This window comes from Balaenoptera ricei, chromosome 20 (genome assembly GCF_028023285.1).
Source record: "Balaenoptera ricei isolate mBalRic1 chromosome 20, mBalRic1.hap2, whole genome shotgun sequence".
Classification (NCBI taxonomy): Eukaryota; Metazoa; Chordata; class Mammalia; order Artiodactyla; family Balaenopteridae; genus Balaenoptera; species Balaenoptera ricei.
In genome coordinates this window covers 49,293,160-49,415,055 of record NC_082658.1, presented here as the reverse complement: position 1 = coordinate 49,415,055, position 121,896 = coordinate 49,293,160, and the positions used below count along the sequence as shown (strand labels likewise).

Genomic DNA, 121,896 nt, shown 5'->3' with positions numbered 1-121,896 from the left:
GCTTCCCTGGTGGCGCAGTGGTTGAGAATCTGCCTGCCAATGCAGGGGACACGGGTTCGAGCCCTGGTCTGGGAAGATCCCACATGCCGCGGAGCAACTAGGCCCGTGAGCCACAACTACTGAGCCTGCGCATCTGGAGCTTGTGCTCAGCAACAAGAGAGGCCGCGACAGTGAGAGGCCCGCGCACGCGATGAAGAGTGGCCCCCGCTCACCGCAACTAGAGAAAGCCCTCGCACAGAAACGAAGACCCAACACAGACAAAAATAAATAAATAAATAAATTTAAAAAAAAAAAAAAAAAAAAAAAAAAAAAAAAAAATTGTCTGGCTTCAAGTTACACTGAGGTTTTTGTATAGATTTACTTTTTCCTTCTTGTTTTATTGCCTTATTTTACAATGAAATATTGGGAGATGGGGAGCTTAGGTTGCCACCAATGTTTTTAGCTACCTGGACGTTTACCTTCATTCTTTTTTTTTTTTTTTTAATTTTTTGGCCGCACCATGCAGCACGTGGGATCTTAATTCCCTGACCAGGGATCGAACCCGTGCCCCCGGCAGTGGAAGCCTGGAGCCCTAACCACTGGACTGCTAGGGAAGGCCCTCACCTTCATTCTTGAAAGATGTGTTCAATAGAGAATTCTATGTTGGAAGTTAATGTCTTCCCTGGCACTTCCAAAGTTTAATTTCACTGTACTGGTTTCCTTTGTGGGGAGTGATTCTAATCTCAGTCTAATTGCTAATTCTTTGAAGTTAATTTCTTTTCCTTCTGACTGCTTTACATTTTTTTTCTCTTTGTCTTTGATGCTCAGCAGTCTCACCAATGTGTCTAAGTGTGGATGTTTACTTTGTCTGTCTTGGATGGAGTTTCATCTACAGATACCATTTATCAATTTTGGAAAATTCTCCGTCGTTGTCTCTTAGTTTCCTATGCTTCATTCTTTCTCCTCTTTCCCTCTAGAACAAATTATCAAACATGCATTAGTCATATTTTTACCCCTCTCCTTCCTATTTTCTACCATTTTATCTCGGCTGCAGAGGAGAGAATCTATAGATCTGCCTTCTAGTTTCTGTTTCTCTGTGTCCAAACTGCCATTGCAACTATCCATTTTAGTTTCTGTACTTTCATTTCTAGAAGTTCTATTATTTTACCTGTGATAGTCTCAGGTTTATCTTTTATTTCTTTGAAAACAGTAAGTTTATTTGCTTTACAGTGTTTGATAATGTCATCATCTGAAGCTGGTGAACTTTTTCTGCTTTTTTTACTGGTGGTGTCTGATTCCTCTACATGCTTAGTTATCTTTGTCCATGTTTGGTCATCGCTCTTGAAAAATAGTGAGATCTCCAAATCTAGGATGGAGATACCTTCCACTAGAGAAGATCTGAGTTGAACTAGAAGTAGTCCCATGTGGCTTGACACCTGGACTACCCAGGCTCTACATACCTGACTAGGTTCTAGACATCGTGTTCCCTCCTATGCCCACTCCTTTTCAAATGTGTTCCATTCAAGTCCTGCTGAATAGCAAACTGTACAATCCTTTCTCTTCTGCCCTCCCAACACCCACATCCTCCAAATAAAAGTCCAGCAGCCAATTCTATATTATCTTCCCAACTTTTCTGGAAATCTAAATCTTCTAAATTATTTTTAAAATCATTAAAATTAATTTTAAAAATCATCCAATTCAGCTATTACCATAATATGCCCATTCCCCATCTATCCCATTCCCTAACTATCTTTAGGATCAATTTTTCTGGGCACCTGCCATCTTTCAAACACCAAATCAGAAGTCGGTTGATCTTGAAAAACTCTAATAGGAATCATACAAAAATAAGTGATGATAATACTTATAAATATTGCAATAACTGCAAATACTCGAAATTAGTAGTGGTTCAGATCTAGCAATCTAGACCTTCCCTGTGATTCTTTCACTTTGGCTCAACCTCAGTGACAATCACAGAATATAATCCATGTTAAAACAATTTCTATTTAATCCATAATCTCTTTCTACATGTTGTATCTTAAATTTCTCCTCCTCCTACTTTTATTTTCCACCTACAGCTCTGACTGTATCAAAATCTCTTCATACGGCTTCTAATTGAATCAATAAACTGTCTTAGCTGAACTTGAGGCATCCATCTCTATATACTCCCACTTCCAATTATCACATTTTTCAATCTAATCAAGCTTCTCACCCTTCTGCTTTCAAGCTTTTTCCAGGCTGGCCTCTAAACTTGAACGACTTTCTACTCTAATTCTTGCTTGCCTCGTTCACATTTGTTTACACAGTAATAGGGAATAGGATTCCAGGCACAATGCCAAATAACATGCTTGCTTTTAACATTCTACTGATTAATGTAGGTGGAAATTGTGATACTAAAGTTAAAATTTGGCTTTATAGGCTGATTTCATTGCTTTTGGATTGGGAGTAATGGTGTATTTATCTGAGGTTTGTAAACAGCATAGCATCAGTTGGCATTCTAACTGCAAGTGAGAGTAAGAGATGAAGACCTACATGATAGCATTTATTCATAACTGAGTAGTGCATTAGCATTGAGCATTCATGTTTACTTTGCTGAGAACCATCAGCTTCTAGAAATCTGAAAAACCGAACATAATCGGTAGGTTACTATTTATAACACAAACCAAAAGTTTCTTGATTGAGTTATGAGAAAACTCCAGACAAAAATTCAGGAAAATATTTCAAACGTTGGGGGAAAAAGAGCCATCATTATGGTTCATATTTCTCGCAGCAGTTAAGTAAGGCTGTTTTCACTGAATAAGCATAAATATAATCTAATTTTATTTAAAAACAAATATGAAGCATTTGGCACAATTTAAAACTTTACTGCCGTGCTATAGACAATTTATGGAACCACATAATGGAAACTTTTATTTTTAGTATTCATGTCTAGGGATTTCTTCTAAATTTAAAAGGCCACCTGTAAACAGATCTTTGTTCATATATTTGATAAAATAACTTTCTTTCACAGGGATCAGAAAACAGCAAATGATGCTGGTTACCATGGTAATTCAATTCTGAGTCAAATATTATGTTGGGCCCTTTGCTAACATTATTTCGCTTAATTCCCGCTATAATCCTTTCAGGTATTATTCCTTAACCGGTAGAGAAACTAAGACTCAGAGAATGTTAAGAAGCTTATACAAAACTAAGTCACATAGGAAGCAAGAGAAGAGCCAAGAGTCAGTCTGAGATTGGTTCAACTCCAAAGTCCATGCTCAGATCTCTATGCTGTACTTCCTCTATAGCAGACTTTCTTTTCAGAGGAACCAGTCACTATAGAAGTACAGCTTATTCCCATTTCTATTTTTCTGGTCTGGAGTATGAATTCCTTGTCAGCAGAGCCCATGTTTTTTATATAACTTTGTTTTCCCAATTCCTATTAGAGCAGCAGTATCAACAAGTTATTGCTAAATGAAAAGGGGATATTAAATTCATTGCCACTGTGCCTAAAAGTGCCAGGACACATTACTCTAACTCGGCTCATCTGTAAAAAGAAACAAATTTTAAACAAACAACCTTGAAATGGGTACATAAACCTTTCAATGGCCACTTTTATTATGCTCATTGTGGAATGACTGGACACATATCTATCTAGCTGAGCTGTGGCTACTATGTAATTATTCCAGAAACATAGTTTTATTTTAAGTCAATTCATGAAGACAGAAACACTCTGCAGCTAACAACCTGTATTCCTTGCCTGGGACTATTTTTCCCCTCATATAGGTAGAAAAACTAAATCCATAACTTTCGAATTGGAACAGTAACTTTTTCTGGTCTATTGCTTTTGAAAAAAGATTATGAGACAAAACACAAAGAAAGACAAACATCATAAAATAACTTTTATACAGGATTAGTAGATCTGTTTACATATAAAAAACAGAAAGGCCCTCATTACAGTTAGATTTCACATAAATTACACAGATTGACTTTTTAAAACTACTATTCAACTTTGTTTAAAGTCCCTTTTAAAAATTTCATTTTGAAGGCACAGTGCATGAAAATGAACCAAAGACTGAAGCACTTGAGATGACTGAGTTTTGGGCACCTCATATAAATAGCTATAGATTGTTGTGGAGCTGGGGAATGTCACTCTGAAAAAATGGGGAGGTGAAAAGTTGATTTTTAATCTGTGTGTAAAAAAATACCATTATGGCATACCTCCAGAAAGTCTGCAGCATGGCCAGCATAGAAGGTAGCTAGTATACTCATGTTATGCCAGTTGTAAAAGCCATAATCATACATATTTATATAATTTATATCCAAATGCCTCAAAATGGTAGCCTATTTTCAAATTTCACAATAGATTCTGCCAAATGGAAATCAACTAGGATAATATTCTGAAAGTCAAGTGGAATATTAATGAATTATTGCTAAGAATAGGAGGATCGGATGTTGGGAAACATTTCTTCATGAACTGGAAATCCAAGTTCAGCTGACATTAATCAAGGGCTCTAATCACCCCCCCAAAATCTGCTTTAATTAAAGCAAATCAGAAACCAAATACTTATCAAAAATTTGCTATATAGAAGATCATTGAACACCAACCATAGTGGACTTTTTTGTAGTAACATTAAAGTTGCTACTGTTAAGAACAATTCCACCAGAGAACCATAACATAGGGCACTATTACAGCATTCATAGCCAAGAAGCTTTTAATACAGCAGGGACAAAACCTGGCACAAATGCACTTCAGGCCACAAGAAAATAAAATGATTTACTGCCGAGAATAAATGGAAATAGAAGAACAGGTCCTGGTTACTGAGTAACCTGGTGTTAGCTCAGAAACACAATAAGCTCAGGCATAAGCACTACCTTTTATTTATTTGTCAACTCATAATTAGTTTTAAGTTCAATATTCATTAATTCAGCAAATCCCATTCAGGTGAAAGTTACCAAAGATTAACCAATCAATCACACTGGGCCAAATATACATTACGTTTCCTTTCTGGAGGATGACAAAGTCCCAAAGCACATCCCCTCCAAAGAGAATTGCAAGCATTCCTCAACTGGATGGGATCCCAACTACTACTCAAATGTTCAGCAAAGTACATCAAAACTAAAGGGTCTTTCCTTCTGAAATTAACTTGAGTTCATCTTATTGAACTGCATAATCAGTACAAGTGCATTTACATAGGCAGACACTTTGAACATTACCTACTCAATCACTTTGCTTTTATTAAGGAGCTGGGAGGGAAGAAGGCTTACAAACTGATCACCAGGACAAAAAAAAAAAAAGCCTTGTGAGTAAAGAAAGGCACAACTCAGGCTTGGGCAAATTTCTTAATACTGTGATACTTACTTGCCTCCATGACTCCAAGGAAATGGAAAGTCTCTAGGAGAAATACTGAAGAAATGCATTCCCCATGCCATATGGCTTCAACGCCTTAAGCAGTTGATGTGGTCTAATATTAGATTAGATCCACAAATAAAAGACAAAGCAGGGCAGAGAACACAGTCTTAGTAGTCATTATCCTGTACATTCATGTTAACAGGTAACACAGGCTGAGAAGGCCTTGTTTTCCAGAGCAATGCATTATTTAGAAATTCATTAGAGATTCAAGATTCATCGCAGAATTTGGTTTCCCTTTCAGGACAAATTATTAAAAGAACTATTTGTACGTTCATCTCTAAAAATAGTTTACACATGCTTAAAAGGCATGGACTCCAGCCACTGTGATGTACAGTGAAAGACATGTTTAAGACAGAGATGAATTTAAAAGGCATCCTCTAGTGAAGACCAATGCTAATAAAGTAAAGGCTGTCATGCCAACTTTGTTTCATTTCTACCTGCAATGTCCCAAGTAGAGCCAGCCACTCATAGGCCCTTTGTTGGTTTTCTGACTTTGCACTCAAAAATAAAGCTGCAAAGAGCAATACCACCACATCATCCCCTTAAGGAAAATGCAGAGCATTATTAGAAGAAATTAAATCATGTATATTTCATTAAGTATTAGCACCCCACAAACTCTGTTCTGTGTACGTGGTGGGCTAAGAGTGGGGTGGCAAGGGCTCAAAATTTCGAGTTGTTAATAACAGGATTAATACCAGAATGGCTTAACCTGGACCCACCCAAATTAGATCACAGATACTCATTAATAAATGTCATGACTTCATTATTCCTGCTAAACCAAATCTCTGTTTATGAAGCCACTTTGGGTACATTTCTCACAATACTTGGTTGAATGACCTAGATGGGTGGTAAACCACTCCACATGAAGGCTTTGGGATGATAGATACATTAATGGATATAGAATACAACTTGAAAAGATGAGAGCAAGTTTTTTGATCCCCTGATTTAGTACAAGTTCAGCAGCAACTTGGCCATTAAAACATTCAAAGGTATTAAACCATTAGATCATTGGTAAGACACATACTTACAAAAAGCATCATTTCCATTGAATAGTATGATATGACAGACACAATAAAACGCAAATCTTTTAGGCCTTTGCAGTAACCCCACTGGCACTGAAGATAACACTTTCTCACTACAGTGTTACTTTTTTTTTTTTTTTTTTTAATGGAGGGAGCCATATTTAAGTGCTTTCAACTGAACTTTTAACACAATTGGTTGATCAAGAAGAGACTGTCAAATGAAACACTGGACAAAGAACCCAATCACACGCAGAGGCCTTTACGAATAAGGTTGGCCAAGCTATTTCAATAACAGGATGCTATGATAGGGCGCTGGCTTGGGCTAACAGGAAGTGTAGATACTCTGCGTTCAAATGTAGGTTAAGAATGTGCAAGTAGGTCTCTTCCACGCCTCCAGGTATTTTCAGTAGAATTCAGATCTTGTCGATTGCCAAGTCATCTGAAAACCCTAAGTGTACAACATAGAAAAAGGTTCAAATTTAGGAAATAGTAAAGAATTAGGCATTCCTAGAATAAACTAGTGCTTCACAGATAAAAGCAACAGCACCTGTGGGTTTTTACCAAGTTAAAAGATAGGCAGCACGAGTTTTAGCTTTTGCTAGATCTCCCTCTCGGCTCTACGCAAATGGACACTGAGATCTTTTACAACAGTCAACAAGTTCTCCCTTAAAATGGGGATGTTTACAACTTTGCTAAACCTTACACAAGAGGTAGTGAAATCCTGCTTAGAGCACAGCCCACCAGTTCTGATCTAGCCTTGGAACAGGTAGAAAGCCAAATACAGAAGCCCGTTTAATCATTTCCTAATGTTACATAAGTTTCAAAATCAATTCAGCCTCCATTAAACCTGAATAATAAGAGAAACTCCAGCTATTTAATAACTAGAGAAAAGTACTCCTCAATAGGTTGAAAAAACCTCGAGTTTTTAAAGCTTTATGTCAGATTCTGACTGCTGTCCCTGCCTTAATGTTTCTGGATTCTTTTGGCCATTTAAAATAAAGAGAAAAAGCTAAAGCCACTAGTAAACACCTGGTGTGCAAAATACAACATCCACTAGTTGGCTTTCTTCAGTTATAGCATAAGCTCCAAACAGCTCAGCTTAAATTAAGAAGAAAAACAAAGTGGCTGTCCCATCTCTGCATAAATAGAAAGCAGATTTTTTTTTTAAGGTAAGACTACTTTAAGGAGGGGAAGTTCAAAACTGCCAGCCAAATTCACAGAGAATACAAATTTAGCAAGTTAACTTCCCAAAGCTCTTTGAAGAAGCAAGATAGTCTCTCTTCTTAATGCGGTGTCTCCCAAAAGGAACTGTAACTTTGCTTGGTACTTATGCTGGGAGAGATGCAAGGTGTGTGTTTCAATGTTTGCTGGAATATAACGTTTCCTCTTCAGTGTCTGTTTCATCCTGGAACTCATGGCTTAAGAGAGACTTCTTGGAGCCAGTTGACATCATGCGAATTTCATCTTCATATTCATCATGATGCTGCCTGAGCCGATGAAAGCCATCCTTGTGTCTGTTAGACTTGATTGAGCAGATGCACCAAATAATGCAAGCTGTTAGGATCAATGCCGACATGGTGGCACCTGTCAACCAAAACCATCACGTGAGTGGTGTTCTAGTTGAAGAATATAAATAAGCAGCTGCTTACGATAGCACTTTTTATATTATGCCCTTCATTTATTTTATTTTTATTTCATTCACTTAAAAACAACCTTTTTTATTACAGAAGTAGTACATGTATCATGTGCAAAATTAGAAAAATACAGATAAGCAAAATACTAAAAACCCAAACCCCAACTCCACTTCACATCTCCATTACCCTGAGGTCATTTTTAACAACCCTAGGGCATATTTTTTCTGGATTTTCCTTCACGTGTGTGTATGTACACCTATATTTTTTCTCTTACCATAATGAAATCAAACTGTGTCTACTGTTGTGTAACCTGCTTTTCATCAATCAATGACTTCCACTTTTCCTTTCCGGTAAATTTTCATCTCATCCCAAATCCCTCATTTATTTAAAATAGTTTTACATAAGGTTATCAGAATAACAGTCTAAGTAACAGAAAATAATACAAATAAAATCATAATAAAAATTAAGTTCATGGGACTTCCCTGGTGGTCCAGTAGTTAAGACTCCAGGCTCCCAGTGCAGGGGCCCATGGTCAGGGAACTAGATCCTGCATGCATGCCACAACTAAAGATCCCACATGCCGCAACTAAAGATCCCACATGCGACAACGAAGATTCTGAGTGCCGCAACTAAGACCTGGCGCAGCCAAATATTAAAAAAAAAATTAAGTTCACAACAGCAAATGGGTGGCAGAGCCAGATTTAAACTGAATCCCAGCTCCTATGTTTCTAAGCACTTAGTGATTTACACTTTATCAAGTTAAGAACTCTACCGTAGTTTCATCTTCAAGGAATTCATGGAAAAGACTCTGACAAGTACAGGTTTCTGGCAACTGATTGTACTGCTGAACTGAATGAATAAGCATTTTCAGAACTCTAATGAAAAACTGATGAACTCATAAAAGTGCTAACAAAAGATCAAGATGAAAAAAAATTAATTACATGGGACTGAGTGAACTGATGAGGATGAGTATAATTTTTGTGACTTTCTGTTTGAATTAAAAAAAAAAATCCCACAAGGACTCAGAGGCAAAGAATATACAAATCAATTTTCACTACAAAGTAAAGGAGCTGTTACAGTGGAGGATTACTGAACTGAATGTCTATATTATGACAGTATGAGTGTGTTTCGTGTTTGGTAATTGCAATCATTGTTGCTTTTGTTGTGGTCATCCATTTACAATGCTTGGTGTCAGTCTATTTATCTCTTGTAAAAATAAAATACAGTGTGTGTGTGTGAAAAAAAAAATGCAGGTTGATGACAATAATGACAAAAAATACTAAAAAGGAGCATAAGAAAATAAAAATAATTTTAGTTATTGGACTCAGTTCTTTATAGGTTTATTGAATTGCTTTATCTTATTGAAATTTATTAGAGAGTTTGTGGTGGAATATATTTTTACTTTAAGTGAAATTATTCTCTTAGATAAATATTCTGTTTTTTCTAATATCCTATCTTCAGCACTTTTAAACTTCAGAGTAAAAAATTTTCATGTCGCTAAAAAAAAAAAAAAAAAAAAAGAACTCTACCGTAAACACCCCATAACAGGCTCTATGATTTGACCATGTTTCCAATATACCACTCTCTCTCAACTAAGGATCTCTCCCCAACACACCCTGTAATAAAACTTGGTTATTTTGCATCAGGTCCAAGTTGTACCTAGAAATGGACCAAGGTTCTCTGTGTCAAAAGATACAGTACAGCAGAGTATTTATTATTTTACGACATTTTTTCTTTCTAAACTTTCAGTGATTCAAGTAATGGCACACATTAAGCCTGGAGAAAACAAATATTCCCTCCTTCCAGGATCATGGAAAAAATAGAACTAATATAAGTCAAAGTCCAAGGGACTTATGATCTTCGTATAAAGCAAATCATTCATTCAATCAACAACTCTTCATTAAGACCCACTACATGCCAACCCATGGTTCTAGGCACTGGGGGGCAGATGAAATCCCTGCCCTCTCAGAGTTTATGTTTTAGTGGGAGAGATCGAATACAGACCAATAGATGACTAATACAAAATGTAACGGCAGGGAGTGATAAGTGCTTTAACAGAAACAAGTGGCGGTGAGATAGTGACAGGGGTACTATTTTAGCTAGGGTGATCAGGGAAGGCCTCTCTGTGGAGGTGACATTTGAGTACAGACCTGAAAATGTGATGGGGCAATCCATGAGAACATATGAGAAAATAGTGTTCCAGGAAAATCATGTTTAGATAGGAGACGTTAGAAGAAAAGTGATTAGTTTCAGGTGATTATGGAGGTGATCCACTCTCAAATTGAAATGTCAGGATTGGTTTTAACTTCAACTACTGAAAATTTAAATTTTTTTACCTGATACAGTTACCACAAGCTCCCTTGGCAAACCAAATATCCGGTTATCTGTGTCAAAGACTATTACCACAGAACTGGCTGCATCATGATGCACAAAGACCTAGGAAGATAAAGTGCCAGAATTAGGAAAAAGTTTACCTAAGGTATATTGTATCCCCGCTATATTCCTAGGGCCTTTATAGCAAACCAAGGAGACGGTTTATTGTCATCTAAAGTACACAAAATGCCACAAAAATTTCCCTTTTGTTGCTAAAGGATAGAAAGATAACAAGATATCATAATCAAGAGGTGGTCACATTTTTCTTTATTCCCCACAAGCTTTCTAACAAGAGTTTCAAATTAAATATAAGTATTATTAATAATAAAAATTTACATGAGACCACTCAAGTTGAGTTTCTTACCTGGGAATGTTGTTGCTGATACCCATCGGCAATGGCATTGATGTTATGGACACCTGGGGCTAACAGTACATGGAAATAACCTCCCTCTTTTGTGTGTACCTTTATTCCTTCATTGAGCACAATGACTGCTTTAGAGATTGGTTTTCCAGTCTTATCTTTAACAAATCCATGAACTCCCTTGTGAACCTTAAAAAAATAAATGTTTAAGATATAAATTTATGTTTTCATAATGCCAGATATTCTAGAGGCCATAACTTGAGGCCTGACAAAAACAAACAAAACAACAAAACCCTCCATAAGTCTAGCTTATTCGTCCCTCCCCACTGACTCTGACCTTGTTTGCTACTCATTCACTGCTTCAGAGGCACAGAGATGGAAATAAGGGGAGAGAGGCCTCTGATAGAGTCAAAGCCTAAAGTGTTCGAACCCAAATCCAAATCTTCCGACGTCTCGAATGTTTTACTTCCCACCACAGGACACTGTATCGAGTAACTCCGTGTGATATTCAAATGGAAGAGCCTGCAGCATCTCACAGGGTTAAATTACCTCAATATACATCAGATAGGTGAACTCATGGCACCTATTTAGGCAATAAAAAAAGAACAAAACTCTCCTTTCTACATACATTTAAAATAATACAAAATTTTGGTAAAAGATTAAGAAAATATTTTGATAAAGGTTTTCATTGACCATATTCCTGGGAGTTCGCTTCTAGTTAAAAGGGAAAGACTCACCTCCACCAACATGCTAAGAAGAGATTTTTTATTTTCTGCCCACAACGAAGGGAGTTGTGCTGCACTAGGAAAGTAGCAGCAGCTTGTGTATACTGTGATTTCCGGACAGTGGCCATAGGTAACACTATAATCCTGGAATATAAGATTCAAAAACAAATGTAGGAAAATTAATAAGTAAAAGTAAGAATGAGGCTGTGTAACATGACAAATGGAATGAATGGAATAAAAAGAAAAGCTGGGTGATGTAAACAAAGAATCTGTAAAGCATTTTACAGCAAATATAAATAAACCACTTGGTATTATAGCCAGTCACAAACATGGCCACTCCTAAGAGAGTTCTTAAGACCAGGGACTATGTCTAATTCATTTTTATATCTCCAGTGCTTCCTATAGTGACTGGCAGTAGAGGGGTTCTTATTAGGGTTTGCTGAATAAATGAATAAGTACATGCAGAGGGCCAGCTTCCCTCTAAACCCTGGAACTTCACAGCTGTTACTGCTGTTTTGGAGTTCTTAGAGGTAAAAGCACAAGTATTTGCTCTCTGATACCCTCAACCTGCAGGCTCGAGCCTACCATACAGCAATATAGCAATTATTTAGGTAGGAACTACTTGCGTGGACAGGTTCCAAAATCTAGCTTACTACTTTTTCCCCCCAAACCCGTTCTTCTTCCTAATTCAGTTAATGACAGTAACTCATTTTCTCACACAGGTATGAAATATTTTGTCTTTGACTTCAATTTCTTGCCATCATCCAGAATTTGGCAAATCCTGTGAATTCCACTTCTACAATATCTCTGGAACTTCATCCCTTGATTCCATTCCCATTGCCGCTACTCTAATCTAGGCCCTCAGTAGTTCTCGTCTAGGCTATTCTAAACACAGTCTCTCCTTCCTCCAAACCATCTTAACCCACTGTTAAAAGATTTCCATAGAATAGCTCAGATCATGTCACCATATCCCTGCTCAAAACCTTTCATGGCTTCCCATTCCTTACTAAAACAAAGCATTCAAAGCCTCAAACTCTCTTTCCATTCTTGTCTTCTGCTGCTCTCCATTACACCCCATATTCTAACTAATGTAGACTGATTCTTTAAAAAAAAAAAATTTATTTTATATTGGAGTATAGCCAATTAACAACATTGTGTTAGTTTCAGGTGTACAGCAGAGTGATTCAGTTATATGTAGACACGTATCTATTCTTTTTCAAATTCTTTTCCCATTTAGGTTATTACAGAGTATTGAGCAGAGTTCCCTATGCTATACAGTAGGTCCTTGTTGGTATAGCAGTGTGTACATATTAGACTGCTTCTTGACCTCTGCCCATACTGCTTCCTCTTTACGGATGTCTTGGTTCACCATCTCTGCATCCCTAATGCCATCTCATCTATGAAAAGAAGGCTACATCACTAACTAGGTGTAACCTTTTCTGTCTTTAATTTCTCATGGCACATTGAGATCTCTTCTAGATCACAGTGATTAATTCTGTAACATAGTTATTTGTATAATGGGCCACAGAATATTCTCTATCTTTCATATAGAAAAGCGCCTCACGCATAGCAAGTTCTTAATAAATAAAGGAGGGAAGGCAGGCAGAGAAGGGAATGAAGTCAATTTTCTGGTTGCACGTGTGAACGGAATGATGAGCTAACCACCCATCTGCTAACAACTCCTGACTAATTTGAAATGGATGGACAACAAATGAAAATGCTCTCAGAAAGAAATTAAAGAAGACATTAAATGGAAAGACGTGTTGTATTCTTGGATAGCAAGACAATACTGTTGAGATGTCAAAACAACCCAAAGTGATTTATAGATTCAACACAACCCCTAACAAAATTCCAACAGCCTTTTTGCAGAAAAAGAAAGGCCAATCCCAAAATTCAAGTGAGACTGGAAGGACCCTTGAATAGCCAAAACAATCTTGGAAAATAACAAAGTTGAAGAACTCACAGTTCCCAATTCAAAACTTAGTACAAAGCTACAGTGTTCAAAACAGTGGTCCTAGAATAAGAATAGACATATAGGGGTTTCCCTGGTGGCACAGTGGTTGAGCATCCGCCTGCCAACGCAGGGGACACGGGTTCAAGCCCTGGTCCGGGAGGATCCCACGTGCCGCAGAGCAACTAAGCCCGTGCGCCACAACTACTGAAGCCCGCGTGCCCAGAGCCCCTGCTCTGCAACAAGAGAAGCCACCGCAGTGAGAAGCCTACCTGCTTATGAGAAAGCCCGCGGGCAGCAAGGAAGACCCAACGCAGCCAAAAAGAAAAAAAAGAAAAAAAAAAAAAGAATAGACATATAGACCAATAGTATAGAATTGAGAATCCAGAAATAAACCCATACATCTATGGTCAATTGACTTTTGACAAGGATGGCAAGACTATTCAATGGAGGAAAGAATAGTCTTTTCAACAAATGGTGCTGGGACAACTGGACTTCCATATGCAAACAGATGAAGTTGAACTCCTACTTCATATCATATATAAAAATCAACTCTGAATATATCAATGACCTAAATATGAGAGCTAAGTCCATAAAATTCTTAGAAGAAAACATAGGGGTAAATCTTTATGACCTAGCATTTGGCAATGAATTCTTAGATATGACAATAAAGCATGAGCAACAAAAGAAAAAAACAAATTTGGCTTCATCTAAATTAAAACTTTTGTGCATCAGAAGTTTTCTTGACATTATCAAGAAAGTAAAAAGACAACTTACAGAAGAGGAGAAATTATTGGCAAATCAAATATCTGGTAAGGGTTTAGTATCCAAAATATATAAAGAATTCTTATAACTCAACAACAAAAAGACAAAAACCCCAACTTTAAAATGGGCAATGGATTTGAATAGACATTTTTCCAAAGAAAACATATAAATGGCCAATGGGCAAATGAAAAGATGCTCAACATCATTAGTCATCAGGGAAATGCAAATCAAAACTAAAGTGAGATACCACTTCACACCTACTATGATGGCTATAATTTAAAAAATGGAAAATAAATGTTGGCGAGGATGTGGAGAAACTGGAACCTTTATACATTGCTGATAAGAATGTAAAATGGTTCAGCTGCTGTGGAAGTTTGGTGGTTCCTCAAAAGTTAAACAGAGAATTACAATATGACAAGCAAATCCACTTCTAGGTATATACTCAAAAGAATTGAAAACAGGGGCTTAAACAGATACTTGTACACAAATGTTCACTGCAGCATTATTTTCAAGAGCCAAAAGGTGGAAACATCTGTCCATCAAAAGATGAACTGATAAACAAAATGTGATCTACACATACAATAGAATATTATTTAGCCATAAAAAGGAATGGAGTAGGTGATGTATGCTTCAGAATGGATGAACCCAGAAGGCATTATGCTAAGTGAAAAAAGCTGGACACAAAAAAAATATTGTACAATTCCACTTATATGAAATATCCAGAATAGGCAAATACATAGAGACAGAGAGTAGATTAGAAGTTACCAGGGGCTGGGAGAAGAGGAGAATGGGGAGTTACTGCTTTGGGGCACAGAGTTTCTGTTTGGGGTAATGAAAGTTTTGAAAATAGATATGGTGATAGCTGCACGACATTGTTAATGTAATTAAAATATCACTGAAATTATAATTAAAAATGGTTAAAATGGCAAAAAAAACTGCTGTCAGAGGTTAGTTAATTTAAGGGCTATCATGTCAAGGAAGCCACAAAGCAGATGCCATTCACTTTACTATATCAGAAAAGTCACCTATTCTTTCACTCAATGTCCAATACGTATTTATAATTCCATTCTCACCGTATTCTATAAAGCATACCTTCATGCTGCCCAGGTGACTGTGCCATTCTGCTCCACGCATTACTCCTCCTGGAATATTCTCATCTATAAAAGCATTGAGAGATGTAGGATCAGCAAGATCATAAGGCCAGTCCTCATCCTCTCCCAAAACAGCAACAACAATAATAAAGGGTAGGGAAAATACCTACCTGATTTATTTGGGCAACTGGGCTGACCCATATGCATCGATGGATGATTATTTGCATAAAGAGATGCCAAATGCTTTAGAGTCTCTTTGTTTTCCACTACAAAAAGAAAAATACAGAAGTTAGCGGAGAAATTGAAAAGATTTTTCTCCAAGTTCAACTTCATGGACACAAAAGTCATATTCCTTTCCTTCTAGTAAATCTTGTACCTCACTGAAGTTTATTGAGGAGTTATTATAATTAAGCACACAGTTCTGTTCACCCCAAGATAATCTGACCAAGAAGATAAGCATCTTCCTTATATTAAAAGGCACTAATGGCGAGTTTAACAAGTTATCACACTAAAATACAAACCTATTTTGGTATGTTTTACTACATTTGGGGGCGACTGTGGCCTAATTACAATATTCCTTGTAAGCTGCATTGAAAGCAACACAAATTATCTCCATATACAATGGCCTCAGAGAGATTCAACAGGCAACTGTTTAACTCACCACAAGGTGCAACCAGTCAGTCAAGGTTTAAAGCAGGAGAGGGCAATTCTGTATTGTTAATGTTTGGTTACATCATATGGATTTCTTGGGGTGGGCATTGTGCCTTATTCACTTTTGTATTTCCAATGTCTAGAGACATAATAATTGTTCCATAAATGTTTATGGAGTAAAGATTGAGCAGATGTGACAAGATGGCTACACTGAATAAAGCTAGGCCATCATGGCTACACTGAATAAAGCTAGGCTCCCTCCTCCTCCAAGTAACTGAACTGTTGATGTATGTACAGTCTTCTTAGGTTGTTTATTCATGCAGTGTGCTCAAATGCTCACCATTTAAAAAATTTTTAGAAGGGATATTACCTAATTGAAATTTCCTATTTAAGCTTAAATAGTATATATGTAAAGTGACATTCTACATACCTGTTTGTACTGGCTTGTCATATGGGTATGTGACCAGCACTGAACCACCATCTAAAGCAACAGAAAGACTGAAGTCCTGTTTCTGAATCAAATTTTCAATGATGGCTTTAGTTTCAGGTTGGGAGGCATTATCTAAAAAATAGAAATGTCAAACATAAAATATCAAGTTTTAAAATTTTAGTATGAGCAGCTAAGAAAATATTCCCTACCTAAGCACAGTCAAAAGGCTAACTTACAAAATCTGTAGATAAATACTTTATTACTCCATAAGCCACTCCCTCAAGCAAGAAAGATACATCCTAGGAGGTAGGTTATTTTGAGTTTTACACACTTTAGGATAACGTTGAAAGGTTAATGACTCTAACCAAGTTTAAGAAAATTCTTACTGGAAACAAAAAGGGATGGACATATCCTCTTTTAAAAAATAATAACCCGTCCTTGAAAGAAAATAAGATTTTCAGAAATCAGGGTATTTTCTGAAGCATTGTTTGCAAGAGCAAAAAATTAAAAAGAAACTAAATGTCCATCAGAAGGGAAACTGTTGAATAAACTAGAGTACTACCATATATTCATAGCATAAGATGCCATTAATAAGAATGTTAGAGATCTATGAGTATTGAAATAGATGTCAATGATATATCCAATAAAAAAGTTGCAGAACAATATGTATAGCTGATGATCCTATTTAAGTAAATAAGAAACAGGCCCCTTCAAATCAATACACACATACATCGTGTGTGTGTGTATGCGTGTGTACACTCATATATAAGAGAGTAGAGAGAAAGAATATACATCTCTGTATGACTATGATGAAAACCTCCCCCCCAATATTATTGATTGAATTTCTAAGAAAAAAACTTGAATTACTTTTGCAAATGAAAAACAAGAAAAATTTGAAAAGTTTTCTAGATGTCTCCATTTATATTGTACATCCTAGACAAGAAAGCACCCCTTACTCATCTATAAAATAGGATCAACCTATCTCCTAGCAAAGAGAAATAAAATTATCTACAAAGTACTTTAATGACCTAAATATTGGTCTTACTTGTGAAGTCTGTATCCAGGTCTTTGCCACGAGCATTTGTCTGTCCTATCTTTGAAGTACAGTCTTTCTCTTGTGCTCTCTCTCGCCCATCTGGATTTAGAGAAGGTACAATCACAATTCTAGTCCTGTCGACCAACTAAAACAGAAACAGAAATCAATGAGTTTATTAGCTCTATGTGGAATCAAAAGGTACCCTCCCATGCTTCAAACAGAAAGTCTTTATTGCTTGTTTTAAACACAGATTTAAAAGGCAGAACTGAAAAATAAATAAAATTCTCTCTTGCTCCAAAAAAATTAAAAAAGAAACAAAAAACTGCACAACTACTGTTCCCAGAGACCTCCCAATAACTTACAACAGGGTCAGAAACCACTGTCTGTAGGCTAAACCCAGCCTGCTGCTTGCTATTGTAAATAAAGTTTTATTGACACACAGCCTTGCCCATTCACATGACTGTTTTTGTTCTGCAGTGGCAGAGTTGAGTAGTTGCAACACACAACATCTGACCCACAAAGTCCAAAATATATACTATATGGCCCTTTATAGAAAAAGTTTGCTGACCACTGGCTTAGGTCAATAATAACTGACCAATAAATAAAAATAATACAAATACAATAAACACAATAATATTGTATTCATAATATTGTACTTCCAGATTAAAAACTGGAACATATAATGTGACAAATATCAATGTATGTCTGGAAACATTGAGACAGAAGAGTTGAAATCAGCATATCAAAAAAAAAAATGAGGTAGGATATTTGTCTTACCCATAATTTCTCCCTCAGATGAGCCATATCCAGAGGTGTTAATACCTACATTTATGGCATGAATTTCTGATATAATTCATCCTACATATTTCTAATAGTAAATCAGAATAAGTGATCCCTGGTTTATTTATTCTAGTAAAATTGTCAATAGCTTGAAAATATATTTGCAATCCTTTAATTCATTTATTCTGGAATCTCTGAGGGAGATTTTTTTCCTATATGCTTGGGCTTAACCATATGTCTCTGGGTATATGTATATTTTCTTGAACTCTCCAGACAATTCTGGCACTTAGCTCAAAACAAATGGCAATCTAAAGTGATCTAAGCCTAATTAGACCAGTGAGGCAAATTCTCATAAACTAGGAGTTTAGAAATTCCTGGCAGATATTTTACCTGGGGTATATAGTCTCTTATAACCTTAAGATCAGTAGGTAGTAACTCTGGCCAAATGTAAGAATAACCTAAGGAGCTTTTAAAGAAATATTGATGCTTCTGGGGATGGAGCCCAGGCATTGGTGTTTGTAAAAGCTTCCCAGATGTTTTCAATGTATAGCCAGGGTAGAGAACCACTGTCCTAGGTAATCTCCCTTTTAAAAAAGAACAACAACAAAAATCTTTGAAATCTCCTGCAACTCACATGAAGAAGTCAATGGGATCTGCTCTGCTGAAAATGGTAAAATAATTTTTGATCAAGTCTGATTTAAGTTCATCTCACCTAATCCCACATCATGGGATCCTAATCATGACATCAATTCTTTCCAAATTTCTTTCAGGGGAGGCAATAGGGTAAAACAGAACAGCACAGGCTTTAGAGTGAGACATGCTTGGGTTTAAATCCCTGCTTTACCACTTAGTAGCTGTGTGACCACCTGTAAGTTACCAAATATCTCTGCCTCAGTTTTCACATCTATAAAATGAAGCTAACATAATTGCAGGGTTGAGGATTAAATTATGATGTATGTAAAGTACCTAGCACATAGTAGGTATTAAACAAATACTAGTTCGTTTCCCCTTTCCTAAGTTCTATATATACAGTGCCAATTAGTGAGTGTTGTAGACAGATGCACACTCTTTCCTTCCTTTCCCTAAGACAACACAGAAACTAGGTTGCTTAATCATACATAACCAGCTTCTGGATCAACATTCTATTCTATAGTCATGGGCGACTAAAGTAGGCACTGCCATATCACTTTTTCTAAAATCTCTTAGCATCCAAGGTGTCCAATAATTTCATCTTTATTACATGAAAAAATACCCGATTTCTCTTCTACCTCATTTTTCAATATAGTATCCTAGTTATAAATAACTGGCAATGGAAGTCCCTCTAATTAGAATATACATCACTTTGAGTAAAGATTGGAAGGGTAACATAAAGGAATAGAGGACTGAATGCAAATCTTTATTATTTTTTTCCTCTATGGCTCTTAATATATACAAAGAAATATAATAGAAAGACACTATTAACAATGACTATATACCAAGGTCCATTTTTAAAGAGTAAAGTTTATAATGACCTTAAAAGTACCTTTGTATAAAATCTAACAGGAAATTAAATTAAAAAAAAAAAGGTGCCTTGATATCAGTGTATCACTGAGCTTTTTCCTTTTAAAGCATGTCAAAACAGGCTATTTTCTTACTTGGGTAACAGCTGGGTTCTTTTTGTAGTTTAGGCAGAGAAATTCTGCCAGAGCCAAAAGAAGTTCAGTTCCAACTGGAGCATTTCCATGGATACCAGCAACAAAACGAATCTTTGGTTCTTCAGGCTCAGATACATTGGGCTTATTGGAGATTTCAAGGGACCAAATGTGACGATATTCAGCACTCTGTCCCAAACTTTCAAAAACCAGAAACAAAAAGTCAGCAAGTAATCAAGTATTATGTTAATGCTGCCTTACAGATTTTAAAAAAACAAATGAGAACAAAATTTGAAAAGTCTTAAGAAGTCTTTAAAGAGTAACTCTTTATGTCAGAATACTTTAAGAAAATTAGGTTCCCTTAATCAAAGAAAGTCAAATAGATGGGAGATACTATCAGATTTAGGAAAGATTATGATTTAGTTCAACATTCCTCCAAATTGTCATTCTCCTATCATCTTCATAATATTTACCCAATCTTCTATAATCTATACTACTCTTTAGTTAATACATGTCTTTTTTTTTTTTGGCTGTGCCGCCTAGCATGTGGGATCCTAGTTCCCCGACAAGGGATCGAACCCGCGGCCCCTGCACTGGAAGCATGGAGTCTTAACCACTGGACCTCCACGGAAGTCCCTAGTTAACATATGTCTTTTAAGTTAACTCACTTAAATTTTTATTATGGAAATATTTAAATATACAGAAATGCAGAGCACCTTACTTTTAAAATCTAAATTAATTTACACAAATAAGACATTTTATACTTTAAATGAAGTACCAAGATTACAGCAAAACTAATTTAAAAGGCCTGTTTTCTTTGATATAAAGGGAGATTTACAAGAGTTAGATAGAAAAAAAATATTGGCATTAAATTGAGGATTAATAGAATAGACAAAGTACCGCTTTCTCACAATGGTATTTAATAATACTTAGCAACCGTTGGAGGACCACCTAAAACTGCCTTGTGTCCCACCACTGGCAGGTGTTGCATATTTGCTGGGGAAATATTTAACTAAGAAGTGCCTGTTTAATTGAAAGGTTAAAAAAAAAAAAACTTAAATGAACTAAGTAAATGGATAGCAAAATAATGTCCAATTTTTTGTTTTAAAATAAGAAAGTCTGTAACGTCTATATGGCACTAACATGGACAGTATTAAAACCTGACCTGGGCAGAAATGTTCAAGAGTCAGTTGCAGAAGAGAGGTAATTGGTATTGCCAAAGTAAATATCAGTCTTTGCAATTACAGACATTATAAACCAGTATTTGAGAAAGTAAATTTACTGGTAAAATTAAAAGAACCAATGAAGGAAAAAAAGTGAAAAAGTGAAAGGCTAGTTAATGTTCATTAGGTTTGTAGTAGAGAACTGTAAGTTCAGGGCAAAATGTAAAGTAAAGGCCCTAAAATAGGCAAATAATAGGAATCAACAAATCAAGGAAATAGTTTTGAGACAGTGAAAGTGAAGCAGAGAAGCCTAAGAAGTGAAGGTAAAAGTTGTCTCAGCCATCAGTTTTACATAAGCCAGTACTGCATGTTTTCCCAGAACCCTCAATCACATATGTCCCTAAGGCTTCAGGGAACCATGACTCTGAGTAGAGACTAAAGCACAGAAAATGACAGCCAACCAGGCTTCATTTTCTAATTTGAAGAAAAGGTTAAACATGATCCCTGACAAGTGAGCTCATAGTTCCAAATTTGTCCCTGCCCCCAGCAAAATGAAACAAACTAAATAATATTTAGTCAGAATGTGAATCTGCAGCTGAGAAGGAGAAAGGGTTTTGAAATCAAAGTAATCATTAGAAAGAATGATTTTACATTTTCTGGAGGCACAGGCCACACATTGCTAAACTAGCAAGTAATTCTGCTCCAATGTTTCTCATAAAAGTTTCCAAGATTCATTGTTAGAAAGATCTCCAAGCAAACATCTGTTTCAAAATAAGTGAAATCCAACTCTCTACACATTCAGCTCCCAAATATCTCTAAATAGATTACAAGAACCATTTAATGTGGCTTATGCTAAATGTAACCTCTTTAAAATGAAGAAAGAAGGAAGGAAGGAAGGAAGGAAGGGAGGGAGGGAGAGAGGAAGGAAGGAAGGAAGAAAGAGGGAGGGAAGGAGAAAGGGAGAAAGAAAGAGGAAAACAAGGCAGCAAGAAGGTGACACTTACTTGGTAAGATTTGTAATATGTGGATAGTTCATCACAAGTCCTCTCAGAAACTCTGATAAGTCCTTGTATGAATGGTATCGATAAAGAGCCAGATTTGAGGAGGAGCGTAACATGAAGGCTTCCAAACCATTCTCAGCTGAAAGGTCTTTAATTAAAGTTTCAAACTCTTTAGTAGTCGGATCGCTGGCACCCTCATTGTTGGTGCTGTCCCCCTTGCCTTTCTTTGATTCATTGTTTGAATCTGTTGAAGATCGAACAAGTGTGAAGTTGACCTGAACAGCACCTTCACTGTTTACGGTCACATTCTTGGTAACTGGATTATAGCTGCAATAAAGGAGACAGATCAGAGCCACGCTTCTGCAGCTGGAGTACCCAAACCCTGGGAAAACAGAGGTGTGCAGATGATATGTGAATCCTTGAGATAAATGTGGTGCATCTCCCTAAAGGGTCAAATTGTTAACTTTGTGATAATTTAAGATTTGTTTTAAACATTAACGAAGACCATACAAGGGTAGACTATAAAACATAAATGAGTTTTTAAGATTAAATATATGACTTCAAAAGAAAGCTCATGCTTGCAGTGTATACTCCCATATTTCCTGGAATCTGAGTTCACTTGTCTGTCATCAGGGAGTATGGTGGAAAAAGTTTGAGAAGTACTAACTTAGGACATTCTCTGCCAAACGCATCATTCTTGCCCCATTTTTCAGATACCTTGATGCTTTGTTTTTTCCAATACTATGCCAAAACTGAAAAAAACCAGAATAGACTTCTTTACTCCTTAAAGTTCTAACCCATTCATTTACAGACCACTTGATATTTGAAAAACATTTTTTAAAAAAAGGTAACAATAACTTTAAATGTTTCCATGTATTTACCCTTACTTCAATGAGTGTTCAAACTAACTCTTCAGAAATAAGAGAGCTAGTAGGGGGAGGGGAAAATATTCTGTGGGAACACCTACATGTATCAAATATAAAAAAGAAAACTACAAGAGGATAAAAATGATAAGTTTCGACTAAAAAGTAAGGTGGCTCCAGTTCTAAGGTATTTGTAAAGGAGGAGGAACATAAGGAATGTTAAGTTTTTTCCAAGGGAAAAGGTCATAAGTTAATTTTTTCTTTTCAAGTAAATATATCTTTGTGGTGAGAAAAACTGTAAAAAATATGAAAATGGCTTTTCTCAGAGAATTAGCAGTAAGTAAGAAAATCTCACTCATGCGAGAAGGCAAAGGTACAATAATAAAAAATAAGTGTCTGTGAAAGAGTTTTAAAAGGGTACAAATGTAAAGTGGTGGTATTTTGGGGACAACATGACTAGAAGTATGCAGAAGTCTTTTTTTCCCTACTAACAAGTACTTCCCAGAACTGTTACCTATAGTGAAGGACATCAGTCACTATGGCTTTACATCTGGACAGGGGAAGGTGACCTGAGAGGATGAAGGTAAAAGAGGGTACTGTTCAAAGTGAATAATTTCACAGATTTCTTACATCTGATGGTTCATGTACTCACTGTGCCACCAGAGAAGAGTCAAATGTGTAACCAGCTCTAAACCTCTCAGCGTTAAACTCAAGGTTGCTTAGCCTCTACAGAGCTTTCTGGCAATAATCTTTCAGAATGGAACTATGCTTGTTTCATCTCCAAGCACTCAATTACAAAGCATTCAGTAACTCACCCTCGAGCAGATGCTGTGATTTTATAAGTTCCTGGAACCAACAGACGCCAGTAATCTCCAGTTTTGTAAGTAGTTACTGGGTGATTAATTTCAGCAACACTAATGGTGGCATTTAATATACCTCTGCCATCTGTGGCATCTAGGACGAATCCTTTGACACCCTGATGAACCTGGATAAAGCACAAGGACACCCAGATTTTACTGATAAAGATCATCATCTAATTATTTTGGGAGTTCACATCCAAAATAACAGATTGTTAAATAATGTAAACATGTAGAACAAATAGGAATTCAGGGGCTCAGAGTAAAGCTAAATGCAACCGCCCATTAAACAAAATATTTCAGTTTCTGAAAGGCTAGTTTTTCATAAGTTAGATTTGTCTTTATCTTCCTATCAGCTACAGAAAGACATTTTGAGGACAAGTGGAGGAAATTTGAACATGGATTAGGTATTAGGTAGTATAGGGAGTTACTGTTAATTTTCTTAGGTGAGATAATAGCAATTGGAGAAGTCAGGTAGGAGAATTAACCTTATTTTTAGAAGATGTATTCCGAAATACTTTGGGATAAATATCATAACACCTGCAATTTATACTGAAATAGTTCAACAAAAGTGTGTGTGTGTTTATATATATATAAAATACAAATGCAGCAAAGTATAAAAATTGTTAAACCTAGGTAAAGGAATAGTAGTATTTATTGTTAGTCTTATAATTTTTCCTGATGTTTACAAATTTTCAGAATAAAATGTTCTAAAAAATTAGTATGCAAACTCACAGCCATTATGCCACTCTACTCAGCAAAGTACTGGCACAAAGTATTAGTCAGATTATCCTAATAATTTTAACCACTATCAGCATATTTCTTATAGTCTTTACCTATCAGCCACAATGCACATCCAAACAAAAGGAAATTAATCGTTTCACAGTAAACCAATGGCAAAAAAAAAAAAAAAAATTTTACCCCATAGCCCATCTTTATCACTTGACAAATTCTTAGGCATGTACCCAATCTATAGTAGCCTTTTATAAAGACAAGGGTAAAAAGTGACCACTAACCATTAAGTGCAAAACATCATCACTATATTGTTTAATCATTTTTAACTCTTCTCCACGCATATAAATAAACTCATTTACATCCATGAATTTTCTAGATAAATATACGAAAACATGAATAGGTCAAACTGGAATTCAAATGAGGTGTATTCTAAAATCAATGCATGAAAACCACATGTACACACAAAAATCTTCTTGCTCTTGGGAGAAATTTCATACATCACTCCAGAATTGTCACCTGTTTCAGAAACTGGATTAGAGATCTTCGATTCTGTTCCCAAAATTTTGGCAGATCTTTCTCAAATGGGTATTTCACACAACCAAGTTCAATAGTCACTTCAAAGCAGTTTGTTTGTAAATAGTTCCAGTCCTGCATACCACCTGAAGGATAAAAATTTTAAATCAGTTACTCTGAAGAAGTTCTAACTAGCTCAGATCCCAAATTGTAAGCAACATTCCTAGTAAAAAGCCAAATTCATCTTTTATCAGCATGGCTGAAAACCAATAATGCATTCATTTGAGAGCTCTCTGATGCCTGTGGTACAGGTAAAACATCTGTACTTTCATGTTCAGGAAGAATTCAAGTGTAGTTCACACTCTTCTTCTTAGCACATCTAAAGTTCTTTGTAATAGCCAGCGGTAAAATATAACACTTTCATGAAGTTTCAGTACATTATTTTACTCAAAAGTCAAAGTGCACCAAATATTAAAAATAGTTGAAATGGTAATTTGAATGTTTTAAACTATTTATACAATATTTTTAAAAGAATGATTCTTTCTCAAAATTAAAAAATCAGTAACAAGCAGTACCATCCAGGGGGACAGAAAATCCATCAAGTTATACGGCCTTAATATAAAAGAATGTTTTACCTGGGACATTGTACCAACTGGCTCCATTTGTTATTCCATGAGGAAAATATTCATTAGGGTACATATTCTTGCAAGGTCTACCTTGAAACATCTGGGAATTTTCCTGAAAAAAAGAAAAAAAAGAATCTTTACTTGTATTTGTTTGTATCTGCATCAAAAAACATGGGAAGGATAAAGAAAGATAGGAAGAGTGGTTACCAATAGGGTATATGTGGGGGTGGATGGAGTCATGGGAAGCAGTGACTTACTACCTACTTTTTAATATCAAAACTAAACAGTTTATGCTCTGTAAAAAAAAAAAGTGAAGACTTCATTTATTACTTGTAATTACAAGTAATATAAAAATCCAACCCAACCTCTCTCAAAAACAAAAACAACGCTGTTCATATTCGTACTTTCATTTCATGATCTCAAGAAGCTTAAAGTCCAAAAGAGGTAATTCACACATAATGGAAAGTAAGCATCTTTCTCTGACTTCTTGGGGACTAAGGTGGCCCCTCTGTGCTTTGACTGCACTCTGTACAATTATTTTATCCTGTTAAAACTGGTTGCACCTCTTTTCCCCCTAAAGACAATACACTACTCCTTGAAACAGTTTGTGTCTTTGTGTCCTCGGCATCCAGCAGTGTCTACATAGCACGTGTGCAATTGCTTGTTCCATGGAGAGTAAGAAAAACTGCCATAGAAGCACAAATAAACACTATTGGAAGCTAGAGGAGAGAAAGATTATTTCTGACTAGAGTGGCAGGGGAATTTTCCTGAAGAAATTAAGCTTTGAAAGATGGTCAAAACTTCATTTCTCTCTTTTGTAAATAGAAAAAGAAAAAAAGTACAGAAAAGTGTAAAGAGAAAAGTAATTTCTCACTTTCCCATCACTGAGAATTAACCATTTAACTTTAAAATATACAAAACAACCCCCTTTCGTAAACTTAACATACCAATTACAGGCTTATGATCCCACCACTCTGTTATCAAATGAAAGCTATTGTTTTAGGTTACTGGAATATTTGTGTATATGCTCTTTTACTCTCTGGTTTTTCCACTAAACACTTGCACACATCTTCTATGTCTCTATATCCCTATCTCCATTTCCATCAATATCTATCCATTTGATTATAAATTATATAGATGTACTACTGTACTAATTAATATAGTATGTATATTACAAACCTGCATTAAAAAAAACATTTTAAAAACAGAACTTCTAATATATTCTTCCTACATCTTAACGGATCATCTAGTATAAATCCCACTCTAGACACCACAGTTCTAGGCAATTGCTGTTAACATTTTGACTTTTTTCTCAGAGCAATAAGGAACTTGTGAAGATTTCTGATGGAAGGGTGATATATGATATATTCATGGCTCTAGGAAGTTTATTCTGATAATAATGTGAAAAAATGGACCAAAGCCAGGGAGACTCATCAGAGTACTACTGAAATAATCCAACTGAGAGATAATGAGCATCTGAAAAGTTGTGACAGATTGGTTTTACCATGTGTATTTTACCATCTTCTTTAATTCTCACTACTCTACTTTGATAATTAAAAAAAAAAAAACTAATTAAAAATTTTAAAGCAAACAGTTTGACAACTTAAAGAAGACAGGGGGTGAGGATGTAGGTGTCCAGTCTCAGTCCATATATAAAGAGTCTAAAATATATACCAAGATAGTAAATGATTCTCTTCTTTTTGCTTGGCTATCGTCTCTAATCTTTTTATAATAACTTTCATTATATGAAACAACTTTTTGAAGAGGCATTTACATAGTGGTGACAGCTAAAGCAACTGGGTGCAATTGCCAAGACAGTAAAAATGGCTAAGGACAGAATATGGAGGGGGGGGGAAAAAAGTAAAAGAGAGAGGTTGAGCCACTGAAAGAGAAAAAAGGAAGCAAAGCTCTCTGCTATATAATGTAACAGAGATCAAGGGGAGAAGACAAGAGCGTTAGACTTCAGAGGTCAAGAACATTTAAAAAAAATAGACTTCTGGTAACCTTTGAGGGGTCACTTCCAGGTAAAACAATGTAGGCAGAAGACAGATGACAAGAAACTGAGGCATGAGAGAACAATAAGGAAGTGGAGATAAGCAGAGACTATTCATTTTTCTTATTCTTTTCTTTTGACTTCTTTTGAACTAATTTTAGAGTTGCAAAAATAGTACAGAGAGTTTTATATACCTTTGATCCAGCTTTCCCTGATGTTAGCATCTTATATAACCATAGCACAATTATCAAAACAAGGAAATTAACACTGGCATGTTACTATTAACTAAATAACCTATATTTTATTCAAATATGACCAGTCTTCCACTAATGCCTCCTTGAAATTTTCTCTTCACTTACTATGTCACACTGTATAGCTCCATTTTTTCACTTTCACTTAATTGAATTCATTGAATTTCATTATACTTAAAATATAATAAAAGTTATTGTAGAAAGATTAGAAAATTGAGGCAAGCCAAAAGAAAAAAATATAAACCTAGAGATCACCAATCATTTAATATTTTGGCATATAACTTTTGACGTTTTTTTAGCCTACATATGAATTGAGCATGGATACCCCACCCCTGAGTCTTCTCTAGGTTCTCAAAATCTGCTTTATTGAAATATAATTCACACACCACACAACTCACGCATTTGAAGTATACAACTCAATGGTCCTTGGTATATTCACTCAGTTGTGTGACCATCACCACAGTAAATTTTAGGACATTTTCATGACCCCCAAATAAACCTGTACCCATCAGCACTCCCCATTTCCTCCCAACCTCTTCCCTGCCCCTCCCTACATCCCAAGCCCAAGGCAATTACCAGTCTATTTTCTGTCTCTATGGATTTGCCTATTCTGGACATTTCATATAAATGGAATCACACAATATGTAGTCTCTTGTGACTGGCTGCTTTCACCTAGCATGTTTTCAAGGGTCATCTAAGTTGTAGTTTGTATCAGTACTTTATTTTTTTTATGACTGAATAGTATTCCATTGCATGGATATATCACATTTTGTTTATCCACTTATCACTTGATGGACATGTGGGTTGTGTCCATTTTGGCTATTATGGATAATGCTGCTACGAACATTTGTGTACAAGTTTTGTGTGGACTATGTTTTCATTTCTCTTGGGCATATACTTAGGAGTGGGATTGTCAGGACATATGATAATTCTATATTTAACATTTTGAGGAACCGCAAGATTGTTTTCCAAAGCCGTTGTACCATTTTACATTCGCACCAGCAATGCACAAGGGTTCCAATTTCTCCACATCCTTACCAACCCTTGTTATTTTCTTTTTTTTTTTTTAAACTATAGCCATCCTAGTGGGTAAAAAGTAGTATCTCATTGTTGTTTTGATTTGCATTTCCCTGATGGCTAATGATACTGAGCACCTTTTTGTGAGCTTGTCGGTCATTTGTATATTTCTTTGGAGAAATGTGTATTCAGATTCTTTGCCCATTTTTCAATTGGATTGTCTTTTTATTATTTAGTTGTAAGAGTTCATTATATATTTTAGATATGGATCCTTATCAGATATATGGTATTCTCCTATGCTGTGGGTTGTCTTTTTACTTCCTTGATTATTATCTGTTATATTTTGAATGATGTCTCCTCCAAAAGATATGTTGAAGTCCTAACCCCCAAAATCTCATAATGTGACTGTATTTAATTACAGAGGTAATCAAGTTAAAATGAGGTAATTACAGTGGGCCCTAATCCAACATGACTGGTATCTTTATAAAAAGGGAAAATTTGGACACAGACAACAGGGAGAATGCCATGTGAAGACAGAGGACTGGGATAATCCATCTAGAAACCAGTGAATGGCAAAGACTGCCAGAAAAACACCAGAAGCTAGGAATAGGCAAGGAAGGATTCCCTTCCAGGTTTCAAGGGAGCATGGCCCTGCCAACGTCTTGATTTTGGACTTCTAGACTCTAGAACTGTGAGACGAAAAATTGTTACAGTAGTTCTAGGAAACTAACACAGTATCCTTTGCAGCAAAAAAGTATTAAAGTTTGTTGATGTCCAGTATGTCTTTTTTCTGTCACTTGTGCTTTTGATGTCACATCTAGGAAAACATTGTCTAACCCAAGGTCACAAAAATTTATTTCTATATTTTTTCCTAAAAGTCTTACAGTTTACATTTAGGTCTATGATCCATTTTGAGATAATTTTGGGGTATTATATCAGGAAGAGGTCCAAATTTATTCTTTTGCATGTGAATATCCAGTTTTCCATAACCATTTAGTGAAAAGATTTTTCTATCCCCATTGAATTGTCTTGGTGCCCTTGTTGAAAAATCAATTGACCATAAATGTAAGAGTTTATGTCTGGACTATCAATTTTATTTCTTTGATGTGTATATGTCCATCTTTTTTTTTTAACATTTTTATTGGAGTATAATTGATTGCTCTACAATGGTGTGTTAGTTTCTGCTTTATAACAAAATGAATCACCATACATATACATATATCCCCATATCTCCTCCCTCCCACCCTCCCTATCCCATCCCTCTAGGTGGTCACAAAGCACCGAGCTGATCTCCCTGTGCTATGCAGCTGCTTCCCACTAGCTATCGATTTTACATTTGGTAGTGTATATATGTCCATGCCACTCTCTCACTTCGTTCCAGCTTACCTTTCCCCCTTCCCGTGTCCTCAAGTCCATTCTCTACGTCTGCATCTTTATTCCTGTCCTGCCCCTAGGTTCTTCAGAACCATTTTTTTTTTTTAAGATTCCATATATTTGTGTTAGCATGTGGTATTTGCTTTTCTCTTTCTGACTTACTTCACTCTGTATGACAGACTCTAGGTCCATCCACCTCACTACAAATAACTCAATTTCGTTTCTTTTTATGGTTGAGTAACATTCCATTGTATATATGTGCCATGTATATGTCCATCTTTATTCCCGTATCACAGTGTCTTAATTACCACAGTCTTGTAGTAAGTTTGAAATTGGGAGATGTGAGGTCTTTAGCCCTTACAATTTATTCTTCATTTTTAGAGATAATTTTCTTTTTCTTCCATTACTTTCCTGAGTTCTATCAACTCTCCTTCATTTCTTCCTGTTTCTTTTTTCATTCCTGTTTTAATTTTTTAAATATCTGAGCCTATGTGGTTTTTCATATTCTCAGTGTGTGTTTGGGTATAGTCAATCTGCCTGGAGTGTAAACTTATAGTTTTCTTCTGCTTCTTGATTGTTTTTTGGTAGTGGTAAGGTTTCCTCAGGTGATATGTGTGAAATTTCATTTCCTGATTTTTTCTGCAATGGTTCTTCATGGTTTTTTTTTTAACCTCTTGTTCATTTTTATTATACTGAGCTGTTTCACATGATTCCTAGTTAATGGTGCCCTTTTTCTGTCAGTCTAGCAGTCAAGGTATTTTAATGTGGTTTTTTTTTTGTTTGCTTATTTGCCTTGGTATAAGGGTGGAGCTCTGAGTCCTCTGATTTTATGGTTCTCTTCTGTCTTGGACAACCCTACATTTCCCCCCTTTTCTCTTTCCCCTTCACTATCTAATTGTCAAAGGGCACTTCTTCATTTCTTTTTGCTTTTCTTCTCCCCCAGAAGCTATGAGTTTGGAAGATTTTCCTTTAAATCCAGCTGTCCTTTTAAATTGTGCCTATCCCTTTAAGTACACCAGATCCTTTAATTTGCATGTACTTTGAAACCCCTTCCCTATATTCCAGTGCTTTCATCTGCCCAGTTACTATCTTAGTATTTTCAGATTTAGGTTTCAGACGTAGCGTGTTTTCAATGTTTGGTGGTCCTTCCAAATCACCTTTATGCCTGCCGTTCCTTAAACCCCCCTCTTTTGTCTTCACAGATTTTCTTGGTCTGCTTTTCCTTACCATGAAGCCTTGTGGCAGGGGAAAGGTGGCTGGGTGCACAATAGATTATGATAGATCACAGTCAAGAGAAAGGAGCCTGGAGTAAAGATTGAGGAATTTAATTGTCACCTTCCCATTTACAACAGAAGAAACAAAGACAAAGAGGAGGCAGGGTGCTGTGGGATCAAGAAATGAAGAAGAGAGATCAGCCAAGATGGTGGAGTAGAAAGACCCTGAGCTCACCTCCTCTCACGAGCACACCAAACTCACAACTATTTGCAGAACAACCATCAGTGAAAAAGACCGAAACCTATCAGAAAAGATCTTCTACAACTAAAGACATAAAGAAGGAACCGCAATGAGATGGGTTGTGGACCATCTTGGACTCATGATATAGTCAAGTCCCATATCCGTGGGTGGGCGGCCCACAGACTGGAGAATAATTATATTGCAGAGGTTTTCCCACAGGAGTGAGAGTTCTGAATCCCCATCTCGCTCCCCAGCCCGGGGTCCTGCATAGGGAAGATGAGCCTCTAGAGCATCTGGCTCTAAAGGCCAGTGAGGCTTAATTTCAAGAGTCCCACAGGACTGGGGGAAACAGAAACTTCACTCTTAAAGGGCACACACAAAATCTCACACGCTCTGGGAGCCAGGACGAAAGCAGTAATTTGATAGGAGCCTGGGTCAGACCTACCTGCTGATCTTGGAAAGTGTCTTGGGGAGGCGGAGGGCGGCTGCAGCTCACCCTAAGGACACAGACACTGGTGGCAGCCATTTTGGGGACCTCCTTCCACTGCATGGACGCTGGTGCTGGCAGGCACCCCTGTGGAATCCTCCCTCTGGCTAATTAATGGCAATACCTGGCCCCCACCCAACAACCAACCTGTAGGTGCCAATGCTGGGATGTCTCAGGCCAAGTAACTAACCTGGCAGAGACACAGCCCCATGCATCAACAGACAGGCTGCCAGAAGATCTCCTGAGCCCACAGTTGCCTCTGGAAACAGCCCTGCCCACCAGAGGGCCCAGGACCCAGCTCCACTCACCAGTGAGAAGGCACCAGTCCCAGACTCCCCTGGGCCCTGACCCTGCCCTCCAGGAAGCCCACTGTAGCCTGTGGACCAGCTTCACCCACCAAGGGGCAAACACCAGACATGAGAAAACTGCAATCATCAACAGATGAATGGATAAATAAGCTGTGATACACACACACACACACACACACACACACACACACACACACACAGAGCGGATTACTACTCAGCCATAAAAAAGAATGAAATTTTGCCACTTGCAACAACATGGTTGGACTTGGTGGGCATTATGCTAAGTGAAATAAGTCATATAGAGAAAGACAAATACTGTATGATATCACTTATATGTGGAATCTAAAAAACACAACAAATTAGTGAATATACCAAAAAAGAAACAGACTCACAGATATAGAGAACAAACTAGTGATTACCAGTGGGGAGAGGGAAGGGGGGAGGGGCAATGTAGGAGTAGGGGATTAAGAGGTACAAACTGTTATGTATAAAATAAGCTACAAGGATATATTGTATAACACAGGGAATATAGCCAATATTTTATAATGACTACAAATGGAGTATAAACCTTAAAATTGTGAATCACCATATTATATACCTGTAACTTATATAATATTATACATCAAATATACTTCAATTTAAAAAAATTAGGAGGAAAAAAAGAAATGCAGAATATGGGTAAAACACAAATAAACAATAATTGAGAAGACAGAATCAGAATGAATGCACATCAGATTATTCACAGTTCCACTTTAGTTCAAGGCAAAGTGATCCACTGAGAATAAGACAAACAAAGCTGGGATTAGAAGGCTCAGGTAGAAGATGAAGGCTCAGAATCACCATAGTGGGAAATGAGCCAGGGAGTCAAGTAGCAAAATGTGAAATATTGCCAGGTAGAACTGAGGGCTCAGCTGAGGTTAGAGAGCACTGCATATACATAGTATAGTCAATTGCCATGACTGTGACTTTTCTGGGATGTAGAAGAGAGATGATTGTAATTAGTAAGCGTTGGACATTGGCAAGGCAGGTATGTCAAAAGGGTATAAAAGATCCTAAGGTGTAGGTGAGTGCATCACTGAAAGGTATGTCCATAGGTGTAGGCTGGGTAGAAAGGAAATCAAATCAAAAGGGTTAAAGGTCAAAGAAATATAAAAAGAGGCTAAGGAATGAGAAGTTACAAAGAGGATGAAAAGTGGAACTGTAATAATGGACAGAATGTGATGGGGATATGTGTATAATCTGATCACTTAGTTTTTATTTTGATGATTGGAGGATATCTCATTTTTGTTTTATTATTTCATGTACATCCCTCTAAAATGGCATGCCCAAACAGAAGACAACTACACTTTAAGGTGAAATAATAGATGTACTCCCCTATTAGAAACTCTGAACAATCTCACAAGATCCCCTTGTAGAGAATGAGGGAGTGGGAAAAATAGAATGACAGAAAGGTGTGATTAGAGAGCACAGAGCTGCAGTAATAATCTTCATTTATCTATGACCAATAAAGTCACAGACTGAGTCAGTAGTAAGACCAAAAACTGAAACTAACAAGCCCAGTTCTCAAGCCTCAACTTTTAACATGCTTTCTAAGAACAACTTTTAAACTAAAATTTCACACATACACACACACACAGATATAACATTTCTGATTATGAAAGTAATGTGTGTTCATTATAGGAAGTTTAGAAAATACAGAAATTTCTACTTGCTCCTTTGCAATATGTTACTACTAGGCTCTTAAATACCTTAGACCAGGGGTCCCCAACCCCCAGGCTGCGGACTGGTACCAGTCCCTGGCCTGTTAGGAACGGGGCCACACAGCAGGAGGTGAGCGGCCACCAAGTGAGCAAAGCTTCATCTGCCGCTCCCCATCACTCGCGTTACTGCCTAAACCACCCCCAACTCCCCACCCCTGTCCGTGGAAAAACTGTCTTCCCCGAAACTGGTCCCTGGTGCCACGAAGGTTGGAGACTGCTTCCTTAGACTATAGGTTGGCAATTTTTTTCTGTAAAGGGTCAGATAGTAAAAACTTTTGGCTTTACAGGCTCTAAAGTGTCTGTTGCAATGACTCAACCCTGCCCTCCGCATCTATTGAGATGATTGCAGCGTTTTTCTTCTTTAGTCTGTTAATATGGTGAATTACACTGACTTATTTTCAAATGTTAAACAAGAAAGCAGCAATGGACAATATTTTAAAGAATGGATGTGCTGTATGTCAATAAAACTTTATTTACAAGAACAGGTGGTAGGCTGGATTTAGTCCCAGAGCTATAACTTGTCAACCCCACCTAAGACTACTTTACGAGGTTTATATTTAGTACTTCTCAAATGAAATAAACTAGCAGTTTGTTTAATTTATTATGTTCCAGGGACTGTGCTAAAAGCTATGGATGAAAAGATATTACCTGAACTTCATGGCTAATGGGGAAACACATGCAGTATGTTTAAAAGTGAGGTGGGAAACAGAGGAGAAAAAGAGGTAAGGTTGTCTGAAAGGAATCATGGAAGGCTTAACAGAGAAGACAGCACTTGACCTGAGTCTTATAGGACTTTGTTTTAACGCATTTTTTAAATGAAAAATGAATTTTTATAGCATTTTATGTTTAAGCACAAGCCTACCTTGGAATAAGAAAGTGCTATTTGTTGAAATACAGCATCATCTGGTGATTTACTATATGTGGCAAGCCCTTGTTCATCATCATCAAAAGGGTAGTTAACCACCAAAGAACCTATGAGGGAAATGAGCAAAATGTATTGTGTTATTTCTTTCAAGATGGAGCATTAACACAAAGTAAGCTTTTCACAATACTGCCAGAGACAGGAAACCAGTACAATTTTCCAAGGTTAATTTCCTCAATAGAAATGAAGAAGTTGCTAATTTCCTCAATAGAAAATCAAAGTGGATAAATAAAATATTAAATAGCTATGCATGACACTTAAAGGCTGTCTTAACTGGAAAGGTCTTGGGAGTTTGCCTGAACTTACAGGCATACTTTACATGTTAGAACTGAAACCAGAAGTATACAGGCTTAATTTAAACAATTTTACTTTTATAATATTTAGGATCAGAAAAATTGAGCAAAATTTGGTACTTTTTCACTAAAATTCAGACATTTATAAGGTCATGTCATGGAATTTTAAACTAAGAAAGGACCCTTGAAGTCCGATTAACCCACCCTCTTCATTTTGCAGATGTGGAATCTAAAATGGAGAGGCTAAACAACAAATGTATGGATAGTAGAGCCAGTCCTGACCTTCATTCAGAAAAAAATGCTAAAAATTTCTCTTATGCTCATATTATAAATTAGTCAACTGGAGTTATATCATATGGCTTTTCATGACCTAAAATACAGAGAGTGATGTTTTAAAACATATATAAAGGATATCAACTCCCTTCATGCTCCCCATAGGACATAAAGCAATTAGGGTGCTTCTCAGGCAGGAGCCCTGAGCCCACCCCCCCACCATAGGATCAAATCCCTTATTTTCCTATCAGTCACATCATTTTCATTTGTCCACGTGCCCATTTATTCTGCCTTGATTAGGCCACTCATCTTTGCCTTTTTTGTCATGCCACTTCCTGGGCATGGAAGTGAAAGAACAAAATTCAACTTGAATCCAGATGAAGTAATCCTGTGGTAACAAATACCAGCAAACATTCATATATTTTAAAAAATTTTTCTTTAAGAAACAAGTATGAAGAACTATGCTCATTTTATTCCCCAAAATAGTTCTAACAAGATAAGTGTACTTCAACACCTGTTCTTAGACAAATCAGTCCAAAAAAATTTAATTTCACCCTGGATCCATGACTCATGCCTAAAAATTACAACAGAAAAAAGTCAACTTCTACTTAATATTGTCTTTCAAATGGCTAATTTTCTAAGGCCAAAAAAAAGTCATAAAAGACTTACAATACTCCTACAAAAGTTTATTTAAAAAATAATTAGTATTGGGACTTCCCTGGTGGCGCAGTGGTTGGGAATCCACCTGCCAATGCAGGGGACAAGGGTTCAAGCCCTGGTCTGGGAGGATCCCACATGCCGTGGAGTGACTGGGCCCGTGAGCCACAACTGCTGAGCCTGCGCTCTGGAGCCCATGCTCCTAGAGCCTGGCTCAGCAACAGGAGAGGCCACCACAATGAGAGCCCCACGCACCACAACAAGGGGTGGCCCCCGCTCGCCACAACTAGAGAGGGCCCGTGCGCAGCAACGAAGATCCAACGCAGCCAAGAATGAATGAATAAATAAATAAATAATAAATTAAAAAAAAATTAGTATCAACACAAAGAGCATGAGCTATTTTAAAAAAGATAAATCTGACTTCATCAATATTAAAAACTTTTGTGCATCAAAGGACATTATTAAGAAAATTAAAATAAACCTATAGAATGGGAGAAAATATTTGCAAGTCAGCAATTTGATAAGGGTCTAGAATCCAGACTATATAAAGAAGTCCTGCAACTCAACAAAAAGATGAAAAACCCAATTAACAATGGGCAAAAGACTTGAACAGATATTTCTCCAAATAAGATATACAAATGGCCAACAAGCACACAAAAAGATGCTCAGCATCATTAGCCATCAGGGAAATGCAAATCTAAATTTCAGGGGGATATCACCTTTCACCCACTAAAATAGCTATAATCAAAAAAAAAAAAATTAACAAGGTAAGGATGTGGAAAAACTGGAACCCTCATACATTGCTGGTGGGAATATAAAATGGTTCTGCTACTGTGGAACAGTTTGGCAGTTCATCAAAAAGCTAAACATGGAATTACCATATGATGGTATTTCCATCAAAAAGCCAAGATAACCCAAAAGAATTGAAAACAGGGACTCAGATATTGTCTGCCAATGTTCAGAGTGGCATTATTCATAATAGTAAAAAGTAAAAATAACCCAAATGTCCATCAACAGATAAATAGATAAACAAATTGTGGTATATACATACAATGGAAAATTATTCAGTCATAAAAAGAAATAAAGTACTAACATATGCTACAATATGAATGAACCTTGAAAACACTATGCTAAGTGAAAGAAGACAGACACAAAAGGTCATATATTATATGATTTCATTTCTATGAAATATCCAAAACAGGCAAATCCATAGAGACAGAACACAGATTGGTGGTTACCAGGGCTTGAGGGGCATGGGGAATAGAAAGCAACTGCTTAATGGGTAAGGGGTTTCCTTTTGGGGAGGTGAAAATGTTTTGGAACAAGATAGAGATGGTGGTTGCACAGCATTGTGAATGCACTAAATGTCACTGAATTATTTACCTTAACATGGTTAGTGTTGTATGAATTTCACCTAAATAAAATATTAATAACAAAAATTACAAAAAGAAATATTACTTTTCTCTATATTCTTTCAAAATCCTTCTAAATTGTTAAGTTGGCAGCAAAGAATTCCTCTGTTAAATTTCTTTGCCAAGATTTCAAAACTCATTTAAAGATTTTAAGATGAGAAAGCAAAATACGTCATGGAAAGAAACATATCTACGTGATTGAAGATGTATCCCCCACCATGCCAAGGTCTTGATACCACATGTAAACATCTGTCAATTATTTTCACTGGAATGTAACTAATATTAAGTTTTCAGATTTAGCCAACATGATGTGATGTATTTTTTGCAGAATATTTTTAAAAGCTCAAAATAAAAAATATTTTCTGTCAAACATGGTATACAATTAATAAAGTAAGAAAAAAGCCAAAAAAATTATTTTGCTAACGAGGCTGCAACTTCATAATTCCTGTTTGGGTCTTTGAGAATTGTCCATGATTACCAATTATAGAACTATTTTCTCCTACTATTAGCAAGCTTTCAAAGTCATTTTTGGAGAATCTCAATTTACTTCTTAAATACAAATATCCATCAGTGTGTACTGTCATTTCTAAAATGGCAGGTTAATCTATATGCCATCAAATCTTGACTGTGATACTTCCTTGGATAATCCAACAAATGTGGACACTAAATTTCTTACCTATTGTCCCTGGTGTTAATACCTTCACTCTTTTTTTTTTTTTAATTTATTGAGATATAATTCATATACCATATAATCCATCCACTTAAAGTATATAATTCACTGTTGCTTAGTATATTCACAGGGTTGTACAACCATCACTACTTCCTAATTACAGAACATTTCATTACTGAAAATAAAAAACAACCCATACCCATTAGCAGTCACTCCCCATTCTCTCCCACCACTATCCTCTACAGCTTGAGGCAACTGCTAATCTATTTTCTATCTCTATGGATTTGCCTATTTCTGCACATTTCATAAAAAATGTAATCATACAATATATGGTTTCTTATGACTGGCTTCTATCACCTACCATGCTTTCAAGACTCATCTATGCTGTAGCATACATCAGTCCTTCATTCCTTTTCACAGCCAAATAACATTCAATTGTATACCACATTTTATTTATCTGATTGTTAGTTGGTGGACATTTGGGTTATTTATTCTTCCTGGTTATTAGGAATAGTGCTACTATGAACGTCCACATACCACTTTACATGTAGACATGTGTTTTCAGGTCTCTACGGTACTGACACTTATTCCCACAACCCTAGTTGGACATTGTGATGATTTTTTGTTGTTGTTGTTGTTTATTTATTTATTTTTGGCTGCGTTGGGTCCTTGTTGCAGCATACAGGCTTTCTCTAGCTGTGGCATGCGGCGGGGCCTACTCTTCATTGCGGTGCCCAGGCTTCTTGTTGTGGTGGCTTCTCTTGTTGCAGAGCACGGGCTCTTGGCACGTGGGCTTCAGTTGTTGTGGCATCTGGGCTCAGTAGTTGTGGCTCACAGGCTCTAGAGCACTTAGCTGCTCCGTGGCAGGCGGGCCCTTCCCAGGCCAGGGCTCGAGCCCGTGTCCTCTGTGTTGGCAGGTGGATTCTTAACCACTGAGCCACCAGGGAAGCCTCATTGTGATCATTTTTAATCTTGACCTCTCATCCTATTCAACTAAGTTACTGCTGAATTATATGGAGGTGTATAAGCTCAGATACTACATGAGAATGAGGTCATTGTGCTACAGTTAATACACAGCAGATAAAAGATAAGAGAATGTCAAAATCTAAACCTACATAAAAGGGCATATTAAACTTTAGGGAGAAATAGGACTAAACATTTGGATCTGTTAGTGTTTAATTTTTATAAATGACAAAGAACATGTTACCAAATTCCCAGTGAGAGGGATAAATATAAAACATTTGTGAGGGATAAATATAAAACACTTGAAGAACTAAGTGAGAAAGAAATGGAGGGAGGGAGAAGGAGGAAAAGGGAAGGAGAGGTGGAGGGTGAGAGACAGAGAAAGAGAGGGAGGCAGGGTAGATGGCAGGAGGGAGAATGGAGGAGTACTGGGAGAGGGGAGGGGTGGGGGAGGAACGGGGAAAACAGCCAGGAAACTGGCTTAAAAAGTAATGAGAAAAGACATTTATTGTTGTCTGCCATAAAAGCAATAACAGGCTTAAGACAGCCTAAGACTATAAACAGATAAACTTTCACCAGGATTTTCAAATGCTCTCAACAAGAATTAATTAGTGGAATATCAAGTTGCTATTACCTCCATGCAGGTTTGCTGACAGCACAAATGGATAGGCCTTCATCCAGCTCATTACAGCAATAGTTTCTGGTTGGGTAGGATCTGTGATCTGAATGAACTGATCTGGGAAATTTCGGTTCAGGTCAAAGTTGTTGCTGTTGTTTCTGCCGACTACACTTACTGAATCTCCTGTATGATAAAAGATTCAAATTTAAGCCATGTTTCATTTATATTTTAATCCAATACATACTACTTCAGCTATCTTAACTCAAAGGTAAACGTGCACACATCAGGCTTCACTATAATCAAACACACTATGATTGAAACCGCGTAGGACCCTGTGGGGCCTTCCCAGGTTAAAAAAGCCCCTCTGTATCCCGTATTTCTTGTTTGTAGAAAAAAGGCTTTAGTCTCCTAGGCCTTCCCTAAGTTCCAAAGAGCAGGCATAAGCAGTTACTAATTAGGGAAGTGAGGAAATTCAGAAGTAAATGAAAAGCAGTTAAGCAAGAAAAGTAATGACAACAATTCAGGATTAAAAACAAGAGTCCTAGTTCTTACTCAAGGGATATACATAACAATCTAACATGTATCCTTGAGTTGTTCTGCAGGATGTAAGACCCCGACCCAGTAGGGGAAGGTGACTATGTGCTGAGCATAAGCATGTAGACCCCAGACTGGTTGGAACCAGAAGCCTGATGATTAAGATTCCCGAAACATCACCCTGTTACCTCCACACCACCAATCAATCAGAAGAAAGTCATGCACCCTGTACCCTCACCCCAAATGTTGCCTTTAAAAATCCTTCCCTGAAAGCCATTGAGAAGTTCGGGTATTTTGAGCATGAGCTGCCCATTCTCCTTGTTTAGTGCCTGCAGATAAATCCTGTACTTTCCTTCACCACAACCTCATATCAGTAAATTGGCTTTCCTCTGCAGCAGGTGAGAGGATCCAAGTTCAGTTGGGTAACGTGATTAAAACACACATCATTTTTACATTGTACATTTAAAAAAATGTATCTCTTCTAGATCTTTTGAATAGAAAGGTAAAACCATTATCCTTTCATTTCTGCCTCTGGTCATACTTTGAGGGGAAAAACTCCAACCATACGAATTATATTAAAATATTGCTCATCTGTCAATAACCCACATACAGTGACATGATCACAATGTTGAGTGGGCATGACTGGCATGAGGGGGACTCTATTGTACTGGTATACAGGTCACTAAAACAATGTAAATAAACAGACCAGATGAAAAGAAAAAAGTTGCAGTATGCTTACATTAAAGTGATAACAAAAAGGTAAAGTTAGTCAAGAACATAGTTGGAAGGGAGGAGGAGAAAGGGTTCAACTTAAGCTTATTCCATTTTACTATGGGATGAGAGCCCTATTATTGTCATTATAATGAGAAAATGAATGCAAGTGAATGAAGAAAACCTACTAAAGGGCTCACTAGTAGTAAGTAGTTCCATCTTTCAGAAAGGTCTCAAGGGAGGAATGTGGAAGGGATTTGTGAGGCTGACAGAGAATAAGGTCCTTAGGGAAAGAATCTAAATAATATATATAAGGATTAACCTGGTCATTCACTAATCGATTCTCTCAGTGTTCAGTCAGTGAGGGTAATAAACCACGTGGCTGCATATTCATATTGTGGTATCTTTTCTACTCACTGGTATCACTGCCTGGAAGGAATCACAGGTTGGGAAAAGATGGATTCTCACTCTCCTAGTGTTCTGCATCATGTGGCCCATGTAAGAAAGTTGCTCTCCCTGCCCTTACAATAATGCCCTAGGAAAGATGGGCTAGCCCAGAGGAGGCAGAGGAATGGGAAGTCAATAACTTAGCAGGTTTAGATTATACATGCATGGGGAGTAGAAATGGCAGTCAAAACAGAGTCACTGGCTTAAAAAATATTTGGTTTGAGTTTTCATTTATGAGATAAAGTTCCCAATACAATAATTTAACAAAAATTACTGTTAAAATGGAACAATTTGTAAAAATCTTACATTATTTTAGTAAATAAGAGCCATTACCAAAGTAGAGAACTTCATTAAATATAAACTTGATGACATAATTGTTGAATGAACTAGCCTATCTTACAAGAATACAAAAGCTAGAACCAATGATAAATTATAAGAATAAAAATAGGAAGAAATTTCAGGGAAACAACCAGTTCAAATTCTTTTCTATCCCCAAATAATTATGCCATATAATAATCAAAAAGGTTAAGCACTAATAGACAGCTATTCTTTACCTTCCTGGGCCTTTTCATACCCATCAGGATTCATGGATGGCATAAGGTGAATTCTAGTGTTAAGAACCAAATCTGTTACATCGGGATCTGTTCCAAAGTTCTTACAAAGGTATTCGATGAGGTTCAGTAACAGTTCTCTTCCAACCACTTCATTGCCATGCATATTTCCAATGTACTTAAATTCTGGTTCACCTGAAAATAAAGTAATTACATGGAAGACGTTTTTTCCTCTTCATTAATCCTAGACTCTCTCTACTTTTTCCCCAACACATACAAAGACCCTGAACCAAAGATTTAAGATATATTTTGGCAAAAGAAACAGGAAAAAGCCTCATATAAAGCAGTCCTTACTAATATATACGTCTGAGCAAGCTCAAAGCATATATACGTATGTGTGTGTGTGTGTGTGTGTATATATATATATATATATATATATACACATACATACATATATATGCCATATTATATGAAAATAAAAGTACTATTAGCAGAAAGAATCTAATTATGCAGTATGTTAAACTTTGTGCATAATATGGATTATCAAATGGATTTTCTTCTTTTCTAGGAAAAAATTGGTTACGTTTTCTTTGATCCAGTTATACATACAATAGGTGACCTTTCTAGATGAAGCAAAGCAATATAGCACATAGCTCTGAGAAGCAATCTGAAATTATGTGTGAAACTACACCAATTACCTGGTTCATGGACACCTGGATTATCAGATATCTCCATTACATAAAGTTCTCTTGACTCTACCGATTTTCCCAATGAATAAAGCCGGGTGATGTTAGGATATTCATTGGCAAACCTTCTCAAGAAGATTTCCATATCAGGGAAGTGGTGGTGGTGAAAGTCCTGTGGCTGAACTGGCTGGTGGGAGGACTGTGTTCCAAGAGGACTATTAGATATAGCAACTGTGCTAGCAGTTACTACAACCTCAGTTGTGTCAGGGACTACTGAAGCCACAGTTGGCCGAAGGGGAAAATTCACCTTTGTGGCTGGTCCTTCTTTCACTATTATGTTATTAACAGTCAGTGGCATATACCTGAAAAGAAAAGTTTGAAAAAGTAGATGGCTTGGAGTTAAATTGAAACAGACAATGCTTTAACATTATAAAAGTACAATAGCCTTTTCATACTCTTGCGCTTAGGCTATCGAAAGTCATATCAAATAAAGATAAATGTGTAAATTCAAGACTTTTAGCGTATTATCTCACAAAGAATTCCAGATTAAGTCTTTAAAGAATTATTTATCTTACCATCCTTTCATTCCACACATTAGAATGCTTATAAAAAATTACATTCAAAGGAGAGAATACGATGAAAAATGAAGGTCGTTAATCCATTGTAACCATTGCTACAATACTCAAAGTAGGGATAAATGATCCAATTCTTTGCAGTGCTTTATCAGACTGACATTCCAACTACTTTACCAAATGGGAAAGTTCAAAATTAAAGGTAATTTATTTGCTAAAGGTAAATCCTTAGCAAAATGAGCTTCCAGAAATGTTTCCAGAGGAGGTGGGGAACCACTCATGTCATGTATTAGAAAGCTGATGGTGCGACAGCTCTTCAAAATGTCTTTCATAGAGCCCTGAGTTTCTTCTACCTTGGTATTCAATTAGCCTTGCGGCAATGCTTTACACAGCTGACCATCAAGCTTTTTTTTTTTTTTTTTTAATTTTATTTATTTATTTATGGCTGTGTTGGGTCTTCATTTCTGTGTGAGGGCTTTCTGTAGTTGCGGCAAGTGGGGGCCACTCTTCATCGCGGTGCGCGGGCCTCTCACTACCGCGGCCTCTCTTGTTGTGGAGCACAGGCTCCAGACGCGCAGGCTCAGCAATTGTGGCTCACGGGCCTAGTTGCTCCGCGGCATGTGGGATCTTCCCAGACCAGGGCTCGAACCCGTGATCCCTGCATTGGCAGGCAGATTCTCAACCACTGTGCCACCAGGGAAGCCCCATCAAGCTTTTAAAACTGTCCTTCCTCCCAATTTTACAACGATGCTTCATATCCAGTTGTATTGATAATGTGACAAAAGATCCACCATAGTATTTTCTCATTATAAAGGGGGAAAAATCAGAAAACAAGGAAAAATAAAAGCCAGATACAGTAAATAAGATCTCCAAGAGTATACTTCTCTTCTTAGATATAAACGGAAACTTGACATTTTAAGAGTCTAGTTTAAATTCTTACCCAGTTAAAACTGCTGTAATGTTATAAGTTCCAGGAACAAGTAATCGGTGGAAATCACCAAATCTTCCTGTTGTGATATTATGATTAATACCAGCTACTGAGATGGTTGCATTCTCTAAGCCAGCTCCTGTTACTGAATCTTTAACAAATCCTTTAACTCCAATGTGGACCTAAAAAAACAGGAATCAAAGTAGACTGCTCAGAGACAGTCAGTTTGGAAGGCAAGAGAAAATAACCTCTCTGCATTGATGCTAGAATTTTTAAAAAATAAGGTTACTCCTCTAGCTCCCTGAAATATTTTTCAATCCCTCCAAGTTAAAATAAAATACAGACCAAAAAAATTAAATCCTTAAACTTAACTCATCTGAAATCTAGACTGGTAAAATGCTTTTGAAATTCCTTCTCCTCAAAGCCAGACTTCTGCTTTTATCAACAAGATATAAGTAATCATTTCTGATATATCCAATAGTATATTAGTCTGCCTGATATTTAAATTAAACTTATGTCCATGGTTCATATAATGGTAAAGGTTCTCTAGCAAATATGATCGAATGGCATTGTAAGAATCTGGTACTACAAATTTTGCTAATTATTTCAGGTTGTAAAAGTGTTGTAAGACAGTCAAAAGAAGCCCTCCAGAGGAAAAGAGCTGGGGGGAAGGATAACAGAGGCATGGCTAGAATATGTTCTAATAGATTCTAATATAATCATTTCTAAATATAATCTACAATCTTAAATAATAAAAACAAAAATAAAGGGTATCTAGAATAAACTGTTGTTCATATACACAAATTTCTCCCTTACTTAATCAATTATTACCATACGCCAACCTTCCATTCAGCTTTTACCTTTTCAATCAATGTGATCAAAGACTCACGATTGTTCTCCCATTCTTGTTGAAGCTGCGAAGCTGGTGGGTACTTGCAACAAGACAGTTCTAATGTGATTTCAAAACAGTTGGCCCATAGATAATTGTAATCTTGCATGCCACCTGAAACATGAAGGAAAAAATAAGTTTATTCTCAGAATTCTACTCTCAAAAAGACCATAGAAATTAAATCAGCCATCTCTGCATGTATAAATTTTCTTTTCATTAAATTGTTTGAAATTGGAGAAGGCTCTTGAATTATAGAGGACACTAACAAGGAAGGCGAAAGGAATACACCTTGGAAAGGAATATACATAAAGGAAATACATTTGACTGATAGGATAAACAGTTATAAAGAGCATGAATATAATAGTTAATAACAATGGCAATAATGATAACCACTCTACATTTGAGTGTTTACTATATGCCAGCTCTGTTCTATGACCTTTATGTGTATTAACATTTAATCTTTACAAAAACTTTTTGAGGTAGGTATTGCTATTTCACCCATTTTACAGATGTGAGAAGTAAGGCACAGAGAGGTGAAGATTTTTGACAAAATGAACATGAAGAATACTCATGATCTTAAAGTTATAAAGGGTATTCACAGCAAAGCATTATTAAGGGCTTACTATTCTAACTGTACTCCCTGTATCACAAAGGTGACAAGAAGGGTCTGGATCAAAGTGGTAGAGTAGAAAGATCCTGAGCTCAACTCCTCATATAGGCACACTAAAATTACAACTACTTACAGAACAACTACCTCTGAAACAGCCTGAAGAATAACAGAAAAGATTTTCCACAGCTAAAGATATAAGGAAGGAGCCACAATAAAATGGGGTGGGTGGGTGGAGATGCAGTCTAGTCAGGGCCCACACCCCTGGTGCAACGACGCACAAGCAGGAGGAATATCACAACTGTGACAGTCATCCCTGAGGAGCATGGAGTCCAAGACCAACATTGAGCTCCCTAGCCCAGGGTCCTGAATTAGGAAGACAAGCCTCCAAAATGTCTGGCTTAAAAGCCAGTGGGGGGGTTTCCTTGGTGGCGCAGTGGTTAAGAATCCGCCTGCCAATGCAGGGGACATGGGTTCGAGCCCTGGTCCGGGAAGATCCCACATGCTGCAGAGCAACTAAGCCCGTGCACCACAACTACTGAGCCTGTGCTCTAGAGCCCGTGAGCCACAACTACTGAGCCCGCATGCCAGAACTACTGAAGCCCGCGTGCCTAGAGCCTGTGCTCCGCAACAAGAGAAGTCACCGCAATGAGAAGCCCGTGCACCGCAACGGAGAGTAGCCCCCGCTCACCGCAACTAGAGAAAGCCCACACCCAGCAACAAAGACCCAACACAGCCAAAAATAAATAAATAAAATAAATAAATTTATTAAAAAAAAAAAAAAAAAAAAAGCCAGTGGGGCTTATGTTCAGGAGTACCAGAGAGCTGTAGGAAACCAAGACTCTGCTCATAAGGGTGCATGCAAAAATACACTTGCTCCAAGTCCCAGCACAGAGGCAACAGTTTGAAAGGCACCTGAATCAGACACACTTGCTGATATTGGATAGCCTCCAGGAGAGGCAGGAGGCAGCTGGGACTCCCCCTGGGGACTGAGATGCTGGCAGCAGCCATTTTTGTGATCTCATTCTATCATGCTGACACCAGCACTGACAGGCATCATTCTGGAATCCTCTTTCGAGCCTATTAGAGCCAGGGGCCAGCCTCACCCACTAGCATGCCCACAGTGGTCAAACAATGCTGAGCATCACAGTCAGTCATGCCGGGGCCTGCCCTGACCATCAATGTGCCCAAGCAGTTGGCCCTGCCACAACAGAAAGGCACAAGCAGCCCTCATAGGGAACACCCCTGAAGTGTCTGCCCAGAGGGGAACAAGCTGCTCAGCCCATAGGACATCTCCAACATAAAGTCACTTCTCCAAGATCAGAAGACATAACAGACCTATTTAATACAAAGAAAATCAACACAGAAAATTAGGCAAAATGAAGAGACAGAGGAATGTGCTCCAAATGAAACAATAAGACAAAACCTCAGAAAAAGACCTAAATGAAATGGAGATAAGCAACCTACCTGATAAAGAGTTAAAGGTAATGATCATAAAGATGCTCACTGAACACAGGAGAAGAATGGATGAACACAGTGAAAACTTCAACAAAGAGTTAGAAAATATAAAACAGACCAATTAGGGCTAAAGAATACAGTAACTAAAATGAAAAATAGGACTTCCCTGGTGGTGCAGTGGTTAAGAATCTGCCTGCCAATTCAGGGGACATGAGTTCGATCCCTGGTCCGGGAAGATCTCACATGCCGAGAAGCAACTAAGCCTGTGCTCCACAACTACTGAGCCTGCGCTCTAGAGCTTGCATGCTGCAACTACTGAGCTGTGTGCTGCAACTACTGAAGCCCGTGCACCTAGAGCCTGTGCTCTGCAACAAAAGAAACCACCGCAATGAGAAGCCTGTGCACCGCAACGCAGAGTAGTCCCCACTCGCCACAACTAGAGGAAGCCCGCGTGCAGCAACGAAGACCCAATGCAGCCAAAAATAAATAAAATTTAAAATAAATAAATAAATAAGTAAATAGAAAGGGACACATGAATTTTTTTTTAAAATAAAAATAAAATGAAAGATACACTAGAGGGAATCAACAGTAGATTTGATGATACAGAATAATGTATCAGTGATCTGTAAGACAAAGTAGTAAAAATTACCCAAGCTGAACAGGAAAAAAAAAATGAGGATAGTTTAAGTGACTTCTGGGACAACATCAAGCATATTAACATTTGCGTTATAGGGTCCCAGAAAGAGAAGAAAGATAAAAAAGAGAAGAGAACTTATTTGAAGAAATAGTAGCTGAAAACTTCCCTAACCCATGGAACAAAACAGACATCCAGTTCCAGGAAGCACAGAGAGTCCCAAACAAGATGAACACAAAGAGGTACACACCAAGACACATATTTAAAATGTCAAAAATTAAATATAAAGAGACTCATAAAAGTATCAAGAGAAAAACAACTAGTTACATTTAAGGAAACTCCCATAAGACTATCAGCTAACTTTTCAACAGAAGCTTAGCAGGCCACAAGGGAATGGCATGATATACTCAAAGTGCTGAAAAAAAAAAATACAACCAAGAATACTCTACGCAGCAAGATTATCATTCAGAATTGAAGGAGAGATAGAGAGTTCGACAGACAAACAAAAGCTAAAGGAGTCCATCACCAATAAACCAGCCCTTCAAGAAATGTTAAAGGGACTTCTCCAAGCAGAAAAGGCCACAACTAGAAGTAAGAAAATGAATAAAGAAAAAATCTCAATGGCAAAGACAAACATATAGTAAAAGGTAGTGGATCAACCACTTATAACTCTAGTAGAAAGGTTAAAAGACAAAAGTAGTAAAATCATCTATATCTACAATAAATAGTTAAGGGATACACAAAATAAAAAGATATAAAATATGCATCAAAACATAAAACGTGGTGTAGGGGTGGGGGGAGTAAAAATGTAGGGCTTTTAGAATCCCTTCAAACTTAAGAGATCATCATAAAATAGACAGCTATACACAAAGGTCATTATACATGAACCTCAAGGTAACCACAAACCAAAAACCGTTAAGAGATACACAAAAAATAAAGAGAAAGGAATCCAAACATAACACTAAAAATAGTCATCAAATCACAAGGGAAGAGAGACAAGAGAAGGAAGGAACAAAGAACAACTACAAAAAAACCCAGAAAAACAATTAACAAAATGGCAATAAGTATATACCTATCAATTATTACTTTAAATGTAAATGGACTAAATGCTCCAATCAAAAGACACAGGATGGCTGAATGGATAAAAACATATGACCCATATAAGAGACTTACTTCAAATCTAAAGACACACACAGACTGAAAGTAAAGAGATGGAAAAAGATATTCCACTCAAATGGAAATGAAAAGAAAGCTGAGGTGGGAATACTTATATCAGACAAAATAAACTTTACAACAAAGACTGTAACAAGAGACAAAAAAGGGAATGTCATAATGATAAAGGGATCAAGCCAACAAGAGCACATAACACTTGTATATATCTGTATGTCCGACACAGGAGAACTTAAATACATATAGATAGCAAATATTAACAGACATACAAAGAGAAAGACAGAACACAATAGTAGTAGGGAACTTTAACATATTTTCATAAATAGATAGATCATCCAAAGAGAAAAATCAATAAGGAAATACTGGCCTTAAACAACACATCAGACCAGTTTGACTTAATAAATATATACAGAATAGTCCATCCAAAAACAGCAGAATATACATTCTTTTCAAGTGCACATAGAACATTCTCCAAAATAGATGACATGCTAGGCCACAAAACAAGTCTCAATAAATTTAAGAAAACTGAAATCATATTAAGCATTCTTTTCTGATCATAATAATTAGAAATCAGTTACAATAAGAAAAATGGGAAAAACACAACCATGTGGAGGCTAAACAACATGCAACTAAACAACCAATGGGTCAATGAAGAAATCAAAGAGGAAATAAATAAATACCTTGACACAAATAAAAAAGAGATGGCCCAAATAAATAAAATCAGAAATGAAAGAGAAGTTACAACCGACACCACAGAAATACAAAGGATCATAAGAGATTACCATGAAAAATTCTATGCCAACAAACTGGACAACCTAGCAGAAATGGATAAATTCCTAGAAACATACAATCTTCCAAGACTGAATCAGGAAGAAATAGAAAATATGAACAGACTGATTACCAATAATAAAATTGAATCAGTAATCAAAAAACTCCCAACAAACAAAAGTCCAGGGCCAGACAGCTTCACAGCTGAATTCTACCAAACATTTAAAAAAGAGTTAATACTTATCCTCCTCACACTATTCCAAAAAGTTGAAGAGGAAGAATCACTACCAAATTTGTTCTACAAGGCCAGCATTACCCTGGTACCAAAACCAGACAAAGACACTACAGAAAAAGAATATATTCCTGATGTACACAGATGCAAAAATCTTCATTTCTTACAACAGATGAACCTACATCAACACATCATTACTACCCAAAGTCCATAGTTTACATTAGGGTTCATTCTTGGTGTTGTATATGCTATGAGTTTTGACAAATGTATAATGACATGTTTCCCCATTATAATATCATACACAGTGGTTTCACTGCCCTAAAAATCCTCTATGCTCCACCGATACATCCCGTCCTCCTCCCTAACCCCTGGCAACCACTGATCTTTTTACGATTTCCATATTGCTTTGCCTCTTCCAGAGTGTCATATAGTTGGAATCATATAGTATGTAGCCTTTCCAGATTGGTTTCTTTCATTTAGTAATAGGTATTCAAGGTTGCTTTGCGTCTATTTTTTTTTTTTTTTTTTTGGCTGCGCAGCTTGCGGGATCTTAGTTCCCTGACCAGTGATCGAAACTGGGCCCCCTGCAGTGGAAGTGTGGAGTCCTAACCACTGGACTGCCAGGGAATTCCCTCCTCCATGTCTTTTCATGGCTTGATAGCTCATTTCCTTTTAGTGCTGAATAATATGCCTTTGTCTGGATGTACCACAGTTTATTTTACCCATTCACCTACTGAAGAATATCTTGGTTGCTTCCAAGTTTTGATAATTATGAATAAAGTTTACTATAAACATCTATGTGCAGGTTTTTGTGAGAACATAAGTTTTCAACTCCTTTGGTTAAATACCAAGGAGAAAAATTGCTGGGTTGTATGATTAGAGTATGTTTAGTTTTGTAAGAAACCACCAGACTATCTTCCAAAATGGCTGTACCATTTTGCATTCCCACCAATAATGAATGAGAGTTCCTGTTGTTCTACATCTTCACAAGCATTTGCTGTTGTCAGGGTTCTGGATTTTGGTCTTTCTGATAGGTGTGTAGTGGTAACTTGTTTTTTTTTTTTTGAAGTGCTGCCATCTTTTTTAATTTATTTATTTTTATGGCTCTGTTGGGTCTTCGTTTCTGTGCGATGGCTTTCTCCAGCTGTGGCAAGCGGGGGGCCATTCTTCACTGCAGTGCGCGGGCCTCTCACTATCGCGGCCTCTCGCTGCGGAGCACGGGCTCCAGACGCGCAGGCTCAGCAATTGTGGCTCACGGGCCCAGCCGCTCCGCGGCATGTGGGATCTTCCCAGACCCGGGTTCGAACCCGTGTCCCCTGCATTGGCAGGCAGACTCTCAACCACTGCGCCACCAGGGAAGCCCAGGTAACTTGTTTTAATTTGCATTTCCCTGATGACATATGACGTGGAGCATATTTTCATGTTTATTTGCCATCTGTCTATCTTTGTTGGTGAGATGTCTGTTAAGGTCTTTGGCCCATTTTTTAATGCAGTTGTTGTTTTCTTAGTATTGAGTCTTAAGAGTTTTTTATATATTTTGGATAACAGTCCTTTATCAGATGTGATTGCCTTCTTTTTTAGGCTGAATAATATTCCTTTGTATGTATATACCAAATTTTCTTTATCCATTCATCTGTCAATGAATATTTAGGTTGCTTCTTGGCAATTGTGACTAACACTGCAATGAACATAGGTGTACAAATATCTTTTCAAGATCCTGTTTTCAATTCTGTTGTACTTACACCCAGAAGTGGGTTTGTTGCATCATATGGTAATTCTATTTTTAACTTTTTGAGGAAGCTCCATACTGTTTTCCATAGCAACTGCACTATTTTATATTCCTACCAACTGTGCAAAGTTGTGCAACTGCACTATTTTATATTCCTACCAACTGTGCAAACTCCACATCCCCATCAACACCTGCTATTTTGGTATTTTTGATAGTGGTCATCCTAAGAGGTATAAGGTGATATCTCATTGTGGTTTTGATTTGCTTTTCCCTGATCATTAATGATATTAAGCATCTTTTCATATGTCTGTTGGCCGTTTATATGTTTTTTGAAGAAACGTCTATTCAAGTCCTTTGTCCGTTTGTTAATCAGATTACTTGTTTTTTGTTGAGTTGTAGGAGTTCTTTATATATTCTGAATATTAACCCCTTATGGGGTTAATATTTGGTTTGATATATGGTATGCAAATATTTTCAGTAGGCTGCCTTTTCACTCTGTTGATTGTCTCCCTTGCTGCACAGAACATTGGAGGGTTTTGAGCAGAGGTGTGATATAATCTGAACAGCCTTTTTAAAAGATCATTCTGACTGCTGAGTGAAAAATGACTATAGGGAAACAAAAAGGAAAGCAGGAAGATGAATTAGAAGAGAATGATGGATTGGGCTAGGTTGCTGGTAATGGAGATAAAGCAGAGAGATTTGGATGTAGAAAGGACTTGTTTAAAAGGAATCAAGGATGGTGTCTAGATTTTTGGCTTGAGAAACTAGGGAGACAGTGTTATTAGTGTCATTAACTGAGAGGATGAAGGAGAACAAAGGAAACAGATATGGCATGCCTAAGGCTCTGTCTTTGATCCTCTTCTCTTTCTTCACTTATGCCCTTGGTGTCTCATGCAGCCCCATGGGGTTTAAATATTATCTATCGGCTGACAACTCTCAAATTTCTATGTCCAGCCTACACCTCTTTCCCAGAATCCAGACTTGTCCATCCAACTGCCTACTCAATATCTCTACTTGGATATCACAAACCTAACATATTCTCATCTTCCCTAAACCAGTCTCTCCCATGATGGTCAATGGCACTAGAAGAATTTAGTTGCTCAGGCCCAAAGCCCTGGAGTCACATCCCACATCTAAAGCATCAGGAAATCGTGCTAGTTCTAACTTCAAAATATATCCAGAATCCCAAGATTTCTCCTCACCTCTACTGCTGCTGCCCTAATACAAGCCACAATCGTTTCTCCACCTGGATTTCTGCAATCACTCTTAATGGGTCTCCCTGTTCCTGCCCTAGCCGTTCTATGTTCTTTTCTCAACAGAGGTGCCAGAGAAATTCCGCTAAAATGTAAGTCGGATGTTATTCCCCTATACAATGACTCTCTATTTCACTCAGACTAAGAGCCAAAGCCTAAGCCTCTGCATGATTTGTCCACCACCACTCCCCTTCCCTCTGTAACCTCCTTTTATACTCTCCCCAACACTGGCTGTGCACCAGCCACACTGGCTTCCCCGCTGTTCACTGGATACACTAGGTACCTCCTGACTTTGGGTCTTTGTTCTAGCTGTTTCCTTTGCCTGGTATGCTCTTCCCCCAGATATCTCTACTTGACTAACTCCCTCCCCTCACCTTCAGCTCTTTGCTCCAATTTCAACTTGACAATTAGGCTCACCTTGATCTCCCCACTTAAAGTTGCTACTTACTTCTCCCCATCGCTGTCCCCAAGCCCATCTCACCAGCACTCTCACCCTTTTCTACTTTTTTCTTTTTTTTCTACAGTACCTAACAATTTACCTATTATGTTCCTTATTTAGTGCCGGTTCCTCCTCGCTAGATTATAAGCAACACAAGGGCAGAATATTTGTTATGCTCATTGATGGATATTCCAAGCACAAGAACAGTACCAGGCACATCGTATTCCTTCAGTAAATATTTGTTGAAGGAATGAAAGTAAGTAGGCTGGGTCAGTGGGAGATTAAGACTTCTGTTTTGAATGCATTAAATTTGAGATTCCCATTGACCATCCATGTGGAGATGTCAAATAGACTTTGTCTTCGTAAAATATATGTGCAGGTTTACCACTACCACAAGCCCAGTAACTTTGTCTTAACCTTTTTTCTTAGAAGGCAAGCTATCCATCTTTTGGTTTTCTCTTATCTTCCAGCATCTTGGCACTTACTTTGGGTCTGGAAGAAAAATGGTGAGATGCTGATTTTCACATCCCTACCAGTCATATTTAGTCATTAAGTGACGTAAGTCACCTTCAGTCATTGTTGACCTCTGATCATCTTTGGTAACTCTGACTCACATGTACACATACATATGTTATTCATTGTATATCATATTTATTAATCTCCAATATTTACTACTGTATTGGTCACAGTACAATGGTCATTGTAAGTCATTAAACTAAGATTATAGGGATTTATAAATAGGAGACATATTTCCATTCAGAGTTTAGAGTCTTGGTGAGGAAAAGAAACACAGAACACATACAAATAATTTCAGAGCAATACAAATGTGAACTAATCTATTTTTCTGCATATGTAAAACTTAATAGAAAAAAAATCTTCCCGTCTAAGGAAAAAAAAAACTTAATAGCTGAATTAAATTGCAAACACAGTCAACTCGTGCTTTAATTATGCCAGAATGCAGTGAAGTAGACTACTTATAATACCATAATCACCAGGCTTGAGTCCTAGCATTCTTTTGTCTACCCCTTAATTGTGTTACTTCAGCAGTAATTTAAGAAATACTAGCTAACAGCAACAAGAAGACAAAGCTTACAGTCATATTTTAGAGTGTTATCTAACCATCTTTTTAGATGTAACTTTAATAGGACTGTAACTAGCCAGCTCCAATCAATAACATACAAACATATGCCCAGGGTAAGGGTGGGGAGGAAGGACAGAAATCTTTTAAAAATAAGACCTAGTTCTCAGAGAAGAAACTACATTCAGTGGCCTCTGGTCCTACAGATCACATTTTATATAAATAGTGATTTTGTAACATATAACTCTACGAACAATCTAAAACTAAAGGTCTGATTCATGATGACAAATCTCTTTTTGCAGATTCTATAGATTTGGGGAAATATTACAGTGAATAGTGTACCTAACTGTAACACATCTTCATAGAATTAATATTAACTTTACCATGTGGAACCTAGTGGAGATATATAATAGAATATTAATGAAATCTTGACATATGTTTCCCAAATTTTCCTTTGATAAGACACTACCCAACAGAAAGTCATGTAAAATGACGTTGGAAATAAAAGGATGACTGTGTAAAAACAATACAAAATGTCTTTCCTATACTTCAGCAATAATCAGAAAATGTAACAGAAGAAAGATGCCAGCAACAAAACCCACAACATGTATAGGATTAAATGTAATAAAATGCATAATATAAATCAACGTTATAAAATTTTACTAAGGGATGTAAATTTCATGCTTCCAGATAGGAGGCTTATAACAATATCAAATTTCCCCGAAATTAATTTACAAGCATCATGCAGAAAAATAGATATTTATTGGAACTGGACAAAATGATCTGGAATTTGGAAAAATAAATGGGTGAAAATATCCAAGAAAACATTAAAAAATTAAAATGATAATAGAGACTTGCATTGCCAGATATTACAATGTATTATAAAACCATATTTACTAAAGCAGTGCAATTAAGATGTCAAAATAAATAAACCAGCAGAACAAAATAGAAAGCACAATAACAGAAACAAAAGCATTTGGGATATAATTAAAGACATTTAAAACCAACGGGGAGGGCTTCCCTGGTGGTGCAGTGGTTAAGAATCTGCCTGCAACGCAGGGGACACGGGTTCAAGCCCTGGTCCAGGAGGATCCCACATGCCATGGAGCAACTAAGCCCATGTGCCACAACTACTGAAGCCCGCACGCCTGGAGCCTGTGCTCTGCAACAAGAGAGGCCACCGCAATGAGAATCCTGTGTACCGCAACAAAGAGTAGCCCGCGCTCGCCCCAAAGAGAGAAGGCCTGCACACAGCAAGGAAGACCCAATGCAGCCAAAAATAAATAAAATAAATAAAATTTAAAAAAAAAACAAAAAACCCAACGGGGAAAGAATTAGTAACTGTTACATGGATAACTGGTTAACTGTGTGACAAAAGTATAGGTGAGATTTACCTCAGATCATACCAAATAAAGGCTTAAGTCCACATGGAACATGATGTAAAAATGTAGCCATAAACAAAATCAGAAGCCAACTAGTATTTTTATACTCTCAGGATGAGGAAAGCCTTTCTAAGTATGACAGCAAAGTAGTATAAAGCCATAAATGATAGATTTAACTACCTAAAAACTGTAAACTATCTGTTGATCAAAAAACTGCCTTAGGGCTTCCCTGGTGGCGCAGTGGTTAAGAATCTGCCTGCCAATGCAGGGAACATGGGTTCGAGCCCTGGTCTGGGAAGATCCCACATGCCACGGAGCAACTAAGCCCGTGAGCCACAACTACTGAGCCTGCGCGTCTGGAGCCTGTGCTGCACAACAAGAGAGGCCGCGATGGTAAGAGGCCCGTGCACCGCAATGAAGAGTGGCCCCCACTCGCCGCAACTGGAGAAAGCCCTCGCACAGAAACGAAGACCCAACACAGTCAAAAATAAAAAAAAAAAAAAAAAAAAAAAAAAAAAACGCCTTAAAAAGGTAAAAAAAAAAGACTGAAAAAAAACCCCAGATAAAAATAAAGGCATATAGAATATTGCTGGGTAACAATTTAGCAATATGTTTATAAAATCTTTAAAATAGGCATGACCTTAACACAGAAATTCATTTTCCAGGAATTTATTCTAAGATAACAGCTACAGCGATAAGGACTATAGTGTTTAACTTGAAGGAGAATAAAACAGGGAACAACCTGAAGGTCCAAAAATGGCGGACCAGTTTAGTAAATATGATATAAAATGGGCTACTATGCAATAATTTAAAATGTTACAGACACACACTTATGGTCATGATATTGACCATGTAATAATAAAAAAGGTTATAAAACAGCATATACAAGATACATCTTTTTGTAGGATACTTTAAATTTTATTCTTCTTTGAAGCCTACAGAGTTTCTCAGTTCCCCTTTACCCAAGTATGAAGTAACCAATCCAAAACAACTTTGACAATCTCTCTGATCTACATGCTGCTTTACAGCTTTTTTTAAAACTTAGGTTTATTGTGGTATAATTTATACACTGTAATCCCTTTTAAATGTACAGTGCAATGTGTACAGTCATATAACCACTTCCACAATCAAGATACAGAACATTTGCATCACCCCAGAAAGTTCCCTCCCCTCTGCTCCCAGGCCCTGGGCAACCACTAATCTAATTTCTTTCCCTATATTTTTGCCTTCTCCAGAATTTCATATAAATGAAGTCATACAATGTATAGTCTTTTGTATCAGGCTTCTTGCACTTAGCCTAACACTTTTGATATTCATTCATATTGTTATATATACAAATTCTCCTTTTTATTATTATATAGTCCATTGTATGGATATAGTACAATTTGTTTATCCATTCACTATGTGGCAGGTATTTGACTTGGTTTCGGCTTTTGGCGATTATGAATAAAACTGTGCCTAAGTCTTAGTGTCAACATATTTTTTCATGTCTTTTGGGTAAATACCTAGGAGAAGCATGGTTGCATCATGTGGTAAGTGTAAATTTAACTTCATAAGAAACTGTCAAACTGTTTTCCAAAGTGGCTGTACCATTTCACACTCCCCCCATCAAGGTATGAATGTTCCAATTGCTCTGCAACCTTAACTAACAAGCTGCTCAAGCAACTGGTCAGCCTTTTTTAATTTTAAGCATCCTGGTGGGTGTATAGTGGTATCTCATTGTGGTTTCAATCTGTATTTCCCTGACAACTAATGACAGTTGACACCCTATGATGTCTTTATTCATGATCTATTTTGGGAGACCTTGGAAGCCAGAGATTATGAGACTGCAGACAGGAGAGAGCTCAAAAAAGGGATTCTATGAAGTTTTTTATGAACTCCTGGGCTCAACTCTGAACTGCACATGTAAGGGTCTGACCCTAAACAACATACCAAAAGCATTGGGAATTGATCTACAGAACAGACCACTGACCAGGTCTCAGACTGCTCCCTGGGTGGTGCTCACATAAGACAAATCCAAACAGGCAGTGTAAAGGCTTTGAAAACTGAACTGACATTGGAATCACAGCCTACAAAAGGTGAGTCAAAACTCACAACTGAACAAGTCTGACAGTGGGTCATTCACTGTCAGAACAAATAAACAAAAAGTTACCATTTTTCTAGGGTTTAAACAAGGCTCAGATTTTATAACCTAAGATTCAAAATGTTCAGAATATAATCCGAAATTATTTGACATTTAAGGAACTAGTCAAATGTCAACAACTTGCAAGGAAAAAATAATCAATACACACCAACCCCAAGATTACCCAGATGTTGGAATTATCAGACTAACCTTAAAGTAATTATTATAGCCATGCTTTAAGGAAGTAAGATTAAACATTCTTGAAATGAAATAAAAGAAACAAACAGAAGATGTAAAAAAGAACAAAATAGAAAGTTCATAAGTAAAAAATATAACCAAAAATTTTAAGTTTACTGGATGAGTTCAACAGAAGAATGGAAGTGAGAGAGATAAAGAGGGTTAACTTGAAGATAAATAGAAATTACCTAATTTGAATACAGAGGAAAAAAAAAAGAACCGAGTTTTAGGGACATACCAAAAAGTCTAATATTCTTGCCACTGGAGACTCAAAAGGAGAGGGAAAAGAGTGCTATGCTGAAAAAAAAAAAGTGTTGAAGAAATAATGGCTGAAAACTTCCCAAATTTGGCAAAAGACATAAACTTGTATTTCAAAAAGCTCAGCAAATCTCAAATAGGATAAACTCAAAGAAATTCATGCCTAGATCCTTCATAGTCAAACTACTGAAATACAAAGACAAAGGAAAAAATCTTGAAAGTAGTCAGAGAAAAATGATACATTTATATAGGGAAACAATTTAAATGACTGTGAATTTCTCATCAGAAGCCATGAAGGCCAGAAGGCAATGGCACAAAACAATTTAAAAAAAAAAAGAAAAAGAATAGTCAACCCAGAACCTAGAGTTTTATATTCAGGGAAAATATCCTTCAGGAACAAAGGCAGAAATAGATATTCTCGGTGAAGGAAAGCAAAAATGATCCACCACAAGCAGACATGCTTTAAAAGAAATGTTAAAGAAAGTTCTTCAGGTAGAAGAGAAATGATAGCAGAGAAAAACTTGGAACTTCAGGAATGAAAAAAGTATGTATATCAAAATATTTCAAAAATATGTATATCAGTATACATATTTCAAAAATATGTATATCAGTTGAAAGCAAAAATCATAACACTGGTGGGGGTTTTAAGGTACATATATAAAAAATATACATATAATAAAACTGCTGCATAAAGTGGGGGAGGGTAAAGGGTGTGGTGGTAAGATGTGTACGTTCTTCTTGAGGTGGTAAAATACTACTTCTAGGTAGAACTGTCAAAAGTTAAGTATGTATATTGTAATTCCCAGAGCAACTACCAAAACAAACTTTATGAAGAGATATAGTTAAAATACTACAGTTAAAATGATATGATAAACATCCAAACAATACAACAGAAGGCAGGAAAGAGGAAACAATGGAATAAAAAACAGAGGGACAAACAGAAAAATAATAAAAAGGTAGACCTTAAACCAAACACATCAACAATTATATTCAATATAAATGGTGCAAATGCACCAACTAAAAGAAATTGTCAAATTGAATTAAAAAACAAGTCCCAACCACAATATATGCTCACTTTAAATATAATGGTATAGTAAGTTAAAAGAATGGAAAAAATATACCATGCAAACACAAATCAAATATTAATATCATATAAAGTAGAATTCAGAGCAAGGAAAAGTGCCAGGTATAAAGAAGGATAGTACATAATGTTAAAAGAGTCAATTCACCAAGACAATATAACAATCCTAAATGTGGCACCTAACAAAAGAACTTCAAAACACATGAAACAAAAACTGATAGTACTAAAAGAAGAAATGAATAAATCCACAATTATAGTTGCAGACTTCAGTAGTCCTCTCTCAGTAATCAACAGAAAAAGTAGACAGACCATATCCTGGGCCATAAAGCAAAGATAAAAGATTTAAAAGAACTGAAATTATACAAAGTATGTTCTTTGACATGATGGAATTACATAGAAATCAATAACAGAAAGATGCACACAAAATATCCTTCTCTCAATGAAATCTCATAAAAATAAAGCACATTTCCTCTGAGTCTATAATAACGAGCCAGTCCCAGAAGGCAATTAGTGAGCCATGATATACACCTTAATCTACCTCTTTCGAAACTCACAGGAGTCAATCAACGTCAGAAGAGTAGCAAACTGGGCTTCCCTGGTGGCACAGTGGTTGAGAATCTGCCTGCCAATGCAGGGAACACGGGTTCGAGTCCTGGTCTGGGAAGATCCCACATGCCTCGGAGCAACTAGGCCCGTGAGCCACAACTACTGAGCCTGTGCATCCGGAGCTTGTGCTCCGCAACAAGAGAGGCCGCGACAGTGAGAGGCCGCGCACTGCGATGAAGAATGGCCCCCACTCGCCGCAACTAGAGAAAGCCCACACACAGAAACGAAAACCCAACACAGCCAAAAATAAATAAATAAATAAAATTTAAAAAAAAAAAAAAAAAGAAACAATTCTTTAAAAAAAAAAAAAAAGAAGAGTAGCAAACTAACTTTTAGTTTGCAAGACAAAAATGATAAAGCTATCCTAACTTCAGAATATCAAAAAGTCTTTATTCACCAACTTCAAGTTTTAGTTTAAAAACTACTTTTAAAAATCATCTAAAAAACTGGAAACAAATGGGGATATTAACTGAGTTATGAATAATTTAAGAATTTTTTTCAAGATGCCACAAATAGGCGTTATTTGCCATCTGTGTTAAACTTCACATTATTTTTCCAATACTAAATGTCAAAGACTGTATAATAAGTAATCTTAGCTAAGTAGCTGGTCCAGATCCGTTGTCTTGATTTTTTCCTTAACAGAAAACCTACTTATGCAAAGCTAGAGCTAGAGTTCACTGTCACAGAGAACACTGATCTGCAGATAGGCCTGACATTTCTGACAGCTGCAGCTACTACCAGATTCAGTTAATACATTTGTTTATCTTTTTAAGCTGATATGTTATGTGGCTCAACATAGACTAAAGGATAAAATGTCTGATTTCAGAACATTATCCAGTCAAAGAAAATTTTAATTTTGGGAGTGAAACATTCACCATAGGCATACCTCAAAGCAATAAAGCACTTTATTAACAGTATAAAGGATCTGCTATTTATCCTACTCATTAACAATCATAAATAATCAAGCCTCTAAAATCCATTAGTCTCTTACTGGGCTATCTAAACCAATGACCTTCAAACTTTTTTATTCATAGGAAAATAATCTTGAAAAATTATGCAACACTTCACACATTTTAAAGTTGGTACCTAAAAGTTTTGATTTTAAATTTAAATAGTAACAATGTCATTTATTGCATAATGTAAATTTTTATTTTTTAAATAAAGCCTTTACATTGTTATTTTAGGTGGATTCAAATAAATAAAAATACTACAGAGATTTGATTCCTAGAATCATCTTTTAAAACTTGCATGAACACTCTTCTTCAACAGGAGGAATTTTATAGCTTTCTTTTGTAAAAGAAACTTGAACTTTTGTTTCCATTCCACTTGCTCCACAGATTGTTATTCAAATGGGACATACTTTTTTTTTTTAATAGATCTTTATTGGAGTATAATTGCTTTGCAATACTGTGTTAGTTTCTGTAGCACAACAATGCGAATCAGCCATATGAATACACGTGTCCCCATATCCCCTCCCTCTTGAGCCTCCCTCCCATCCTCCCTAGCCCACCCCTCTAGGTCATTGCAAAGCACCAAGCCGATCTCCCTGTGCTATGCTGCTGCTTCAAATGGGATATACTTTTATGCTTGAAAGTCCTTCATTGATCATCCTATAATACTTCAATCTATAATAATATGTATGTATGCATATTTAAATTTCTCTTAATTTCTAATGACATTAATGCCCTATTAAATTTTTGTTTTCTAGATTGAATTATTGGGACTTCCCTGGCAATCCAGTGGTTAAGACTTCGCCTTCCAATGCAGGGGGTATGGGTTTGATACCTGGTTGGGGAGCTAACTAAGATCTCACGTGCCCCGAGGCCAAAAAACCAAAACATAAAACAGAATCAGTACTGTAACAAATTCAATACAGACTTTAAAAATGGTTCACATCAAAAAAAACTTTATAGATTGAAGTATTACAATAACTACTGGTATACAATTTATCAATAAAGGCATAGTTTTATTATCAATTTCAATAAATAATAAACCTAACAGGTAATAATTACTGAAAATATATCTTTTCATGAGACGTTTCAGTGATGCTTTTATGATACCATTAAAGTAATCACCAAATTGTCCCTTTTGTTTTTGGCGCACTTTGTAAAACTCTGAGTTAACGTATCATAGTGTGATTCAGGCATGGAAGATCTGGAAATTTATTTCCTTAAAGTTATCCAAACTAACTGGTCTCTTCCTCCTCCCCATACATACTCAGCTTGAAAACCACTGATTTAGACTATTTCCTCTACTCCCAAGGGAAACTGGCAAAGAAAGACAAAAGGTATATATTTTGTTTTTAAGCCTACCTACCAATCTAATTTTTCTATACTCAGAAAATATTGAATGCAATGTATTGTGAAAGCTATGATGTTTTCATTCCTTTACCAATATTAAAGAATAAGACTAAAAGTGTAATCACTAGGAATCTGTCCAGCACTACAACAAATTGTGATCAATACTAACTGTTATGGGTGGCTAAATCTTCTGATCAAAGGATCTATTCATACCCATTCAACTCCTTCAATCCATGTGTCTCACAACTAATCTTCATATGCTTGAAGATACTCAATTCATCTTTATGATGGAACCAATCCCTATTACTGTTTTCACTAGAGAGATCTAGCTTTAAGGAGGTAAAGGGTATTTAAATAAATTCAACCATTCATTCAAAGATGGTGCACTAACAACTCACTCTTATGCCTCATGCAGAAAGCCAATGGAAAAAAAATATAACCAATGCTACAATGTTAAGACTTGAACATAGCAAGTTGTTTTTTTTAACTTGCCTCAGTATGCCAACTATAAAGTATCAAACTGTATGACACAAGAACCCCATAAACCTTTTACAGAAAAAAAAATGCAATGTATTATTTTCATTAGGAAAAGCATTTTAGAATGCAGGAATATAGATAGGCAATTTCTATTCTATATTTAAATTTGGAGCTTACTGTTATTTCTTTAATAAAACTACTTCAAGCTGGGATGAAGTGAGAGAGTGGCATGGACATATATACACTACCAAATGTAAAATAGATAGCTAGTGGGAAGCAGCTGCATAGCACAGGGAGATCAGCTCGGTGCTCTGTGACCACCTAGAGGGGTGGGATAGGGAGGGTGGGAAGGAGACGCAAGAGGGAGGAGATATGGGGATATATGTATATGTATAGCTGATTCACTTTGTTATAGCAGAAACTACCACACCACTGTAAAGCAATTATATTCCAATAAAGATGTTAAAAAAAAAAAAGAATGTGGTGGAATAAAATTAAAAAAAAAAAAAACTTCAAGTGATAGTGAAAAGTTCTCACAACTTTGACTTTTGTGAACAATTTATTTATAGATAAGTGGGTTATTAAATGATAATTTTTCACTCCTTGAGATATTTTTAAAAGCTAATGAGCATGATGGTCATAAAAATTTTTAAGTGGAAGATCTGCATTAAATGAACGGAAAAAACAGAGACTGCCCTTGAAAGAATTTTTCCCATATTCCTGGTCTTTAAATTCAAGTTTGCTTTCACCAAATATTAACTGAACTTGGTCTTCATATTCTGAACAACTTATCTTATGAAAATCTATTTCCTTCACCACTCCCACTGAATATATATTTGCTAATGATATGATTCTACAAAGTTAAACTACATTACACAGTCCTGCATCTGTTTTCAGTTTTGTCTAACTTGGTCAACACTCCCTCTCACGCAGGTCTTTGAACTGTATTTTCCTTTGGTTTTTTTTGTTGTTGTTGTTGTTTTTAAGTACTTTCCTATTTTCTACCACCTGTATTTAAAAAAAAAAAAAAAAGCACATCTAATTTTTAGACTTTGGATCTGAAGATTTAGGGGCCATATCCTAAAACAGTGTTTGGTTCTCAACCTTGATGAAAGTCTACTATTACAGTACAAAATACACAAGCACACTGATCCTAAAGGTTAGATTTTTATATGAGGCTATACTTCAGTTTACTAAAACAAACAAACTTATGACTCAAGCAGAAGAAAAAATTCTGTTTGAGTATCATTTTAAGTTTTTGCTTTCCTTTTAAATGAGGTGGCACTCAGGTAAAAGAGAGAGAGAGAGAAAGGAAGAAAGATCCAACTAGCTCCTTAATGTACAAGATCAGATAAAACCAAAAGCCCTTTATTAATGCACATTTGATTATCAATAGTATTCTTAAAATATGAACAGGCTGAGAATATCTAAACTGTTGGCATTCCTTAAAGAAAACATCCCAGTACAAAATGCCAGAAGTACATTCACTTTGGAGATGAAAGTGGAGATGAAAAAGCACCCATCTGTTCATATATATATATATATTTTTTTTTTCCCTAGTTGAATTTCTGGCTCCAAGCAATTAAATGATGCTAGGAAACAATATCAATTCAACTTTCAAAATCAGGCACACTGCCATATGCTTTCCACATATCTCATAATGCCTAAATCTCTTTATAATCTTGACCTCTTTCCCAAGCTCCAGAGCCTATCTCCCAACTGTACATCAAGTATTTATAACTAGTACATCCAGTACCACCTCACCTCCAATTTTCACTCTTCTCACATCTAAAGAGAAAACACACACACACACAAACACACACACACACACCCCTTCCAATTAGTTTTTTCCCATTTCCATTATCATTCTTACTTATCCAGGCTCAAAATCTCCAAGTTATATCTTTAAGTCTTTCTTTGCCTTGACACTCTGTTCTACTATCTAACTGATGGTCAATTCTGCAACTCTTCTTGCACAATTTCTTATATATCTCATACTCCCTTTTCATTCCCATGGCATTCCTCTAGATAAAGCCCATATCTCCAAAAAAAGACCTTACTCCAAATAACCGTAAAAACCTCCCTAGTCTCACTTCCTGTAGGACTCTTTCCCTCCCAATACATTTTGTATAAAGATAACTACATAATGCATAGCACCACACTGTCCTTATCAAAGAATTCACACTCTAGCAGGAGACACAAAAAACTAACAACATAAGTAGATAAGCATTACACTGATGTTAAACAAAATGTTCTAGGAAGTTAAGAGTGACAGTTACTACAGGGGAGGTTTCAGAGAAGGTTACAGCTGAACTGGAGAAAAGCATTCCAGACAGAGAATAGCCCAGTATGTGAAGGTTCACATTTTGCAGGAAGGACAAGTCATTCAGTGGTAGGTGAAAAGTAGGAGAGAAGGCTAGAAATGTAGGCTTGAGTCAGACTGTGAAAAGTTTAGACTTGCTCCAATTAAAATGTGAAACAAGCAAAGATATAAGAACGCTTTAAGTTTCAGTGTGTTTGCTAGTTTGCTTTTAATATGTAATTTTTAAAACAAAAATTAACACAAGCACTAATAGAACTAGACACATCTACCTTAAGTGTGACCAATGGTAAATCACTTATCATATACACTTTGGATTAGTAAACAGACTCTGCAGGAAAATTAGATATGAGGACAGTATTTTGTACATGTTCATTAGGTCAGATTGGTTTATGTTATTTAAATCCTCTGTGTCCTTACTGATATTTTTGTCTTTATGATCTAACAATTACTGAGAAAGGCATGTTTAAAATCTCCTACTGTATTTATGGATTTGTCTATTTCTTAATATCAGATATTATATTTCTTCAGTTCTGTACCATCCATTTGATTCTTTTTTATTTTATATAGATTCCAATTTCCTGGTGTCATAAGAATTAGGACATAATGCCCTATTTAATGACACAGAAAATGCTGCACAAGAATAAGCTTTTCAGTCCATTTTTTGGACCAAATCTAACCTTTCATGCTGTTCAAAACAGTTTGGTAATTATTTTCCCCGGGCTCTTTCCTTTCTGTCAGCAATCTGCTTAAAGCCAAACATACCTCAGTATTCAGAGCACATTAGTGCTGCTCAGTCTGACCTCCACTTTATGCAGAGAATGGCTGCCCACATGATCAAAGGAGTTTAAAGTCGCACAAAAAAACCTGAATTAGTTACAGATATGTTATCTGGTCACATTTCATTGCTCTCTTCTCTTTCTAGGTGGTTACTTGCCCTTTTAAAAATTTCTGTAAGTTGAAAGAGGGCAATTCTTAAAAGTTGACTGAAACTACAATCCAGTTTCATTAGGTTTGCTTTGGAATAAACGTATTAAACTATCAGATGATTTTTATAATGTCTTCAAAACCATGAAGAAAGAAAATAATAAAGAATGGTAAACAAAAGGCATACAAATCAGCACACTGTGGTTAAAAAAAAAAAATAGAAGAAGGCCTGCCCCGTGAATAAGTTCAGCTTAGGCTCTCACAATAACAGGCTTTAGCAGAGGAGCACGACTGTTCGCAGGCCTTATTAGGACAGTCATTCCCTAGATGGATCCTGAGGTTTGAGAGACATGTTGAGAGAAGCAAGGCCACCCACGTAGGCAGCTAGATATGCTGAATCAACCCTGGCAATGAAGGTGAAGGTGGTGGGGGTCAAATTACGTCACATCCCCCACTACTAATACACTATCTGATCCCCGAGAGCAGGAATTGTTTCTGTTTTGCTCACACTGTACCCCATCACTTAATAGTGTATGGGATGTGGCAGGTGCTCAGTAAATATTTGCTAGGTTAATAAATGACTCCGCACCAGTTATTTCTTCTCTAAGGCCTTGATTGCCTATAAAGCAAAAGGGTTGGACTAGATCAACATATTCATTTTCAGCTCTAAAAGTCTATACTTCTTTGAGTTAGAATTTCTAAATGCATCACATAAGTGTCGGTCAAGTTACTCCAGGACATCCGGGTCTGAATATATGCCTAGTCACAAGGTTTCACAACATCTTATCGCAGTCCAGTATAAGACAAACGATGAATTTACCCTGTTGAAACTACTGAAACTTAATACTTATGTTTCATGGGTGCACATATATGTTGAAACTTATGAAATTGTACACTTTAAATGTGTCCAGTTTATTGTATGTCCATTATACCTTGATAAAGCTATTAAAACACACACACAAAAGAAACTACTGAAACTGCTCAATATTGTTAAGGCAGTAAGAGATATAAGCTACCTATTGTAGAAATAAAATGTGCCTGACCATCCAGCTAAAACAGGAGAGAAGTAGATGCTCATAAAAACAATAATAATGGCAAGAGCAAAATTTAGCTCCTTTAGATGTCTGAAGACTCAGAAAAACCCGTTGCCTGGCATAACCAAATAATCTTACTGTGAAGGAAGCACACTTACTTTTTAAATAGTATAACATATATTTACCTTCCTTAATCATCTGTCAATTAGAAACTACTTTCTAACCTTTTACAACTTTCTCCAAAAATGAAAATTTAATTATTTTTTAGTCCATTATTTTAGATAGTATCTCAAATAATGAAGCAACTTGACTACATCACAAAACCACTAGTTCATGAAAGCAGGTTTTATTAAATATACTTGCTAAAGGGAATTCCCTGGTGATCCAGTGGCTAAAACTCTGTGCTTTCACTGCGGACGGTGTAAGGTCAATCCCTGGTCGGGGAACTAAGATCCCACAAAAAAAAAAAAAAAAAAAGAAAGAAAGAAAAAAAAAGAAATATATTTGCTAAAGATTGAAATTAGATTAAACATTAAAGTACGTCCCTTATCTTTAAAATTTTTTAATGGTTTTCAAACCACCTCTAATTGTTCTGGGCTGAAAGTCTGGCTTCTAAATATTTCAAAGCCCTTTCTAAATAGTTCAAATCACTAGTTATATATAAGAAACATTGGTAGAAACTACACGGGAATAAGAAGACTCTAGAAAGTATCAAGTCCTCAAACTTAGCACTCAATTTGGATACACTTGGCTTGACATAAAAAGTCAAAGAGTTATTCAAATATTTATATGAAGGCACATCAAGAGAAACGTCATAACATACTTTATAATGTGACTAACTGCCAATAAAAAGGTAAGGGGAAACCTAAGGCATTCACCGTGAGCAGATTCTAAGAAGAGAAAAAAGTTTATACTGATGACCTTTCCATAGATTGACTTGTTCCTTCTGATTACTCTTAATTAAATTGTCTAAGCCTGTTCATAAATATGAAAAAGTCATTATTCAAAGGATACCAAAAGTTTAAAAAGAACAATAGCTGTTTTTATAACATTTAAAAGAAAAGGTAAACAATTCAAGCTTACTTTAACATAAACATAGCATTCCATGAGAAATTGCTGGTGGATATGTAAAGTAGTACAGCCACTGTGTAAAAAGCTAAATACAGAATTACCATATGACCCAGCAATTCCACTCCTGAGTATTTGAAAAGATTTGAAAACAAGGGCTCAAGTAGATACTTGTACACCAACATTCATATCAGCATTATTCACAGTAGCCAAAAGGTGGAAACAATGGATGACTGGATAAATGAAATGTAATATATACATACAATGGAATACTTCTCAGCCATAAAAAGAAATGAAGTTCTGATACATGCTGCAAAATGGATGAACTCTGAAAACGTTATGCTAAGTGAAATGAGCCAGATGTAGAAGGACAAATATGTTAACTCCAGTTATATGAAATATCTAGAATAGGCAAATTCACAGAGATAAAAAGGAGATTAGAAGTTACCAGTGGCTGGGGGGGGCAGGTGGGAAACGAGTGGGGAATAGGGAGTTTTTGCTTAATGGTTACAGAGTTTCTATCTGGTATTTTTAAAGTTTTGTAAGTAGACGGTAATTAATACCACTTAATTCTACATTTAAAAATGGTTAAAATGTCAAATTTTATGATATATATATTTTTTCAACCACAATTTTTAAAAAACAGCATTCCACAATCATCCCACATATTAAAATACAAAGGGAAAATGTGCCTTTATGTAAAATGGAGAGAAGTGGTGGTCATCACATTAACCAAGCTGTCCAACTTGGCCACTTGCAGCCTGACTTTATGTGTCTCCTGATGTGATTGATATAATGATCTTGCTGGAAATTTTGACCTGATAATCTTATCAGGAAGAAAGCAGCAAATCTAGAATATGGGATGTTCTGTAGGACAACTGGCCTGGACACTTCAGAAGTTTCACCATCATTAAGAAAAGAGACTGTTGACATGACTCTTCTAGATGGGGGAAACTAAAAAAACACAAGAGCCAAATGCAATGCTGGAGCCTTGACTGCATCTGATCTGGAAGAAAAGGAGCTATAAGAGCTATTTGGGGGATAACAGAGGAATTTTGAGTTATGAACAGCATGTGCGATGATAGTACTGAATTACTGTTGATTTCTCAGTTACAATAATGGTACATGGGTTATACAAGAGAATGTCCTTGTACTTAGGAAATACATACTTGGGAGGTATTTACAGGTGAAGTGTCATGAAATCTGCAACCTACTTTTGGATCATTTGGCAAAAAAGTGTGTGTGTGTGTGCGTGTGCGTGTGCGTGCACGTGCACATGCACATGAGAAGGGTTAGGAGGGGGAACATCTGGGGTAAGATAACAGCTGGTGAATTTAAATGAAGGATATACAGGTGTTCGTGTAGTTTTCTTTCAATTTTACTGTGGGTTTGAAATTTTCAAAATTAAAAAAAAAAAGATTAAAAAATCAGAATTCAGACTTCCCCAGTGGTCCAGTGGTTAAGACTCTGCGTTTCCAATGCAGGGGGCGCAGGTTTGATCCCTGGTCAGGGAACTAAGATCCCACATGCTGTGCAGTGTGGCCAAAAAAAAAAAAATCAGAATTTCTCGAAATTTCCTCTTTCCACCAGAGTATACTTAGGAATGCTAAATGAACATGGGGGAAAATATAGCAAATTCAAGGCTTTACATACCTTCCACATCATACCAATGTGCACCATTTGTGATCCCATCTTTGAAAGTCTCATCTTCATCTCCAGGACAATGAGGGGCACCAGTTTTCATTATGGGGTGGTTTGAAGCATAGGCTTTTGCCAAGTATTTAAATACTTCATCATCTGAGGTTTTGCTATAGATTCCAGTAGCCTTATGTTCTGGAGAATCATCAAAAGGATAGCTTGCTACCACCGAGCCACCATGCAGATTTCCAGAAAGCACAAACCTTTGAAAACACAACCAAATCACATATCACTTTTTAAAGGGCACAGAAAACATGTATTTTAAAATTCTACATCTTTCATAAATGAACTTAGATATTCCTCTTGACACGTAGAAGACAACTCTGTCAGCTGTTAAAACAGACCAACAACAATAAAAAAAAAAAAAAGAAAATGGAAAGAAAGTATTATTAACTCAATAAATTTCAAACAGTTTTTACAGTCCAAGTTAACTTCAAATAACTTTAAATAATTTCCCCATCACTGAAAAAAATAGCTGAATAACACAGTGTAAATTAATGTTTCAGGAGACGTCTTATTCAGGGAACTGCAAAATCATGTATTAAGGGGCTTTCCTGGTGGCGCAGTGGTTGAGAATCTGCCTGCCAATGCAGGGGACATGGGTTCGAGCCCTGGTCTGGGAAGATCCCACATGCCACGGAGCAACTGGGCCGTGAGCCACAATTACTGAGCCTGCGCGTCTGGAGCCTGTGCTCCACAACAAGAGAGGCCGTGATGGTGAGAGGCCCGCGCACCGCGATGAAGAGTGGTCCCCACTTGCCACAACTAGAGAAAGCCCTCGCACAGAAACGAAGACCCAATACAGTCATAAATAAATAAATAAATAAAAAGAACGTGAATTTCTTTTTTTTTTTTTTTTTTTTTTTTTTTTTAACATCTTTATTGAAGTATAATTGCCTTACAATAGTGTGTTAGCTTCTGCTTTATAACAAAGTGAATCAGTTATACATATACAATATGTTCCCATTTCTCTTCCCTCTTGCATCTCCCTCCCTCCCACCCTCCCCATCCCACCCCTCTAGGTGGTCACAAAGCACCGAGCTGATCTCCCTGTGCTATGCGGCTGCTTCCCACTAGCTATCTATTTTACATTTGGTAGTGTATATATGTCCATGACACTCTCTTACCCTGTCACATCTCCCCCCACCCCCTCCCCATATCCTCAAGTCCATTCTCTAGTAGGTCTGTGTCTTTATTCCCGTCTTGCCACTAGGTTCTTCATGGCCTTTTTTTTTTTTTTTTTCCTTAGATTCCGTATATATGTGTTAGCATACTGTATTTGTTTTTCTCTTTCTGACTTACTTCACTCTGTATGACAGACTCTAACTCCATCCACCTCATTACAAATACCTCCATTTCATTTCTTTTTACGGCTGAGTAATATTCCATTGTATATATGTGCCACATCTTCTTTATCCATTCATCTGTCGATGGACATTTAGGTTGCTTCCATGTCCTGGCTATTGTAAATAGAGCTGCAATGAACATTGTGGTACATGACACTTTTTGACCTATGGTTTTCTCAGGGTATATGCCCAGTAGTGGGATTGCTGGGTCGTATGGTAGTTCTATTTGTAGTTTTTTAAGGAACCTCCATACTGTTCTCCATAGTGGCTGTATCAATTTACATTCCCACCAACAGTGCAAGAGTGTTCCCTTTCCTCCACACCCTCTCCAGCATTTATTGTTTCTAGATTTTTTGATGATGGCCATTCTGACCGGTGTGAGATGATATCTCATTGTAGTTTTGATTTGCATTTCTCTAATGATTAATGATGTTGAGCATTCTTTCATGTGTCTGTAGGCCATCTGTATATCTTCTTTGGAGAAATGTCTATTTAGGTCTTCTGCCCATTTTTGGATTGGGTTGTTCGTTTTTTTGTTATTGAGCTGCATGAGCTGCTTGTAAATCTTGGAGATTAATCCTTTGTCAGTTGCTTCATTTGCAAATATTTTCTCCCATTCTAAGGGTTGTCTTTTGGTCTTGTTTATGGTTTCCTTTGCTGTGCAAAAGCTTTTAAGTTTCATTAGGTCCCATTTGTTTATTTGTGTTCTTATTTCCATTTCTCTGGGAGCTGGGTCAAAAAGAATCTTGCTGTGATGTATGTCATAGAGTGTTCTGCCTATGTTTTCCTCTAAGAGTTTGATAGTGTCTGGCCTTACACTTAGGTCTTTAATCCATTTTGAGTTTATTTTTGTGCATGGTGTCAGGGAGTGTTCTAATTTCATACTTTTACATGTACCTGTCCAATTTTCCCAGCACCACTTATTGAAGAGGCTGTCTTTTCTCCACTGTATATGCTTGCCTCCTTTATCAAAGATAAGGTGACCATATGTGTGTGGGTTTATCTCTGGGCTTTCTATCCTGTTCCATTGATCTATATTTCTGTTTTTGTGCCAGTACCAAACTGTCTTGATTACTGAAGCTTTGTAATATAGTCTGAAGTCAGGGAGCCTGATTCCCCCAGCTCCATTTTTCGTTCTCAAGATTGCTTTGGCTATTCGGGGTCTTTTGTGTTTCCATACAAATTGTGAAATTTTTTGTTCTAGTTCTGTGAAAAATGCCAGTGGTAGTTTGATAGGGATTGCATTGAATCTGTAGATTGCTTTGGGTAGTAGAGTCATTTTCACAATGTTGATTCTTCCAATCCAGGAACATGGTATATCTCTCCATCTATTTGTATCATCTTTAATTTCTTTCATCAGTGTCTTATAATTTTCTGCATACAGGTCTTTTGTCTCCTTAGGTAGGTTTATTCCTAGATATCTTATTCTTTTTGTTGCAATGGTAAACGGGAGTGTTTTCTTAATTTCACTTTCAGATTTTTCATCATTAGTGTATAGAAATGCAAGAGATTTCTGTGCATTAATTTTGTATCCTGCTACTTTACCAAATTCATTGATTAGCTCTAGGAGTTTTCTGGTAGCCTCTTTAGGATTCTCTATGTATAGTATCATGTCATCTGCAAATAGTGACAGCTTTACTTCTTCTTTTCCGATTTGGATTCCTTTTATTTCTTTGTCTTCTCTGATTGCTGTGGCTAACACTTCCAAAACTATGTTGAATAATAGTGGTGAGAGTGGGCAACCTTGTCTTGTTCCTGATCTTAGTGGAAATGGTTTCAGTTTTTCACCATTGAGGACAATGTTGGCTGTGGGTTTGTCATATATGGCCTTTATTATGTTGAGGAAAGTTCCCTCTATGCCTACTTTCTGCAGGGCTTTTATCATAAATGGGTGTTGAATTTTGTCGAAAGCTTTCTCTGCATCTATTGAGATGATCATATGGTTTTTCTCCTTCAATTTGTTAATATGGTGTATCACATTGATTGATTTGCGTATATTGAAGAATCCTTGCATTCCTGGGATAAACCCCACTTGATCATGGTGTATGATCCTTTTAATGTGCTGTTGGATTCTGTTTGCGAGTATTTTGTTGAGGATTTTTGCATCTATGTTCATCAGTGATATTGGCCTGTAGTTTTCTTTCTTTGTGACATCTTTGTCTGGTTTTGGTATCAGGGTGATGGTGGCCTCGTAGAATGAGTTTGGGAGTGTTCCTCCCTCTGCAATATTTTGGAAGAGTTTGAGAAGGATAGGTGTTAGCTCTTCTCTAAATGTTTGATAGAATTCACCTGTGAAGCCATCTGGTCCTGGGCTTTTGTTTGTTGGAAGGTTTTTAATCACAGTTTCAATTTCAGTGCTTGTGATTGGTCTGTTCATATTTTCTATTTCTTCCTGGTTCAGTCTCGGCAGTTTGTGCATTTCTAAGAATCTGTCCATTTCTTCCAGGTTGTCCATTTTATTGGCATAGAGTTGCTTGTAGTAATCTCTCATGATCTTTTGTATTTCTGCAGTGTCAGTGGTTATTTCTCCTTTTTCATTTCTAATTCTATTGATCTGAGTCTTCTCCCTTTTTCTCTTGATGAGTCTGGCTAATGGTTTATCAATTTTGTTTATCTTCTCAAAGAACCAGCTTTTAGTTTCATTGATTTTTGCTATTGTTTCCTTCATTTCTTTTTCATTTATTTCTGACCTGATCTTTATAATTTCTTTCCTTCTGCTGGCTTTGGGGTTTTTTTGTTCTTCTTTCTCTAATTGCTTTAGGTGCAAGGTTAGGTTGTTTATTCGAGATGTTTCCTGTTTCTTGAGGTAGGCTTGTATTGCTATAAACTTCCCTCTTAGCACTGCCACTATTCAACCATGTTTTGACCTACAAAAATGACAATTTCATAGAGTTCAATCTAATTCTTGTACTTCATATTGTGTTAATTTCATAGAAAGCGTGGCTGGCATAAATAAATATTTGTTGAATATACGAGTTAGGTTAATAAGTTTCATGCTTTTTATATTACTGTCCAGAGAGAATTTTTAAGATAGGGAGTCTAATTTAAAACAGGATGTGCTTTGCCTCATTCCATTTTCACAGTACACTAAATTCACATTTTCAGGAGAGAAGCCGTAGTTGAGAAAATTCAGGGGGGGGAAAGACCTGAGCTGCTTTCAGATAAAAACAATACAGCACATTGCATCACTGTAAAAGCAGCTCTCTTTCTAGGTGCAAGGTTCCTGGTTGGACCATTAAAAAATAAACTGACATGGAGACAAGGCTGTTTCTATAAAAGAAACATTTTAAACTTCTTGCATTTTTACTGATACTTCTAAGCGAACCCATTTACAATTTGGTCAAATTTATAGATATAGAAATACTGAAGAATGCCTTTTACGGTAAAAGGTAAAGGCAAAAACATGCCGAAGTCCTATTTATACATTTTTCACTCAGGTAACAGTTCAAACCATTACTATGAGTGGAGATTAAACACTTTTCTCTTTGCACTCAAAATTATGATTTTTTGCTTCTGCCTTTTTGTGGCTGAAATAAACTGACCTACAGTAATTCTAAAGGGGGTTGATTTATAACATTTCTTTCTACATGTCTGAAAGAAAATTAAGTCTATGATATGTTTAATTTGAAATGTTAAGTATGATCAGTACCTCCCAGAGGAGGTCAAACAATGAAAATTACTTGTAACACAGAATCTATTCATCAGAAGACAGAATTTAGCTGATAAAGACAGTGATTAAACACCAGAATAGACTATGAAAGAAGACTAGTTTTATATAATTAAAATTAGCACAGTTCTAGATACCAGAGGGGAATGCCATTTGGTATAGTGGCAATAGCACAGGCTTTAAAACCAGGCAAATATGGGTAAGAACATTTGGTTTTGCAGACATGTCACTCACTAGTAACATGATCAGGAGAAGTTGTTGCCTCTAAATCCATTGAACCCCAGTTTCTCTCTCATCTGTAAAATGGGGATTAATGCTACCTGCCTCCCAGGATTGTTACAAGAATTAAATAAGATAATACATGTACAATTATCTTCCAGCACAATGACTGCTTTATAGCACCTGCTCAACGAATGTTCATTCCTTTGGAGACATCTAGCATCCTGCTTAGGGAATCACTGCCTTACAGACTATCATTCTACTCACCACTTCCAATGCTACAATGTTACAGAAACAAAAACTAAGCATCTATTCTAACTCCAGTTTACCCATCCCTCCTCCATAGCAAGTTATTAACAATTTACTTTTTGGTTTCTATGCCTAAAATAATTTAAGTACTTCCCCACCACCACCCCACTCTGACTTTGGGAAAGTTACAAGAAGGCTGGCCCAGTTTAGACAATCAACTGAGCAACAAATTTTCTTGAGTGTCAACTGTAAGCCAAATGTTCTAGGCACTAAGGAATGTATCAGTGAAGGAACATACAAAAAAATGCCCTCATGGCATTCATAGTCTAGTGGGGAAAAAAAAAAAGGATAAGTGAATATTCTAAATAAGTGAAGCATCTTACTTTATACATGTTCAATTAAAATTTTAAATTCCAAGATTCTCTAATAAATGCTGTTTTTCACTTTGTTTGACATTTCTTCTAACACTTCTCAGAAATACTGTTAAAATGGCCTAACCAAACACTTTTAGAACAATGAAATATTTGCAATCTACTTGAGTGATAAAATTAAATTATTAGATTTTCCTTACTCTACTCACATAGTTTTAAAAGCACCAATGCCACTCCGGTAAGGGTGATTTCAAAAGAAAGTGATATCTATTATAGTGGTTGTAAGATTATTTTCTTTTAGTCTTTGTCAAACCAACTTTGTATATCGATCCAATTTTATTTGAAGGGTATTTTATGGTTTCCAATCAAATCAATTCTCTTAAGTGTTTCTCACACTTGACTTCAATATCATGTATCATTCCTTGCATAAGATTTAAAGTAGCTGGTAAATATATCATAAAAATTATAAACAAGAGTCTGTAGATATTAAAAAGTCAATCTCCGGGCTTCCCTGGTGGCGCGGTGGTTGAGAATCTGCCTGCCGATGCAGGGGACACGGGTTCGAGCCCTGGTCTGGGAGGATCCCACATGCCGCGGAGCAGCTGGGCCCGTGAGCCACAACTACTGAGCCTGCGCGTCTGGAGCCTGTGCTCCGCAACAAGAGAGGCCGCGATAGTGAAGGGCCCGCGCACCGCGATGAAGAGTGGCCCCCGCTCGTCACAACTGGAGAAAGCCCTTGCGCAGAAACAAAGACCCAACACAGCCATAAAATAAAATAAATTAATTAATTTAAAAAAAAAAAGTCAATCTCCAAGTTAACTTTATTATGGTCCCCAGAGAACCCTGTAAATAACTTTAAAAAATTAAGAAAACTTGATGTCTGATAAACTAAATTCTAAAGGTTTCAGGAAATTGTAGCTATACACCTACCCCAACAACATGATAATGCTTATCACAAACATACCCAAAAAATCATTTATATGCTAATCTCCTATTAAAGTCTAAGCAGGTATATTTAATTAAAGAACTGTGCCAAAAATATGAGGGTGAAGTAAACTATAAAATCTTTATTTTAATGATGGAGTTAAAATCTTGTATATTTTCTTAAGCAGATGAGTCAATTATCAGTGGTACAAAATCACGGATTGGATGAAGTGTAAAGTGAAACAAAGAAAATAAACTCCACTTTCCCAAGCAGGAGGAAATGAGTCTTAAATTGTTACCTATCCAAAACAACAACAAAAATCTATTTCTAATACAGCTGGGTGAATAGGATATCAAGAAATTATTCAAATGATTTATTTCACAAAATACATTGAAAAAGGTAATTTCCCTGTACAGACGGATGTCTGTGGTTTTAGAATTTCCTATCCATAAAGCTGACTCTATATATTTAGGAATCAATCTCAAATCGTGTAAGTGCTTGTTTTTTTTACTTTATTCACATATCAACGTCCCTTGTTACTGATTAATCATTAAATAATATGCATCTTGAGTTATTTATGATTGAGGATGGAAGGATGTACTTTTCACCCTATACACTCACCTACTTTCCCTTCTGATTAGAGTTACATTTGAAAAGAGGGCGGATATGATTAGGGTAGTCCATAGCTGCAAAATAGAGCCACTTTCTTTGTAATACCAACTGACACAGATGAGCTTTTAAAATCTTCACAAGCTCCTATCATTGAACTAGCCAGCCCAGACCATAACTTTAATCATTAAATACTGGTGATATGAAAGAGTTATCCAAAGAGCACATTTTTGGTCCTAGATTTAAAGTTTAAAGCTTTCAGTATAGTCTCAAGGTGACTTGCACCAAGACAAGGATCATTTTTATTTTTGGTCACAGCAGAAGTAATACTGAATAGAAAAATCTACTCACAGAATTTACATCCCTGCAAAGGTCATGATGGGGCTTTTTAAACGTGTCCTTTAAGCAATGCAAACAGTGAATTTGATATATCATCTCAGAAAGGCCCTGGCCATCACAGCTTCTGACAATAGGCTGTACGTTAAAGTTACACTTCTTATGTAAATGTTCAGAGGCCCTGACACCATTATCTTTATTTTTTTATTTTTTATTTTATTTAAATTTATTTATTTATTTTTGGCTGCGTTGGGTCTTCATTGTTACACTTGGGCTTTCTCTAGTTGCGGCGAGCCAGAGCTACTCTTCGTTGCAGTGCACAGGCTTCTCATTGCAGTGGCTTCTGTTGTTGTGGAGCCCGGGCTCTAGGCGCGCGTGCTTCAGAAGTTGTGGCACGCGGGCTCAGCAGTCGTGGCTTGCGGGCTTAGTTGCTCTGCGACATGTGGAATCTTCCCGGACCAGGGCTCCAACCCGCGTCCCCTGCATTTGCAGGCAGATTCTTAACCACTGCGCCACCAGGGAAGTCCCAACACCATTATCTTTAAAGGAAAAATCTTCCCAGAAAGCGTATGTGAAATTAATACCTACAGGGGATCTCAGAAGGAGTAAAGTGAAAGGTAGGAGATAAAAAGAATCTAGAATTGTCATAATGGCCATGAATTTTTCAAGGTCTGCTATATATGCTGAACCTTGTAGAAGAGATGATTCCAAGTCCTACAGGGAAACTTCTTTGTTCATTATTGCTTGTATCTTATCTGTCACTCAGATATCTTCTTCAAATCAGGATGGAAAGATTAATTGCTTCACAAGCCTTCTGAAGACACAAAAATGGGGATATGCTGGGAAAGCCGATGCTTGACAAAAGGAAGAGGTGCACGGTCACCTCAGATATTATTCCATCTGGAATAAGTTCCTTCTTCCTTTATTCCTCTCCTCCACTTTTTTGCTGAAAATCCTACCCATCTCTCAAGACTCAGTTCAAGTTCTACCTTCTCCACAGAGATGACCCATGTTATTGCAGCCCACGCACATTTTGCCAGTAGGAACAATTCCTGTAAGGTTTAACTGGGTACAAAAACACACCATATATATATTTATAATATTTTCTTGTTATACACCAATTTCTTCAGGTCCTCGTGCTTCTTTTAAGTTTTTACATCTCACAGAGCGGTTACTAACACTTAAGGTGTCTATTAAGTGTGACAATTAGTCATTTGGCCCTGGCCCACTAATAATGTGCACAAGTGGCAGCAGAAACCCTTCAGAGTCTAAAATGAAGCTGCTTATAGATGAAGGTTCCAGATCTGTACAAGTTCTCCAACCAGCCATATCTGTATGTTCCATAGCTGAGTCAGAGGTGAAGACTGGAAGAGAACCAGTTTCTGTTAAATAACCAAGAAGAAGACCCCGGGAGTGTCATCTGCCATTTCTAGGCTACAGTCTCCCTCCATGCCTGTTAAGAGCACTGACTAAATGCGTGAGTTGAAGTCCCAGCTACAGAACAGGGATGTTAATGCTGTCTGTCTCATCAGGTTGTGGCCAACATAAACTGAGATCATGCAGTCCACAGAAAGGGCTTAGCACAGTGCCTGTAGTAATAAGATAATCGCAATCTTGTCAGTTTATGTATAAAATAAGTGAGCTGACCTAGGTCATCCTTAATGTCTGTTCCGTCGCTCATATTCTACGATCCTGTGAGAACAGGGGCCAGAATGCTAGAAAAGAGTCTCCCCTCCAGCCAAACAGCGCTCTCCGCATCCTTTGAACAAATGACAGCCTCTAGGCAGCGCTTCTCGGACAATTAGCGGGACAGGAGGCTAAGCGGCCTGGGCCCTGTCCCCGTTACGGGGTGTCGCTCTCCGCCCTCACTATCCCCGTCCCTTAGGCCTGAGAGCACCGTTGGAGCGCTTACTGAGTGCCGGACCCAGCCTCTGCTCTGGAGGCTCACTTGGATGGGGAGGGTGGCGGGGGGGAGGAGGCGGCGGTGGAGGGAGGACGACACTCACTTGTTCCTGCGGATCCACTCGATCAGGGCGCGCACCTCGGGCACGTCGTCCAGGGACGGGGGCTCACCGGTGCTGAACTGGTCCGGGAAGCTGCGGTTGAGGTCGCGGCCACGGCTGTTGTCGCGGCCGCTGGCCCCGGGAGGGCCGCTGTCGCTGAAGCCGCAGTCGCCCTCACGGGCGCGTTCGAAGCCGTCGGGGTTGAGGCTGGGCAGCACGTACACGTCCGTGGTGTTGAGCAGGCGGACCAGGCGCAGGTCCCCGCGGCGGTAGCCAGCCGCCAGCTCGCGCGCCAGGTAGATGAGCACCTGGCGCGAGACGGTCTCGTCGCCGTGCATGTTGCCCACCAGCTTCACCTGCGGCCGGCCGGGCAGGAGCGGCCCCGCCGCGTCGGGCCCCGTGTCGCCGTCAGAAGGCGGCGGCCCCAGGCCGGCCGTGAGGCGCAGCACCCACAGCGGCCGGCCCTCCACCGAGCTGCCGATGCTGAAGAGGCGGGCCAGGCCTGGGGGCCCCGCGGCCGCCGCCCCCCTCAGCGCCAAGCCCAGCTCCTCTTCGTGGTAGTAGCGGTCGAACTGGCCCTTGACCGCCTCGGCGCCCGCGCTCGTCGTCGTCGTCGTCGCCTCCGCCTTCTTGATGTGCGCTGCCCGGGCTGGGCTCCGCAGCAGCAGCAGCAACAGCAGACACAGCAGCAGCGGGACGCGCCCTGGCCGCCAGGGCGGCCGCGCGTCCCAGCCTCTCGCCATCTTCCAGCAGCGCTGCAAACCCGGACTCCGTTCCCGCGGCTCCGCGCTCCGGGAGGCCTTGGCCAGCCGGATCCCCTCAGCTCCTAGCAACCCCATCCCGCCCTCCGGGCCGCAGCCAATCGCGGGAGGCTCTGCTGTGGCGTCACGCAGAGGGGCGGGGCTGTCCTTAAAGCAGCCGATTCCCTCTAGGCGTGCCTTCCTCCTCTCGGGGAAGAGTTTGGTCACTCTCTTCATCGGTCTAGGTTCCTGTCGCTCCCTTTCCCTCCTCCCCGTTTCCCTTCTGCGTTTGCTCCGCTTCTCCTCTACTCCCTCAGTCTCTTCTTTCTGGCTTACCGCTTAAATTCTCACCCCTTTCTCTCTGAGTACTCTCACTAGCTTCCTTCCCATCTTTGTTGCAGCTTTTCCTAGCGGCGCTTTAACGCTTGGAACCGAGAACTGAAAGAATCAAAAGGTTCGAAGGAATCAAAGGACTCGAAAAAATCCAAAGGTTCTAAAGAATCTACCTTGGAAGAGCCAAAAGACGCCTCAGCCCTTTGCACCTTGCACCCCTTCCATCGGAGTTGGTCTCCCAGCGCCCCGGCAGCGGTTGAAGAGACTGGGACGCTTGGAGTGGCAGAGGGCTCACTACCTCATTTCAGTTTTTAGTGTCTACGTTGAAAGAAGGTGTCTCCTTTATGTACAGTGGAAATCTGCTATGTAGTAGGCTCCCTTTGTGTTGATGGATATATTTCCTTGGTGTTACCCCAGTTTATTTCACTGCCATTGGTTCCTGTGTGTGCTGGTCTCAGCCCTGTAGGCAGATTTCATTTCATGATTCACTTGCCCACCTCTCACACCTCTCCTGAGCGAGATACTTGTTTAACTGTGGCCTTAGAATAACATTTGAAAAGCAGCAGGTATGACATTTCTGGAGACACTTGCTTGGTGAGTATAATTCCGGAATGCCTCAAAGCTGACAAATACCCTGTTTTATCATCTGGAGAAGAGGCCTTTAAACTGGTCTTTAAAGTAGGCTTAAAGCACTTTAGCTTGAAGAAACACAAAACCTCACAATCCTTTTATCAAGTGTGAAATTCTACACAACAAAGAGCATAATTGCAATAACTGTTCTGGTTCCTTCTTTCAGAGCCAGGCGATTCAAGTCTCCTTCCTTGAACTATGATTGAACCCTAATATGAATAGTAAAGAGTTCATTCATTTATCAGATTTTTACTGAGCAACTATTGTGTGCTAGAGCTATGTGCTGGTAAGCAATTCACTCTGCTTAGTTAGAGGTTGGATACAGTTTGTGATAAGTGGTACAATATGGATATGGGGGCCCAGGTGAGGGAAACCTCATTCAACCCAAGGAGGAGTAAGAGAGAAACAGAGAAACTAGGGGAGGAAGGGAGGTATTCTGGACAGAAGGAAGAGCAAGCACCGAAGGCTTGAGAGCAAATACTGCACATTCTGGGAACTGCATCCAGAGCAGGATTGTGAAGGAGCTCACAGGTATGGAGGACACAAGCCAGAGAAGCAGGACCAGAGCCCAAAGAGCCTCACAAGCCAGGCTCTGGGGAGCACTTGATCTGTAAGACCACGGAGAGCCACTGATGGATTTTAAGCTAGTTTAGAAAAATCCCTCTGACAGTAACGTGGAGAATGGAGTGGAAGGCCTAAGACTCGAGACCGAGAACCCTGTAAGGAAGATATAATCCGAGAAGACATGAGGCTCTGAACCCTCAAGGACAGTGCCAGTGGAGGTAGAAAGAAGGAAATGGATTTGAAAGAACTTTAGGAGAGAAAGTGGACAGGATCTGGTGACAGAGAGAGACAGAGGGTTGTAGGCTGACTTCAAGTTATAGCCAAAGCAACTTGCAGGTGTTCACTGAGGTGTAGGACAGGAGAAAGCACGGGCTTAGGTGAAGATGATGACTTTAGCACAGTCACTCTGGTCCTGTGAGCTCCTCTTCTCCTCCCTGCCTGTTTGGTTTAGTGCGCCTTTTACACAGCAGCTGCAACTCATCAGAAACAAAGCTCCAACTCTGTACAGAGACCACTCCCCCCCTTCCCCCCACCCACCCCGGAGTACTTAATCATTACACTGTGCAATTTTAGAATAATCCAAATCAAAGAAGCCCCAGGGGACACGTTAACCTCTAATCAAATATTTCCTTTTCTACCATTTTCACTCTCCTTTGAAGCCTCTTCCTGCCAACTCACTCCTGCAGCCTCACCTAGTGAGGCGATAAATAAACGTGTGAAGGCAGTGAAATAATGTGATGTAACTTGAGCCACCGCCCTCCCAGGAATCCCTGGGCCTCCTGCCTTGTGCTTGTAGCCTCTTTTGGGTCTGGAGTCTCCATCCTAAGCAGGTACCCCATGCTGGTGGTTAGAAGTGAAACCCAAAGCTCCCAACCCCGTCACTGCTCACTGGAGGGGAAAACTCCAACTAAATAACTCCAGCTGCCCCTGAGAAATCTTAACCTTGTGACAGGTGTCCCTTTTCTCCTTCCCACAAGGAAAGTCTTGGCCTCACAAGTGAGGGAACTTGGGGAAAGGCTTCCGGTTCACAGAAGCAGAGTGGTAATGACCTGGATTTTTGAAAACAGGGCAGAGCTTTTGAATGGCTTGCCTGACTTCAGCAACCACTTTTTCTAAAAAGACTCGTAGGTAATTGAAGCACACCATAGATCATGAACCTGTAAATGTCACACTGTCTGGCAGAAACACCCACAGACTGACACATACAAATTGGCAAATGTTTGTGGAGCACCCATCTAGTGAAAGATCTGCTGTGCTGGGTGCAGGAGGATTGGAAGATGAGTGAAGGATTGTCCTCTCCTAGGAGGCCAGAGTCTAGTGAGGGAGATATAACATAGACAGGACAGAATATTCCCATGAGGCCAGTGCTATGTAACAGGCACTGTGCTAAACCCTTTACGTTGGTTGATGCATTTAATCTTCACAACAATCCTGAGATAGGTACTATTATCTTTCCCGTTTCAAAGATAAATAAATATACTGAGGCACCAGATCTCACAGCTGGCAAGCCACAGATCCAGGACTCAAACTCAGGGAGTCTGGCTTCAGAGTCTGTGTGTTTATGATAAAACTGCTTCTTTGTAGTGAACTAAAACAAAACAAAATGAAACAAAACCAAAAAACAAAAAAAAACCTTCTGTGGGAACACAGAGGAAAAAGCAACTAATTGTGATGAGGAGTCAGAGAAAACTTCATCAATACTGTTAGATCATGAACTGAATTCAAATCCTAGATCAGCCATTTTCTAGCTGTTTTAACTTGGGGAAGTTATTTCATTTTTTCTGAGAATTAAATGAGATGATACATGTATAATATTTAATGTAATACTTGATACATGGCATATAAGAGATTTTCAGAAATCATCATTATTTTTATTTGCTTAATAAGAAGAATTCTCAAACAGGAAAAAAAAAAAATGGAGAAAAGAACACTCCAGGCAGTGGGACCAGTGAGGATAGAGGGACAGAAGCATGCAGTAATGGTGGCTGGAATATAAGATGTGTTGGGAGGAGCAGCTGGATCCATAGCTATGAAGGTAGGATGGTGCCAGATGATGAAAAGCCTTAAATATTATGCTAAGGGGGTTTTGCTTTATTCCACAGCAAATGAAAAACTTACAGAGCTGTTTATGAAGGGAGCGGTGTGGATCATATCCGTGCTTTAGCAACAGAATTCCAGGAGCTGTGTGGGGCAGACTTAAAAGCAGTTGCCAGGAATTCCCTAGTGGTCCAGTGGTTAGGACTCCGCACTTTCACTGCTCAGGGCGCAGGTTCGATCCCTGGTCGGGGAACTAAGATTCTGCCAGCTGCGTGGCATGGCAAAAAACAAAAACAAAAAAAAACGCAGTTGCCATCCAGACAAGAGCTGATTCTGGCAAGGTTAGTGAGGACAGAAAAGAGAAGATAAATTAGAATGATATTTGGGTTATTGGATTGACAAGATGTAGCAACTGCTTGGATAAGAGGGAAGAAGAAGTAAAAGATGACTTCACGACTAGTGAGGATGACCAGATTAGATGGCCTTGCCAGTATCCAAGACAAGGAAGGCAGGAGAAAAATCTCTTTGAGATGAGGACTACATTGAATTGAGCATTGGATTTAGCAATGCAGAGGTTACTGATGACTTTTTTTTTTTTTACTTTTTGGATGGAAACTGCACCCCTGCAGTGGAAGCACGGAGTCTTAACCACTGGACCGCCAGGGACGTCCCTTTACTGATGACCTTTATGAGAGCAGTTACCGTGGAATGGTGCAGGGAAAACTTGAATGGAGTCGGTTCAAGAGAGACTAGAAGGTAATGAAGTGGAGTTGGTGAAATAACTCTTTTGAGGAGTCTATAAAGGAGAGTAGAAAAATGGGACAATGCTGAATGGGGATGGAAGGCCAAGAGAGTTTTGGGGGCTTTGGGTTTTTTTCTTAAGATGGGAGAAACTACAGATTGTTTATATACTGATGGGAATGATCTAGTAAAGAGGGAAACTTTAATGATGCATTAGAGAGGAGGGAGAATTGCTGGAGCCAAGACTTCGAGAGGGCATAGGATCTAATACACCACTGGAGGCTTGGTCTTAAGTAGGAGCACAGACACTTCACCTGTAGTCACAAGTGGAAAGGCAGAATGTATGGGCATAAGTACAATTAAGTGGGTATGTGACATGTTGGGAGCTGGTGGTTATTCTCTGCTGATTGCTTTTGTTTTCTTAATGAAATGGAATGTTGTAGCCATCAGCTGAGAGTAAGGATGTTGTAGTGGTATTGGAGATTTGAGGAAAGAGAGAAAGATGTGAAATAATTATCTCAAAGAGTGGGAGAGAGAAATGGAGAGTAATAGTTTTCAGCCGTTGACACTTAATAGGGACCAGCAGTTTTTTAACATGTCATCTGGACCTGCTAATGGGACATGGAACAGAAGGGTTTGTTGGCTTGTTTTGGTTTTTACAGAGCTTGGTCTTACTTCCTCAGAGTCCTTATCTTTCCAGGCCAAAGAGAAATGAAAGATGTTTATTGAAATCACTTTCAAAAATTGCCCATGGTTAGGTAGGCCCATTCTATTTTAATTTTAGTCAGGCCTGATTCTAGGGCATAGACATGCTGCTGCCCAAACCTGAGGCCATGACAATGATTTTGATCAGTATTTCAAAAAAACTCACTATTTGCCAGCACCAAATGGACAGCAGTTCTATTCTCACGAGGCAAAGAAGGAGGGAAGCAGGTATCAGTTACTTTCGGTTGTACATATCAGAAAACCTGACTCATACTAGTTTGAATAATAAATGAAATGTATTGGCTCGTATCACTGAGAAGTCCAAAGGAGAAGTCTGGATTCAGGCATAGCTTTATCCTGTGGCTAAATGGTTACCAGGCACCTGCTTTCTTCTTTTCCCTTGACGTTGCCTTCTACAATGTTCACTTTATTCTAAGTCTGACTCCCTTTGTGGTCCCAAGAGGGCTGCCAGAACGTCCTAAAGCCACATGCCAGAAGGTCCTAAAGCCACATGCTTTCTTTTCATACTCAGCAACAGAGAATGCCCTTGTACTATCGATTTTGCTGAGTTACACTCATATTGGATCAGCTTAGGTCATATGCCTAACCCTGAACCAATCACTATGGCCAGGGAGATGGAGTATGCTGATTGGCTTGGCTTAGGATGTGAACTCCATTGCTGGGGCTGGGGGTGGAATCTGATTCCCAAGAATTACATGGTTCCCCAAATGGAAATTAGGGCCTATGGCAAGGCAGAAGGGGGGATGGAAGCTGGGGAGACAGCCGGTCAATACCAACCTGCTTCACCAACCAAGTGAAAGCAGCAGAATGTTTTATTCACTCAACATTTATGAGGCTTATCTGTGTGCCCTGGCCGGGGATGGGGGTGGGGGCATGTGAAAGAAGAAAAAAGGGAGAAGGAAGAGGAAGTGCTGTAACACAGTGAAATAAGTAACAGTATGTACAAAGTGCTGATAACTGAGCCCCGCACAGGGCTTTAGAGTTTACAATCTGCAGTTTGTCTCACTAATCCTCACAATTTGGAAAAGGAATATTTGTCCTTATTTTTGGCTGTCCAGTATCTGAACCCCTTCCCCTCATTTGGGGGACCCTCCATCTTAGGGGTCTCTGTGGAGGGCAGGGTCTCCTACTATGCAGGCTGAAAATGCCTCCTGGAACATGGGCTCATAGCCTCGGTTTGGTCAAGCAGATGAACCTGTGACGGACTTTGAACTGGGAGCCAGTGACACAAAGAAGCAGAGACTGTGGATAACTCTTTTTGGCTGTGGTGGGTGAGGGTGGCAGCAACGTACAATTTCTGGGGTGACAGAGGAAACAGGAAGAACATCCAGTTCCCAGTGCCAGTGGTGGTAGGGGGACAAGCTGCAGCAGTTGGTACCTGGTGATAGTAGCAGCAAATTCTGCTGCTCGTTTTGGAGCATTGTTCTATCTGTGTATAACCTCTGATTTTCCAACACTTCCAGCAATTCTGCGAGCCAACCAATATCCTTTCAATAAACCTGTTTTTAATCAGAATCAGTTTCTGAGGCTGCAATTTATTGAAATACAACCCTTTGAGGTCAGTATTATCATTATCATCCTCATTTTTCAGGTGAGAATACAGGCTCTGAGAGATTAAGTAACTTGTACCTAGGACCACACTATCTTCCAACTTCAAACGCATACTTTTTTCACCATATGTGTCACTCACAGGTAAAGGAGAAACAGAAAGACTCTTTCATTCCCAAAATAGTCCCTTTCTCTCCCCATCTGTCTAGTACCCGAGGTATCACTAGAGAGAGGTTCCTCTGAGTCTGAAAGGCTTTTCCCTCAATTAAAAGGCAAACACTCCAGGGATCTTGAGGTCTTGTCAGCTGACACCAGGATGGACTTGTTTAACAGCTGCTTAAGAGTAAGGGCCCATGAGAGTGGGATACAGATGGGTGGGGCAGGAGAGGGAGAAAAACACTAAAAGAGGAGGAATAGGGTTTCCATGTGACTGGGACTAAAAACAGAACTTGCCCTCACATTTCTAAGGAGGATCTTTGGCTTCTCTACTTAGCCCACCGGGGTAAAGAGTGGAGATGTCAGTAGGGGAAGCCCCAGGGGAGACTAGATTGCTTCATACTGATGGTTCTCAACCCTGCTCAGAATCACCTTGGGAGCTTTTTGAAAATACAAATGTGGGGGGGAATGGGAGTGGCTGCTTTATGTATACAGGGTTTCCTTTTGGGCAATGAAAAAACTGTGGAACTAGATAAAGCTGCTGGTTGTGCAATATTGTGAATGTACTTAAATGCCATTGAAATGTACACTTTACAATGGTTATTTTTATGTTATGTGAGCTAAAATTTAAAAAAAAAAACACAAAAAACTAGTACCCTGAATTCCCTGAGAGGGGGGAGGTAATAAAGAGCATGTATGAGGGTGGACGAGTTTCAGAGAGAAAAGGAAGACTGGAGGAAGTTCCTGAGAAGTGTGAGACTTTAGGAGAGACATACCTTTAAGATAACTTCAGTGAAGACTTACCATGCTTTCCAGGAATCGGATTTGGATTTCCTTTGGATGTGACCATGCTGAGACAGGGCTGAGTAGAGCTTAGTCTTACTTGGGTTATAACTTATACCTATTGTATAAGTCTGCCCAAGGCTGGTCCTAGATTCTAGCAACAAATTCAAATGGGACCAAGTGCTCTCTTGCCCAGACATAGTCAGGTATGCCCCGATCCAAAGACATCTTCCAATAAAAACAGCAATAAACTAGGACTGTGCGCTCTTGCATAAAGGCCCCAGAGCACAACTCACACCTCCCAACCAGAAAAATATTGTTACCAGGGATGCTCTGGCAGTCAGCAATTGCAGCCTCTAATTTTGATGAAAATACTTGCCGAGACTGGATTGGCACAAACAAAGCACATTCACACCCAGCCAGCTGGACTCTATCTCAAGAGTACAAGATGAAGAAGTTCCAGAAGGTGAAGAGATTGATACTATTTATGGGAACAATCTGCAGTCATCTCTCTGTTACAGGTCTGGGTGAAAACGGTGTAAGGGAATGATAGCAGTTACAAGGAGAAAGCAGTTACTGAATTGCTGCAAGCCCGCAGAAAAGCCAAGGCTCCCCAGGAGACACTGAGTGCCAGGGACACAGAACAAAGCAGTGGGTTTGCAAAATGAGCCTTATAAGAAGGAATTACTAGCTCATATGCTCAATAGAGAAGGGAAACACTTTATGCAGAAAGGAAAGAATGACAATGAAACCAGATAAAACAGGCGGAACTGATGCAACCAAAGACAAGACAGCATAGACGGCAATTACAGCAAATGTCTAGGGACACCAGAGCAGATGTTCCTGTCAGGTTCTCTAATGCTGCTTCCCAATGCCACCCTACCCCCAACTCCCATCTTTGCTCCTTACCCAGCACTTCATTCTACTCTACAAGTCTTCCATCCATTTATTAATTCATGCAATAGAACTTGACTAAGCACAGTCTCTGTGCCAGATCCAGTACAAGGCTCTGGACATAGAAGTAAGGAAAACACAATTAAGGGCAGATTAAGAAGAGTCTCAGCGCCTTAAGAACTAAAGAATTATGGTATCCCATTCCCAAAATAAAACTCAAATTAAAATTTTATTTTTCAAAATGACACAAACCTTATATATATTCTAGAATCAAAATAGCTTCCTTCTAGATTTGAGGATTAGAAAGTTCAGATTACATTAAAGATGAATGTTTCTCTCATTTTGATGTTCCTGCTTTGCCGGTGCCTTAAGGGGTAACCTAGCTCTGGGCCTTTTCCCAGCCCTTAAAAAGCTCTCAAGAGGGAGGATGGTGCTTGCCTTTCTGGCTACAAAGGCTGCTCTTCTCTTTCCCAATTTCTGGTAACCACCATGGTTGTTAATGAGTGGAAGGAGAATAGGATGGCAACACGGGGAGGAATTAATATGCTGGAAAAAGGGCCAGCTTTCTTGATGACAAAAATCGCACAAAATCATTTGGGCTCTCACATCAGGACACTGAATGAACTTTTAGTAGTTGTGCTTCAAGATGTGTCGAAGGTTTTGAGAGGAGGAACACCAAGATATCAGAGGGATGAAATGACTTCCATCTTAATGATAAACTAAATCATTTCATACTTTTAACACTATCTAAACATATAAAAATTGGGAGGTTATATGACCCAAATCATAAAGCTATGTCTTCAGCAAAAGTGGCCTTGTCCATCATATCCTTGAACACTAGAATTAGAGATCACTTCTTATAACCGACCTCAGGGACCATTGGAATCCAGTGGCTAAAGTCTGGGAATAATGTTAAACCAGGCAGGACTTGAAGAATGGCAGGTCCACAGAAAAGCAGTATAGGTATGGGTCAAGACCAGGGAGGAAAAGAGAGTTCCTGAGATGGCTTCCAATAGCTAAAATAATGAGGCTTGGAACCTGAGAACTGTAAAGAAAGAAAGTTTCCAAAGTTATAAGCTGGGGACTCCCCTGGTGGTGCAGTGGAATCTGCCTGCCAATGCAGGGGACACGAGTTCAATCCCCGGTCCGGGAAGATCCCACATGCCGCGGAGCAACTAAGCCCACGCACCACAATTACTGAGACTGTGCTCTAGAGCCCGCGAGCCACAACTACTGAGCCCAAGTGCCACAACTACTGAAGCCCACGCGCCTGGAGCCCGTGCTCCGCAACAAGAAAAGCCACCACAATGAGAAGCCCGCGCACCACAATGAAGAGTAGCCCCCGCTTGCCGCAACTAGAGAAAGCCCATGTACAGCAACAAAGACCCAGTGCAGCCATAAATAAATAAATAAATTTATTTATTTAAAAAAAAAAGCTGGACAGTGGAAGAGGAGTAAAAAGCCAATGATTTACTGTGTAGAGTTGGGTTCTAAAGGCAAGATTAAATAATCAAAGGAGAATATGAAAGAGAGAATGTCAACATATTAGCAAGGTATGGCAGGCCTGCTAGGAAGCCTAGATGGGATTTTGGCTACTGGGCCCAACAGAATGTTGCTTACGTGGCACTTCTCTTCCAGTTCCTAAGTTCACCTGAGAGGCCATACAAGCCAGAACCTAAATGGAATTGGTTCACAGATGGTTAGTATGCCCATAGCTGAGAGATGTGCAACAAATTAAGTGAGATTAGAAGTGTCTAGACTACACTCTTGTGCATATATCCAGGGAAAACTCTAATTCAAAAAATATACATGCAAAAAAAAAAAAAAGGTACATGCAACCGCACTGTTCATAGCAGCATTACTTACAACAGCCAAAACATGGAAGCAACATAAATGTCCATCGACAGACAAGTGGATAAAGAAGATGTGGTACATATATACAATGGAATACTACTCAGCCATAAAAAAGAATGAACTAATGCCATTTGCAGCAACATGATGGACCTAGAGATTATCATACTAAGTGAAGTAAGTTAGAAAGAGAAAGAGAAACATCATATAACATCACTTATATGTGGAATCTAAAATATGATGCAAATGAACTTATTTACAAAACAGAAACAGACTCACAGACATAGAAAACAAATTTATGGTTACCAAAGGGGAAAAGGGGTGGGAGAGGGATAAACTGGGAGTTTGGGATTACCAGACACAAACTACTGTATATAAAATACATAAACAACAAGGTCCTCTTTTTAAAAAAGAGTATTGAAAAAAGTTGTACAGGGACTATGATTGTCTCCTTTTTATTTTGCCAGGTAAGACACAAAAAAAACAACAAACAACCCGCCATCTACTATTACCTGCATTTCACAAAAGGAGGGATATTTTTGAAGGTAAAAAAAATGGAAGAAGGACATAGTCTCACGATAAAGAACAGTTCTTTACCCCAAAATGACTTTGGACATGTTCTCCCATGTTATTCTTACTCTTCTTATTTCATTATAGATTAATTTTTTTAAAAAAAATTCCCATATCAGCAGCTGTTTGGAGACCAGAGTTTGGAACTGCTATCACTAGTTACTACAAAGTGGGGGCTGATGGCACCAAAAGCAGTGATAAAAAGCCGGAGCCCACCGAACCATTATTTGACCCAATATGACATTTCTGGTGTCCTGAAACCGTGTTTTCATTCACGTGTAGAGACTATCACACAAAAATATCCCAGAGACAGCTTCTGAAAGACTGAAGATCAGAGAGACCGCTTCACCAGAGGATGACAGTGAGGGCTGGGGACACAATGTTCTTCTCACCCTGACACCCTGAGAAAGCACACTTGTGACTTTCCTGCATCTATGTTCTAATTTGTCTGCCTTATATAGGGCGCCTGCTTAGCGTGCAAAAGCTCTTGCAGCTGCAGCTTCACAGAAGCCAGGAAGTGAAGCAACCCAAAGTTGACACAGCCAGGAAGGCTGAGTCTGCGTGGGTAGTGGCAAGGTGAGAAGAAAATGCAGTAAGTGTGAAACCACAAGGAAATTCAGAGCTGGTTCCAAGGTTCAACCTTTGCAGTGAGTGGCGTCCCAGAAAATTCTGGGTGCCTGAATGCTGACTAAGTTTCATGTGCCCGTTTAGGAAAGAGGTGAACAGGCATTGCAAAGTGAGGTGGTCCAGGAATTTTCAGGGTCTATATGCATTCTACTGACTTCACATTCTTTAAGTAGCATTAAAATATTCTATTAAATTAGCACAACAAAATTCTTAGTGATACACCCAGAATGATTTATGTATTATGAAAGCAAGATACAGTTGAAAGGAATCGGTGTCGTGTGATTTAATATGATAATCCCAGCATTTGTAGACATATAGTACATCAAATAAGACTTTAAATATATTTTGTATGTTGTTTCCTCCCAGGTAAGTAGCTGCAATATCAGAAAAAAAATCTGATGTGTTAAGACACATTTTAAAAAATAACATACTTTCAGAAAAATCATAAATAATAACAAAAACTTTTTTATGTCCCTCCAGTGGGGATTCCCTTTCATCCCGCTCAAGCTCTCAAACCCTATGCCAGTTTGTGCACCCATAGGACTGCTCCCCTCCACCCTCCTTGGGCTCTGATACCCTCACCAGGTCACCCCTATGCACGGACATTTTCCTCAACTGGCTCAGACTCTAAACCCTGCTCTGAGTCACCACCATCACCACCGCTCCATGAGGACACCATTCTCACCTTGCACAGGCTCCAGCTCCTTGCATTCCACCACAGGCACCCTACTCAGATTCGGACACCCACCCTGTGCTGAGTTGCCCCCCTGAGGGGATGCTCTCCTTGCTCCACTCAGGCTCTGACACCCCATACTGGGTTGCACCATTGCATGGATGTCCTCCTCACTTTGCTTGCCAGCTTATCTTCCTTGTTCAAACCTGTAGGTCATATTTTGCAAGATCTGTAATTGTTTTGACTTATTTCTAGATTTACATAGATTCGACTTCATGACAAGTCTTGTTATATCCTATTTTCCCCATTCCCTAGTTTTCCGTTCTGAAATGTCTTAATTGGCTGGATTTTATCATCAGGTAGCTTTTTTTTTTTTTTTTTAATTTGTTTTTGGCTGCATTGGGTTTTCATTGCTGCACGCGGGCTTTCTCTACTTGCGGCGAGCAGGGGCTACTCTTCGTTGCGGTGCGCGGGCTTCTCATTGCGGTGGCTTCTCTTGTTACGGAGCACAGGCTCTAGGCCCGTGGGCTTCGGTAGTTGTGGCACGCGGGCTTAGCAGTTGTGGCTCGCGGGCTCTAGAGCGCAGGCTCAGTAGTTGTGGCGCAAGGGCTTAGCTGCTCCACGGCATGTGGGATCTTCCCGGACCAGGGTTCGAACCTGTGTCCCCTGCGTGGGCAGGCAGATTCTTAACCACTGCACCACCAGGGAAGTCCCCAACTTTTTCAAAAAGTATTTGTATGTGACTTACCTGACCCAAGCTGTAGCATATTTGAGACTATTTGTTGGTTTCCTTCATACACAGAAATTTGACTGGGTATACAATTCTTGGGTCACCTCATTTCTCCTTAGGACTTTGTAAACATTGCTCTATCATCTTCTAGTGAGGATCATTGCTGTAAGTGTGAACCCAGATTTACCTCTTCCTATTACAAGTGGCTTGTGTTTTTTTGCCTAGATATACATAGGATTATTCATTTAATTCATGAGTTTAGTCATTTCATGTGGCCATGTCATATTTCTATGCTTCTGTGTTAATTTTTCCGACAACACAGTGTATCCTTTAAATTTGTGGATTCTGTTCTTCATTTCAGGAAAGTATACTTTTCTCTTTGAATACTTTTATTCTCCATTTGCTGTGCTCTCTACCTCAGGGACACCAAATATATTTATATAGTGGATTTCTCTTGTCACTTATCAATGTATATCATTTCTATAACTGCAAAATTCTATGTAGTTGTAAAGTGTCTTAGCTCAGGTTTCTACAACAAAATAACATAGACTGGGTAGCTCATAAACAACAGAAAATTGTTTCTCACAGTTCTAGAGGCTGGGACATCCAAGATCAAGGCACCAGCAGATTTAGTGTTTGGTGAGGGCTCACTTCCTGGTTCATAGATGGCCATCTTCTCACTGTATCTTCACATGGCCAAAGGGGCAAGAGAACTCTCTGGAGTCTCTTTTGTATGGGCACTAATCCCATTCATGAGGGCTCCACTCTCATGACCTAATCACCTCCCAAAGACTCCACCTCCTAATACCATCATATTGAGGGTTAGGATTTCAACATATGAATTTTGGGAGGACACAAACATTTAGTCCAGAACATAAGGATCATAATTATTGTTGCAAATGTGATCCAAATATGGGAATTTTACTGTTCTTTCTCAGTTCAGGTCTCAGATACTAAAAACTTTGTGAATGACCTTTAGTGCGTGTTTGAGTGTGTGTGTACACATTTGAGCATGTATGTACTTTTCTTATGAAACAGTAAAAAAAATCAAACATATGCTACATGTGTGCCACTGTTTACAACAATATTGAAGGGGAGAAAATAATGTTTATTTAGGAACAGACATACCACAAGGTCTAGGTTTGATCAGCATGTGAATGCGTGATAATGATGTAGTAGGCTGAGATAAAAGATAACACAGTAGTCAGCTTGTTTTCCAAGAACTACAGTGACCAAGCAATACTTAGAACTAATTTTTAGTTAACATTAAATAATGCTTCAAAACTGTACAAGGCAAAGACATAAGCACTTTACACGTGTTAACTCATTCGATGCTCAAAATAACTATACAAAACAAATATTATTAGACCATCATTCAATAAAGAGATCAAGCCTCAGAAGAGTTAAATAAATCTCCAGAGTTGCCTCACTGCTAAATGGTACAGTGCGTTTGGAACCAGAGTTTCCCAAAGCAGTGTTTCCACATTAATCCTCTCTCTCTCCCATCTTCTGCTATAGTGGGAAGTCCTGAAGGAAAAAAAGAGATGTGTGTGCCTCTAAAGGGTATTCATATTTTAAGAAGTCAAATCTGTTGGTTCCCACAAATGCATATTATCTTTACAGCAATATATGTCAGAATTGTAAAACATATGGACTGTAAAACTTCTCTAAAAAGTCATTTTTAGTCATTGTCACCTGGTCTTTTTTCAACTGTTCCTTAGATCCTTTCAGTTAATGTTCCAAAAGGCACTCAAGTTCAACATATTTAAAGGGAAATCCATTGTTTTACTCCCAAGAACTTTTTCTTCCTCCCAGTTTATTCACCGACACCTCCCTCTCCCTTGCTTTCTATGTACCATTAGTCGTCAAAACTTATTGCTCCTGTCTTTTCATTCCCTCATTTTCTTTTTCTTTTTTTAAAATACTTACTTATTTATTTTGGCTGTGCTGGGTCTCAGCTGAGGCACGTGGGATCTTTGTTGCAGCATATTTAGTTGAGGCATGAGGGATCTTTAGTTGCAGCATGCGAACTCTTTTAGTTGTGGCATGCACGTGGGATCTAATTCCCCGACCAGGGATCAAACCCAGGCCCCCTGTATTGGGAGCACAGAGTCTAACCCACTGGACCACCAGGGAGCTCCCCTCATTCCCTCATTTTCTTGAATCTGTTCCTTTCCATTCAAAATGTCACCACTCTAATTTAGCCTCTGCCCTGACCTGGAATGTTGCATTGTTCGAGGGCTTGATTAATCTCCTGTCCTGTCATCCTTCTGCCCTCTCTCTACTTTTATCTCATACACAGGTTCAGACCTGTCTTTCTAAGCAGTGGTCTTCAAAACCTTTTGAAAGCACACTCTACCAATAAAATTGCTTGAGCATGAATTCCTACTATATTTATTTATTTCTAACTAATGTACACATATGACTAAACATACATGTAGTTTGTAAAATGTACAGAAAAATAGAAAGTAAAAGGAAATAGAGAGGAAATGAATACTTTAAATTTTTATTTGCTTTCTTAAAGGTACAAAATCATTTTTGTTCTCCCTATAATTGAATAAATGTCACTGTGTTTTTAAATTATTGGTTAATAATTTGTGATGCAGAGATTCACAAGTATGTTTCTAACTTCACTGTCTTTTGAAAATAGGTTTTACTTGTCATCATAGCCGAAGAAGATATTCACAAAGTTACATAGTACCAAATGCACCAAAAATGCATTACTGAATCCTATTATTCATTTTCATCCACCAATTATGCAAAGTTTTTTTTTTTACAATTAATCTTTTATTTAATTATTTATGGCTGCACTGGGTCTTCGTTGCTGCGTGCGGGCTTTCTCTAGTTGCAGCGAGCAGGGGCTACTCTTTGTTGCGGTGCATGGGCTTCTCGTGGTGGCTTCCCTTGTTGCGGAGCATGGGCTCTAGGTGCGTGGGCTTCAGTAGTTGTGGCTCGCGGTTCTAGAGCGCAGGCTCAGTAATTGTGGTGCATGGGCTTTGTTGCTCCGCAGCATGTGGGATCTCCCCGGACCAGGACTCCAACCGGTGTCCCCTGCATTGGCAGGCGGATTCTTAACCACTGCACCACGAGGGAAGTCCCATCAAAGAGTTATTCTTGCAAGCTCATTGAAAGATATTTTAAGTCTATATCTGGAATATTAATAGGTTAGAAGATTGTTTCCAAATTTTTTTAAGCATGCAAACATAAATTTTTCATAGGCAATGATACAGTTGTATTAATTTCAGGAATAAAATAATAATGGAAACATTTCCAAGCATTTCAAGTAAAATGCTCTCTCAATAAAAAGTGTTTATTTGCAAAAGCAGTTACTTTTTCATTCATTGTTAACACCATCTTTTCCTTAAAGGTACTGGTTAAATAAATGTATTTATTATTTGAATATCTGCTAGGTAGCACAGTATTGAAAGTCACTTGTCATAACAGAAAAGGTCCGGAATTTTGGAACACCAGTCTTTTTGTAAGAGAATAAGTAATTCATCTTTAAATTGACAATTCTTTTAACTCCTTTAACCTCAAGTGACCTGTGAACCTGTTTGATTCAATTGATTTTTACTGTTGCTCCCCATCTCATTATAATATTATAAAAGTTCTACCACTTAAAAATTTCAGGGGTTTGTTTTTGTTTTTATGAAAATGCTCTTAACAATGACACCCTAGAGCACACAAATTCCTCGCAGGAGATTTCTCTTACCATTATGACACAACTTGTGTACAGACAAGTGTGGCTACCAGCATGAATCGATACATTAGATATCAGTAAAGTTTAATTTTTTTAAAGAAAAATAAATAGAAATTGTAATATTTTTTCTGTATCCTAAGGCAGCATCTAATGTACACTCAGGAAAGAGCACAGGTACCCCCTTTGGAAGCCACTGTAGTAAAACATTGCTCTGACCCTGTCCCTCTCCTGCCAGGAGGTCAACGTCAGCAATGCACTGTTTGGCCTGAGCCAGTCTTTCTACTGGGCACAGTCTGACCTTAGCAACTTAGTTGCCAGTTATGGTTTTCTCGCCTTGTGTCCTTATTCGTCAATGCTTGGGTTTGAGTCCCGGATTTAAAATAAATAGATGATAGATAGATAGACAGATAGGTAAATAGATAAAGTAATAACAACAACAATAATAGCAAATACTACAGAGCTTACTCCTTGCCTAGTATTGTTCTGCGTGCTTAACATATATTTATGTAATCCTCGTAATCTCTAAAATAATATTATTATCCCCATTTTACAGAGGATAAAACTGAGACACAGAGATTATACAACTTCCCCAAAGTCACTGACTAGTAAATGGTAGAGGTGGGTGGGTTGGAGTCTAGGCAGTTTAACTCCAGAGCCTGTGCTTATAGCACTTCATTGTTCTGCCCTGTCTCATGCCAACTTGTCATGGCTAATTGTAACAGGGGTGGAGAGGCATTGCTAAGTCAGACAGCTTTCAGCCAATATCATGGCCAATCCCAAGTTCAATATGAGGCAGTGTTGCTTCTGAGTGGATCAGATACTCAAGTTCAGAAACACTGGCACTGGTTGGGGGTTGAAATATGAAAAAAGACTGGGAGCCAGAAATGGTTCAAAAGCTAGAGTGAAAAACAGAGACTGTGGTTGAGTCCAAGGAAAAGGATCTGGTTGCCAAGGAATAGAGTGACAGAGAAATACGAACAATAGCCACCCGTTGTTCATGCTTACTATGTCCCAAACACTGTCTTATTCTCCTTATGTTCATTGTCCCTTTAACTCTTACAGTGGCCCTGTAAAGAAGGTACTGTTATGCCTTCAATTTCTAGACAAAGAAACTGAGGCTTAGAAAAACGAAGCCATTTTCCTAAGCCCCATGGCTAAACTAAGTGGCTCAGCCAGGATTTGAACCTAGGTATGTCTGAATTACGTATGCTAAAGGATGGTTTGGTGTGGAGGAGTGCTCCAACCACTGTCTCTCCATAATTTCTATTAGTTTGCCCAAAGCTACCTCAAATACCTCAAATCACAGTGCACCATATTTCCAAAATTTAAAAAAGGATTAGTAGTAGATTGGTTCAAGATGGCGGAGTAGAAGGACGTGCTCTCACTCCCTCTTGCGAGAACACCAGAATCACAACTAACTGCTGAACAATCATCAACAGGAAGACACTGGAACTCACCAAAAAAGATACCCCACATCCAAAGACAAAGGAGAAGCCACAAAGAGATGGTAGGAGGGGCACAATCACAATAAAATCACATCCCATAACTGCTGAGTGGGTGACTCACAAACTGGAGAACACTTACACCAGAGAAGTCCACCCATTGGAGTGAAGGTTCTGAGCCGCATGTAAGGCTTCTGAACCTGGGGGTCCGGCCACCGGAGGAGGAATTCCTAGAGAATCAGACTTTGAAGTCTAGCGGGATGTGATTGCAGAACTTCAACGGGACTGGGGGAAACAGAGACTCCACTCTTGGAGGGCACACACAAAGTACTGTGCACATCGGGACCCAGGGGAAGGAGCAGTGACCCCACAGGAGACTGAACCAGACCTACCTGCTAATGTTGGAGGGTCTCCTGCAGAGGCAGGGCATGGCTCTGTCTCACGGTGAGGAAAGGACACTGGCAGCAGAAGAACTGGGAAGTACTCCTTGGCGTGAGCCCTCCCAGAGTCTGCCATTAGCCCCACCAAAGAGCCCGGGTAGGCTCCAGTGTTGGGCCACCTCAGGCCAAACAACCAACAGGGAGGGAACCCAGCCCCACCCATCAGCAGACAAGCGGATTAAAGTTTTACTGAACTCTGCCCACCAGAGCAACAGCCAGCTCTACCCACCACCAGTCCCACCCATCAGGAAACTTGCACAAGCTTCTTAGATAGTCTCATCCACCAAAGGGCAGACAGCAGAAGCAAGAACTACAATCCTGCAGCCTGTGGAACAAAAACCACATTCACAGAAAGATAGACAAGATGAAAAGGCAGAGGGCTATGTACCAGATGAAGGAACAAGATAAAACCCAGAAAAACAACTAAATGAAGTGGAGATAGGCAACCTTCCAGAAAAAGAATTCAGAATAATGATAGTGAAGATGATCCAGGACCTCAGAAGAAGAATGGAGGCAAAGATCGAAAGGATGCAAGAAATGTTCAATAAAGATCTAGAAGAATTAAAGAACAAACAAACAGAGATGAACAATACAATAACTGAAATGAAAAATACACTAGAAGGAATCAATAGCAGAAAAACTGAGGCAGAAGAACAGATTAGTGACCTGGAAGACAGAATGGTGGAATTCACTGCTGCGGAACAGAATAAAGAAAAAAGAATAAAAAGAAATGAAGACAGCCTAAGAGACCTCTGAGACAACATTAAATGTAACAACATTCACATTATAGGGGTCCCAGGAGGAGAAGAGGGAGAGAAAGGACCCGAGAAAATATTTGGAGAGATTATAGTAAAAAACTTCCCTAACATGGGAAAGGAAATAGCCACCCAAGTCCAGGAAGCACAGAGAGTCCCATACAGGATAAACCTAAGGAGAAACATGCCAAGACACATAGTAATCAAATTGGCAAAAATTAAAGACAAAGAAAAATTATTGAAAGCAGCAAGGGAAAAATGACAAATAACATACAAGGGAACTCCCATAAGGTTAACAGCTGATTTCTCAGCAGAAACTCTACAAGCCAGAGGGAGTGGCATGATATACTTAAAGTGATGAAAGGGAAGAATCTACAACCAAGATTACTCTACCTGGCAAGGATCTCATTCAGATTCGATGGAGAAATCAAAAGCTTTACAGACAAGCAAAAGCTAAGAGAATTCAGCACCACCAAACCAGCTCTACAACAAATGCTAAAGGAACTTCTCTAAGTGGGAAACACAAGAGAAGAAAAGGACCTACAAAACCAAACCCAAAACAATTAAGAAAATGGTCATAGGAACATACATATTGACAATTACCTTAAACGTGAAGGATTAAAGGCTCCAACCAAAAGACACAGGCTCACTGAATGGATACAAAAACAAGACCCATATATATGCTGTCTACAAGAGACCCACTTCAGACCTAGGGACACATACAGGCTGAAAGTGAGGGGATGGAAAAAGATATTCCATGCGAATGGAAATCAAAGGAAGCTGGAGTAGCAATACTCATATCAGAAAAAAATAGACTTTAAAATAAAGAATGTTACAAGAGACAAGGAAGGACACTACATAATGATCAAAGGATCAATCCAAGAAGAAGATATAACAATTATAAATATATATGCACCCAACATAGGAGCACCTCAATACATAAGGCAACTGCTAACAGCTATAAAAGAGGAAATCGACAGGAACACAATAATAGTGGGGGGTTTTAATATCTCACTTACACCAATGGACAGATCATCCAAACAGTATATTAATAAGGAAACACAAGCTTTAAATGACACAATAGACCAGATAGATTTAATTGATATTTATAAGACATTCCATCCAAAAACCACAGATTACACTTTCTTCTCAAGTGCGCACAGAAAATTCTCCAAGATAGATCACATCTTGGGTCACAAATCAAGCCTCAGTAAATTTAAGAAAATTGAAATCATATCAAGCATCTTTTCTGACCACAACGTTATGAGATTAGAAATCAATTACAGGGAAAAAAACATAAAAAACACAAACACATGGAGGCTAAACAATACGTTACTAAATAACCAAGAGATCACTGAAGAAATCAAAGAGGAAATCAAGACTGAATGTCAATACTATGACATAGTATGAGTGTGTTTCATGTTTGGTAATTGCAATCATTGTTGCTTTTGTTGTGGTCATCCATGTACAATGCTTGGTGTCAGTCGATTTATCTCTTGTAAAAATAAAATACAGTGTGTGTGTGTGAAAAAAAAAAAAAAAAAAAAAAAAAGAGGAAATCAAAAAATACCTAGAGACAAATGACAATGAAAACACGACAATCCAAAACCTATAGGATGCAGCAAAAGCAGTTCTAAGAGGGAAGTTTATAGCTATACAAGCCTAACTCAAGAAACAAGAAAAATCTCAAATAAACAATCTAACCTTACACCTAAAGGAACTAGAGAAAGAACAAACAAAACCCAAAGTTAGCAGAAGGAAAGAAATCATAAAGATCAGAGCAGAAATAAATGAAATAGAAACAAAGAAAACAATAGCAAAGATCAATAAAACTAAAAGCTGGTTCTTTGAGAAGATAAACAAAACTGATGAACCATTAGTCAGACTCATCAAGAAAAAGAGGGAGAGGACTCAATTCAATAAAATTAGAAATGAAAAAGAAGTTACAACAGACACTGCAGAAATACAAAGCATCCTAAGAGACTACTACAAGCAACTCTATGCCAATAAAATGGACAACCTGGAAGAAACGGACAAATTCTTAGAGAGGTATAACCTTCCAAGACTGAACCAGGAAGAAATAGAAAATGTGAACAAACCAATCACAAGTAATGAAAATGAAACTGTGATTTAAAATCTTCCAACAAACAAAAGTCCAGGACCAGATGGCTTCACAGGTGAATTCTATCAAACATTTAGAGAAGAGCTAACACCCGTCCTTCTCAAACTCTTCCAAACAATTGCAGAGGAAGGAACACTCCCAAACTCATTCTATGAGGCCACCATCACCTTGATGTCAAAACCAGACAAAGATACTACAAAAAAAGAAAATTACAGACCAATATCACTGATGAATATAGATGCAAAAATCCTCCACAAAATACTAGCAAACAGAATCCAACAACACATTAAAAGGATCATACACCATGATCAAGTGGGATTTATCCCAGGGATGCAAGGATTCTTCAATATACACAAATCAATCAGTGTGACACACCATATTAACAAACTGAAGAATAAAAACCATAAGATCATCTCAATAGATGGAGAAAAAGCTTTTGACAAAATTCAACACCCATTTATGATAAAAACTCTCCAGAAAGTGGGCATAGAGGGAACCTACCTCAACATAATAAAGGCCATATATGACAAACCGACAGCAAACATCATTCTCAATGGTGAAAAACGGAAAGCATTTCCCCTAAGATCAGGAACAAGACAAGGATGCCCCCTCTCACCACTATTATTCAACATAGTTCTGGAAGTCCTAGCCACGGCAATCAGAGAAGAAAAAGAAATAAAAGGAATACAAATTGGAAAAGAAGAAGTAAAACTGTCACTGTTTGCAGATGACATGATACTATACATAGAGAATCCTAAAGATGCCACCAGAAAACTACTAGAGCTAATCAATGAATTTGGTAAAGTAGCAGGATACAAAATTAGTGCACAGAAATCTCTTGCATTCCTATGACACAAGAAAAAAATAGGTAAATTAGACTTATTCAAAATTTTTAAAATTTGTGCTTCAAAGGACAGTATCAAGAAAGTGAAAAGGCACCCTTCATTTCTTGGCAGGGATGGGGCTTGCGGTCCTGGTCCCCGTAATGCAGGGAGTAGAGGGAAAGAGGCTCTGGCCCCCTTGGCATCATGTCTTCGGTACCGGCGGCTTCTAGTCTGCCGGTTCTATCCTCAAGAGCCAGGACACGGGGGAAAAAAGAAACAGAAAAAATATAAATAAATACATAAAAATAAATGAATAAAAAAGAAAGTGAAAAGACAACCCATAAAGTATTTGCAAATCATATATCTGATAAGGAATTTGTATTTAGGATATATAAAGAATCTAACAACTCAAAAATAAGAAGAAAAATAACTCAGTGAAAATTTGGCAAAAGACTTGAATAGACATTTTTTCAAAGAACAAGTGCAAATGGCCAATAAGAACATGAAAATATGCTCAGTATTATTACTCATTAGGGCAATGCAAATGAAAACCACAATGAAATTGCTAAAAGGTACCGAGTTTCTTTTGGAGATGCTGAAAATGTTCCAAAACTGATTGTAGTGATGGTTGCACAACTGTGAATGTACTAAAACCCATGGAATTGTACACTTTAAATGGGTGAATTGTATGCAGGTGAATTATATCTTAATAAAGCCATCACCGAAAACCCACAATGAGATGCCACTTTACACCTACTAGGATGACTAAAATAGAAAAGACAGACAATAACAAACGATGACAAGTATATCAAAACATTGCAACACTCATACGTGGCTGGTGGGTTCATAAAATGATGCAGTCACTTTGAAAGTTCCTCAAAGTGTTAAACATAGAGTTACCATATGACCCAGCAATTCCCCTCCTCGGTATATACCCAAGAGAAATGGAAACATAGTCCACACAAAAACCTGTACGTGAATATTCATAGAAGCATTATTCACAATAGCTAAAAAGTGGAAACAATCTAATTGTGCATGAACTGATGAATGAATAAGCAAAATGTGGTATATCCATACAATGGAATAATATTTGACCATCAAAAGAAATGAAGTCCTGTTACATGCTATACCACAGATGAATTTTGAAACCATCATGCTAAGTAAAAGAGGTCAGACATAAAAGACCACATATTGTGTGATTACATTTATAAGAAATGTCCAGAATAAGCAAATCCATAGAGACAGAATGTAGATTAGTGGTTTTCAGGGACTGGAGGGAAGGGGGAAATAGGCAGTGACTACTAAGAGGCACAGGGTATTTTTTGGAGTGATGAAAATATCCTAAAATTAGATAGTGGTGGTTGCACAACACTATGAATATTCTGAAAACCACTGAATTGCACACTTTAAAAGGGCAAATTTTATGTGAACTATATATCAATAAACCTATTATTAAAGTTTTTTTAAACAAATCATTAATATGGTAATGTGATACCATAAATCAGAGTAGCATTATAAAGTCAAATAGTGAACAGGACTCTAGTGAAAATATAGAGTATGATTCTGTGTGTTATAGAATAAGCATCTGAAAATACGATTAAATTGCACAAGTAAGCAAAAGATAACAGTGCAAATAGTAAAAGGGATGATGAGTATCTGAAAATTGGATATTACTGGGCTAACAAGTTATTCATCTCTATTCCTCAGTGTATTATTTATTATGAACTTGTTCATATATGAGCATAAAGCTACCCTTGATTTTTTATTGTAATTTTCAAACAAAAGTGACCTGCCTAGTAAAGAAATAATATTTTTCTAGAATAAGAACACAACAATAGGGCTTCCCTGGTGGCGCAGTGGTTGAGGGTCTGCCTGCCAGTGCAGGGGACACGGGTTCGAGCCCTGGTCTGGGAAGATCCCACATGCCACGGGGCAACTGGTTCCGTGAGCCACAGTTACTGAGCCTGCGCGTCTGGAGCCTGTGCTCCGCAACAAGAGAGGCCACGACAGTGAGAGGCCCGCGCACCGCGATGAAGAGTAGCCCCCGCTTGCCGCAACTAGAGAAAGCCCTCGCACAGAAACGAAGACACAACACAGCCAAAAATTAATTAATTAATTAATTAAAAAGAAAGAAAAAAAAGAAAGAGGAGCGTGAAGCATCTTCGTTTAAAAAAAAAAAAAAGAACAAAACAATACTTTGCAAATTGAAGAATTTTGTTTCTAAAGGCAGACAGAAAATATCAAAACTATAGCAACATCATTGCTATAGTAATGAAATCTACCCTTCTTCAGCAAAATAAGGCTGTAAATCATTCTATTGCCAAATAGGTATAAATCCAATTACAAAGCTAATGACACATTTTATGCTTGAAGAGATAGTGAACAAAAGTCCTTTATAAAGTCTAGGCAATTGCAAAAATTCAATGGCATACAATGTGAAAGAGCAATTACTATCATGTGTGCATCCTGTAAGCTATTTCCCATTGCATAGGAAGGAAATGGCTGATATGCTATGTACAAATCAACCCTTGACATACGTGTGCTACATATATGAGGGGAAAATGCTCCATGACATTTAATTCTATTTATCACTACAGATGCATGCTATGGGAGAAGAAATTTTTCATCTACAAAAATTATTTTCTGAGAAAATATATGTTGGAGTCGGTACTGATGGAAACCTGGCCATATGTTAAGCAAAGAAAGGTTGCACTTGAATGCCAATCTTCTGCTTCATTCCTAGAGAATGATTAGCAGACAACATGCACCCTGACCTTGAATCAAGGATGAAGGAAAGAGTGAAGATCGCAAATATGCTCAGGTCACAACCACTGAGTGAATGTCTTTTTAGTGAGAAGAAACAAGATACTGATTTTCTAAGTGGAGACATGTTGTCTGCTGAAGAAAGTCACTCCCACACATTTTTTTAAATAAAGGAAGGGATTTTTGGTATTTTTTTGTGACACTCATAATGCCTGCAGAGACATTTCTCTATTTTCAAGTAGATTATCTTGGCTCTGTGTTCACAGTCTTGCATGGCCTGAACCTGTCACTTCAAGATGGATATAGCAACAAGTTTTAAGTTGAAAATAAACCAGCAGAATTTCTTAAGAAGATATAAACAAGCTGAATTAATTATTTATTGCTACATAACAACTTATCCCCAAACTCAGCAGTATAAAACAACAAACATTTATGATCTCACAGTTTCTGTGGGGCAAGAATCTGGGTGCAGGTTAGCTGGGTGCCTCTGGCTCAGGGTTCCTCGCAAGGCAGTGGTCAAGCTATTGGCTGGAGCTGCAGTTGTCTCAAGGCTCGACTGGAGAAGGATCCATTTCCAAGCTCACTTGGGCGGCTGTTGGCAGGACTCAGTCATCCCTGGCTGTTGGCTGGAGATGGCAGTTCGTCCACTGCCACGTGCCCCTCCACCCACCCCGAGGCCATCTCACAACATGGCAGCTGGCTTCCCTCAGAGTAAGTAAGAGAGTAAGAGAAGGCCAGCAAGACGGAAGCCACAGTCTTTTTGTAACCTAATCTCAGAAGTGACATCCATCCCTTCTGCCCTAATCTATTTGTTAGAAATGAGTCAGTAGGTCCTGCCCATGCACAAGGAGAGGAGATTACACACAGGTATGGAGACCAGGAGGTAGGGATCATGAGGGCCCTCTCAGAGGCTGCCTGCCACAGTATCCATATACTTCGTGGGTGTGGTTTTACTTGGACCAGGTGTCACACAATTCACCAGGTCTTGGTCAGTGAAGCTCTCTACTCCTCCATTTGGCATGGGCTGAATTCTCAGTGTTCTGTGATCCAGGAGGCCAAAACTTGACCAGCCACGTCAGTTGCTGAAGATGGGTGTAAGGTCTAAATCAAAACCTCATTTAGAAGTCCAGTGTCTGTGGGTACACGTGTATTATAGAGCTGGTGGGTATTCCCCCGCCCCCTTCAGCTGGCATGGCTGTTTGGTGGGAGAGGTCTAAACCTATTGTTCTTCCTTCCCATGGCAGGGATAAAGGTTGTCTTCAGTTAGCATGCCATTTCAGCTGGGATACATTGAGAAATGGATTCATCCTAGTTCCTCAGATAGAGTTGGTCTGACCTGACTGAAACAGCAATAGAGTGGGTTTGACCTGAGAGGATTCTCCATCGTTATGGATTGGGAGTAGGCTTTCAAACTTTAGGCATTTTTTGTTTCGGCCATTCAACCCAAATAAGAGTGGCTTGAATTAGGGCAGTGAGTCTTTTATTGATCTGCTTTACCAGGGATGAGTGACTGTTGGTCATCCTCCAATTTCCATTTTCCTCTTTGTCCTTAGAAACAAAATCTCAATTATTAGCTGGGCACATGGCTGCCAGGAGAAAGGACAACAATGGTCAGTTTTCTTGCAGTCAGATGTGGTCATGTGACTGTGTTCTGGCCAATGAAATATAAGCATAGTTGGTATAAGCAATATAAGTAGATGGTGTGAGCAATGTTTTTTTTTTTTTTAAAGATTTATTTATTTATTTATTTATGGCTGTGTTGGGTCTTCGTTTCTGTGCGAGGGATTTCTCCAGTTGCGGCAAGTGGGGGCCACTCTTCATCGTGGTGCGCGGGCCTCTCACTATCGCGGCCTCTCTTGTTGCGGAGCACAGGCTCCAGACGCGCAGGCTCAGTAGTTGTGGCTCACGGGCCTAGTTGCTCCGCGGCATGTGGGATCCTCCCAGACCAGGGCTCGAACCCGTGTCCCCTGCACTGGCAGGCAGATTCTCAACCACTGCGCCACCAGGGAAGCCCAGTGTGAGCAATTTTGAGGAAGTGGCCCTACAGGAAAGCAGTATACCCTTCTATAGCCTTTTTCCTTTATGTTAGCTAGAATATGCATGTAATGACTGAAACTCTAGCAGTCATATCGAGTTAACCTTGGGACTAGAAGGTATGCAGGATGAAACAACATGAAAGAAGGACACTCTGGCAGACCACTTCAATCCTGGGATGACTATCTTTGGATTTCTTATATGTGAAAGAGAAATAAAGTTGCATTTTTGTTTGAGCCATGTCTTGATTTTTCTGTTACTCTGAACTGAATCTAATTCTAACTACAGATGTGGCTTTGTCCCAGTGCAGATCCTAAATGTATGCAATTCACATCTAGTCTTGCTATGACCTGAGCTGCCCCACTACTTCCTACTTCTCTTCTAGCAGGCAGGTATTGTTTCTAAGTATAGGGCAAAAAGTTACAGCAAACGTTGCCAGGTTCCCACTGGTAATGGGTGAGGACCTAGGATGGGCTGACTGGCTGTATCCAGATTATGGGGCAATCTGCAGTGAGATGTACCTGTTGAACCGCAGGGGTGGGGCTACATCAGGGCAGGGGCTAGTCCTTGGGGTTCTCTTCAGGTAGCAGGACTAGCAGGAGGTTGTGGGACCCTGAGCTCTCCTGCCATCTGCCGTGGGTGCTACCTAAGTCCAAAGGCCTGACAGGTTTACGATCTGTAGGTCAAGTCCCTGTCTAACTCAGATATGCAGAGCCAGCAGGTACCTTTAAGAACAAGGGGTGGGAGTTGCCAGGGACAAGGAAGTACAGATAAAAGATAAGCAAAACTGTCTTCTGAAAGTAGGCAGGGAATAGACACAAACAAAAAACCCATATCAAGCACCAACGTGCACAGTGTTTGCGATGCCAGCCAGAGGGCCCTGGGAAACAAAGGCCATGTCTGTTTTCCTTTCACGGCCTCTGCTCTACGGTATCAATGACCTTCTCTAGTGAAACCCACACCCAGGCTTATGCCAGGGCTATGCTCAGCTCCCACTCTCCTTTTCACGGCATACCAAGAAATAACTTGTCTCAGGGCACACACAGGGGATGTTTCTGGGGCATTTTGTGCCGATGAGAGCAGTGGAGAATCCAAGGTATCCACCAGTTGCTTAGGCTCAAAGTATTCCTATTGTAAAATGCAAGTCCAGCCTTGTGGAAAGAGCAGGAATTCACCTTAAGGAACAGGAGAGTTTCAGCAAATTTATAACCTACTGTCAAAATTCTGGACCATGCACATTTTTCTGAATGCTTCTGGACTAAATTTAACTTTAGTTTGATAAACTTACTCCATTATCTTCAGACTGTTCTATCTTGGTATACACTGGCCCAAGAATGCCTCTTGTTCAAAATCCATTACCAGCGCCAATTATTTTAAAATACATTTCCCAAAATCAGGCAAAGGGACCTTCACTGGTCCAGAAGGGGTCAGTGTGGGAGGCTCAGTGTGGAATACAAAGTGTTTGGGTCCTCAAGTCAGGCAGACCTGCGCTGAGATCAAGACTCTCACACTGGAGTCCAAAGATACTATCTGTAGTTGTGGAACAAGAAATGAAGGAGTACATCCATTACTTAGAGTTGCAAGATGACCAGCTGAAGAACTAAAAGTATTGATAAAACCTAACCGGGAAGCAGTTTGGGAGATGAAAGGGAGATGCTGTTAGTGCACTAGAGCCTTTTCTCTCACAGCAGGAGGTCAATTGATAAATCAAGAAATGATATTCCTGCACTGTTGGTGGAAATGAAAATTGGTGTGGTCACTATGGAAAGCAGTATGAAGGTTCCTTAAAAAACTAAAAATCAAGTTATCATATGATCCTGGAATCCCACTCCTGGGCTTATATCCAGAGAAAACTCTAATTTAAAAAGATACATGCAGCCTAGTGTTTACAGCAGCACTCTTTACAATAGCCAAGACATGGAAGCGACATAGATGTCCATTGACAGATGAATGGATAAAGAAGATGTGGTATATATATGTGTGTGTGCATATATATGTATATATATGTGGTATATATATATACAGTATATATATATATATACATATGGTGTGTGTGTATATATATATATAGTGGAATATTACTCAGCCATAAAAAAGAATGAAATAGTGCCATTTGCAGCAACATGGATGGACCTAGAGATTATCATACTAAGTGAAGTAAGTCAAATAGAGAAAGACAAATATCATATGATATCACTTATATGTGGAATCTAACATATGATACAAATGAACTTATTTACAAAACAGAAACAGACTCACAGACATAGAAAAGTAACTTATGGTTACCAAAGGGGAAAAGGGGGGGGTGGGATAAGTTAGGAGTTTGGGATTGGCAGATGCAAGCTACTGTGTATAAAATAGACAAACAATAAGATCCTACCATATAGCACAGGGTACTATATTCAATATCTTATAATAAACTGCAGCGGAAAAGAATTTTAAAAAAGAAATAATGATATTTTTTCAACACATGTTTATGATGTGCCAACCACTGTTCTAGGTATCAAGGATACAAACATAAAATACTAAACTAAAAAATGCCACTGTACTCATTATTCTACTAATAAGCCTATTGGTTAAAGATGGAGACATTAAGATGACTACCAGAAGAAACAGTAAAAGTCTGAAAAGAGTTCCTTTGGGGAGAGGATTTAGGATATGTATATACACACACTTTCTTAGATATAAAAAATTTTAAATTATCAACAAAATATTCTACTACCTACTAGCTATATATCCTTGAATAGATTAAATCCCCTAGGCCTCTGTTCTTTTGTCCGGAAATTGGGAATAATGACTATTTATTACAGGAGTACCTGGCATAAAGTAGGCATAAAAATGTCAGTCCCTCCCCTATGCCTCCAATGTAATATTTTGTAGCTCGAGGTCTTCAGGCTGAGAAGTGACATCCGTTCTTGGGTTTGACTGGCCTGAGCAAGTCACATGACTTTTCTTTGCCTGCTTCTGTCCATCTGACACAAAGCTGCTCATCTCAAATTTCTCTGAGTGCTACAAGAACGGGATGTACACTGGTGAAAACTGAGCATTGTGAAAGAACACTGACCAAGTATTAACATGGTTTCCATTTGGATGATACTGTACAGATATTCGTGTCATGTTTACTGCTCACTTATGGATAGCTAAGGTAAATCCACTATCCTGACCAGTATTATTGCCTCAGAACTTTCACAATTGGCTACTTTAATCCCTGAGGCACTGAGGGCCTCATGATGTAAGGGAGAGAACAATTGTGAATGAGAGAGAGAGAGAGAGAGATCACTGTGTGAGATCAGGATGTAATTAGTAGAAAAACACTAAAGATGTCGGCACGACAGAGCAAGGAGGATTGCTGACATCCAAGCTGGCCGTAAAGGGGAAAGTGTACATATATGGTCCTCTGTGTGTCTACACATATACAAATACGCAGGGGGATGTGTCTGCAGGTTCTGTGATGTGTCAGTGGGTGGGGTGGGGCAGGAGAGGGAGAGTAGGTTGGGGGTGGGGTGCAGGCAGCAATGTGCTGGTAAAGGTCTAACAGCCCGTCCTGGAGAGGAGAGCCCTGATTTGTAACGGGTGCCAATTTCAATGGTGTAAATGCTCCCAATGAGGCCAATTTCAATGTACAAAGTTAAGTCACTGAATGCAGAGTTGAGAAGAAAAGCGCAGAGGCAGCTCTTACTAGTTGGTACTAGCAGTTCCACCACGTTGCTGGCTGCAGGTTTCCAGCACCATTCTCTTTCAGAAACAGAAACAACTCCTTACACTCATCTGCTTCTAAATTTGTGGATATTGCTTTAACTTTTATTCCAAAATCCAATCCATAAGTCCCAAACAGAATTGTTCATTCAACCCTGGTTGATTATTTAATCCTTTGTAAACTTCATGGCTTATCCCGGCTCACAGGAATCCTGGAACCAGAGTTTTGTTTGGTTGGTTTTTTCCTCCGAAATCTACACAATGGTTGGCAAGACCATTTGTTTATTCAGAGCGCAGCCAACAGGATGCTACAGGCTTGTTAGTTCACCTAAAGATTTGGCAAACTTCTACGGGTCAAGGAAAGCTCTGAGCAGGCAAGAGGGAGCCCCCTCACTTCTGGTGCCCTCACAGTTACAATTCTTTGGAAATTAAGTTGCTGTCTGGTTCATTGGCACATGTATGAATCTCTTCCTCATCCCACAGAAAACTCTGGTTAGTCTCCAGGGACTTTGAAACTCTCCCCCACCTCCTTCCTCCCTGAAATCCTGTATCCTGGAGCCAGACAGGGCTAGATCCAAGCCCTACGGGGCCTAATGTTTATATACTCAGGGGTCTTCTTTAAGGAAAAGAATTACAAATATAATTACAAATATAAAGCTACTGAGGTCAGGGCCTTTAGGATGAGCCTGTGCAAATGAGGGTCTCCAGCAGAAGCATCATTAGCTTCCAGTAAATATGCCCCTGGAGCCAGACTACACTCAGAAGGAAATTGGATGTTTGCCAGGTGTTGGTGAGTGGTGGAATGTCCTGCATCTTTTTTTCCTTTTGTTTGAGGAGGAAGCTCCAGACCCCTGCTTCTGTTTAAAACTCTGCCTTCGAGCCTGACACTGGAAGACATTATCCAGTTTCTTCTTAGGAAGCCATTTCATTCTGCATCATTCCTGCTGTATCACATGGCTACTTCCCCACTGCTTGATACAGAATACGCCAGTTATGCCTGTAACAGGCAGAGATCTGCCCCATTTGTCCAAGGAAATATCTTCTCTAACCCCCAGCAAAGTCTAACTTCAGAATCACTGTGGATAAGAAGGGACCTCTAGTGGTCAATCTCAGAGGTCACATCACTGCAACCTTCTCCTACCTATCCTCTGAAAGGTGTTCTGACCTGTCAGCTCTGGGTTGCCAGTCTAAGAAGTGGAGGAAGGAAAATATAGGATAGATAAGAGGAATTTTGCATTTTGATATAGGTAGGTTGTGGAGGGTAAGATGGCTTCCACTGCATGGCATGTAGAAGATGTAGTGGATGTTTTTCCGTATACTTGCACTCAAAATCTACTCATCTCTTAGCATGATTGGACCCAGTGCTGTGCCAGGGAATGAAGGGATATAGAGGAAGCAGAAATGTGATTTCAGCCCAAAGTAATAGATGTTCTGCATTTTGAAAGCAGAACGTAGTACTGTGAAAGAGTATGTTTTATTTTTTTATTTTATTTTTAAAAAGTTTTTTGGCTTCGTTGGGTCTTTGTTGCTGCACGCGGGCTTTCTAGTTGTGCCGAGCGGGGGCTGCTCTTCGTTGCACTGCAAGGGCTTCTCATTGCGGTGGCTTCTCTTGCAGCGGAGCACGGACTCTAGGTGCGTGGACTTCAGAAGTTGCAGCACGCAGGCTCAGCAGTTGTGGCTCGCGGGCTTAGTTGCTCCGTGGCATGTGGGCTTCCCCGACCAGGGATCAAACCCATATCCCCTGCAATGGCAGGTGGATTCTTAAGCACTGCGCCAGGGATGTCCAGGGAAGCAGGGAAGTCCCTGAAAGAGTATATTTTAATATTTTATTAAAATCTTGACTCTTGAGAGGCTAATTGAAAAAGCAGAGACGACCTCCCCAGAAAAATACCCACACGTGCTCGCACACGCACACATGTTTTTGCCTAAAATTCAGGGATTTTACTGACACTCTAAAATTCATCCCTAGTGGTTCAAGAAGCCAAGTTAAGAAACTCTGAAGTAAGGCATTTGGAAAAGGTTACAGTGTGGCAGCGAGGAATCCTGAATGGATTCTAACCCTGTGTCACTTTGAACAAGTCGCTTTACGTCTCTGAACTTCACTTCCTTACCTATTAAAAAACAGGAGGATTAGACAGAAGTAGAGTTGCCAGATAAAAGACAGAACACCTAGTTAAATCTGAATTTCACATAAATATAGGTTTTTTTTTAGTATAAGTATATTCCAAATATTGGCTTTGTCATAAATTAACAGATAGTAGGCGCACAGGACATAGTTATACTAAAAAATTATGTGTTACTTATCTGAAATTCACAGTTAAAGGGTGTCTTGTATTTTTATTTGCTAAATCTGGCAACCCTAGACAGGTGGCCTTTCAGGTCTTGATTTAAGGTCTAGGATTTTTGGGGATGAAGGAATCCTAATGGAGGATGGGAAGTTAGAGGATCATTAATTACTGTTTACAAGCTGGAAATTCTGAAGTTCCATGACCAATTTTAAGCAGTTTAGTTGATACTCTGTCGGATTCTAGATGGAAAGGCACCACACTGGGTCCCTGCATTGCTCAAAGAACCACTCTGTCTTTGCAAGGCTGTGACTACCAGATTTCTAATTTTTCTTTTACATTAAAACCCTCAGTTGTATTTCCAGTGACCTGGCCAGATGACCCTGATGGCCTGTGACCCTCCACCCATTTGCTGAGCTGCTGCCTCTGTCACATCAAGCTTGGTGATAGCAGATGTGAAGGCTGCAGCTCAAAGGCCTTTGGGGATGGCACTTGTCAGCAGTCAGCTGTGCTGCCCATCGGGTCTTTCCTCCTGGTTGTGTTTCCCTCCCTGTTCTTTATTCTCACACAGCAGGAAGTACTGTGAGGTCTGTGCACCAGCAGAGTCATTTTCCCACGGGGCAGCCCTGGGTACACATTCTCTTCCGGGGCAGAGCACCTAATTTACCTCCGAGTAGCCATCCTCCCCATCTTCCCCCCCCCTCCCTCCCTTCTTTTTTTCCTTCCTTCCTTCCCTCCTTCCTTCCTTTCACTACTGTTTCTTGAGTACCCACCATGCACTAGGCACTGTGCTCGGCACTTACCCTGAGCTGAGGGGCTTCTACCTTCATCACCCTCATCAATACTTAGTCCCATAGTCCACGGTTCTCAAAATGAGACCCCTGAACCACCATGTCAGTCACCTGGGAGTTTGTTAAAGATGAGATTCCTGATGCAGGAAAGGTGCCCAGAGACTCCCCAGGTGCTTCTTGGGCTCACTTAAATCAGATGGCCATGGCTGCCAGTTCTTGGACCCCCTCCTCTGCCCAGAAGTACATGGGCCTGATGTGAAGCAGACTGTTTCTACTCCCAGGAATTTCTACATTTGAGGCTGCCTGTCTTCTCTCCCTCTGGGCCTGAGCCACTTGTGGAGGACGTGGAGTGTTGGACTCTGTTAATACTCCAACCAGCCAAACTACTTAGGCTTAATGGTTAACTACTGGGCTTAACTACTTATGACGAAATGGCTTCCTCTCTCTGTCGGTCCTAGGAAAGAGGAATGTTCCAGGGACAACTTATATGGTCTTGGACAAATCACGTCACTTCTTTGACTCTCCAGAAGGGGCGCCATGATAACGTTTTTTAATCTGAAAATGCACTCTAACCGGCTCCTAATCATTGTTACCCCTCTAGAATGTAAGACGCTTGAAGACCGGGAGCTTTGTTTTGCTCATCTTTGTATCCCCCAGGGTACCAACCTAATGTTGTGGAGTTAAGGGAGCACCATTCGTTTTATAGACATCATCCATTGTATAGTTATTAAAACAGTTCTCCACAGATGGCAGGAGAGTGACTTGAAAAGCCAAGTCTTACTAATTCATGACGAAGATACCATCTTGGTTTGGATGGGACTGGCAATCCCATTGCTTAGAGTACTCAGCACATAGCAGACACTCAATAAATACTAAATACTTTTCCTCAACATTTTATTTATGAAAATGTCAAACATACAGAAGAGTTGAAAGAATAGTACAATGAATATCTATAGATCACTACCTAGACTCTAGATTCAGTAAATGTTAACATTTTGCTGTATTTGCTTTGTGAGTGTGTTTATTTATTTTTGCTGAATCATTTGAAAGTTAGTTGCAATCATTGTGACACTTAAATATTTCAGCAGGCGTCTCTTAAGAATGAAGACATTCTCCTATATAACAACAATACCATTATCACACCTAAGAGTAATTAACCGTTATTTCCTAACCACCTAACACCCACTTGTAGAAGTTGGTGTTGGTGCCCTACTCACACCCCCTTGGCCTGCCTAGAGGTCACCTGCAAACAATTCCCGTAGAGCCAATGACTTCCTGAGTGTCTGCCTGGACATTCACAGCCAGACCAAGAGAGTGAACTCTGCCTTCACAGGGTGGGCTGGAAGTGCCGGGGAGTCAACACCCCAAGAGTGTCCCTTAACCAATGATGGAGGGAAGTTGGTAGATAGATACTCAAGCTTCCTTCCCCCGCATGAGTTGATGCTGAGGTGTGTTCCACAGAGCTTGTCAAAGGGTCCACAGCAACAGTCGCCCATAGTAACCTGTTCATTAACACATCCTTTATTAGCTTTCCTTCCTTCCCTATCTCACTTCCTTACTGTGCTTCCTGAGATCACCTTTAAATAAACTACTTGCATGCAAAGTTTTATCTTCAGGTCTGCTTTGGAGGGACCCAGAACCAAGACATCAATCCTCTGCTAAGTTCATTTTAAAATGAGAGCAAGGGCTTCCCTGGTGGCACAGTGGTTAAGAATCCACCTGCCAATGCAGGGGACACGGGTTCGAGCCCTGGTCCGGGAAGATCCCACATGCCGCAGAGCAACTAAGCCCGTGTGTCACAACTACTGAGCCTGCGCTCTAGAGCCCGCGAGCCACAACTACTGAGCCCGTGTGCCACAACTACTGAAGCCTGCATGCCTAGAGCCCGTGTTCCACAACAAGAAAAGCCACCGCAATGAGAAGCCTGCGCACTGCAACGAAGAGTAGCCCCCGCTCGCTACAACTAGAGAAAGCCCGCACGCAGCAACGAAGACCCAACACAGCCAAAAATAAATAAATAAAATAAATAAATAAATGTAAAAAAATTTTAAATGATAGCAAAACACAGTGCCCTTAGATCCATGCAGAAGCAAACTCAAAACTTGCTTAGATGGTGCTTGCAACCCAGTCAACAGGAAATGCTCTTAGTTATGATTCTTACTGGAACAATGCTATAGTGAGGCTGTGTTTATTTATTATGCCCTGCCCAGCCTATATTAATAATAATAATAGCTACTGCTTAATAAGAGCTTACTGTGTGGCTGCTTCACATGCTTTATTTCATTTAATCCTCAAGTGACCTTGTAGAGAGGGCACTATTATTATTCCCATTGTATTGATGAAGAACCTAAGGCCGCTAGAAGTAAAATAACTTTATGAAGTCATACAGCTAGCAAGCAGCAGATCTCTGGTGTTCTTAACCAATGTATTAAAATGTACAGATGACCATAAATATTTTTTATTCTACTCTTGTATGAATGGGAACAATAGTACTTGCCAGATAAAATTCATGTTGCAACACCACCATAAACATATATTTTTAAAAATTTCTTTTATCAAAGTGTAGTTGACTTACAATGTGTTAATTTCTGCTATACAGCAAAGTGATTCAGTTATACATATATATACATTCTTTTTCATATTCTTTTCCATTATGGTTTATCACAGGATATTGTACATAGTTCCCTGTGCTATACAGTATGACTGTGTTGTTTATCCATTCTATATATAATTACATCTACTAACCCCAAACTCCCAGTCCATCCCTCTGCCTCTCTCCTCCCGCTTGGCAACCACAGTCTCTTCTCTATCTCTGTGAGTTTGTTTCTGTTTCGTAGATAAGTTCATTTGTGTCATATTTTAGATTCCATATATAAGTGATATCATAAACATATGTATTTTTAACCAATTAAAAATGTTATCTTCATTATTCAACATAGTTTTGGAAGTTCTAGCCACGGCAATCAGAGAAGAAAAAGAAATAAAAGGAATACAAATTGGAAAAGAAGAAGTAAAACTGTCACTGTTTGCAGATGACATGATACTATACATAGAGAATCCTAAAGATGCCACCAGAAAAACTACTAGAGCTAATCAATGAATTTGGTAAAGTTGCAGGATACAAAATTAATGCACAGAAATCTCTTGCATTCCTATACACTAATGATGAAAAATCTGAAGAAGAAATTAAGGAAACACTCCCATTTACCATTGCAACGAAAAGAATAAAATACCTAGGATTAACCTACCTAAGACAAAAGACCTGTATGCAGAAAAGTATAAGACACTGATGAAAGAAATTAAAGATGATACCAACAGATGGAGAGATATACCATGTTCTTGGATTGGAAGAATCAATATTGTGAAAATGACTCTACTACCCAAAGCAATCTACAGATTCAATGCAATCCCTATCAAATTACCAATGGCATTTTTTACAGAACTAGAACAAAAAATCTTAAAATTTGTATGGAGACACAAAAGACCCCAAATAACCAAAGCAGTCTTGAGGGATAAAAATGGAGCTGGAGGAATCAGACTCCTTGACTTCAGACTATACTACAAAGCCACAGTAATCAAGACAATATGGTACTGGCACAAAAGCAGAAACATAGATCAATGGAACAAGATAGAAAGCCCAGAGGTAAATCCACACACCTATGGTCAACTAATCTATGACAAAGGAGGCAAAGATATACAATGGAGAAAAGACAGTCTCTTCAATAAGTGGTGCTGGGAAAACTGGACAGCTACATGTAAAAGAATGAAATTAGAACACTCCCTAACACCATAAACTCAAAGTGGATTAGAGACCTAAATGTAAGACCGGACACTATAGAACTCTTAGAGGAAAACATAGCAAGAACACTCTTTGACATAAATCACAGCAAGCTCTTTTTTGATCCACCTCCTAGAGTAATGGAAACAAAAACAAAAATAAACAAATGGGACCTAATTAAACTTAAAAGCATTTGCACAGCAAAGGAAACCATAAACAAGATGAGAAGACAACCCTCACAATGGGAGAAAATATTTGCAAACAAATCAACTGGACAAAGGATTAATCTCCAAAATACATAAACAGCTCATGCAGCTCAATATTAAAAAAACAAACAACCCAATCAAAAAATGGGCAGAAGACCTAAATAGACATTTCTCCAAAGAAGACATACAGACGGCCACGAAGCACATGAAAAGATGCTCAACATCACTAATTATAAGAGAAATGCAAATGAAAAGTACAATGAGGTATCACCTCACACCAGTTAGAATGAGCTTCATCAGAAAATCTACAAACAACAAATGCTGGAGAGGGTGTGGAGAAAAGGGAACCCTCTTGAACTGTTGGTGGGAATGTAAACTGATACAGCCACTATGGAGAACAGTATGGAGGTTCCTTAAAAAACTAAAAATAGAATTGTCATATAACCCAGCAATCCCACTACTGGGCATATACCCAGAGAAAACCACAATTCAAAAAGATACATGCACCCCAATGTTCATTGCAGCACTATTTACAATAGCCAGGTCATGGAAGCAACCTAAATGCCCATCGACAGATAAATGGATAAAGAAGATGTGGTACATATATACAATGGAATATTACTCAGCCATAAAAAGGAGGGAAATTGAGTCATTTGTTGAGACGTGGATGGATCTAGAGACGGTCATACAGAGTGAAGTAAGTCTGAAAGAGAAAAACAAATACCGTATTTTAACGCATATATGTGGAACTTAGAAAAATGGTACAGATGAACCAGTTTGCAGGGCAGAAATTGATGCACAGATGTAGAGAACAAACGTATGGACACCAAGGGGGGAAAGCCACGGGGGTTGCGGGGGTGATGAATTGGGAGATTGGGATTGGCATGTATACACTGATGTGTATAAAATTGATGACTAATAAGAAACTGCTGTATAAAAAATAAATAAATAATAAAAAAATAAAAATGTTTTCTTCAAATTGCTAATTCTTGAAAGTGTAAAGCAAGGATTCCCAGTCAGTTGAGAGCCTCAAAGGGATAAACTTTCCCCTGCCATGCCTGTCTTAGCACAGCTTATATACTATGCTTGGGTTGCCAGTGGTAAGTAATATTTTTCCAGCATTATTTAAGTTGTGTGGAATCTTCCAGTGTTTCAGCTGCTGTGAAAATCAGACTCCCCTCAGACTTGCCCCATCACAATTCTCAGGCTGTCAAATTATCAAGCACAGCCATCTAACTTGAGCATGACAACTCTCAGTGAGATGTGCTACAATTTTTGCACAAGGTCAGGCTTTCTTGGAAGAATTACATCCTTGTTAGTAATACCTGGCCCCACCCAATAACTTAAGTACACAGAAAAACTTGGATCTTAGGAAGATGCCTTTCCCAATTACTGTCTTCTCTAAGAATCCACAAACAGACTTTGAACCCAATGTATCTTTTTTACTTGACCCTACTGTCATAAAGTGTTCAAATTCAAGTATTATAAAGATGGTAAAAGGAAAAGGATTCAGGATTCCCAGACGGAGGAACGATTGGCCACAAAAGTCAGCTTTCAGAGCTCAGTGGGTAAGTGGTAAGACTTTGTCTTGTATAGAAAGTAGGGAGTCATGAAAATTAAAAACAAGTCAAGTGAGAGAAATTCATTTTGAAAAGTTGTTGTCTTAATGGGGTGGAAGAGAAAGGGAGACAGCAATCATCCTCCTTAATAGGGTAGGGTGAAGTCTGCTAAGAAGGCCACACTCTCACTGTTTACTAAGCACCTACAGTGGATAGTGCTTGAGAAAACTCTATTAATGACCAAATTCTGAAATCATCACTGTTAACAGTGCTGTATTGGAAATCTTATTGACAAAATTTTTAAATTATAGAAGAATCAATATTATTTCTAATAGCATCTTACTGAAAGATTGATGAAGACTTGCCAGCCAGAAAGAGTGAGCCTGGCAGGAATGAAACTTGCTCCTGGCAGGTCAGGCCTGGGATGGGGAGGAGCAGAGCCAACCCCCAAAAGTCATAGGTATATTCCAGCTCTTGAAGATTAATATTTGTGTTAAGAGGACAAAACTCCAAGTTGTTGAGGTCTTTGGATTGGACAGGGACGGGAAGGGATTAACAGCAGTTTCTTTAAGGAAGATAATATTCACCTAGGCAGCAGCATGGTGAAGAACGTTGCTTTAGGAGTCCTGGGTTAGAATCGTCACCCTGACATTTACAGATTATGTAATTTGACATTTGGTCAAATTATATAATCTCTCAAAACCTTTACAAATGACCTCAAGAAGCTTGTTAGGGGCTTAACTGAGATCGAAATAATGTATGTAAAGGGTTTAGCACACTGCCTGTTGCTTAGAAAACATTCCATATGTGTTTCTACTGTATTTATAGTGATAACTCCTGAAAGGAAGTAATAAATACATGTTTCTCCCTGATGGAAGCAGGGAATATCTTTGGGAGAGAAATGGCAGCAGGAAAAGCGCAGAAGAAGGGAGAAAAGAGGCCTTTGTTATTTATTCTTTTTAACCCATACTGGGTCAAGGGGGAAGAGTGTTATGAGGGAGTAGAAGCCAGGGGGAAAGCAGAGATTAATGTGGTTTAAAGCTTGAGGCTGGGACTTCACTGGTGGTCCAGTGGTAAAGAATCTGCCTTACAATGCAGGGAACGTGGGTTCAGTCCTTGGTCAGGGAACTAAGATCCCACATGTCGCGGGGCAACTAAGCCTGAGTGCCACAACTAGAGAGAAGCCCACGCACCACAACAAAGATCCCGTGCGCTGCAACTAAGACCCGACACAGCCAAAAATAAATAAAATAAATAAATAATAAATAAATCTTAAGAAAAAAAACAAAACTAGAGGCCACGTTCGAATTGAGTCTTTTCTAAGGTGCAAACCATTTGAATCTATGGGATTTGGAACAGTTTCAAAAACCCTCTATTAACAGAGAGCAACTTTATGAAAAATGACCCAAGAGAGGCTTTCAAGACAAAAATTACTTTGTTCAGCAGAGGCTACCTGAGCAGAAAGGAAATTTCACTTTTCCTACTGTTAAAATGACATTCTATCAATGTCTCTGGGGAAGACTGGTTTCACCTTCCCGGGGGGCTGCTCTGTAGCTGCCCTCTATTTTATGGCCTATTTCCTTGTGGTTTCGTGTTTTGCTGTCTTTTAAAAAACCCCTAATACTAGAAGTACTTTGAACTTAGTAATCAGACAAGATTGTTTAATTAAAAACTAGAAATAGTACCATTATAACTGGGATGACTCATCTGGGACTTTATTTTAAGTATATAATAGACAAGAGGAAGGTTCATAAGCTCAGTGTAGACCAAAGTGCAGAATCAAATGCGCTCTTTTTCCCCAGCAGATCAGACTTAAATTCATTAAACATGGCATGGAAGACCAGCAACCTAATGCAAATGTACAGATTTCTTCTCTTAGCGATTTTATTTCTGCCACATGAGATGACAAGTAAGTTAATACTTTTGGGCCTCTTTTTAAATAAAGAA

The 121,896-nt window shown here is 38.6% G+C and overlaps 2 protein-coding genes and 1 non-coding gene across 3 annotated transcripts in view; 2 read left to right on the top strand and 1 right to left on the bottom strand.

Annotated features, from left to right (window-relative positions):
• Window positions 1–4,813: 4,813 nt before the first annotated feature.
• CPD (carboxypeptidase D) lies at window positions 4,814–80,747 on the bottom strand. Its single transcript, XM_059906580.1, has 21 exons — window positions 79,955–80,747; window positions 70,182–70,429; window positions 45,320–45,462; window positions 44,472–44,641; window positions 42,972–43,321; window positions 42,277–42,468; window positions 40,046–40,213; window positions 35,084–35,193; window positions 25,586–25,688; window positions 24,954–25,096; window positions 23,661–23,830; window positions 21,986–22,309; window positions 19,822–20,017; window positions 17,417–17,552; window positions 16,372–16,503; window positions 15,461–15,556; window positions 15,292–15,356; window positions 11,496–11,627; window positions 10,762–10,947; window positions 10,361–10,460; window positions 4,814–7,974 (listed from the first exon to the last, which is right to left on the bottom strand). The coding sequence occupies exons 1-21, from the start codon at window positions 80,692–80,694 to the stop codon at window positions 7,748–7,750; spliced, it is 4,131 nt and encodes a 1,376-aa protein (XP_059762563.1). The 5' UTR covers window positions 80,695–80,747; the 3' UTR covers window positions 4,814–7,747.
• Window positions 80,748–102,952: 22,205 nt separating this feature from the next.
• Window positions 102,953–103,101, top strand: LOC132356244 (small nucleolar RNA SNORA57). The gene has a single exon (XR_009499770.1). It is a non-coding gene; the product is annotated as a small nucleolar RNA SNORA57 (small nucleolar RNA).
• Window positions 103,102–121,734: 18,633 nt separating this feature from the next.
• Window positions 121,735–121,896, top strand: part of TMIGD1 (transmembrane and immunoglobulin domain containing 1) — a 12,126-nt gene continuing 11,964 nt past the window's right edge. The window contains exon 1 of the mRNA XM_059908133.1: window positions 121,735–121,858. Coding sequence (XP_059764116.1) covers window positions 121,777–121,858 — 82 coding nt within the window. The 5' untranslated portion in view covers window positions 121,735–121,776. The remainder of the gene's footprint in view (window positions 121,859–121,896) is intronic.

Coding starts and splice junctions, on each gene's coding strand:
- CPD (XM_059906580.1), bottom strand. CDS start 80,694: ATGGCGAGAGGCTGGGACGCGCGGCCGCCCTGGCGGCCAGGGCGCGTC. Junction 23,831..24,953: donor TAATCCAGTTTCTGAAACAG/GTGACAATTCTG, acceptor TGCTTTATCCAG/GTTCATCAGGGTGTCAAAGG. Junction 10,461..10,761: donor ATCAGCAACAACATTCCCAG/GTAAGAAACTCA, acceptor TTATCTTCCTAG/GTCTTTGTGCATCATGATGC.